Source organism: Nicotiana tabacum, chromosome 19 (genome assembly GCF_000715075.1).
Source record: "Nicotiana tabacum cultivar K326 chromosome 19, ASM71507v2, whole genome shotgun sequence".
NCBI classification, from domain to species: Eukaryota; Viridiplantae; Streptophyta; class Magnoliopsida; order Solanales; family Solanaceae; genus Nicotiana; species Nicotiana tabacum.
In genome coordinates, this window is record NC_134098.1 from 147,836,383 (window position 1) to 147,980,561 (window position 144,179).

General features: G+C 37.8%; 5 protein-coding genes, 1 long non-coding RNA gene and 2 pseudogenes across 6 annotated transcripts; 4 read left to right on the plus strand and 4 right to left on the minus strand.

Moving 5' to 3' along the window:
* Positions 1 to 13,141: 13,141 nt before the first annotated feature.
* LOC107807767 (RNA polymerase sigma factor sigB) lies at positions 13,142 to 17,955 on the plus strand. Its single transcript, XM_016632206.2, has 7 exons — positions 13,142 to 13,548; positions 14,413 to 14,705; positions 15,108 to 15,725; positions 16,559 to 16,789; positions 16,899 to 17,039; positions 17,200 to 17,400; positions 17,512 to 17,955. Exons 1-7 carry the CDS (start codon positions 13,389 to 13,391, stop codon positions 17,791 to 17,793), a joined length of 1,926 nt encoding a protein of 641 aa, XP_016487692.1. The 5' UTR covers positions 13,142 to 13,388; the 3' UTR covers positions 17,794 to 17,955.
* A 6,808-nt stretch (positions 17,956 to 24,763) lies between these two features.
* LOC107807769 (chromo domain protein LHP1-like) lies at positions 24,764 to 29,475 on the plus strand. Its single transcript, NM_001325808.1, is given in 6 exon segments — positions 24,764 to 25,132; positions 25,281 to 25,306; positions 25,575 to 25,661; positions 25,777 to 26,499; positions 28,572 to 28,632; positions 29,120 to 29,475. Coding segments are annotated over 6 exon segments (1,314 nt in total). The 3' UTR covers positions 29,168 to 29,475.
* A 1,653-nt stretch (positions 29,476 to 31,128) lies between these two features.
* On the plus strand, positions 31,129 to 32,349 carry LOC107807770 (putative 3-hydroxyisobutyrate dehydrogenase-like 2, mitochondrial). Its single transcript, XM_016632209.2, has one exon. The coding sequence runs from the start codon at positions 31,185 to 31,187 to the stop codon at positions 32,106 to 32,108; it is 924 nt and encodes a 307-aa protein (XP_016487695.1). The 5' UTR covers positions 31,129 to 31,184; the 3' UTR covers positions 32,109 to 32,349.
* A 1,546-nt stretch (positions 32,350 to 33,895) lies between these two features.
* LOC142173775 (large ribosomal subunit protein uL3c-like) lies at positions 33,896 to 34,310 on the minus strand. The gene is made up of 2 exons (XM_075239425.1): positions 34,152 to 34,310; positions 33,896 to 34,069 (listed from the first exon to the last, which is right to left on the minus strand). Exons 1-2 carry the CDS (start codon positions 34,308 to 34,310, stop codon positions 33,896 to 33,898), a joined length of 333 nt encoding a protein of 110 aa, XP_075095526.1.
* Positions 34,311 to 34,788: 478 nt separating this feature from the next.
* On the minus strand, positions 34,789 to 43,365 carry LOC107807768 (UTP--glucose-1-phosphate uridylyltransferase). The gene is made up of 18 exons (XM_016632207.2): positions 42,380 to 43,365; positions 41,192 to 41,283; positions 40,922 to 41,012; positions 39,713 to 39,773; positions 39,513 to 39,590; positions 39,387 to 39,431; positions 39,206 to 39,282; positions 38,618 to 38,690; positions 37,179 to 37,236; positions 37,022 to 37,068; positions 36,885 to 36,947; positions 36,519 to 36,550; positions 36,370 to 36,436; positions 36,128 to 36,211; positions 35,939 to 36,037; positions 35,755 to 35,859; positions 35,416 to 35,487; positions 34,789 to 35,330 (listed from the first exon to the last, which is right to left on the minus strand). The coding sequence occupies exons 1-18, from the start codon at positions 43,012 to 43,014 to the stop codon at positions 35,289 to 35,291; spliced, it is 1,821 nt and encodes a 606-aa protein (XP_016487693.1). The 5' UTR covers positions 43,015 to 43,365; the 3' UTR covers positions 34,789 to 35,288.
* A 2,779-nt stretch (positions 43,366 to 46,144) lies between these two features.
* LOC107807766 (annexin D3-like) lies at positions 46,145 to 49,309 on the minus strand (annotated as a pseudogene).
* Positions 49,310 to 58,412: 9,103 nt separating this feature from the next.
* On the plus strand, positions 58,413 to 60,856 carry LOC107759234 (uncharacterized). The gene is made up of 3 exons (XR_001642133.2): positions 58,413 to 58,680; positions 59,591 to 59,661; positions 60,590 to 60,856. It is a non-coding gene; the product is annotated as an uncharacterized LOC107759234 (long non-coding RNA).
* Positions 60,857 to 61,196: 340 nt separating this feature from the next.
* LOC142173776 (annexin D3-like) lies at positions 61,197 to 63,101 on the minus strand (annotated as a pseudogene).
* Positions 63,102 to 144,179: the final 81,078 nt, after the last annotated feature.

A 144,179-nucleotide genomic window follows, 5' to 3' on the forward strand; every position in this document is an offset into this window, starting at 1 on the left:
CTTATTATTTTGAACACTTACTCTCCTTCCAACTATTTGAATTCTTGAATAGCTTCATATGATGTATTATGACGTGTGTGAATCGTCGGTTTTGATTTTCAAGTGTTTCGGGATTAGTTCGAAAGAATAAATTCCACGTTTGAAGCCTTAAGTTGAAAAGAGTTTACCGGAGTTTGACTTTTGAGCAGAACGACTCCAGAATGGGATTTTTATAGTGTCAATATCTTCGTATGGAGATTTCACACTTAGGCGTATGTCCGGATTTAGATTTGAAAGTCCGTAGGAGAATTTGACGCATTTTGGCGAAACTTGGAAAATGGAAGATTTTAAGAAAAATGTCAACTGAGAGTTGACCTTGATGTATCGGGCTTGGACTTCAATTCTGAAAATTTGAATAGCTTCGTTATATCATTTACGACTTGTGTGCAAAATTTGAGGTCATTCCGGATCGATTTGTTATGTTTCGGCATAAGACCTAAGTTAGAACAGGATTATCTACATATATATAAGGTGTTATGTGATTCACAACCTATCAAATAAAAGATCTTTGAGTCTAATTTCTAACGCTTCAAACCGTTCGTCATTTGGACATTTCTACAAGAAGTTATGACCAAATTACCAAAGGCTGGCAGGGGAAACTGCGGATGCGAAGCATCCGAAGCCGCATCCGAAAAAGGGGCTGGCAGTAAAGTGCTGCCATAGCATCCGGGGCAGCATCCGAAACCCAGAAATCTGGGCCTATAGATACAATTTCGGGGTTCATTTTCCCCACTTCATTTGGACGAATTTTGGAGCTCTTCTCCACTCTCTCAAGACCACCAACTCCTCTCTTCTTCAAGGTAGCAATCCCCCATTATCTTGATGTAAAATTCCATTATTTCTACACTAGTATTGATGAAATCTACACATAAAATACTTAGATCTTCAAGAAATTTCTTCAAGAACTCAAAGGAGGGTTTTGCAAGATTTCTTCCAAAAAGGTAATCCTACACCCTTAGACTTACATGTATGGATATATTATAGGAATATGAGTATTAATTAAGTATTAGAACTTATGGTATGGCGATTGGAAGCCATATGTTCCCAATTTAAATACATGACCATTGTAGAGATTGAAAGGTGATTATTTGATGAAATTTTGTTGGTTGGGTGTGGATGGATGGTCATGTATGTGATGTTGGAAGTTATGAATTGTTTAAGAATGATGGTGGGATAAATTGTTGGTAAATGGTAGTAGTTGGATGAACTAATTCTATGGTTAAGATATGTAGAGATTCATGCCTACTAGGTGTTTGATAGAATGCCTAAATGACCAAAAATCTGGAAACTTGTTTACTAATATTAGTGCAATTTTTTTGCATTATTGTAGATTGAAATTTGTTTAGTGTGGTGGACCATTGTAGTATTATTAAGGGGTGAATTTCAGATTTGAGCCGTCCGAAGGTGGCTTCACTCACGAAGATCATTTAAAACATTGACTTAGTTTCGTCGAGGTAAGTGTCTTGCTTAACCTCGAGTGGGGAATTACCCCTCAGGTATTGAGTATTATGTACAAATTGTATAATTGAAATCCATATACGCGAGGTGACGAGTACGTACTTAGTTTATATGTGCAAATTTCATGGATTAAAAATCCTTAGACGCCTTTATGTATTAAATTAAAAAGTATTGGCAATTATTAAATCCTCTATTTGTCATGCCTAGATCCTTGTTTGTTGGAATTGTTTTTACATGATGATTTGGTGTGATTGCCACCTTGATTTTTATGTGAAATATTATTTTGTTGAGTTGTTCACTTTCGGATATTTTGTTAAGATTTTTGTACACATTATAGTTAAGCCATGGGCTCTTTATTGTAGAAAATAATATATTGTTGATTTATGTGGCAAGTTGTAATATTTGGGCACTTGATGTGCAATTTGTGATATGTTGAAAGATTTGAGCACCTGATGTGCAATCTGTGATATGTTGTAAGATTTGAGCACTTGATGTGCAATTTGTGATAAGTTGTAAGATTTGAGCACCTGATGTGCAATTTTTGATATGTCGAAAGATTTGAGCACCTGATGTGTATTCTGTGATATGTTGTAAGATTTGAGCACTTGATGTGCAATTTGTGAAATGCTGTGATATTTGGGCACTTGAGGTGCGACTTGTGAAATATTGTGATATTGATACGCATGCGGTGAGATAAGGGTGGCTTGAAACGCGTGACTAGTAGGGGAACTACTAGAAGCCATGCGGTGATATAAGGTCAGGGTGTTGAAAACGCATGCGGTGAGATAAGGGTGGCTTGAAACGCGTGGCTAGTAGGGGAACTACTAGAAGTCATGCGGTGAGATAAGGGTGGCTTGAAACGCGTGGCTAGTAGGGGAACTACTAGAAGTCATGCGGTATGATAAGGGTGGCTAAAACGCGGGATGCTATTTCGGGAAAATGATTTCTTTAAAAATTTAATGTGAAGGCTCCCGCGGTGATATAAGTAAATGAGATATTGTGAATTTATTTATGATTTGGGACTATGAAGCGGTACCTCGGGAGTGCCCTGTTGATATTTCTTTATTCATGTTCTTGCCTTGGGTGATTTGGTTTTATTTAATATGTAAATTCTTGTCTTCTTCCGTGGTGTACTAGTTGACTTTATTATTATGTGTTTTGTGCTCCTAGTTGTATTGTGTAGACTTTGGCTTTTTAGCACGAGACTCTGAAGAAGTATATTTCTAGTTTTTCTTACTGATTTTCGATGATTGAGTTGATTTAAATAAAAAAAATTATTATTATTTTTTAAATTAAATAGTTTTACAACCAAACCAGTAGTTTATCTGATGCTTTGATATAAGTGCAAGGAAATTTTTTCACCCAAATGATTTCAAAAATAAAATAAAATAAAATTCAATTCTTTGTTGATTTCTTACTTGATTTAAAAACTTTTAAACTCACTTTAGTGGAAATAAATTGATCATGTGGATCTTATATACATTGAGGATATTGGCATGTGAATTGTTCGTGTGATTGTGATATGAAATGTGAGCACGAGGTGCTGTGACTAAATGATAATGATATTTGACATGTGAGTTGTCTGTGCAGTTGAGATATGAAATGAGGGCACGATGTGCCGGAGAAATATAATGATTTAATAATGGGCTGAGACCCGTATTTATGAAAAATATGAAATTGGGTTGAGACCCGTATTTTTATTATTATGAAATGAGGTGTCACATGGTGACTTTTTAATTGAAGAATTATATTCAAAATATTTATTTGGAAGGATTTCTTTTTATTTAGAAAGTATTATATGAAAGAATTGTATTTGAAAGATAATTATTTGAGGAAAATTATATTTGAAAGAGAGTTAATTGGTAGAATTATATGTGAAGGATATTTAATTGAAGAACTTGATTTAGCTGAGTGTAATTGTATTTATTAATTATTGAGCGATATTAAATGGTGATCTTATTGTCTTACTGTGCATATCATTGGTTGTTTTATGTTGCCTTGTTGTGATATCACTGGTTGAGTTGTTGTTATCATTGTTAGTTATTTTTCAGTACCATTGTATACTGCTATATTGTACAGGGTATTAGACTAGTGAGTGTCTTGACTGTACCTCGTCTCTACTCCATTGAGGTTAGTCTTGATACTTAGTGGGCACCGCTGTGGTGTGCTCACTCTACACTTCTGCACATTTTTGGGCAGAGCCAGGTATTGAAGATAACAGACTTGACCAGAGTTAAAGTGGGGTCTTTAGGATTCAAGGTAGAGCTGCTTGGTCGTCGCAGTTCCTTGGAGTCCTTTCATTTTATTGTACTGTTAACTTGTAATCAAACAGTATTGTATATTCGGTTCTCGTGATCATTCTATGTATTCAGTTAGAGTTCGTGACTAAGTACTACCAGTCTTGGGAGGTTGTATATTGTAATTATTTTCGCTGTTAGTTTTGGTCACTTATAAAAAAAATGGCTTCAAAAATGCAATGGAAATCGGCTTACCTAGTCTTAGAGACTAGGTGCCATCACGACGCCTGTGGTGGGATTTTGGGTCGTGATAAGTTGGTATCAGAGCTCTAGGTTCATAGGTTCTACGAGTCACGAATGAGTCTAGTAGAGTCTTGCGGATCGGTACAGAGACGTCTGTACTTATCTTCGAGAGGCTACAGAATTGTTAGGAAATTTCCATTTCTTTCATTCCTATCGTGCGAAATTTGTTGAATTCGGAATTCGTGCCCTTGTATCTCTATTCTCTCACAGATGGTGAGGACACGTGCTATCGGGTTAGCTGAACAAGCATCTGCATATACTGCTAGGGCTACAAGAGGTCGGGGCTGAGTTAGAGGCCGAGGTAGAGGTTGAGGAAGGGCACGTGCTGCGACTGGAGCACTATCAGAGCAACAGTTGAGGAGCCACCAGTAGCTCCGGTTGGGGGACAGGTACCAGAAGCACCTATTGTTACCCCCGGACTTCAGGAGACTTTAGCACAGTTCCTGAGTATGTTTGGTACATTAACTCGGGCGGGATTAATTTCTTTTGCACTGAATATTTCGCAGATTGGGGGAGTAGCTCAGACTCCTACCACAACTCCAGAGCAACAAGTTCATGTTGGTTAGATTTCAGGTATAATACCGGTACAACCTGTTATTCCGGTTCGGCCTGAGGTCAGGCCCGAGGCATCAACTTGAAAGGTTTAAGAAATACGATCCACCAACTTTCAGTGGTACAGCCACACATGATGCCCAAGAATTTCTAGAAAATTGTCACAGTATTCTCCGCACCATGGGTATTGTGGAGGTGAGCGGAGTTGCCTTAACTACATTTCAACTGCCAGGCGCAACGTATCGGTGGTGGTAAATTTATGAAGAAAGTGGACCTGCCGATGCCACACCACCAACTTGGGCTCAATTTTCGGAAATATTCTTGAAAGAATTTGTTCCCCACACTCTCCGAGATGTGTGGCACACAGATTTTGAACGGTTACGTCAGGGCACTATGACAGTATCAAAATATGTTATCAGGTTCAGTGAGTTAGCCCGTCATACACCTATCTTAGTTCCTACAATCAGAGAGTGGGTCCGCAGATTCATTGAGGGGCTCGAATATGATATCAAAATATGCATGGCTCGAGAATTGCAAACCGATACTCCATTTCAACAAGTAGTGGAGATTGCGAGAAAGATTGAGAGTGTTTTAGCCGAGGAAAGGGAGTCTAAGGAGGCCAAAAGGTCTCGAAGATCTGGAGGATTTATTAGATTTTACTCTCCAGCTAGGACCCATTATAGCGGAGTCTCGAGCAGTCGGCCAGCTCAGTCCGCACATCATATTAATCGGAGTGAGTCAGTAAGATCTTACGATGCACCACCGACACGAGATTCTTATAGTGGTTATTCCAGTTATCAGGCACAGACTCAGTACGAGCAGCCACGACCTCAGAGGGGTTGTTATGAGTGTGGTGATACTAGGCACATCATGAGAGATTATCCATACTTGGGAGGGGTGGATTTAATCAGAGCACTCAAGCTACGAGCTTTATTCCAGTTAATACTCCACGTGCACACTCAGTTAGAGGTAGAGGACATGCGGGTAGTGGGCGCCTAAGAGGTGGAGGCCCGACCCGTTGATATAATCGATATGATTTGGCTGAGGCCGATACACCAGATGGTGTTATTACAGTTATGATCCTAATTCGGTTAAAAAAAGGATATTTTCCTTTAATTTGATTCGCGTTCTGGATATTGAGGTGAGACCTCCTATTATGCTCCGCTTATGGGTGAGCTTAGTAATTTTTGTGACCCACTTCTATGTTTATCCCTATTGGGAGATTTGAAGATGTGAGCCTGTGTCTGTCATTAATTTTGTACACCATTGAGGGCTATAAGTCCAAAAGTAATTTTTATTATTCATTACAGTGGGTTTAATGTGTTTCGGAATAATTGATTCCAATTTTTATGAATTATAAGCCCTACCGGTATGAGGGTTCATTATGTGTTATGAAAACTGTTTATGAAATATATTGAAAAGAAGAAAGAAAGGAAATTAAAATTTCAGTTGGCACAATGTGCAAAACACTTGTGATTCAGAGTTAAGGACGAGATCCTCGCATTTTATATATGATGTGAAATATTTAAATCGGGATACAAGTCACGGAGGAAGTTATATAAGGACGAGGTCCTTGTGGTGAAATATTTATGAGTTTAAAATTCTCCCTGTGGGAAATTTAATTTGTACCATAATATTAATAGGGAGTCATGCATGTTAGGCTTATCTGATAGTTCTTGTATATTTTCTGTGCATATTCAGCCATTTTTGTGCTATAAACATTGAGTTTTAACCTATGAGATCAGTGCCCAGGTGGCGTTAAATGTGACTCATTAATTCGAGTAAGTAATCATGAGGTCTTCATGCCTCACATTATGTTGTCAGTGTTGTGAAAATTCGAAATGAGGTGATGGTTAATATGAGATTAATTGATGATGCTGGAATTAATTATGAACAGCTTTTAAGACCAGAGATGTGGTGATGAGCACACATATGATGTGTTTCATGTCCTGATATCATTATGATAATGCAGTGCTTGTGATGCTGAGATTGGTGTTATTGATATATACCTTGTGGTATTTTGTTGGGTTGTGGATGTGTTGTTAGGAGTTGTTTTGGTGTTACTCTGGCAGGTAGATAGGCCCAATTATAGGGGAGACTCTGCCGAAATTTCTGAAAAATTTGGGAGTTAGTAAAATTTGGAGGATTAGGATTTGCAAAGGAAGAGGTAAGTTATGTTATGTGTTTCAGGGCAAATGATCCTAAGCGGGGAAGAATGTAACACCACAGAAAAAGTTTTGAAGTACTTCAATACTATCAAGAAAATTGAAGTGTGCGTAGGCACGAGTTGCTATAGCCAGTTGAAACTAATACCGTGTGTTGTTGTAAAAAAAATTAGACCTTTTGTAATGTTGGAGTGTAAGAAATTGATCTTACAGTTTATAAATATGGATAAAAGGAATAATCTCGATTGAGATGGTGTTGTTGGGATTATCTCGAATGCGGTAACGTGGGATCAACCGTGAATATATGTGTAAAAGTAAAATCATCAAATTGGTAACCTTTGAATAAGTCTTAGCATGTTCGAGGACGAACGTTTGTTTAAGAGGTGGAGAATGTAATGACCCGACTTATTATTTTGAACATTTACTCTCTTTCCAACTATTTGAAGTCTTGAATAGCTTCATATGATGTATTATGACGTGTGTAAATCGTCGGTTTTGATTTTCAAGTGTTTCAGGATTAGTTCGAAAGAATAAATTCCACGTTAGAAGCCTTAAGTTGAAAAGAGTTGACCGGAGTTTGACTTTTGAGCAGAACGACTCCGGAATGGGATTTTTATAGTGTCAATAGCTTCGTATGGAGATTTCAGACTTAGGCGTATGTCCGGATTTGGATTTGGAAGTCCGTAGGAGAATTCGACGTATTTTGGCGAAAGTTGGAAAATGGAAGATTTTAAGAAAAATGTCGACTGAGAGTTGACCTTGATGTATCGGGCTTGGACTTCAATTCCGAAAATTTGAATAGCTTCGTTATGTCATTTACGACTTGTGTGCAAAATTTGAGGTTATTCCGGATCGATTTGTTATATTTCAGCACAAGACCTAACTTAGAACGAGATTATCTACATATATATAAGGTGTTATGTGATTAACAACCTATCAAATAAAAGATCTTCGAGTCTAGTTTCTAACGCTTCAAACCGTTCGTCATTTGGACATTTCTACAAGAAGTTATGACCAAATTACCAAAGGCTGGCAGAGGAGACTGCGGATGCGAAGCATCCGAAGCCGCATCCGAAAAAGGGGCTGGCAGTGAAGTGCTGCCATAGCATCCGGGGCAGCATCCGAAACCCAGAAATCTGGGCCTATAGATATAATTTCGGGGTTCATTTTCCCCACTTCATTTGGACGAATTTTAGAGCTCTTCTCCACTCTCTCAAGACCACCAACTCCTCTCTTCTTCAAGGTAGCAATCCCCCATTATCTTGATGTAAAATTCCATTATTTCTACACTAGTATTGATGAAATCTACACATAAAATACTTAGATCTTCAAGAAATTTCTTCAAAAACTCAAAGGAGGGTTTTGCAAGATTTTTTCCAAAAAGGTAATCCTACACCCTTAGACTTACATGTATGGATATATTATGGGAATATGAGTATCAATTAAGTATTAGAACTTATGGTATGGCGATTGGAAGCCATATGTTCCCAATTTAAATACATGACCATTGTAGAGATTGAAAGGTGATTATTTGATGAAATTTTGTTGGTTGGGTGTGGATGGATGGTTATGTATGTGATGTTGGAAGTTATGAATTGTTTAAGAATGATGGGATAAATTGTTGGTAAATGGTAGTAGTTGGATGAACTAATTATATGGTTAAGATATGTAGAGATTCATGCCTACTAGGTGTTTGATAAAATGCCTAAATGACCAAAAATCTGGAAACTTGTTTACTAATATTGGTGCAATTTTTTTGCATTATTGTAGATTGAAATTTGTTTAGTGTGGTGGACCATCGTAGTATTATTAAGGGGTGAATTTCAGATTTGAGCCGTCCGAAGGTGGCTTCACTCACGAAGATCATTTAAAATATTGACTTAGTTTCGTCGAGGTAAGTGTCTTGCTTAACCTCGAGTGGGGGAATTACCCCTCAGGTATTGAGTATTATGTACAAATTGTATAATTGAAATCCATATACGCGAGGTGACGAGTACGTACTTAGTTTATATGTGCAAATTTCATGGATTAAAAATCCTTAGACGCCTTTATGTATTAAATTAAAAAGTATTGGCAATTATTAAATCCTCTATTTGTCATGCCTAGATCCTTGTTTGTTGGAATTGTTTTTACATGATGATTTGGTGTGATTGCCACCTTGATTTTTATGTGAAATATTATTTTGTTGAGTTGTTCACTTTCGGATATTTTGTTAAGATTTTTGTACCCATTATGGTTGAGCCATGGACTCTTTATTGTAGAAAATAATGTGTTGTTGATTTATGTGGCAAGTTGTAATATTTGGGCACTTGATGTGCAATTTGTGATATGTTGAAAGATTTGAGCACCTGATGTGCAATCTGTGATATGTTGTAAGATTTGAGCACTTGATGTGCAATTTGTGATAAGTTGTAAGATTTGAGCACCTGATGTGCAATTTGTGATATGTCGAAAGATTTGAGCACCTGATGTGCAATCTGTGATATGTTGTAAGATTTGAGCACTTGATGTGCAATTTGTGAAATGCTGTGATATTTGGGCACTTGAGGTGCGACTTGTGAAATATTGTGATATTGATACGCATGCGGTGAGATAAGGGTGGCTTGAAATGCGTGGCTAGTAGGGGAACTACTAGAAGCCATGCGGTGATATAAGGTCAGGGTGTTGAAAATGCATGCGGTGAGATAACGGTGGCTTGAAACGCGTAGCTAGTAGTGGAACTACTAGAAGTCATGCGGTGAGATAAGGGTGGCTTGAAACGCGTGGCTAGTAGGGGAACTACTAGAAGTCATGTGGTGTGATAAGGGTGGCTAAAATGCGGGATGCTATTTCGGGAAAATGATTTCTTTAAAAATTTAATGTGAAGGCTCCCGCGGTGATATAAGTAAATGAGATATTGTGAATTTATTTATGATTTGGGACTATGAAGCGGTACCTCGGGAGTGCCCTGTTGATATTTTTTTATTCATGTTCTTGCCTTGGGTGATTTGGTTTTATTTAATATGTAAATTCTTGTCTTCTTCCGTGGTGTACTAGTTGACTTTATTATTATGTATTTTGTGCTCCTAGTTGTATTGTGTAGACTTTGGCTTTTTAGCACGAGACTCTGAAGAAGTATATTTCTAGTTTTTCTTACTGATTTTCGATGATTGAGTTGATTTAAATAAAAAGAATTATTATTATTTTTTAAATTAAATAGTTTTACAACCAAACCAGTAGTTTATCTGATGCTTTGATACAAGTGCAAGGATATTGTTTTCACCCAAATGATTTCAAAAAAAAATAAAATAAAATTTAATTCTTTGTTGATTTCTTACTTGATTAAAAAACTTTTAAACTCACTTTAGTGGAAATAAATTGATCATGTGGATCTTATATACATTGAGGATATTGGCATGTGAATTGTTCGTGTGATTGTGATATGAAATGTGGGCACGATGTGATGTGACTAAATGATAATGATATTTGGCATGTGAGTTGTCTGTGCAGTTGAGATATGAAATGAGGGCACGATGTGACGGAGAAATATAATAATTTAATAATGGGCTGAGACCCGTATTTATGAAAAATATAAAATTGGGTTGAGACCCGTATTTTTATTATTATGAAATGAGGTATCACATGGTGACTTTTTAATTGAAGAATTATATTCAAAATATTTATTTGGAAGGATTTCTTTTTATTTAGAAAGTATTATATGAAAGAATTGTATTTGAAAGATAATTATTTGAGAAAAAATATATTTGAAAGAGAGTTAATTGGTAGAATTATATGTGAAGGATATTTAATTGAAGAACTTGATTTAGCTGGGTGTAATTGTATTTATTAATTGTTGAGCGATATTAAATGGTGATCTTATTGTCTTACTGTGCATATCATTGGTTGTTTTATGTTGCCTTATTGTGATATCACTGGTTGAGTTGTTGTTATCATTGTTAGTTATTTTACAGTACCATTGTATACTGCTATATTGCACAGGGTATTAGACTAATGAGTGTCTTGACTGTACCTCGTCTCTACTCTATTGAGGTTAGTCTTGATACTTACTGGGCACCGCTGTGGTGTGCTCACTCTACACTTCTGCATATTTTTGTGCAGAGCCAGGTATTGAAGATAACAGACTTGAGCAGAGTTAAAGTAGGGTCTTAAGGATTCACGGTAGAGCTGCTTGGTCGTCGCAGTTCCTTGGAGTCCTTTCATTTCATTGTACTGTTAACTTGTAATCAAACAGTATTGTATATTCGGTTCTCGTGATCATTCTATGTATTCAGTTAGAGTTCGTGACTAAGTACTACCAGTCTTGGGAGGTCGTATATTGTAATTATTTTCGCTGTTAATTTTGGTCACTTATAAAAAAAAATGGCTTCAAAAATGCAATGAAAATCGGCTTACCTAGTCTTAGAGACTAGGTGCCATCACGACGCCTGTGGTGAAATTTTGGGTCGTGACATTATCTATTCTAGCTTCTCCCAGAATAATCTCTTCAGGTGGAGTAGGTTTCTTTCTTTGTTTCTGCTGGTTTTTTTCTTTCTTCTTTCATGCCTTAATGAAGTAAGCTCTTCATTTTCATCACTATCATCTTCATCAGGAATGTTATCTAATTCAGACTCACTACTTGACAGATCTGATGCCAAACTAGCATCTATGTTTGTTGTTTCTTCAGCCCCTTGTAAATTCTCACCTGCAACCCCAACATCAACTAGATTTTCCTCAGGCACAGATGTGTTATCTGCAGCACTTTCTTGGACATTTATATCCTCTGGAACAGTAGATATTGCCCTAGCCTCTTTATTTAATATATTTTCACTTGGTTCAACAACTTCTGGCCCACATAAAAGGCCACATGGGACAGTCTCATCAAGCAACACAGGCTCATTAACTACATGCTTAATATACAAATCTAAATGATCAAGATGATTAAGGTGACAAACTATATTATACAGTTGTTCATCATTTTCAATCAAGACAAAGTCATTAGATTTAGGATTAATTAAATAAAAACCCTCTACCTCAGCATAACCCATATCCTTTGTGTAGGACAGAAGCTCAAAAAGAGAAAAGTAGTCTTTGTCTATCATGTGACTATCCTCACCCCTCTCTCCTACATATCTCGGGACAGGATCCTTGACAATATGTCTACCATGGTGAAAATCGACAAGAATATATTCGTCTGCAGACATGTCTAGATCCTCGAAACTTCAGTCACAACCAACTCCAGTCACGACCAGCTCCAGTTACGACCAACTTCATTCACAACCACGGTCAAAAGAAGCAAATGATTACCTGTATTAGTAATATAATGGCCAAATAGTTGACGGATAGTTGAATCTAACTCAAAATCGATGAAGATTCCACCGAAAATCGGTCTCAATGTAGTTTATTAGGGTTTATTAGGCTAAAGAAAGGGGATTTTGGGTGGAAGATCGATTCAGTGAGGCGAGGTGTGTGGGTAAGGTAAAAACGAGGTTTTTTTTATCAGACCTGGATAAATAAACACGTGTCAAACTATTATTGGTATGTTATTCCACGTGGGAAGCGTTTAAAAACACGCGCTTAAGTTTCTACAGCCCGGTCATGCATTTGTGTTTAAATGTTATAGTCCAAAGTACAATTAAAATGTTCAATAGGAAAATAGCTAAGTTAAGGTGTCAAAATGAAAACTAGAGCCAAGTTTAAGGGGCCGTACACCTATTTGGCCTTATTTTTAAATTACAACTTTTGAGATTCTCGATGTTTTGAGAGAAAGAATGAGAAGGTAAGTTAATAATTCATTAAGATAAATTTTTTTTAGAGAATTAACTTAGCTCGACTTGTTATATGCATCATGCATATAGACGTTATTCAAGAGTTAATACTTCAATAAATGTTGGAAGATGAAAGCAACATATTGAATATCGAACAGACATCCGTTTATCTAATGCCTCACGGTTCTAGTCATGAGTCTCTTACCATTTAGCTAATTCATTGTACATTATTTAAAACTTTATTTCTATTTATTATTGTAGACTGTATATTTACCAATTTAGTTCAAACTACTCACTTAATGGAAGATAATTTTACTTTTTGGTGAAAGGCAAAATGGTCTTTCAACTTTTAAAGGGTATTAGGGTACTTTAATTTCAAATTTAAGGCTCACACTTATAATATAGTATTATATGATACGATGATATGTGTTTGACTAGTTTGACTAAGTATATATTTAATGACTAGAGGTTGGTAAGTTAAAGACTTTTTGGAAACATTTATGTAAGATTCCCTTGTGAACATTCTATTAAATTCAACTCTTGCGGAATCAGTTAGATGGGCCTATAGTGCCAACAATAAAGGGGCGACAAGAAAGCCCAGATAAAAGAGGAATTAACAAAAACAAAAAACAAAAATCGGCTCGTTGTCCCTTTCTAGTCCTCATTCCAGAATCCGGAGAGGCTAAGTTCTCTTATCTTTTTATTTATCTCTTCTCTCTGTCCTTTGCCTCCTTTTCTTCTTCTTCTTCAACCTCTACCAGTCTTCTTCTCGTCTTCAGTACTTTTCCATGTTTTAGTTCAACCGCATTTTTCAAGATTAGAATTCATTGATGGTGGAAAATAGCAGCTTTATTGACTGATAAATCGTTGAAAATATAGTGTATGAATGAATGTTGTGCAAATTATTAGTATCTCCTTATGACCCCCTTATTCCAGTATATGATTTTAGAGTAGAAAGAAATATGTCTTATTTATTGCCACAATTCAAGAGTTTGCCAGATACTTTTGTCCTTTGCTTCAAAACCAACCAAAACTCTACCATTCAGCTTTGTAAGTCTCCCACTCTTTTTTCTCTTGAAAATTATGTTGTAAATGAGATGGGAATTGGGTTAAGCTTGGTTCTTGCTTTATGTTATTCTATGGGGAATGCTAGAATAAGTGGAGTTGAGCAGTGTTTAATGTTGTAACTTCTATGTCGTGGAAATTGTTTGTTTGAAGACAAGATCAAATTTTTGCAGAGAAGTGTAAATGATATGGCCAATAGTTTTCCTGTTTATGAAATTTCAAATTCTTAAGTCGTTAATGATTGAAAGAAATGGATTAAGAAGTGGCTCTAATTGTATGCATTGCCTCCATTTTTGGTGAAATCAAGCAGGACCATTATTATATTAGGACAAACATTATTCAATTGTTACTTTGAATCTGAGGAAGATTTTCCTTCTAGAATTTATAACTTTTTTATATTAGTGATAGGTGAAAAGGTCCTTCAATTGTTGAGATTTTATTAGCAATTAGTATTTAAATTCGTTACAGCATAATGGATAAAAAATCAGCTTATTGCATGATGGTTTTTACCTTGATGGTACATAGAATGAGCAGACTTCATATTGTTTTCCAAGTGAAAGCCCGATCTAAGTAGAAAACTCTGTTCTGCTAGTTGTATTTTTAGGAAGAATCGGGTTTGTGCTTCAGTATCTCTTTTGAAATTCCTGATATGCATATGTAATCTTGAATTTATGATCTGGTGCTTTTGCTCTAGTACTACTGTCTTACTAGAATCATCCTTGAAACTAAATAGTTAAACTTCTTAGTCGAATCTTGTGGTTTTCTTCAATCATTGGTCAAAGTTGTTAATGATCCATCTTATGGACGTACACTTCTGTGGTTCTTACTATCGTCCTTGGCTGAATGCAGCAAAAGGTAGAGATCATATTCATTTGAGGACACAATGTATCCTAGCCACAACATCTGCAGCAACATCAACAGCAACGTCTACAGTGCTTGACATTGAGAAGCTAAAGTTACCATCTATTGAAATCCTTTCAAGTTCAGTTGCAGCGGAGAGATCATGGAAACCACCATCAACTGCCACATCAGCAGTACTTGATATACCGAGGCTAAAGTTGCTATCTTTTGAGGCTAACCCAGATTCAGTTGCCCCAGATAGGCCATGGACATACACGGGGCCAGTTGGTCCACCTACAGAGGTTAGAACTTAAATAAATAGCCTAGAAAATTATGGATACATTTAAGTTGGAGAAACTGAAAAGGACTGAGGTCATCAGTCTATTATGAAATATGAAATAAGTTTCAGATGTAGTTCTAGGTATTTTTTAAAGCTTCAGATGTACTTGCATTTTCGAAATATGTTTTGCAGGTAGTTTTTAACTTCAATAGGTTGTTAGCTAACAGTCCACGAAAAAGTTTTCCTTTGCTTTAGTTATCTTGGTTAATACTTCCTAACCTTATTGCTTACCTTAGTGCCATTTTGCTAGGTTTCAGTCTCCTATTTTTATTTGACTGTACTCTACTTCCCATTAATTGAATTAAACCTTGTTTTGCCATGAAAATGCTGTTACAAGTATAATTTTGATTTGTCATGTTTGCAGGCGAACACTAAAAGTGTTTTAGCTACAGAAAATCTTGTTACAAGTGATGAAGCTGTTGTAGCTGCTGCAGCCGCTGAAGCAGTTGCTTTAGCAAAGGCTGCATTGAAGTTTGCAAAAGACGTTGTATTGTTGGTCGGCCATAACAATCTAAAGAACTCCGATGATGCTGGTAGAGGTACTCTATCAGAAGCTAGGACTACTCCGTTTGAGAGTGTTCATCTGGCCCAACCTAGTGAGACAGGGAGAGTTGGTGTTGGTGCGGAATTTAAGGGAAGTGAGATGAAGTGGAGCGAAAGTAGTTTATTGGAGGACTCCCTTACAGATTCTGATGACTTGGATCCATCACCTGAAGAACTGGAAATTCTTCAGTCGCAGCTGTCAAATGTCATCGCTGTGAAATCGACGCGTCAAACTGAGCGGAAGGCCAGAAGAGGGAGAGCAGCAGAGAGGGCCGCAGCCAATGTTGTCTCTGTGAAGTCTGGTTCTACTAGTCGAAAGAAGCGTACTTCAGTACAAGAGGTTGATTACTCGGATCCATTGCGTTACTTGAGAGGAACTACTGGTAGTTCTAGGCTACTGACTGCATCTGAAGAACAGGAGTTATCGAGAGGAATACAGGTGTGCTTTAGCTTTTCCCAAGTATAAGACAACATGACCCTATAGCAGTTGTTGTTTTTCCTTTTTAGATTTTGCCTCTTCCTTTTTCCTTTACCACAGCAATATTCTTTCATGTGCGTATTATACAAATGCTTAAATGGATTTCAATACATGTAATGCTTCTCCTCTTAAGTTCTTCATATCTGCTTTGCTTTTGACGATTAGCGGAGCTACTGTTTTCTTCTTCCTCTTCTGTCTGTGTTTGGGTCTTCGTAATAGAATGCTAAGTATGTGCCGGTTGATCAAATTATTAATACTGAAAAAAGGAACTTTTCATTTGTTTTGTTTTTTAACTTGATAGGTGAAAAATTTGTAGAAGAGCACCAAACAGGTGTAATGTGCTCTCTTATTATCTCACTTGCCTTGCCTTTCATTATTTTACTCAAAGCTCAGTGCTCTTCTTGGATCTGAAATCTGAGAAGCTTGCATCATCTCTTTTTCTTGAAAACTTCGAGATTTAAGTACATTGTGAATCTTCTCTCTCTTATTGACCTCCTATGTTTTGTTCATTCTTGGTGTTGGCTTTTGAGATATTAATATGTAATTTTCTAGTACTGATTCTTTTAAGGATTTGTTTTGTATAACCAAATTTGCCCGTGTCCATTAATGATCAAAAAAGCTTTCAGAATGAAACCAAAAGTCTGCTATGGCTCTAATTGAATGTTTACGGCTTCAAATGTCATATCTGTACTATATTTTGCTGTGGAGTTTGCTTCCTACTTCCCTTGCAAATATTTTATTTCTTTTTTCTGTTCCAATTTTTAGACCATTTATCAGTCACCAAAATGATACAGGATCAATTGAAGTTGGAAAGACTTGAGCAGGAGCTTGCAGATCGATGCGGAGGTCAGCCTACTATTGCCCAATGGGCTGCTGCAGCCGGAGTTGAACAGAAGACCCTAAGGAAGCGTTTGAACTATGGCATTCTTTGTAAAGATAAAATGATTAAAAGCAACGTAAGGCTTGTTATTTCTATTGCCAAAAATTATCAAGGAGTAGGGATGAATCTTCAAGATCTGGTTCAGGTATATATAGTGCATTTCTATACTCTCTCAAGACTAGTTCTATTAAGGGATCAAAACCATCTGAAATACCATCTGTTGATCTATGCTCGTTTTGGAAATTTATATGCAGGAAGGATGTCGGGGACTTGTAAGAGGTGCTGAAAAATTTGATGCTGCTAAGGGTTTTAAGTTCTCAACGTATGCTCACTGGTGGATTAAGCAGGCGGTTAGGAAATCCCTTTCTGATCAGTCTAGGACGATTCGGTTGCCAGTACGTGACATCCAACTTTAAGAGGACATTTTTTTTATATGCCATTATTTTATTTTTCTTATTTATGAATATGCCATTTAAATATTGTTGATTTAAAAAAAAGATAATGTTTACATATATGCTCGTTGACCTTCCATTTTTTTGAATCTTTTGTTTACAGTTTCACATGGTTGAGGCTACGTACAGAGTTAAGGAAGCAAGAAAGCAATTATTTACTGAAAATGGTAGGCTTCCTAACGATGAGGAAGTAGCTGAAGCAACAGGGTTGTCAATGAAGAGGCTCACTGCTGTGATGCTAACTCCTAAAGCTCCAAGATCACTTGACCAGAAAATCGGGTTCAATCAAAGTCTCAAACCTTCGGTTCGTCCTAAAAACATATCTCTTTTTACCTGTTTAGGGTGTCATTTTTTTGTCCCGTCGTGCAATATTCCACAGTGGTGTTCATTGATGCCTTTCTTTTGGGTTTTCCAGGAAGTGATTGCAGACCCTGAAGCTGAAACATCAGAAGAAATGCTGATGAAGCAGTTCATGAGACAGGACCTGGAGAGGGTATTAGACACCTTAAATCCAAGGGAGAAGCAGGTTGTTAAATGGCGATTTGGACTAGCGGACGGGAGGATGAAGACTTTACAAGAGATTGGTGAATTAATGGGCGTTAGCCGGGAGAGAATCCGACAAATAGAGTCTTGTGCATTCCGGAAGTTGAAGAACAAGAAAAGAACAAAGTTTTTGCAGCAATATATAACTGCTTAAAATCTCTATTATATATTATATATCAAGAAAGTAGAATGAGCTTCTAGTCATCGAGTCTTTGTTAGAAAATTTGAGGCTTTGATAAGCTTTGGTTCTTTAACTGTTCTTATATTTCAGAACCTCCGCAAATATTTTGTGCATAATACAAAGTTTTGGCTCAAATCATCAGATATTGTAAGTAATTGTAGCAGCTCCAATTTTATTATTAATCCAGATACTAGCATTTGGATTTGGTTTAGGTTTAGTTTTGGAAAGATTTATTTTTGAAAAGTTTCTCTCAAACAACTTTCTGGAGAAGTATCTTAGGAAAATGATTTTACATTTGTGTTATTTTGTGAAATCTGAGTTGTTTTTGCCTTTTGGAAGACAATTTGGTTTGATTTTCTGAAAACGAGCTTTGTTACTGAAAAAGTCACTGTTGTTTCTGTTTTAAACTTTTTCTTGGAAAAACTCTTCTAATCCAATTTGGAATTGAAAAATAATGTCTTGGTCCAAATTTCTTAGTTTAAACCGTTTTAAGATTTTTAACTAAATTCTTAGAGATGTTGATGTTAATGTTAATCGGATGAAAACCTTAAAACTTAGAGTAATGTATACTATAAAAATTGGATAAGCTGTTTAACTATTAGATGATTTTAATGTAAGAAATTGCTCATACTCTAAAAACTTCTTGCTATAAAATAAAAACTATAAAGTAAATAAACTGAAGATAGGTATAGAGTGAGATTGATATATTATTCAACTTCAAATTGATGTACATAATGAATTGAAAACTCTTCTATTTATAGAAGAAAGAAAGCAGTTGCGGGACTTTTCTTGAGCTGCTTGTAAGTTGCCTGCATGAGCTGCTTGCAATCTGCCTGTTTAATAAGAAGCTGTTGCAAATCATTTCATTGAGTTGCTTGCAACCTACCTGCATTAGCTGCTTGTAGATAAACTTCAATAGAGTACCAAATGGATAATTTTCTTCAAGAAAATTATCTATAGCTGAGTAATACATAGATATCAACAATATAATTATTTTCATAATACTTCGCCTTAGATGTTCATTAAAAGATATTGCCTCGTTAAAACCTTACTAGGAAAACCCAGTGAGAAAAATTCTAGTGAAGGAAAAAACAATACACATATTTAGTAATATTCATTTCTAACTGCCTCATTAAAAACCTTACAAGAAAAATCATATGGGAAAAATCTTAGTAAGGGAAAAAGAGTACAATGTGTATTTCATTTCCCCTGATGAAAATATTATTTCAAATATTTGAGTCTCCGCATTTCAATTTTGTATGCCATCTTCTCAAAAGTTGAAGTTGGCAAAGATTTAGTGAACAAATATGTTGGATTGTCACTTGAACGGATTTGTTGCACATCGATGTTACCATTTTTCTGAAGATCATGTGTGTAGAATAATTTTGGTCAAATGTGCTTCGTTCTATCTCCTTTTATAAATCCTCCCTTTAATTGGGCTATGCATACGGCATTGTCTTCGTATAAAATTGTGGATTTTTTATCACATTCTAAACCACATTTTTCTTGAATAAAATGAATCACTGATCCCAAGCATACGCATTCCCTACCTGATTCATGAATAACTATTATCTCAGCATGATTTGAAGAAGTGACAACAATAGATTGCTTTGTGGAGCCCCATGATATGACAATATCTCCACATGTAAATACGTACTCGGTTTGAGATCGAGATTTACGGGGATTAGATAAATAACCTGCATCTACATAACCAACAAGATATGCACTACCTTTGTTAGCATAAAACAAACCCATATCAAGAGTTCCCTTTAAATATCGCAAAATATGCTTAATCCCATTCCAATGTCTCCGTATAGGAGAAGAGTTATATCTTGCTAGTAAATTAATAGAAAATGTTATGTCAGGCCTTGTAGCATTAGCAAGATACATAAGTGCACCAATTGCATTGAGATAGGGTGTTTCAAGACCAAGAAGTTCCTCATCCTCCTCTGGAGGTCGGAACGGATCCTTATTCACTTCAAGTGATCGAAATACTCATTGGTGTACTTAATGGGTGTGCTTTGTCCATGTAAAAGCGTTTAAAGACCCTTTTTTGTATAGGCAGATTGATGAATAAAGATCTCGTCTGCTAAATATTCAATTTGCAGACCAAGACAAAATTTTATTTTTCTAAGATCTTTCATCTCAAATTCTTTCTTAAGATATTTAATTGCCTTTTGGTGCTCTTCTGAGTTCCAACAAGATTTATGTCATCAACATAAACAGCAAGTATAACAAATTCTAATGTCATTTTCTTTATAAAAATACATGGACAAATAATATCATTTATGTAACCTTCTTTCAACAAATATTCACTGAGTCGATTATATCACATGCGCCCAAATTGATTTTAAACCGTACAAAGATCTTTGTAATTTGATCGAGTGCATTTATCTAGACTTTAAATTATATGCTTCAAACATTTTAAATCCTTCAGGGATCTTCATATAGATTTAATCAAATGAGTCATATTAGTTATGACTTGCACTTAAATGGCATGACATCTTCAGGTGTCTGGACTACAGGTCCGATCCTCACAATTTTTACAATATTGTGCACCATATTGTATCAAATATATCGATGTCGATCATTTTGTATCGGTTCGCAAGCGACATAACTTGTTGAGATCTCATCACTTTCTTTATTTTCATGTACCTGAACTTCTTCTGGAGTTTCATGAAATATTACGTCGCGGGCTCTTCTAAAGCTTATTTCCTCTTTATTATGATCATTTTGATCATTTGCTCATATCCTTTTCAAGGATTTTTACCTTTGGAACCGATTGGTCTACCACGCTTCATGCATATAATAAACTCTATCTTTCAGGGACTTTAATTTTAATAGGAATATTTGCAGCTGAAATATGATATTTTATTTTGGATCAGCAAATGCTTCTGGCATTTGACTTGAATTATCTTCTAAGTGAGGATCATATTAATGGTAATTCGATTCATATAACATATTTTTCAGTTGTTTATTCCATCCCCAAATGTTAGAAAAACTAACATATATCCCCAATCTTCTTTGGGAAACCTATCTTTGTGCAATGTAGTAGAGAAATTAATCATATACCACATATCAAAAGTTATTAGATAGTAAAAATATTTGATTTCTGATCCTAAACCAATTGTGAGGGGATGACTTATCATATTTTGTTGGTCTGATGCATACTAGTGCTTTAGAAAATCTTAGACCAATACAAGAAGCTTTATTCTCATAATAAATGATTTAGCCATTAAAAAGAGACATTCAATGCTAAACCAGCTTGAATATACCAGCATTATCAAGATGAATTGTCTTGATTACATATTTTGGAAATTATGCTCTTAATTGAGAAAAATAATTTCGAATGCCAAATTGCAGGTTGACAATAAACACACATGCAACCATCTCATATATGCATCTATAAGTGGTTCACATAATAGGTAAATGGGCCAACATTCATCTTTTATATATTCCAGAATTGAGGGGTCTTAGTCCAAACTTTAGCTGATATGATCAAATTATTACGAGAACAAGAAACACAAGAGAATTTTTGAAGAATCTTCTAGTTCTTCAATTTATGTTTATCATAATTCTCAATTAGCCCATCATATTTAAACCAGATGGCAAATGTAGACTTCAAGTTTGTCATGTCATGTGCTATCTTTTAGTAAGTTTCTGGTTTACTATGACATAAACTTTTGCATTAGTAAACTTCTGATTTACAGTGGCTACTTTTGTATCAATAAATTTCTGTTTTATTGTAGCTATTTTTGCCGCAGTAAAACTTCTGATTTACTGTAACTGCTTTTGCATTAGTAAACTTCTAGTTTATTTTGATACATGATGTAGTACAAATTGAAGAGTAAGGTGGGTAACTTCTCACATACATATTATTTTACCCCTTATGATTATGAAAACATGAAGATTTTCAATCTTCTAGTCATTTGTAGGTCTCAATTAGGGGTGTTCATAAAAATCCGAAAAATCGAACCAAACCGAAAGCCGAACCAAACCGACCAAAAAATTAATATATTTTAGGTTTGGTTTGGTTTTGGTTTTGAATTTTAAAAACCAATTAAATTTGGTTTGGTTTAGTTTTAATAAAAAAAACCCGAACCAAACCGACTATAGAAGTAGCTGGTTAAATTTATTATTACACCTATATATATGTATATTTTTATATAAAGTTTCTAAAATTTGATGATACATATTAGTCATTTGTATTTTTAGTCTAGTCCTTTGCTATTATAATAATCTAATTTTTTGCCTTTATATTCTAGTTTGATTGGTAGTTTTCTTTTGCTATGTAAATTTTTTTATTTCATGTTAAAAATAATCGATTTTTAATTTAGTACTTAAAGTAGTCATCACTATTTGATTCGTTTATCATCAATATATCTTGGTAAATGATAGATTTTTTAAAGAGGAATTGGTTTGATAGTGTTACGTTGAAAATGTAGTCGCCGGAATATGTGTTTGGTAGTGTATATCTCATATTTAAGAAAAACCCGATAAATAACCGAAAAACCAAAAAATCAAAAAAAAAAGACAAAAACCGAATCGATAAAAAACCGACTTAATTGGTTTGGTTTGGTTCCAATATTTTAAGAACCAACTTATTTGGTTTGGTTCTTTTAGTGATAAACCGAACCATGAACACACCTAGTATCAATATGATGGCCATTTGTATTAGTAAACTTCAGGCTTGCTGCAACATCTATTTTGATCATAATTATATAATATGAATGACATATTTGTAAATAAGCTCTTCGAGAGCCTTCATTTATTATCCACAATCCAATATTTATTGGACATTACTGGTGTCATGTGTCTTCGAGACAAATAGTTAGCTCTTCAGGAGCTTTTGATAAATTTTGTACTATCAAATATTGCTCAGACACTTCTGGTGTCATGAGAGAAAATCATAATCAAATTAACAATATAAATATAATTATAAATTTATAAATGACAAAAATTAAGAATTTTAATATTTTTACCACTACATAATATTTTCTCGCTTCAGGAGAAAATTTTAATTATTTATTACTTCAGGAGAAATTTAAAATATGAAATATTGAGAATATATTCTCTCAATTGTATTACCTATTCTAAAGGTGAATCGTAATATATTTACATCAAGAGCGCGTTCATACTTAATATTGTCACATTCACTTCAGGAAATTGATTAATATTATCAAAAGTTCTCTTCCTCTAGGAGATAGACCATAATTATCTGAACGTGCATAATCACATCAAATTGTGATGCTTCGAACCTCTTTTAAGATATTTGCTACTTCTGAAGCAAATCGAGGTATGCATATAATATAGAGAATTTTCTCTAACTTATCTTCATTGTAACCATAGCAAGCCTAAATTATCATTTCTGGTGGTTAACAAAATGTAGTTACAATGAGATATATGAAACATAACCGCTTCTAGTGGTCGTACTTTGCTGGAGTTCAAGTGAACCATGAATTTAAGTCATAATGAGACTTAAGAAATATTATCACTGTTGGTAATTATATATTTCTCATAAACTCTGCTAGAGTTTAGATGAATATGACATTGTTATTCACCTTTTAATCCTTCACTAAACGATCAAGGAGGAAAATAAGTACAAAAATAGCAATTATATAAGTATACATAGTCCCGGGCCGTTTGCCACATAAACTACTGGTGTAGTCTCGCGACCATATAATAGCTTAAGTAAAATCAATTTTTTTTTCCAATTTTGAGAGACCACATCCAAGTAAAATGACATATGCATCATTAGTTGGCTAGAAAGACGTGATGAACATGCATGATAAACATATATTTAGAAAAAAAAACTTCGTACCTTGGAGTATTTGCTCGAGATGACAGAATCTCGTGCTGATAATGTGTTATAAAATAAATATTATAAGTAAATAAACTGAAAATAAGTATAGAGAGATTGTTATATTATTCAACTTCAAACTGATGTACATAATGAACTGAAAACTCCTCTATTTATAGAAGAAAGGAAGCAGCTGCGAGAATTTTCTTTTGAGCTGCTTGTAAGCTGTATGTATGAGCTGCTTGCAACCTACTTGTTTAATAAGAAGCTCCTGCAAATCATTTCATTGATTTGCTTGCAACCTGCTTGCATCAGCTGCTTGTAGATAAACTTTAATAGAGTACTAAATGGATAATCTTCTTCAGGAAGATTATCTATAACAGAGTAATAAATAGATATCCACAATATAATTATTTTAACAACAGTTGTATTTGTTTTTTAATTTTTGTGAGAAAAAAGTTCAACTGTTTAGAGTATCGGCTTTCGTTAACTTTGCTATAGAACTTTAATAACTAAATTTCTAGTAGTTGATATATTTATGAGTACAAATCTTCAAAAGAAATATTACTGCCTTTATTGCACCCCGTGAAATCTTAGTGCAAATATAAAATATAAGAAAAACGCGATAGATAGAGAGGATGAATTTGATCTACATAATAAATTGGTTTAGCATTAAATATCAGATCTTATAACATTGATAAATACAAAATTCATGTAATAAAAAATAAGATTCAAGTTCAAACAACTTAATAAATTCTGGTTTTGCCTAATAGGATTACCATCTAATGTATTAAGGAAAGTTTTAAAGATGTCCAAATCTAAAAGACATGATTCACAAGATATGTGTAGCAATATTAGTGTTCACACGATCATCATAACATAATTTAGAAAGTATATTCCGTTGATGATTATTTAAGTAAAAAATTAAAAATAAGGAAAACAAAGGCAAAATACAATGGGAATAGATTTATCATTTATTCCTTCATAATTAATACAGTAATAAAATAATTAAAGAAAAATGAGAATTCGATACAAAAAGGTTGAATTATCAGTGAAATGGAAAAGAACATTTCACATCAATCATCAATAAATCAATAAAATAAAAAGAAAAGGAAAAACCTTTTAGAGAGAGAGAGAGAGAGAATGAAAGGAGGGAAAAAGAAAAACTCTGGCATTCCGGCAGCTACAGACTCCCTAAAACCCCCGTCGGAATCCGGCAACGGTAACCGTGTGTTGCCGTCGGACGGTATGTCGGAACCTCAAGGAGAAGAAGCTCAGCAGCATCAGCAAGAGAGAGATGAAGCTCCAGAAGACGCCGCTGGCGACGGCGAGGAGGAACCGGTGGCGTCTCCGGAGGCCGGAGAAGAAGAAGAAGAGAATGAAGAAAAAACTTATGAAGAGGAGTTTGAAATAGAAGGAGATGGGGATGATGGTGAAGCTGATAATGAAAAACCAAAACTTGCTGAAGGGTTTTATGAAATTGAAGCCGTTAGGAGAAAAAGAATACGAAAGGTTTGTTTTTTTTAACTTTCTTATTAGTTGCATTGATTATGTGAAGTAGTTTTATTGATCTTTTGATATTTTTATCCTGATTTTTGGGCATTAATTTCTGTGATTTTTTATGGATATGGGAATCTTGGAAATGCTGTGGAAACTAAAGGGTCAAGTTCAGTATTTGATTAAATGGTAAGTGTTTCTATATAATTACTGAAAATTTTAGATTTTGTTGTAGTTTTTGGCTCCAAGTTCCCATTTTTTGAAGTTTCTAGGAGATAGTTCCCCAGGACAGCCCAGTGGCTAAGAGGCTGTTATTCGAACCATAGTGCACGAGTTAGTATTTTCAGTGGCTTCATTGTAGTTGCTGTCCAGTTGGTTTTTTTCTGCTTCCTGTAAACTATGTGAAAAAAGAAAAAAGGTTGTGTAGGTGATAGATGTTATGGGTGTTGTTGTACAGGCGAGGCTGGCCAGAGACGGCAAATACATGGGAACCTGTGAAGAACCTGATGTCCTGTTCTGATGTTATTGAATCATTTGAAGAGAGGTTAGTTCTATTTATAATCCCTTTTTTTTTTGTCCCTTATATCTTGTGTATAAGGGCTAGCTGACTTGTTAACCTGTGGCACCTTTATTGATCTGTTTACCTTTTTACTTTGAAGCTTGCAGTCAGGGAAACAACGATCCACACGCAAGCGTAAGCGAAAATCTGGGGTTACGCACACTCAGCCCAAGAAAAAGCAGCAGCAGCAGCAGTGTTCCCTTGCAGATGCTACATATAATGTGCCAGCAGTGAAGGTTAGGATAATTGAGGAACCTACACCCTCACCTCCTCTGAATGATTTGAAGGCTACGAGTCGTGTGGACAGTAATGGTAGTGAATTGAACAGCAAAGTAGATAAAGTGGTGAATGGCAATGGTTTGGAGTTGGGTTTCTCTCTAGAGGAAACTAGAGAGCAAAATGAGTTGAATTTGAAGTTGAGTGAATTAAAAGGAGCAATGTCAACCAATGAAAACTCTGTGGATAGATCTGCTAATGGTCTCTCAAATGGATTTGCAAAGGTTAATGGTGCAGAGTCCTTTCAATCTGATCGCTGCACTGGAGCTAAAAAGAGGAAATCTGGTTCTGTTCGGAGGTTTAAACAGGATACTACCGCAGCTGTGATGGATGGTGTCCAAGATGCTGCAGTAGGTGGTCCGTTGGCTACTTTTGTGCAGGAAGGAAGTCACAATCATGAATTTGTGGGTAGTGACTTTGTTTTTAAAAACAAGTCTGATGATTCCAAAGATGCATATACAATTACACATATAGTCAAGCCTATGAGCTATTCAACATCTTTATCCAATGATATGCAGGACGTCTCAATAACCTTTCTTGCCAAGAGGTCTGTGACTTAAAACTTACATTCCTATTTTCTATGTTTGCCAGCGAACTTTCGTCACATATGTGTGTCATTGGGTTTCTATGATACTCAGAATGTGTAATATCTTAACATTTCATTTATTTCTTTGAACTCAAATTCATTTCATTGATATCAAACCAATACACCGTCACTATAAATGTGGGATAACATCAAGCTTCAAAAAATATTCTGCCAGCTATTACAATATGAGATATCCATTTACACAGACACATTGGAAGCAGAAGGAGCCTTACTCTGCACGGGGACTTATCAACCCATTAAAAGATTCTATTACTCTTTTCCTCAAAATCAGCCAAAAAATGCAAAGAGGGGCACCCTTCGGCAACTCCTTGCTGAAATCCTATTTTCTTAATCCCAACTCGCTAGTGTATCTTCCATGGCTCTATGTTGCGTCCATGCCTTATCAAAGGTATAAGACATTAGGGACCAAATTTCTGTGGGGAGTTGGAAGTATTAAATGGTCCACATCATCATCATATACCTTAAAAAGAACAACTAACTAACTATTATCTGTCTCCTACTACTACTCAAAATTTCCACAGTGACTATAGTGCTTGGAGTTGTACACCACATAAAGAAAGAAAGTCACTTTCTTAGGAGCATTTGTCTTTCATATAGAGCTCAACATGATTCTTGACTCACCAGCACCTCTTAGAAGGTTGTTGTATGACATCGCCAAATATTTTGTTGATGACCTGTTTATAATACTTCTTCTTTTACGAACTTGTTATAGTTGTAAATGCTTTGCAAAAGATTATCAGCGTCATCACATTCCTGGTCTTGGATAGGTCTCCTGAAAGTTGTCTCCAGGATACTTTGTTTCCGTCTCTTCATGTGAAATTGGAAATGCATCCTGATACGTTGTGATCATAAATAAACAAGACGACTGATCTTTCAAAGCTTAATTCCACACAAAACTACCAATTAAAATTGAACATGATTGTCATTCCCTATGGTAAACTCGATGTATCTTGTAAGCTCGTTCCATATCATTTTTTACTAATTGTGTGGGGAAAAACAAATAAGTGGAATACTCCACTTAATAAGAGCGTGTTTTTCTCCTTTTTACAGATATTGCATCGTCATCCCTCTTGTTCTCCTGCCAATTATCTGGATTGTTAGTTGCCATATTTTAATGTCTTTAAACTTTCACTCTAAAGGCAAATCAATCATTTGGTAGGAAAATAATCCACTAAACTTTCATCCTGAAGGTAAATTCAATTATTTAGTAGAAAGATAAGCCACTCTGCACCACACATCAAGACTAGTTCATGAGGATTAAGTTTCCTTTCCGGAATTTGTTTGTGTATTCTCATTTTGATAAGGACCTCCATGACATATAGAAATATCAGTGGTGATAAAGGATCACTGTCTTAACTGTTGCTGCTCCCAAGAACTTCAGATGAACTATAGTCATATGGGAATATCAGTGGAAAAGCAGTACTTTATTCACTTTCTTGAAGGTCCATTCTTGAGAGTTATACCTGGATCTAACTAGACCCTTTTTCATATAATAAACCAAATCCAATCTGACTTCTGACTCCTTTTGTATAAGCGATATTCTCTTTTGCTTTGTGCTTTGTGCTTTGTGCTGTGTTTTGCTCACCTGTCCGCCAAAATTGATGTAAGGAAGAAACTCTTTGTTATCGTCAGGATAAGCTAACAGTTCTCAAATTTTCAAATCAATTTTCAGAATCGTCCTTCTGTTGTTACCTTTATATCTGAACTGAATTGTAATACTTTAAGTTGCACTTTTTTTTTTGGAAGTTGTGTCTCCTGTTTGCTCTGTAACAACAGTATAATGTGTGCATGTAAGATGTTATGTAACCAGTGTGATTACACCCTTCTACTTCCATTCTTAATAAAAGGAGCATGAACTTGACAGTTTCAAGTTCAATTCTTGGCTTACCCATTTTTGTACACATCTTGCTAGATAATTCAATACTCCCTAACTTTTCAGTTTGATGATACTATGCTGATTCTTTCATTAGTTTTTAGTTCACATTATAGCGTTTCTTAATGGTTGTCTGCAGGTCTGACGGAAAGGAAGTGATGGTGGATAACAAGTTTCTGAAGATGAATAATCCACTTCTGGTAGCTGTTTCTCTTCTCTCTTATTGGTTCTTTCATCACCAAAAATGCACTGATCTTATATTTTCATATGGATTATTAACAGAAATTTCTCAGTTTCACATAACTTATTTTGTAATGGCTCAAAAGTACTACATTTCTTTCATAAGATATTGATAGTGCCTGGGAATATGAATTACGTAGTTAGTTTGATAAAGTTTATCTTTTCCTCAGATCTTATTTTTCTTATTAAAGTCTCACTAGTAATTTTGGATTATCACTTCAGATAAATACCTCAACATATTGTAATAAGTTAAAAATAAAATCACATCGTTCTATTTTGTAATTATGATTGCTATTTGATAAATGTATAAATCTACTTCTAACTCTAGTTTCAGAAAGTATTAGCTGAGTTTATTTAATTTTGAGAATCTAGAGGGAAGTTAACGTAATGAATTCCTTCAGCTTTACTTAGATGACTCTTACTGGAAATGGTTTTTTTCTTTGGCAGTTGATAAACTACTACGAGCAGCATTTGCGATATCATCCCCCTCAATGAGTTGGCTGCAATGAAGGAAAGATAGTTATAGGTCACTTAGCTTCATCTGTTGCCCTGTGTTATGTATAAAATGTTGTTGTAACAAGCTGTAGGGTGTTAACCTATTACATTTATTAGGAAGGTTCGTAAATAGCATGCTAAAATATATGTTGTGGGATACTTGTGTTAGGTTTAGTTGATTTCGCGAAAGACTATGTTTCAAAGTTCTATCTCAATGTATCAACCCGATACATGAGATGATGAGGTGAAAATGATGATATTCTTCTGACCTTATAGGTGTTTAAAACCAATGTGAGTTCCATTGATAGCTATACATTTAGATTCTGGAGTGCATGTTGCACAATGCTAACATGTCTACTTTATATTCTCCTGTTTTGATGTCAGAAAATTGCATTTTTTCCCCCTAGTCAATTGATATAACAGGCTAGGTGTTATTAGTAAGCAAAAAATGGGCAACAGAGGGCCATCACCAACGGTTCCTTCACTAAGAGTTGGGTTCCTTAGTCTGCTCATATTCTGGCCAACAATTTGTAGCATAGGTGGAGGTGCCACCATTCTTCTTCTTACATTGTTATTTTCTCCCTCCTTGACACTTGTTGTATACTTGCTGTCAATATTCATTCCTATACAAAATATATCATCTCCTACCTATTGCTTCTGTTTCATATGATGGAGAAGGTTTGTTTGGGTTAGGGACTATGCTCTTAGTTATCCTCTTCTTCGTTTTGTACAATCTGATGGGATAAATTTACTTTTTATTTATTCTTCTTTTTTAATAAGATGATATAACTATAACTATCACTTGTGTTAGAGATGGAATGAACAGAGCGTATAGCAGATTCTTTAGACAAAGAGACCAAAATTTGTATTGTGACTTGTAAAAAGACTAGTTTACAATAGTAATATATAAAGAAAATGTTATGCTCAAAAGTAGCTTGTTTACTTTATTTTCTTCTGACTTTTACAATTAGTCTGTAAACACTAAAGGCAAAGATGCTCTAAGGATGTTTGAGTCCAAATATATATTCTGCAAATTTTAGGGCAAGGGCATCGGCCTATAGTTATAAATAAAATAAAAAAAAATTATCTCATTTTCAAACTAAATTATACTGCCTCTAAATCTACGATGTTACAAAATTGGATCCAACAGAATTAGTTAGAAATGTTGCAAAACTGCAAAAACACTGAATTTCCATCACATAGGCAAAAATGTTTTACTACCAAAGTGCTTGGAACATTATCCAATATTCCAAAATGTACACTCTGGACACTACTATTCGTTTTATTTTAAAATTAAGATGTCAAATCTAGATATATATATGTATATATATCTGACTATTAAGCTATTATCTCTAAATTTGAGTACGGTATGTATATGTGTGTATAGCTAATCTTTATCTAAGAATTAATAAATATAAAATACTAATAAAAAATAAGAATAATTAGGTATCGTATCTATAAAATATTAGAGAAAATACTAATATACATGATGTTGTAGAAACTATTTGCTTAATAACACACCAAAAAAGCTAGCGGCGGTGATGATCGTCAATATTGGTTGTGCGGTGATGACTAGGTGATGATGGTTGTGCGGTGATCTTACTACACAATTTTTAGTGATTAGATTCTGTACAATTTTTAATGGACACATATTCAAAGCAAATAAATAATTTTAAAAAACATTAAATGAGGTAAATTTTAAATAATTCAGATTTATTCATAATAGTAAAGCTAATTTGACTCGGCACGGAGTTTAAGAAAAAAAATAAAATTTTTGAAATTTATGATCTTAAAAAGTTATGGGGTAAAAGATTTGTGGGGCCATGATATTTGTGTGATTATAAAAGCTTTCCGTTAAGAATAAAATAAGTAAAATAAAGAGTTTAAAATTGAATTATTTCTAAATTTAAAAATATGTCATGTTTAAACTTAAACCTTGTCACATCCAATCGAATTAAATCAAAATATAAGTACAAATTAATACCCAATTTCTTCCGATAGAATCAAAACCCCAGCTATGACTTCCTACCCAGTTCCCATAAACCCGACCCAGACCCGCATAGGATGGATAGGCACAGGCGTAATGGGTGGCGCCATGGCGTCTCGCCTTCTCTCCGCTGGCTATGCCGTCACAATCTACGCCCGCAGTCCTTCTAAAGTTGTTCATCTTCAATCCCAAGGCGCCCATCTTGCTGATTCCCCAGCTGATCTTGCGCGTAATAGTGATGTTATTTTCACTATGTTGGGTCACCCATCAGATGTTCGACAAATTGTCTTAGAGGGTTTGATTTCTTCTGTCAACCCCAATTGCGTCATTATTGATCACACCAGCAGCCACCCAGTACTCGCTAAGCAAATCTTTGATGCTGCCCGTGAGAAGAATTGCTGGACTGTTGACGCTCCGGTGTCTGGAGGAGATATTGGGGCGAGAGAAGGGAAATTGGCAATTTTTGCTGGTGGAAATGAGGATGTGGTGAAGTGGTTAAAGCCTTTGTTTGATGTGTTGGGAAAGGTGACTTTTGTGGGTGGACCAGGAAAGGGGCAAAGCTGTAAAATTGCAAATCAGATTGTCGTTGGAGGGAACTTGCTGGGGTTGAGTGAAGGATTGGTGTTTGCGGAGAAGGCGGGGTTGGATAAGATGAAGTTTGTGGAGGCAATCAAGGGAGGAGCAGCTGGGTCTAAGGTTATGGAGTTGTTTGGAGAAAGAATGATTGGGAGAGACTTTAGGCCTGGTGGGTTTACAGAGTACATGGTGAAGGACTTGGGAATGGGTTTGGACGTTGGAGCGGAGCAGAGTGACGATGTTGTGGTGTTGCCTGGTGCTGCATTGTCTAAGCAGTTGTTTTCTGCTATGGTTGCTAATGGAGATGGGAAGCTTGGCACTCAAGGGCTTATTACTGTTATAGAGAGGATCAATGGCTTGGCAAGTGAGAGATCATGAAATATTATTACTCTTGTGGCCAATGGTCTTATTGACCTGGGCATCTTTTACTCTATCAGTTGCAGAAGTGGCAGCTATATCAGTGAGTTTGGCTTTGGCTATTGAATCTGTCCCTCAAAGATATTAAATTGAAGAATACGTTTTTGTTTGACAAAACTGTGCTGATATTGGCCTTACAACTTTTTGCTGTACTCACCAGAATTGGGCCACTATTTATTGACAATTGATAGCTTTAGCCTGATAACCTTCCATTTTATGGTGCCTATACTATTCAGCTATATGCTGTACTACATTTCAGTTCACGCTTGAACTGCACCATGCTATTTGAGATGATGGTATCATTTCTAAATTAATAATGCCACTAACAGTCTGGCAAGTTTGGTAATCTCAATTTGGATTTTCAGACCAGGCTGACTGTACTTATGTAGTATACCTGTTGTAAATGTTGACACTAGAATGATGAGGCTTATATCTAGTGGAAAGATAAAACTAGAAGGTATGCAACTTGGTTCAATGTTGTATATCATGGCCAAAATTAACAAAATGCAGTAAACTGAATCTCAAAAGCCAATTACTAAAAGACGACAACAACATTAAAATACCCAGTATTATCCCACACTCTAGGGTATGGGGAGGGTAGTATGTACGCAGACCTTACCCCTACCTTATGAGGATAGAGAAGTTGTTTCCAATAGACCATCGGCTCAGGAAAGCATAAGCACCCCATTAATGAAAATATAGACAAGAAGGGACGGTACCAAAAAGCCATATAAAAGCAGAATAAAAACAACAAGATAGTAAGGTGATCAACAATGAAAGAAAACGACGGTTAGTCATAAAAACCTACTACCAACAGAAAGCGATATTGCGTGCCAATACTACTGTTATGAACACTCTAGACTACCGACTCTACTACCCTAATCTTCGACTTTCATACCTTCCTATCAAGGGTCACGTCCTCAGTCAGCTGAAGTTGCGCCATGTCTTGCCTAATCACCTCTCCCCACCTCTTCTTTGGCCTACCTTTAACTCTCCGTACGTCCTTCAATGTCAACCTCTCACACCTCCTCACCGGGGCATCTGTGCTCCTCCTCACATTTCCAAACCACTAAAGCCGCGCTTCCCGCATCTTGTCCCCAATAGGGGCCACACTCACCTTGTCGCGAATAGCTTCATTTCTGATTCTATCTAACCTGGTATGCCCGCACACCCATCTCAACATCCTCATCTCTGTTACCTTCATCTTCTTCTGGACATGAGCGATCTTGACTGGCCAACACTCAACCCCATACAATATCGTTGGTCTGACCACCACTCTGTAGAACTTACCCTTAAGTTTCGTGGCACCTTCTTGTCACACAAAACACCGGAAGCGAGTCTCCATTTCATCCATCCCGCCTCAATACGATGTGTGACATCTTCATCAATCTCCCCATCCCCTGAAAATTAGACCCAAGTTACTTAAAACTCCCTTTCCTAGGGATGACCTGCGCGTCCAGCCTCACCTCTCCTTACCCTCCTTGAGTCTCGCCACTGAACTTACACTCCAAGTATTCTGTCATGGTCCTGCTCAACTTGAAACCTTCTGATTCCAGGGTCTGCCTCCATACCTCTAATTGCGCGTTCACGCCGTCTCGCGTCTCGTCAATCAATACAATATCATCTGCAAATAGCATGCACCACGGCACCTCCCCTTGGACGTGGCGCGTCAGTACGTCCATCACTAGAGCAAACAAAAAAGGGCTGAGTGCCGACCCCTGATGCAACCCTAGTAATCAAATATAATATCAAAACTTGGAGCAATGAAAACTACAGTTGTCAGTTCCAAATTTGACATCATTATAATTACCTTGAAATCCTTTGGTACCAGATACATTAACAAAATCACCCTCTTCGAACAACTCCTTAAAATCAATCTGCCGTGTCACCTCGAATCCATCCACAGCCAGCAGCCTAAACTCCTGCAAATGCCTTGAAGAAATAATCCTTCCAAATGCCCAGCCTCAGGCTTCGTAAGTTTTCTATCCCGAGACGACACCCAACTTGAACGCCATCGTATCCATCATTAGCCTCACTTTCAACCTGAGTAACAATGTTACCTTCGCTAAACTCAACCACGGTTATAGGTATGACAGTTCCAGAAGGTTCTAAGTAACTCATCTTACCTAGCTTTGTTCCCATGGCACCAACTCCGGCTTCCATGGAAGAGGATATTATTAATGACAAGGATTTTGAGATTTTCTGAGAGTTGGATATAGGAAGAATGAAGAGTGGAGGTGGTTGTTGATGGTGGTGGTGGGCAGGTTTTGCGACAGAGGGCCGAGGGTGGTGTGGTTTGAATTGTGGAGGAGATAAGTGAGAGGAGATTGAGTTTTGGTCTTATGATGTTAGGATAAATAACGTTGTTGAGACTTGAGAGTTCTTGTATATAAAAAAAATTGAGTTGAAATTGAGAGAAATAATATTGTGATACTACAGTAGGAAAAAGAAAAGCTAATGAGGGTTGAGTTGCGGTAGACATGAATTTCAATTTAAAAAAAAGTTTGCGAAAATTTAAACGCCCAAAAGGGCTCACTGGCTATTGTTTGGTTACTGGATAATTATTTTTACAAGAAGAAAAATTCACTAAAAAGGTAAAACGACATTCTTCATGTATAAACTGCAATGCCACATAATCTGCTTCAACAAAATAATTTTCATCATATTAAACACAGGTTGTGCTTGATCTCATGTTCAATGCAAGCAATGATCAAGTCTCTTGCTCGATTGCCAAAAGTGACAAATATGTCCAAGGGGAGACGTCTTCCTCTTAACTAATTACAAAAGATTGAGCACAATTAAATTAAAAGGACAAAAAAGAGATGCAAGACGTTAAGCTTGAGGGCTTACATGTCCTTTAGTAAACTTAGAGGGTTGAATCAGCAAAAATAAAGGGAGATTTGCTATTTCATAGTAAGACAAAGCAGAATGAAGAAACAATTCTCACCCTTCCGTGAGCTTTTCATAATTTAGTTTTTCGAACTTGGAAAATGCTCGATCAGTTGCCGTTAATAATCGATGTAAAATTTTATGATGCTTTCTTCTGCTCTTCACTATCTCTTCTACTTTTGAATCAAGGAAAACTAGAAAAACAACCTTATTAGGGTATACATCATCTTGCTAAAAAATCCAAGATCCCATCTACAAGGAACTCGTTCCGATATCTGCCTGGCTAGTAATAAGCTGGTAAAACAAAAGAAGGCTCATTCAAAATAAAATTTAAGATGGTAGCGACAAGCGATTGAATGTAAGCTTAACAGTCACTTACCCTATTTCTGAGCTCCATTCCATCAGGAATAACTATTTTCATGCCTGGTCTTGCAGCAATACTGACTTTCCCCTAAAATTTCAAAAATAAAAAGGATCAGGAAGTATTAGAAAGCATTTAAAAGAAAACAGACGCCTGATAGTTGTTGAGATATATTCAAGTAAAAGATTCCTGAATAGATTGCTTACAAACAATAGTTGAATCAAAGTAGAATGTCAACACGACAAAGGCATTTATTCCAAAAAAAAAAAAGGACAGGTCTCACAAAAAGAACAAAAGTAAGAACAAAAAATAAGAGAGGTATAATCCTGATGAGATTAATGCTTGCACATTTCTTACCTTGAGAGTTATGTCAGTTCCAAACCAAACATCCCCATTCACCTTCAAGCTATCAAGTTCTATAATGCTTGGGATCGACTTGAAACGACTATGAAAATCATTAACCTGATCAACAATTTATGTATGTTAAATATATGAAATAAATTGATAAAAGAATGTTGCAAAGATAGAGGAACATATTTACATTTCCAAACTCGGGTCCTAGTTCAATAGAAGGATCCTTGGGATTTGCTCTTGCTGCATTTCTCACCAAAGTGCCTTCAGCTGAGGTGTAAAGATCTGACTGCAGAATATAATAATGAAGCGAAAGTTAGTAGATCTAGAGTCTAATATCGTGGGTAGAAAGTCCAGTTAACAAAATCATCCCTTCAACCTGCAAAATGAGCAAATCTGATGTTCTTTCAACTGGAAGATATCTTGACGATGGACTGTCAATAGCAAATGCTCGGTCGAAAAACTGGAACACATGAGAAGGTAAGGTGACATAGAACATTAGAAAGAGCAACACAAAAACAAAGATTGGACAAGCTTCGATGTATATGCGTAACAATGTATTTCTACTTTAAGGTGTTATTGCTTCAGGAACATATCCTTTTGATTTTTGGATAATAATACCTTTGAACTGGTAAAACCCAGACCACTTCTCTGTAGTAACCTCTCAACGCAGCTCATACTCATCCACCTGAAAAGAAAAAAAGAGTCAAAATCTTTTGGTTCCTTTATCTTTTCCACCATGAAAGGAAAAAAAAAACTAAACCACTTACATTGTATTGATTGATTTGACACTTTCCTTTGACTTTGAGCCACCAACAATGAAAAACAAAAATACGAAAATAAGATTTGTCATACAACGCAAATCATTGCAACTATACTACACCGCATTGTAACAGTTCACAAATAAATAAATTTACAGGGTCAGTTGGGTGCAGGGATGAAGGCAACTGCTGAGCCCCACATACTGCTTTCTTGCGTTTTCTCAAAGCTTTCGAAACCGTGGTGGGGTTATTTATAACAGCTAACTTGGTGACTTGGTTCAGCTCAAGTATAAAATACGGACCTCTTGGGTGAAATTAAACGTTGTCAGAACAAGGAAATTATCAAACACACTGAAAGTTAGGACCATGACCAACCTGAATCCTCGCTTCCTGAGGCGGAAGACCCCTCTCTTCTGTTCCTGAGGTGGTAGGCATCACCTGAAATATTGAAATTATATGCAGCAGCAAGGAGGTACGAAAAAGAGCCGAAATTAGCAGCTGTTTGGTGATACCTCGACACAATGTTCTACGCTGTTCTTAATCAAATGACTCAGGATTTCTGAATAAACAAATCAAGGAGCTGCCCGAAACAATATCACTCAGAAGATAAAAGATTCCAACCTCATGAAGAAAAATAATAAACAAGTTATAAAACCAGCACAAGGATACTTGGGTCAACAACTTCAGCAAGGTTATCTGACTCCAGCAGAAGGAAATACTCCTTACCCTGTAAAACACATTGAAGTATGTTCCTTATTCACGTCCAAGTCAGAAAGTTTCACACAATTGAGAAATATATTTATATGTATATCTGCTGCGCACACATGCCCGTCGAAAGTCAAGAGAATCCATGCAATTACATGAAAGAATGTTCTAGATTCGTTCTATGTGTTTAGATCAATAGCATAGAATACTCTTCCTAATTCTATCATAGTTATGAATCTCAATTTTAGGTGATAATCCTCATTTAATATAACTCATTTTTCATGTAATAGGAATTTTTCTAGCTTAGAGTAGGCTAACCTACTATATAAAGGAGTTCTCTTTTAGGTTTGTTACCCAATTCAATAAGAAGCGTCGTCTGGTATCAGTGCTTCTACAACCTTCTGAAGACTAAAGTAGCTTAAGCTGCCTGCTTAAACAAAAAATTTCCTTATTTCATAAGTTTATTTTTATGGTATCTTTCCAGTGACGTCTGGTGGTAACACGCTACTTTTCAGTGATTATTCTGGCGACATCATCGCTGTCGACCACTATTCCAACCATTCTTCAGGGCAAATTTTCAAGCAAACATTCCTTGAAACTTTTTCTTCTCTTGTTTTCTTCTTGGTATCAGAATTAGAGGTATTAAGCCCTTCATCTGAACATTGAATTTTAGTTGTGGTTCCAACAACTTTTTTGGTTACCTTTTAGCTGTTCAGTTCAAGCTACGCCAATGATGTGGTACAGATCAGCATCTCTCTGCCTCTCCTTAATCGCAGAAAAGAATTCCTCACCGTTTCTGCTGTAGAGAGCACTTTCTCCTACTATACAATTTCCAGTGATTATTTCAGGAAATAATTCCAGCACCATTTTCCTTTTCGCGGATTATTCATTATTTCAGACCCACTATTCACGTGACTAGTTTACTATAGCTTGACTTACAGTATTTCTTGTTTTCAAAATTGGCAAACTCAAGTTGATTCACCACCTTGAGTATGATAGGATATGTTATAAGAGAATAAATGCAATTAAATGTTAAGATTATCAAGATTTGTTCTATGTATTTAGGTATCTCACTGTGTAGGTAATTTTCCTTTTTTTACTAACATACCCAGTATATTCCCACAAGTGGGGTCTGGGGTGGGAATTTTCCTTTTTTACTACCCCTCTTTATTTCATATAGTATGAATTTTCCTTATTTTCATGTACCCTAATATCCAATATATGGGTGCTCTTTGACGTTGATAACATCTCAACTCAATCAGAAATTTTTTCTTTTCACAGTATGCACGTTATCTGTGTGCGCGTGTATAGGAAAAGCAGCATAAAATAGTAATACTTTCTAACAGACCTGCTAAAGTCTTAGTTTTGCTAGCAATAAAACTGAACACCATACACATCTCTACCTGAGAAATTAGCGGTTCAAGTTTTCCACTGCTGTTCAAAGAAAGGAAAACCTCCAGCAGGTTGGAAGGATATCTACCATGTCAAAAAAGACATTAGGTGAGAAAAAGAAATTAGCTGAAACCAATATGGTTCAAGATCTAAACAAGCTGAGCTTCATGGCAATCATTAAAAGGTTTAGTGGTCATCAGAAAAGGAAATTAAGTGCTTCAGTGAAAAAGAAAATAAGTGCCGATTAAATACAAGTAGTGCAAAACCAGTTCACCCTAATGTATATTTAAAATACTTTTGAAATGCCTTAAGAAACTGAGGACATCATAATAGAGTCTTTCTTCTTTTTTCTTTTTCTCAACTTTTCTATCAGAGAAAGATTCGACTTCCCTTCTTTTTTTTCCAACTTCTTCTCTCTATCAGAGTGGGTCACATTGGGTAAAATCATTCTAACTTATCAAAAGAAGCATATCTACCCTTGAATTACACCATAGAATTCCTAGTGCAAGAATGACACATTTGCATCGTAATTTAAAATGCTAATACGTACAAGCAGATAGAGATAGCAAGAGGAGCATAAGAGACAGACGGAAACATACAGTTTGTCCTGTGTGCTTGATTTATCAAGGGTCCGTGACCCTGGCATATCTTCAATATTTTCTTGTTGATGTTGGCTCTACAAACCCATGATAAGAGCTTTTTACTTCACAAAAAACAAAAGAACGGAAAAAGGAAAAGACAGAAAACACATCACATGTCAGAATATTTTAAACAACAAACCTGAATGAAAGTGTGGATATTTTTATTCGGGTGCTTCTCCAACACCTAATTTAAGCAATCGGCTGATTAGTTTCCAGAATAATCTCATTAAAGAACTCAAGAGTACAGGTGATATAAGATAGTCACCTTCAGGATGCCATCGTGTGTACTAGTAGTATTCATCATAAGCAATGGAATATTGCAAGCATATTTCGAGTTGATGGACTGCAAACATACATAGAACCAGTTATCCAAAAATTATTCATTTCAAATTAGTGATAACCTCAAACAATGATTTGTATAAGAAAATGGGAAATACACTCCAGAAGGGCCAGAAAATGACCTACCTCAATATGATTGACGACCAAATCCAGACAAGTAAATCCATGGCATACTTCAAGTGCAGATCTGCATATCAAAGCAACAGCAAATAAATAAACATAAAATCAAGACTAGGATAATTTATGAAAAGCAAACAAATTTAATTTGTAATTTGACTGCATTTACATGGATCCTTTATTTATTCTTCCAGAACACAACCATTTTTGTGATTGAACATTGTATTCACTAGATAAAAAAAGGTACGTTTTTTCTAATACAGTAAAAGCTTCAAATCAGTACAGGTCATCAGTGAGCTCTCTTAATAGTAAAAGACATTTCCATGGATGAAGCTAAACAGGTGAAGGTTTTCCACCCACCTTAACTTGTATCTTCTTTTTTTCTTCTAAGTTAAAAGGCAAAAAGTCAAATGCAATGACTTCAAAAGTCAACAAGGAATGCATGACTTATGGAGATACTATAAAATGAAGATTAGAATAACAAGGTGCGTATGGCGAACAATATTTGTAAGGATATAACAAAATTTTCAGATAATCCGCAGTCCAGAATTCATATCCTTAGACAGAGTGCTATTTAGCATATAAAATTTCTAAAACTGGAACATTAGACTACTCTACGGAACAAGATTGAGAATCAAAAAAGAAAGCCTTAAATGTTATTACCAGGAGTTAATTGCAGATAAAATCTTATAACTGTAAAAGGGATTCTTCACTCTAATAACTAGTACAATAAAAGCACTTTCCTACAGACTGTAATCACTTAGGAATAACAAAAAGGAGGAAAAGAGAACTTCTGAACATCAAACACAGTAAGAGAGGGAAATCCCCAAGTGTTTATTGAGAAGTGAGACCAAAATTAAAGTTAACTATCATTTTTACATAAGTGGAACATTTTATATGCACAAAAGTAGTCACATTCAAATGGAAAGGAAGTTTTTGCTATCTACGTGTTACAAAAAATTGCAGAATCTATGGGCATGAAGAACCTCCAGAGTGGAAAGGAAGTTGGTATCTGTGCAAGTGTGCCTAAAGCCCTCATACCATAGAATTAACGAAGGCAATCTTAATCAAAGAAGAGAAATAAAAGACTTTCTATTTGGACAGATCATGTATATTACAAAGTTTCAGCTTTAAGTAAATAAAAATAATGTTAGAGCCACTAATCTTTTAGAATGTAATAATCAATCAGCATATCTCAACTCTCAACTGAATGCTTACTTTGGTCCACTGAAACCCATATCTGATCCCAAGTTACTATTGAACTTTAACACGACAAGTTTGTCCAGTAGCTGCTTAATCTCTGTAAGATCTGCAGAAATAGGAGACCAAGTGATGGATGTATCATTCAGATACATAAATAAAGCATGATTGAGTTGACTTAATGCCTACATCCCTTAAAAACCATAAGTATTTGTAAGAAGGAAAAAGAATCAATGAAATTTTTTTTTATAAAGAAGAATATATAAGATTATAAGATCACATATTTACCCTCAGAAGCAGGTTCTAATCTTTCATAAGGCAGAACGTATATTTTATCCTTGCTAGCCATCTTGATCTTGTCAAGTTGTTCAGCTTCCTCTCTGCATCCAGATTGCATTCAGGGGGAAAAAAATTCAATAAAACAGTGAATTACAACTTGAACACTGCCAGAAACTAATAAAGTTAGACGCACTCAAACATACAAAATTACAAGTCTCTAACTATGTCTATATACCAAAACTTTTTCAAATACTTCAAGTCTTCAACTGTACACGTGTAGCAGGTCTATAGCTAGTGAACATGAAGAGATCATCGCTAGACGAAATTGAATCATCAAAGCAGTAACTTAAGATACATAAGTGGTTTTCCAATTAAGTAAGCTGATAAGGAACTAATCATCTCTTGTTGCATTGCAGGTTGGCTGGACAACTATGGACGGTCCATTGCATTCTCATTGTTTAATATTTCTTGGGTGTTACCAATGACAGTGGAGGTAGCAAAACAAGTTGGAGATAGGAGAGGATCTTCTCCTTTAGAGAATATAATTAATGGATAAGGGGGTTGTTCCATAATAGTGAGAGCGATGTAGAAAGCATCAAAATATCTATCTAAATTTTATGAGCAGTTGGAATAAATCACAGAAGATGTTTCAGTCAATTTTGGAATGTAAATTTCAACACTATGGCTTTTCATGTTAATTATGTGGTTCTTAGTTAGTTCTAATCATGTTAACTGAAGCTTATGCTGCTACTTTAGACAGTTGTACCTTTTCTCTGAGACGGTACTTTAGACAGTTATACCTTCGGGTGTTATTCCTAGAAATTCTGGACCAATTTCTTCTTTTCTTCTAGTCTCACTGTAATTCTAGATTTTCCTTTTCTCCTAGTTTTCAATACCAGTGTATTATTCATTATCCAACCCTCATAATAAGGTGATCAAATAGGTAAAGTTAACCTCTCATTTCCTGCAGAAAAGCTAGTCCCCTAGATACAATACCTCACTGAGCATAAAAAGACAAACTGTAATGCCATGATAACTAGGTAGAGTGAACACGATATCCCCGTTAAGTCATTGAGATAGGCACTAATAGACACACACATGTATGAGTTCCAATTCATTGACATCCAAAACAAGCACAATAACACACAAATTAGACGATTAACGAAAAATGCAAATACTACTAAGAAGTTATAGTACCTAATTTCAGGCTCTGCAATCGCAGAAGCTCCCAAAGCAGCATTCAACCTTCTCTGCTCATAAAGGAAGGTCTTTGTAATCAAATTACAAAACAAGTACACAAATTGCACCGAATCATTTGCGGGCACGGGATACGTAATTTTCTTGTAAATATCCCACGGCATACTCGAATCAACAAGACCCACTATCGGAATTTGCAATTTAGCAGCCTCCTGAATCACAGAAGACTTCCTCTCCGTATCGAAAATCACCACACAATCAGGGGGCTGCACAGCCGCAAGGTTCAACTTCTTATTCCGACCTCGAAACTTTCTTGGACTCGAACTGTTTGTTAAAAAGCCTCCAAGACGCCAGGAAGTATCATTCCTGCATCCAATGGTTTTGGTCATCTGATCGATGATTTCGTCGAAAAGGGTGTTGGTGTTGACAAAAATGAAGCGGGCTCTGTTGCGAACGAGCTCGCCAATGAAGGAACAGGCGTTGCGGAGGCAGATGAGTGTCTTGTCGGAATCTATGATTGTCATTGCGTTTCGGCTGCCGCATGAGTAGATTTTGAAGTGGTGTGCTGCCACGCGACGACCCAAATGGGCATTGGTGCTAAGGAGCTTTTGGATTACTACTGAATGGATTGTCATTTTGGGGAATATTTGGAAATGGGTTGATGAAAAAGTTGTAAATTAGTAAAGAAAAATGGTTCTTCTTTCTTGTAGATGCATTAAGTTGAGTAACAAGGCTTTAGATCTATGAGTTGCTATATTCCAATGGCAAATTGCAGCTTGAGGGAGATTCAGGGTTTAAGGGTTTGAGCACAAGACCAGCTGAGGCCTGAGTGTAGCTACTAGCGCTTCCGGCCGCTAAAGTCGTCCAATTGTATTTGGCAAGGGTGTCAAATAAACCGTGCTCGGTCCTTCTGTTAAGGGACCGGTTTTGGGCTGAGAACTTTTTTTCTTTTTTGGTTCGTACACGAATTAGGTGGTTCTTTTCTTGTCAAATGATTTGCCTCTAGTGTCATAAATAGACTTTATTTACCTTTCGTTTATATTTTCTATCAAAAATATCCCTACAGTTATATATTAGATTCATATTTAACCTTACACATTAAAATAAATTATATTTGTCCTTCGTTATACTTTAAAATCATATTTACCCCTCTGCTCTTCAAAAAAGGTTACATTTGCCATTCGTTATACTTTATTGACATATTTATTCTTACAATTATACTTTATATTTACCCTCATCCGATAGATCGCCATGTCCCACCTTTGTTTTCCTACATGGCGCCTATGTGGATTTCTTTTCTTCCAATTTAAATATGGTCACCTATTTAAGATAATTTAACCCGCCCACCCAATTTAAATAAGACTTCGTTAACTCCATTGTTGTGCAACTTCTTGTAATTTACTTTGGTTACTGCAATAATTGTGAATTGTATTAGATTAGTGATTTTGAGTTCAAAGTTATTGTTTGTGGGGGTGGGGGTGGTGATATGGGGGGTTGGGAATTATGATTTCCATTTATTTTAGTTAGTATGTCTTATTTAAATTGGGTGCGCGGGTTAAATTATCTTAAATAAGTGACCATATTTAAATTGGAAGAAAAAAAAATCCACATAGGCCCCATGAAGGAAAATAAATGTGGGACATGGTGATCTACCGGATGAAGATAAATGTAGGGTATAATTGTAAGGATTAATATGTCAAGAAAGTATAACGAAGGGCAAATGTAACCCTTTTTGAAGAGTAGAGGGGTAAATGTGATCCTAAAGTATAACGAAGAGCAAATGTAACTCTTTTAAACGTTTAAAGGGTAAATATGAACCTAATGTATAACAGTAAGGATATTTTTTATAGAAAAATTAAACGGAGGGTAAATAAGGTCTATTTATGATAGTAGAAGGGCAAATCAGGCCCTTATCCGTTAATTCTTTTTACATGAAAATTTTAATAAATTAAATTTAGGTATACCGACAGATTAAGAATGTGAAAGAGTGACAGATTAAGAATGTGATAGAGTGGTTTTAAAGTTTGATAAATTTAAAATTTCTACCTACAACTTAATATTACATATCAAAATTAAACAATATAATTTGACAATCTTCAAAAAAGAATAGTGCAAATTGAAACTCTAATTATTTTATTGATCATTTAACCTAATAAGTCTTCAACTTCAAACATGGTAATTTCATCCAAATTATTCATTGATTCCTTCAATCTGGGTTAACCAAATTTATGAATTAAACAAGTAAATCGAAAGTTCATTGTAATTATGGCCAATATTTTGACTAATGGAGTCCATCTCACATAAGCATAATCATCTTTGTAAAATATAGATTTTGTTGGCAATATTCTTTGGGACCCAAAAAAATTGCATTGTGTGGTGGACATCACTTGCACAAGTTGTATCTCTTCTTTTACATCTAAGAGGCCAAGACTTTTTTGCCTATAAAAGGGAAGGCCATTAGTTCATTTTATACACACCAACAAGACTTGAGTTTTTATTTCTTGTTTCTTCCTTTTCTCCTTTAGTAAGAGTGTTTTGTATGAGAGTTGTATTGGAAAGCACTTGTGTGAACCATTTCTTTGGAGTGATCTTGCGAGGTTATTCTTTTAGGGTATTTGGATTAATTAGAGTGTTTTACTCTAATTTTGTACTCTTATTGTTATAGTAAAATTGCTCCTCTCTGTTTGTGGACGTAGGTCACACTGACCGAACCACGTTAAATTGGTGTCTTCTTTATCTACTTTAATTGTCGTTATTATCAACTTGCATTGTCTTTGTTATTGTCATTATAACGTTGTTTGGATAAATTCCGCACTACCGGAGTTCTCGATCCTAACATTCATCGTGGTAGTCAACTTCTTACTTCTCCAAGTTGCATTCTTCCCTAACTAAATGCACTTTCTAATACTATAGTTAAAAATTGAATCGTTAAGATATCAGTATATCACCGAGTGATGGACAAAACACGATGCTATCTTGCATTTTTATTCAATAATTTTAGAATATTAAAAGCATTTTGGTCATCCTCAGATCGTGTTGTAAATAAAGTTCAAGTTAGTTAAATTGCGAACTAGTATCCATATTTGTGATGGTATCTTATTCGTGATATCAAGAAAGTACATAAACATTTAGAAGATGAAGTAGGGATTATTGGTCAAGCAATCCTGAAAAAATGTGTGACAATCATCAACATTTGGAAGATAGGGTAGTGATTATTGGTCAACATCTTTAACCGTGCGTGATAATGATAATAAATGTTATTAATCGGTAAATTTTCGTAGATTTTATTTTACATCAAAATGTTCTCATGGCATAATTTAATTGATTCTAAGTTGTCGGAGTGGTAAGTATACATGTTTGACGTTATAGGGATGATGTATTGTGGATGCTTATAACATGGTTAAAACAATTGCATTAGGCGTTGTCATAGCACTCGATGACCTAAAAATAAGATAGACAACCTGCTATAATAGGTTAAATAACACTAATAGTGTATAAAACTTTTACTTCGTAAGACAATCTGCTATAAAACTGAAAGACCAATATTTATTCAGGAAAAAAGTGCCAAACAACAATTAAGGTACACATTCATTCTTCTTCTTCTACAGCTAATACAAATATCAAAGATCACCCTCACCAATACTAACACATCAAACTTCAAATCAAACCAAGTTGAATGACAATAATAACCACACTGCAAACCTCTTGATATTACCAATAACTAAAGGATACAAACATTACAAACTACTTTCTGGCTGCAACTACCTACTCATTGGCCCCAAGCAGGGTCATCAGGAACTCCTTGTAGTAACCTGATGTGTCATCAGCTACTGTATATTCAAGAGTAGTATTCTTCTTTTTGAAATATTCTTCCTTAACTTTGATTATATCAATTTCAACTCTAGTTATAATTGCTCTAGTTAGAAAATCCTCATCAGTTCCTAGCCCATCTGTGGATATTTTTACAACCTGAAATGCCCAGATACGGAGGAGAAAAATGAGGGAAAGATTCTTTAGTCGCTGTCATTAGGTGATGAACAATACCAGATATCTAGTGCACGTAAAGAGATTATGAAACAATCAAATCAAGATAAATTTGTTCCGGTAGGAGCGGGGGAGGGGATGATATTACAATAAGTTCCATGAGATAATTACTTGCACCAGACAGCAACTCTGCTAAAAAGGGTAATAAAGATTAAGAAAATGAAGGAAGTCCAACAAGGCAAATCTTCTATGACTATTTTTATTACCTCAGCGAAATGCTTCTCTGGGGAGTCTATGCACCAAATAACCACTTTCAAGATAGATTCTAAAAGACCTTCACCACAATTCGATATATCCTGTGATGGTAAGTCGGTTTAAGAAGATAAGATTAATTAAAGAGCAAGAAGTAGCAAAACGAAGTTAATGTGGTGGTTTAAAGATGACTGACCTGATATATGGAGAATTCATAGTTTTGCTCATAGCACTGAAAAGTTGCCTTAAGCTGATGAATGTTCCTGGTGTTGAGTATCAGGATGAGTTCATCACTATTTAAGTGTTTTGTTCTAGTGGCTTCACGAAACTTAGAAGCCTCTAGATTAGGAGTACTATGGTCGACCAATTCCTTGTCATATCTGTATGAACTGACTAGACTGACTAGAACCTGCCCAACATCGATCTAATGCAACACTTCAAAATGGTATTTGCTAAACTTCATTTAAGAAAATTAACAGTGCAAGCTGATGAAGAAATGGGCTAAACGCCTAAACCAGATAACCTCAAAGTGATTGAGATGTACATTGGTGAGGAAAATATCTTAAACAATGGGTGCATTTCGTATGACGGAAATCATTTTTAGAAAAATATTTTCTGGTGTTTGGTTGGAAAATGGAAAATGCTTTCAATCTGATGTTGAAGATTTATAATAATATTAGCAATCCGGATATTATTTTGATGAAAATTTTGAGAATTGAAGGTTGTTAGTCATGTAGTGTTGGTTAAATCATTGATATGAAATTAAGAGTTGAGATAATTGTCAAGGTTTTGGCGGAAAATATTGTGTCAACCAAACACCAGAACTGATTTATTTGCAGAAGAATATCTCCCCTCATACAAAACACGCCTAACATTTCATAATCAACAGAAATAATTAATGATGGGCTGAAAAATGTAATACTAAACAGAGAAGATGTTTTGAGGTTGTTAGTAGCAATTTCAGTGCTAATGAGATTTCAAGTTTATAAATGAGATGGTACTGTATCCAGCAACAAACAGAGATAAAAAAATATTCCTAGAACAGTATAATTATTCATTTTCGTTTGACAGTATGTGACTGGAAATAACAAAATAATTAACCTTTTGGAGAGGAAGAGAGACATATGCTACGATATCCTCCTCAAGTGAACAGCTAAAGAGAGCACAATATGCTTGTCTCACAGCAACTAGATGATTAGGAGTTGATGCACAGACTATCTCTACTATCACTTGTAGACGGGTTATTTCGTTACGTAACCATGAATTTAAGACCTCATTTGCTAGCCTCGCGTCTCTTTCAGGGGGATCATACGCCTAGAGGATCACTGCTTTCTACCATGTATCAAACATGAAATTCAGAGAAGTCAAAATTTTGAAATTAAGTAGTAACTAATACTACCATTCAAATTCAGAATTCTTATCCATATGTAAATCTTATTTACAGGTCTTTCTTCATTTCTGTTTTTTATTTTCTTAAATTGTTTTATGAAATTTAACTGAAATGTTTGACATCCTAAAATTGGAATCCGTAGTTTTTGAAGATTCTCCTATGGATATAATCATTGGTGGGCCCAGAATTTTGTGCAAGTGGGTTCAATCTTAGAAGTACATAACCTTAGTCGTAAAATAGTAGTTGTCAAGTGGGTTCAAATAAAATATTTATACAAAATTTACGCAACTTTAATCGTAATTTATACAAATACACAGTATTATTTTTTGACGAAGAGGGTTCAGTTGAACCCGCTTGCCACCATGTGCGTCCGCCACTGGATATAACAGTTTAGTCTTTGAATATTTGTAGGATCAAGATTCAAACTTGCAAACTTATAGCAAGTTGATCATATGCTTCTATTTAGAAGTGAATTTAGCTTTCTAGGGAAATTATATGTAAGAAAAAGCTAATCCAATTGTACAAGTGATAAATCTTCCTTCAGATTCTAATCCTCTAGCTTTCGTTCACACAACAATGAGTAAAGTTAGGCATATCCCTCAGTATTCAACAAGTTCTTCTAGTTATTAAACTGGGAACAGAACTAGCAGAAAATTCAAGAAAGAAACTCAGCATATAGGAGGAAGAAGAGAATTAAGAAAGTTGTGTCCACAAGTCTCCAAAATATCTCGTATCTATAGACATTGCTCCAACGGCTAGTTAATAGCTTGTTTAACTCTATTAAATATAAAATAATTTACTAAATAATAAGTAAATATAAAAATAATATTCCATAAAAAGAAAAGTTTTTCCAAATCAAAATAATGGACATTCCCTTTTGAGATATCATTAATTTTTCCAACATTACTAAGCTCATAAGCTAATCCTTTAAATTGAAATTTGTTTAGTATAAACAGATGTGTTGAGGAAAAAAAGAAAAATATCCTGAAATCACCAGATAATTCAGAATGAAGATCATCAATAAGGGATTTGTCATAAAGCTGCTGATACGCTTCTTTGATCTTCTTCCGCTGGCTTGCATTTTTATGTCCCAACACACTTATTATAGTCTTCTCGTCAGTTCCAAGTCCTAAAAAGGGACGTAAACAGAGAAAAAAAGAATTTAGTTTCTACTACTAATATTTTTTTACACAACCATGTCACCTAATATAGATCATTCAAATAAAAGCAACATGCAACCTGTTACAACAAATTCACGCACATAAGTATTGATATACATTGATAGTGTAAAAAGATTTTTCCATTATGCAAAAAGGAGGAAACAAAAAAGGGTATTGACAAAATACCAAAAAAATAAAATCCACAGGTGAAAAAGAAGGAAAGGGGTATACAGTACTTAGTGAGTTAGTGGAGTAATTAGTGATGTTAGGTTAAACCATGAGCAATTGAGCGGAGATATCGGCATGAATTATTCTTTCATTAGAATTTAACCTATATACATTGATAGTATAACTATAAAGATTTTAATACAATTAAAGTATTTTAATCAGTTATTTATTGTAATTTTAGGTAAATTAGGATAGCCATATTTTTTTTTTCCCGCCAAAAAATTATATCTTCGGTCCACTTTTATTTTTGCTAACTAGGTTATAGAAAAATATTTTTTAAGTTACACAAGAAAGAAGAGTGACTTTTGTATTACAAAGCTTAACTTGAATTACACATGAAATTTACCGAGCATATTTAAATCTATGATCGATTCAAATTATTTTCATATTTCTGCTTAATTACTTATTTTACTTTGTTCTGTTTGGGTTGATACAAATGGTGAGTTTACGAGATATTACTTCATAATATAGAAATACTCTAATCTACGAGAATTTATCGCATATGTACATTTGGGATAAATATATATTGTTTTATTTTGCCACTATTCACATATTTCAGGTGGTTTAGGGGGTTTTAAAATTTATTTATGTGTCTATAATAAATTTTCTACCAAATCACAAAAGTCAGAATGAATATTATCCCTTCATTTTCCAAATTTATATGGCGTTTTCTCTAAAAATACATCTGTTGATTGGTAAATCCTGAAAATTGGTTTCTTTAATTTGCTTATGTATAATAGTCGGGGGAAATATAGTGAAAAAAATAAAGGGGCAAAAGATGAAGTTCAGTGAAAAGATAACTATATGTGTGTACGGGTAAAACCGAGCTCGGTGTTTGATCGAGCTTGTGGAGCGGAGGGCCAAGGTCGGTACATCTGTAATTGGGTAAAAATCGAAATTCGAGCTTCGATCTTACATCCAACATGGTCAGCCACGGGCGGAATATAATATTCGAGACCAGACCCAAAGCATCATCAAAACTAGCTATCGAGATTATCAGATTTGTCCTCGAGTTAACCAAAGGTATAACCGGTCCCGTTTCTAGGGGTCTCGGAAAAAGCTTTGTCGAGTTATCCGACAAGGGTCCGTAATTCTCGCCATTAACCAATCATTATGGCAGAAATTACGGAACGACTAAAAAAGAGAACCAACGGTTAGCAAATTAAAGACTTTTGCCTTTTATAGAACAACAAAATAATACCTTAAAAGGTAGATCTCCCCTAACATATAAAAGAGGGCTTGACAATTCATTAGGAACATTGTAACATATATTCATAAGCAATACATTTTTCAAGCTCTTACTCTTTGATATTTTTCTGTCAATAAAAGTGTATTCAACTCAAGGGTGGCTGACATTCTAAAATTGAAATCATCCAATTCATGTGGTTTGCAGTTATTTTATCGCTATTTATTTTAATTGCAATCTAATTTATCGCTTTGTATCAAGTTATTCCACATGTCCTTATAACCACTAACAAATTCAATTGTTATCCGATTTTGAGGGTAAACAGGTTGGCGCCCACCGTGGGGCTAAGGATAATAGTGGTTATTTGATATAAATCTTCATAACACACCCTACTTTACACTTTCTCTTTGAAGTGTCTTTGATTTCAGGCTAAAAATGCCAAACTCTCAATTAGCGCCCCTACATATCGACAATGAGTCCAGTCACCAGGGTGAGAATAACAACATAGCTCCCGGTAACATAGGACTACCCGCTGATCCCGTTGGAATTTCGATCGCAGATTCGATTGATGTTAATTCACATGTGGATATCGATGCCAACTTGCCTACCGACCTCGAAAATAGCATCCGTGGTGGAGCCCGATCGACAGCTCGAAACACACAAAATAATAATGAAGACGAGATCAGCCTACGAATGATCTTAGAAATGCTGCAAGCTCAACATGTGGCGATAGCTCAGTTGCAGAGCCAAAGGCAGACGTCGAGCAGGGTTGAACCCGATCCGCCCCGTGAAGTCACCCGCAGAATGAACCGGTCGTAGTAAGGTCAAATGAACAAGAATTGGGTACTAACCCCGTGATTATAAAGATGCCCGAGGAGCTGACAAAGCGGATAGAATCAGGGGAAAGAAAATCGAAGCAAACGACAAAAAGGTGAAAGCATACAATTCCAGGGTGGATCAAATCCCAGAGCACCTCCGATATTAAAAGGACGGGATTCAGGAAGTTCGTGCAAAAACCTTTTCCTCCACGTGCGGCTCTGAAGCCGATCCCCAAGAAATTTCGTATGCTCGAAATACCTAAGTATAATGGTACGACCGATCCAAACAAGCATGTAACCTCTTATACATGTGCCATCAAAGGGAATGATTTGGAAGACGACGAGATCGAGTCTGTTCTACTAAAACAATTTGGGGAGACCCTATCAAAGGGAGCCATGATATGATATCACAACTTACCTCCTAATTCTATTGACTCATTTTCTATGCTTGCAGACTCTTTCGTAAAAGCACATGTAGGTGCCATCAAGGTCGAAACCAGGAAATCAGACCTTTTCAAAGTCAAATAGAGGGATAACGAGATGCTTAGGGAATTTGTGTCCTATTTTCAAATGGAACGAATAGATCTGCCACCGATCACTAATGATTGGGTTGTTCAAGCTTTCACTCAAGGACTCAATATTCGAAGCTCTGCGGCTTCACAACAACTGAAGCGAAATTTGATAGAATACCATGTCGTTACCTGGGCCGATGTACATAACCGGTATCAATCAAAAATCAGAGTTGAAGATGACCAACTCGAGGCCCATTCAGAGTCTGTTTATCCCGTCACCACCTTCGACAGAGTAAAGAGAGACATAAATCGTGAACCAAGATCAAACATGGATCGATATCTACCATATAATGAAGATCGGGGGAGCAGTGGGTCCGGGCGGAACTCCGTAAGAAACGAAAGGAGAAATGATCAAGGTCTAAGCAACCGAGGGATCATGACCAAAAACAACTTCGACAGGTCCATCGGGCCTAAAGAAGCGCCGAGGCTATCGGAATACAACTTTAATGTCGATGTTGCCACCATCGTATCAGTTATCGAGTGCATCAAGGATACCAAATGGCCTCGACCTCTAAAATACGATCCAACTCAAAGGGATCCTAACCAGATGTGCAAATATCATGGGACCCACGATCATAAAATGGAAAATTGTCGACAATTGAGAAAAAAAGTACCCCGACTATTCAATAATGGGCACCTTCGAGAATTCTTGAGCGACCGGGCCAAGAATCATTTCAAGAACAGGGATTCTAACAAACAGACAGAACAAGAAGATACCGAACCTCAACACGTCATTAATATGATCATCGGTGGAGTCGATGTCCCACAAGGGCCGATGTTGAAACGCACCAAAGTATCCATCACTAGGGAGAATCGAACTCGAGACTACGTACCGGAAGGAATTTTATCTTTCAGCGATGAGGATGCTGAAGGGATCATACAGCCTCACAATGATGCACTGATAATATATGTACTCGTAAACAAAACTCGAATTAAACGTGTGTTGATTTATCTAGGTAGATCGGCCAACATCATTCGGTCGAGGGCCGTGGAACAGCTCGGTCTACAAGACAAAATCGTGCTTGCAGTTCGAATTCTAATCGAGTTCAACATGGCATGTGAAACCACTAAGGGGGAGATAACGTTACCGGTTAATATTACCGGAACCATACGAGAGGTCAAGTTTTATGTGACCGAAGGAGACATGAGGTACAACGCCATTCTCGGAAGGCCATGGATCCACAACATGAGGGCAGTGCCCTCAACTCTTCACCAAGTTTTAAAATTCCCAACTCCGGAGGGGATTAAGACAATCTACGGGGAACAACCGGCTGCAAAAAGAGATATTTGCAGTCGAAGAAGTGATTACAATATCAATACTCACAACATCAAAAGAACCGAATTCGGGAAACCAAGAGGCTAAATAGCAGTCATCGACGCCAGCCACGACCCAATCGGATAAGCATGGGACATATGAAGACGATGATTACGGGGTTCCCAGATCTTTTATAATTTCCGATGACTCCGACGCAACCAAATCGACGGTCGAAGAGCTGGAACAAGTTATATTAGTCGAGCATCTACCCGATTGGAAGGTGTACCTGGGCACGGGGTTAACTCCTGAGCTTAGGAAAAAACTTATTCAATTTCTTGTAGCTAACATCGATTGTTTCGCTTGGTCCCATCTCGATATGATAGGGATCCCACCGGGGATAACCACTCACAAGCTAAGCCTGGACCCGAAAATCAATCCGGTCAAGCAGAAGAGGAGGCCACAGTCCGAGGTCAAACATGCTTTCATCAAGGACAAGGTATCTAAACTCTTTAAGAACTTCTATCACGAAACGCTTTTAGCTTGAAAATTACTCCATTACAGTACTTAGTGAGTTAGTGGAGTAATTAGTGATGTTAGGTTAAACCATGAGCAATTGAGCGGAGATATCGGCATGAATTATTCTTTCATTAGAATTTAACCTATATACATTGATAGTATAACTATAAAGATTTTAATACAATTAAAGTATTTTAATCAGTTATTTATTGTAATTTTAGGTAAATTAGGATAGCCATATTTCTTTTTTCCCGCCAAAAAATTATATCTTCGGTCCACTTTTATTTTTGCTAACTAGGTTATAGAAAAATATTTTTTAAGTTACACAAGAAAGAAGAGTGACTTTTGTATTACAAAGCTTAACTTGAATTACACATGAAATTTACCGAGCATATTTAAATCTATGATCGATTCAAATTATTTTCATATTTCTGCTTAATTACTTATTTTACTTTGTTCTGTTTGGGTTGATACAGATGGTGAGTTTACGAGATATTACTTCATAATATAGAAATACTCTAATCTACGAGAATTTATCGCATATGTACATTTGGGATAAATATATATTGTTTTATTTTGCCACTATTCACATATTTCAGGTGGTTTAGGGGGTTTTAAAATTTATTTATGTGTCTATAATAAATTTTCTACCAAATCATAAAAGTCAGAATGAATATTATCCCTTCATTTTCCAAATTTATATGGCGTTTTCTCTAAAAATACATCTGTTGATTGGTAAATCCTGAAAATTGGTTTCTTTAATTTGCTTATGTATAATAGTCGGGGGGAAATGTAGTGAAAAAAATAAAGGGGCAAAAGATGAAGTTCAGTGAAAAGATAACTATATGTGTGTATGGGTAAAACCGAGCTCGGTGTTTGATCGAGTTTATGGAACGGAGGGCCAAGGTCGGTATATCTGTAATTGGGTAAAAATCGAAATCCGAGCTTCGATCTGACATCCAACATGGTCAGCCACGGGCGGAATATAATATTCGAGACCAGACCCAAAGCATCATCAAAACTAGCTATCGAGATTATCAGATTTGTCCTCGAGTTAACCAGGTATAACCGGTCCCGTTTCTAGGGGTCTCGGAAAAAGCTTTGTCGACTTATCCGACAAGGGTCCGTAATTCTCGCCATTAACCAATCATTATGGCAGAAATTACGGAACGACTAAAAAAGAGAACCAACGGTTAACAAATTAAAGACTTTTGCCTTTTATAGAACAACAAAATAATACCTTAAAAGGTAGATCTCCCCTAACATATAAAAGAGGGCTTGACAATTCATTAGGAACATTGTAACATATATTCATAAGCAATACATTTTTCAAGCTCTTACTCTTTGATATTTTTCTGTCAATAAAAGTGTATTCAACTCAAGGGTGGCTGACATTCTAAAATTGAAATCATCCAATTCATGTGGTTTGCAGTTATTTTATCGCTATTTATTTTAATTGCAATCTAATTTATCACTTTGTATCAAGTTATTCCACATGTCCTTATAACCACTAACATATTCAATTGTTATCCGATTTTGAGGGTAAACAGGTTGGCGCCCACCGTGGGGCTAAGGATAATAGTGGTTATTTGATATAAATCTTCATAACACACCCTACTTTACACTTTCTCTTTGAAGTGTCTTTGATTTCAGGCTAAAAATGCCAAACTCTCAATTAGCGCCCCTACATATCGACAATGAGTCCAGTCACCAGGGTGAGAATAACAACATAGCTCCCGGTAACATAGGACTACCCGCTGATCCCGTTGGAATTTCGATCGCAGATTCGATTGATGTTAATTCACATGTGGATATCGACGCCAACTTGCCTACCGACCTCGAAAATAGCATCCGTGGTGGAGCCCGATCGACAGCTCGAAACACACAAAACAATAATGAAGACGAGATCAGCCTACGAATGATCTTAGAAATGCTGCAAGCTCAACATGTGGCGATAGCTCAGTTGCAGAGCCAAAAGCAGACGTCGAGCAGGGTTGAACCCGATCCGCCCCGTGAAGTCACCCGCAGAATGAACCGGTCGTAGTAAGGTCAAATGAACAAGAATCGGGTACTAACCCCGTGATTATAAAGAAGCCCGAGGAGCTGACAAAGCGGATAGAATCAGGGGAAAGAAAATTGAAGCAAACGACAAAAAGGTGAAAACCTATAATTTCAGGGTGGATCAAATCCCAGGGGCACCTTCGATATTAAAAGGACTGGATTTCAGGAAGTTCGTGCAAAAATATTTTCCTCCAAGTGCGGCTCTGAAGCCGATCCCCAAGAAATTTCGTATGCCCGAAATACCTAAGTATAACGGGACGACCGATCCAAACAAGCATGTAACCTCTTATACATGTGCTATCAAAGGGAATGACTTGGAATACGACGAGATCGAGTCTGTTCTACTAAAACAATTTGGGGAGACCCTATCAAAGGGAGCCATGATATGGTATCACAACTTACCTCCTAATTCTATTGACTCATTTGCTATGCTTGCAGACTCTTTCGTAAAAGCACATGTCGGTGCCATCAAGGTCGAAACCAGAAAATCGGACCTTTTCAAAGTCAAATAGCGGGACAACGAGATGCTCAGGGAATTTGTGTCCCGTTTTCAAATTGAACGAATGGATCTGCCGTCGGTCGCTGATGATTGGGTTGTTCAAGCTTTCACTCAAGGACTCAATATTCGAAGCTCGGAGGCTTCACAATAACTGAAGCAGAATTTGATAGAATACCATGTCGTTACCTGGGCCGATGTACATAACCGGTATCAATCAAAAATCAGAGTTAAAGATGACCAACTCGGGGCCCATTCAGAGTCTGTTTATCCCGTCACCACCTTCGACAGAGTAATGAGAGATATCAATCGTCAACCAAGATCAAACATGGATCGATATATGCCATATAATGGAGATCGGAGGAGCAGTGGGTTCGGGCGGAACCCCGTAAGAAACGAAAGGAGAAATGATCAAGGTCGAAGCAACCGAGGGATCATGACCAAAAACAGCTTCGATAGGTCCATCGGGCCTAAAGAAGCATCGAGGCTATCGGAATGCAACTTTAATGTCGATGCTGCCACCATCATATCAGCTATCGGGCGCATCAAGGATACCAAATAGCCTCGACCTCTAAAATACGATCCATCTCAAAGGGATCCTAAGCAGATGTGCAAATATCATGGGACCCACGATCATAGAACGGAAGATTGTCGACAATTGAGAAAAAAAGTAGCCCGACTATTCAATATCTTTGTGATGCCATGGTATACTTTAGTTCAGGTATTTGGAAGTCATGTCATAATGTTACATAAACAATACCTATGTGAGTTGGACAGCTATCTATATCTGAAATATCAAGAATGCAAGCAGGTCTTCAACTATTTGGCTCTTCATTTTTCATCCCTTCTTGGTATAATTTTTATTTTTAGCGTAAAAATTGATACTTTGAAGGTGAATTAAATTGGGTTTATATATATACTGTAGTATTACTCTTTCCATAAAGATCTAAAATACGTAACAGAACTTTGAAAGTGGGTCAAAAGCACATACCAAAAACATAGAAATTCCATAGAACACTATTATATAAAGTATAAATAAAATATCGTGATTAAAATAATAACATAATTAAATTTTCTTCTGCGATACAAATCTACGTGAGTTTTAGCGCAAAATCATTAAGGAGGTTAGATTTTTTTTTTTACCATAATCACTTGTATAAAATAAAAAAGAAAAGTATAGATAAAGTTTATGGATAATCCAAATAAAATAAACAGAGAAAGAAAAAAAATTACAAAATAGGATTTTACCTCATATAAAATTTCCTTGTTTGTAACTATAATTCATTCCATAATTGTTAGTTATTTGACCCTTTAATTATTATTTAAATATATCCGACATATTCTTGAAGTTCCAAAACCATACAAATTCTAAAACAATAGAAACATTGGACGTTCTTGCTTCTGTATAAAGTATTTCATTGGCCCATTCCCAGTCTCATCTTTTTTCTTCTTAATTTTTGACGCAAAACTTTCAAATACTTTTTGTATATCAGTCTGCTATATATTTTTATTTTATTTGTGTAGATTTGTATTATAATTGTATGTATACAGAGATATATACACATTCATGGTATTCTTGTAGTTGCTTTTAAAGCCGATTCTTCTAGCTGTTGTGTTTGTCAAAGGGAATCTTTTTCAATATAATTTATTTTTTTATTTGATCGATCTATCTCCGACAAAATTTCTCATATATTTCTCCCTTTGTAATATTATTTTAGTTTTTGGCGATTTATATTTAGATTTTGTTGTTTTCAGGACTCAAATAGCAAAAGATCAAAAGTACAATATGGCAAAACCTAAAAGTAACGACCCGACTGGCCGTTTTGAGTTTTAGCGTGTCGTTCGGCGGTTTGAGGTCTTGAGTAGCTTCACTCCATATTTTATGACTTATACGTGTGGTCGAAATTAAATTTCGGGAAGTTCGGAATTGATTTGAAAAGAAAATTTTAATTTCAAAAGTTTTAAGTTGGAAGAATTGATTAAGGTTTGACTTTTGAGTAAAATGACCTAAAAGCAAAATAATGTGTGTAATTCATCTAGAAAAGGACTAGGAGGAAATAAAAAATAGGGGGAGGACGTGAAAGTAAGGAAAAACGGAAAAAAGAAAAGATAAGGAGGGGCTAGTTTCTTTGGGGAAAGGGACACGAAAAAGGCACCTAAAAAAAAGAAGAGGAAGGAAACAAAAATGAAAGATACGAAAACAACAAAAAGAAAGAGAGCTTGAAATCTCACAATCACTCATCTTCCTCATATTCCTTTTGAACATAAACAATGGCTATATTCTATCCAAATTCAGCTAGATTGAAATTAATCTATCAAAGCAACGTAATGGAAATCGATTTCGTCGGTTGAGTTGATGTCGAGTGATTGAGGCTGAGATCTGGTGCGTAGTAACCTGTGCTTTGTTCGAATTCGAGGTGCAATCACATTCAAGGAAAAATAATATAATACAAACGACTTTTTCTTTTTCTACCTTGCTTCAATTTTTACTTCGTATATCATAAATTAGTGGTTTATTTGTTATGTTTCATCACGTTTTGATAATTTTATTTATTTATTTATTTTGCTTAATTTGTGCTTGTTGTGTAGAATAAAAATAATAACGATTTTTGACTTTTTCTTTATGTTTTTTTTTGGGTTTCGTAAGTGTGATATGTACTGAAATTCTTTCTCCTCTATATAATGTTCAGTTCATTTCTGTATCAGCCTTCCTATTTAGCTGCTTTGGTATTTTGCACTAATTCTTTTTTCATCACGAGTTTGATTAGTTTAATAAGATCATAAATTGGACGATAGTTTTGGTTATTAAAAAGGTGAAGATGAAACTGTTTTGGGGTTCTTCTCTTCGTCTCTGATTTCTCATTATCACTGTGTATGTGCTTTATTGGATTTTGTTTTGTTATTTTTTTTAGCTGACCTTTATTGATTCCACATAGTCTTCTGTTGGGCTTAGTTTCCAATTATTTTCCATAGTCCTCCGTCTTGGTTTTATTACAAGTTTAATACATGGTTTAAATATGAAAATTTCTTAGAAATTTGGGATTTTGGGAGAAAATATAGAATTTGGTATTTTTGGATTTTGACCACGAAATTGGATATGGAATTAAGAATAAATTATATATTTGAGTTCGTGGTGTTATGGATAAAGTTTATCTTCGAAAATTTTCGAAATTCGGGCGTGTGGGTCCGAGGGTTGACTTTATTGGCTTTTGAGCGAAGCTGAGAATCATTATAAATTATTAAATTATATGTATTGGGGTATATTTTGATTGGTTTGTACGCTGTTTGACTAGTTTTGAAGAGACGAGCATCGGGTTGAGGTGTTTGAGTGGTGTTGGAGCCAGTTATGAAATTTCGAAGCGAGGTAAGTCTCTTGTCTAATCTTGTGAGGGGGAATTTATCCCATAGGTAATTAAAGTAATAATTATTGCTAATTGTGGGGGCTACGTATGCACGAGGTGACGGGAGTCCGTACGTAGCTACTATTAATGCTAAAGTCTGGGTAGTTTAGGACACAAAGCATGAATTACTTGTGTAAATTATATTCTTTATTTAATATTATTATTTGATATATAAATTGTGAATTGTTAGAAAATATATATATTAAAAGATGAAAATATCATATGCTCAATTTTCTGTTTTAATTAATTAATTGTTAAAAGAAATTGTCCACCCTCTCGAATTGATCTTTTAATGAATATACTATCCTTCCGGAGGTACATAAGAAAATGTCCTCCTTTCTTGTGGAGTGGGCCAAACGCATCGGCAGGATAGATGCATCTACGGATCGCGCCGCACGTCCCTCGGCAGTGTACACGACACTCTGGATCGGGTCGTACGACCTCGGCATTAATCGTGCCTAATAATAATAATTACATGATACTTTGCTATTTTTAATTGGAGCTTGTGAATTTAATTAATAGATTGAGAATTGTTGCATTTGAAGAAATTTGATTGATAAATTGGAAACTATTGGAAATTGAAAGAATTAATTATCTCTGCTTGTTAAGGAAATTATGGTTATTCCTGTAAATGAGGCTAATTGATAAATTAGAAATTTATTAGAATTAAAGGAATTTAATTATTTCTGCTGGTTCAATAAAATTATCGTTAACTCTATGAATTATGTTGATAAAAATATTTCTATTTTTATGTTACTTATTATTATTGACTCTTAGTGAGTGTCAAAGTTGACCATCTCGTCTCTAACTCTTCGAGATTAGGCTTGATACTTACTGGGTACACGTTATTTTCGTACTCATGCTGCACTTACTGCATATTTTATTGTGCAGGTACATATATGTCTAGCGGCCTTGTGGGCGCAGAGGTGTGGTTAAAAATTGTGGGGATATAGATGAGCTGCATTTTGTATTATGATCCATAGCCAACAGAGTCTCCTTCAGAGTTATTATATTTTTCTATCTAATTTCTATTTTGGACAGATGCTGTATTTTATTTTTAATTCCCTAGTAAATGCTCATACACTTGTGACACCGTATTTTGGAAATGGCTGTGAATTATTTAGAAATTTAGTTGCAAAAAATATTTATCATTTACTCTATGAGTTTTATCTTTATTATTTCATTAAAGAAATTTTGATTTCAAAAATACTAAAATGGGTAATTAAGCTAAGTATGTATTGTTGGCTTGCCTGACAGCGGTGTCCGGCGCCATCACGACCTTTAATGGATTTTGGGTCGTGACAAACATGGTATCAGAGCACTAGGTTCACTTAGGTCTCACGAGTCATGAGCAAGTCTAGTAGAGTCTTGCGGATCGGTACGAAGACGTCTGTACTTATCTTCGAGAGGCTACAGGGCTGTTAGGAGCACTTCCCTTCTTGATTTCCTCATCGTGCGATTTAATTCCTTTGAGGCTTATGCCTTTGTATCTTTCCTATTAAATCTTGTGCGATGTGTCATCAGCTACTGTATATTCAAGAGTAGTATTCTTCTTTTTGAAATATTCTTCCTTAACTTTGATTATATCAATTTCAACTCTAGTTATAATTGCTCTAGTTAGAAAATCCTCATCAGTTCCTAGCCCATCTGTGGATATTTTTACAACCTGAAATGCCCAGATACGGAGGAGAAAAATGAGGGAAAGATTCTTTAGTCGCTGTCATTAGGTGATGAACAAAACCAGATATCTAGTGCACGTAAAGAGATTATGAAACAATCAAATCAAGATAAATTTGTTCCGGTAGGAGCGGGGGAGGGGATGATATTACAATAAGTTCCATGAGATAATTACTTGCACCAGGCAGCAACTCTGCTAAAAAGGGTAATAAAGATTAAGAAAAAGAAGGAAGTCCAACAAGGCAAATCTTCTATGACTATTTTTATTACCTCAGCGAAATGCTTCTCTGGGGAGTCTATGCACCAAATAACCACTTTCAAGATAGATTCTAAAAGACCTTCACCACAATTCGATATATCATGTGATGGTAAGTCGACTTAAGAAGATAAGATTAATTAAAGAGCAAGAAGTAGCAAAACGAAGTTAATGTGGTGGTTTAAAGATGACTGACCTGATATATAGAGAATTCATAGTTTTGCTCATAGCACTGAAAAGTTGCCTTAAGCTGATGAATGTTCCTGGTGTTGAGTATCAGGATGAGTTCATCACTATCTAAGTGTTTTGTTCTAGTGGCTTCACGAAGCTTAGAAGCCTCTAGATTAGAAGTACTATGGTCGACCAATTCCTTGTCATATCTGTAGGAACTGACTAGACTGACTAGAACCTGCCCAACATCGATCTAATGCAACACTTCAAAATGGTGTTTGCTAAACTTCATTTAAGAAAATTAACAGTGCAAGCTGATGAAGAAATGGGCTAAACGCCTAAACCAGATAACCTCAAAGTGATTGAGATGTACATTGGTGAGGAAACTATCTTAAACAACGGGTGCATTTCGTATGACAGAAATCATTTTTAGAAAAATATTTTCTGGTATTTGGTTGGAAAATGGAAAATGCTTTCAATCTGATGTTGAAGATTTATAATAATATTAGCAATCCGGATATTATTTTGATGAAAATTTTGAGAATTGAAGGTTGTTAGTCATGTAGTGTTGGTTAAATCATTGATATGAAATTAAGAGTTGAGATAATTGTCAAGGTTTTGGCGGAAAATATTGTGTCAACCAAACACCAGAACTGATTTATTTGCAGAAGAATATCTCCCCTCATACAAAACACGCCTAACATTTCATAATCAACAGAAATAATTAATGATGGGCTGAAAAATGTAATACTAAACAGAGAAGATGTTTTGAGGTTGTTAGTAGCAATTTCAGTGCTAATGAGATTTCAAGTTTATAAATGAGATGGTACTGTATCCAGCAACAAACAGAGATAAAAAAAATATTCCTAGAACAGTATAATTATTCATTTTCGTTTGACAGTATGTGACTGGAAACAACGAAATAATTAACCTTTTGGAGAGGAAGAGAGACATATGCTACGATATCCTCCTCAAGTGAACAGCTAAAGAGAGCACAATATGCTTGTCTCACAGCAACTAGATGATCAGGAGTTGATGCACAGACTATCTCTACTATCACTTATAGACGGGTTATTTCGTTACGTAACCATGAATTTAAGACCTCATTTGCTAGCCTCGCGTCTCTTTCAGGGGGATCATACGCCTAGAGGATCACTGCTTTCTACCATGCATCAAACATGAAATCCAGAGAAGTCAAAATTTTGAAATTAAGTAGTAACTAATACTACCATTCAAATTCAGAAATCTTATCCACATGTAAATCTTATTTACAGGTCTTTCTTCATTTCTGTTTTTCATTTTCTTAAATTGTTTTATGAAATTTAACTGAAATGTTTGACATCCTAAAATTGAAATCCGTAGTTTTTGAAGATTCTCCTATGGATATAATCATTGGCGGGCCCACGATTTTGTACAAGCGGGTTCAATCTTAGAAGTACATAACTTTAGTCGTAAAATAGTAGTTGTCAAGTGGGTTCAAATAAAATATTTATACAAAATTTATGCAACTTTAATCGTAATTTATACAAATACACAGTATTATGTTTTGACAAAGCGGGTTAAGTTAAACCCGCTTGCCACTATGTGCGTCCGCCACTAGATATAACAGTTTAGTCTTTGAATATTTGTAGGATCAAGATTCAAACTTGCAAACTTATAGCTAGTTAATCATATGCTTATATTTAGAAGTGAATTTAGCTTTCTAGGGAAATTATATGTAAGAAAAAGCTAATCCAACTGTACAAGTGATAAATCTTTCTTCAGATTCTAATCCTCTAGTTCAGGTTATCCATGAAAAGAGACCAAAATCTGCAGATGTACTTTAAGGAATTACTTGTTGGAAAAATTGATGATGGAGAATAGGATATATCAAAGCTTGAGGCGTGTCAAGGATATTGTCCTTAAGGATATTTCGTCCACACAACAATGAGTAAAGTTAGGCATATCCCTCAGTATTCAACAAGTTCTTCTAGTTATTAAACTGGGAACAAAACTAGCAGAAAATTCAAGAAAGAAACTCAGCATATAGGAGGAAGAAGAGAATTAAGAAAGTTGTGTCCACAAGTCTCCAAAATATCTCGTATCTATAGACATTGCTCCAACGGCTAGTTAATAGCTTGTTTAACTCTATTAAATATAAAATAATTTACTAAATAATAAGTAAATATAAAAATAATATTCCATAAAAAGAAAAGTTTTTCCAAATCAAAATAATGGACATTCCCTTTTGAGATATCATTAATTTTTCCAACATTACTAAGCTCATAAGCTAATCCTTCCGCTGGCTTGCATTTTTATGTCCCAACACACTTATTATAGTCTTCTCGTCAGTTCCAAGTCTTAAAAAGGGACGTAAACAGAGAAAAAAAGAATTTAGTTTCTACTACTAATATTTTTTTACACAACCATGTCACCTAATATAGATCATTCAAATAAAAGCAACATGCAACCTGTTACAACAAATTCACGCACATAAGTATTGATATACATTGATAGTGTAAAAAGATTTTTTCATTATGCAAAAAGGAGGAAACAAAAAAGGGTATTAACAAAATACCAAAAAAATAAAATCCACAAGTGAAAAAGAAGGAAAGGGGTATACAGTACTTAGTGAGTTAGTGGAGTAATTAGTGATGTTAGGTTAAACCATGAGCAATTGAGCGGAGATATCGGCATGAATTATTCTTTCATTAGAATTTAACCTATATACATTGATAGTATAACTATAAAGATTTTAATACAATTAAAGTATTTTAATCAGTTATTTATTGTAATTTTAGGTAAATTAGGATAGCCATATTTTTTTTTTCCCGCCAAAAAATTATATCTTCGGTCCACTTTTATTTTTGCTAACTAGGTTATAGAAAAATAAATTTTAAGTTACACAAGAAAGAAGAGTGACTTTTGTATTACAAAGCTTAACTTGAATTACACATGAAATTTACCGAGCATATTTAAATCTATGATCGATTCAAATTATTTTCATATTTCTGCTTAATTACTTATTTTACTTTGTTCTGTTTGGGTTGATACAGATGGTGAGTTTACGAGATATTACTTCATAATATAGAAATACTCTAATATACGAGAATTTATCGCATATGTACATTTGGGATAAATATATTCTGTTTTATTTTGCCACTATTCACATATTTCAAGTGGTTTAGGGGTTTTTAAAATTTATTTATGTGTCTATAATAAATTTTCTACCAAATCACAAAAGTCAGAATGAATATTATCCCTTCATTTTCCAAATTTATGTGGCGTTTTCTCTAAAAATACATCTATTGATTAGTAAATCCTGAAAATTATTTTCTTTAATTTGCTTCTGTATAATAGTCGGGGGAAATGTAGTGAAAAAAATAAAGGGGCAAAAGATGAAGTTCAGTGAAAAGATAACTATATGTGTGTACGGGTAAAACCGAGCTCGGTGTTTGATCGAGCTTGTGGAGCGGAGGGCCAAGGTCGGTACATCTGTAATTGGGTAAAAATCGAAATTCGAGCTTCGATCTTACATCCAACATGGTCAGCCACGGGCGGAATATAATATTCGAGACCAGACCCAAAGCATCATCAAAACTAGTTGTCGAGATTATCAGATTTGTCCTCGAGTTAACCAAAGGTATAACCGGTCCCGTTTCTAGGGGTCTCGGAAAAAGCTTTGTCGACTTATCCGACAAGGGTTCGTAATTCTCGCCATTAACCAATCATTATGGCAGAAATCACGGAACGACTAAAAAAGAGAACCAACGGTTAGCAAATTAAAGACTTTTGCCTTTTATAGAACAACAAAATAATACCTTAAAAGGTAGATCTCCCCTAACATATAAAAGAGGGCTTGACAATTCATTAGGAACATTGTAACATATATTCATAAGCAATACATTTTTCAAGCTCTTACTCTTTGATATTTTTCTGTCAATAAAAGTGTATTCAACTCAAGGGTGGCTGACATTCTAAAATTGAAATCATCCAATTCATGTGGTTTGCAGTTATTTTATCGCTATTTATTTTAATTGCAATCTAATTTATCGCTTTGTATCAAGTTATTCCACATGTCCTTATAACCACTAACAAATTCAATTGTTATCCGATTTTGAGGGTAAACAGGTTGGCGCCCACCGTGGGGCTAAGGATAATAGTGGTTATTTGATATAAATCTTCATAACACACCCTACTTTACACTTTCTCTTTGAAGTGTCTTTGATTTCAGGCTAAAAATGCCAAACTCTCAATTAGCGCCCCTACATATCGACAATGAGTCCAGTCACCAGGGTGAGAATAACAACATAGCTCCCGGTAACATAGGACTACCCGCTGATCCCGTTGGAATTTCGATCGCAGATTCGATTGATGTTAATTCACATGTGGATATCGACGCCAACTTGCCTACCGACCTCGAAAATAGCATCCGTGGTGGAGCCCGATCGACAGCTCGAAACACACAAAACAATAATGAAGACGAGATCAGCCTACGGATGATCTTAGAAATGCTGCAAGCTCAACATGTGGCGATAGCTCAGTTGCAGAGCCAAAGGCAGACGTCGAGCAGGGTTGAACCCGATCCGCCCCGTGAAGTCACCCGCAGAATGAACCGGTCGTAGTAAGGTCAAATGAACAAGAATTGGGTACTAACCCCGTGATTATAAAGATGCCCGAGGAGCTGACAAAGCGGATAGAATCAGGGGAAAGAAAATCGAAGCAAACGACAAAAAGGTGAAAGCATACAATTCCAGGGTGGATCAAATCCCAGAGCACCTCCGATATTAAAAGGACGGGATTCAGGAAGTTCGTGCAAAAACCTTTTCCTCCACGTGCGGCTCTGAAGCCGATCCCCAAGAAATTTCGTATGCTCGAAATACCTAAGTATAATGGTACGACCGATCCAAACAAGCATGTAACCTCTTATACATGTGCCATCAAAGGGAATGATTTGGAAGACGACGAGATCGAGTCTGTTCTACTAAAACAATTTGGGGAGACCCTATCAAAGGGAGCCATGATATGATATCACAACTTACCTCCTAATTCTATTGACTCATTTTCTATGCTTGCAGACTCTTTCGTAAAAGCACATGTAGGTGCCATCAAGGTCGAAACCAGGAAATCAGACCTTTTCAAAGTCAAATAGAGGGATAACGAGATGCTTAGGGAATTTGTGTCCTGTTTTCAAATGGAATGAATGGATCTGCCACCGATCACTGATGATTGGGTTGTTCAAGCTTTCACTCAAGGACTCAATATTCGAAGCTCTGCGGCTTCACAACAACTGAAGCGGAATTTGATAGAATACCATGTCGTTACCTGGGCCGATGTACATAACCGGTATCAATCAAAAATCAGAGTTGAAGATGACCAACTCGAGGCCTATTCAGAGTCTGTTTATCCCGTCACCACCTTCGACAGAGTAAAGAGAGACATAAATCGTGAACCAAGATCAAACATGGATCGATATCTACCATATAATGAAGATCGGAGGAGCAGTGGGTCCGGGCGGAACTCCGTAAGAAACGAAAGGAGAAATGATCAAGGTCGAAGCAACCGGGGGATCATGACCAAAAACAACTTCGACAGGTCCATCGGGCCTAAAGAAATGCCAAGGCTATCGGAATACAACTTTAATGTCGATGCTGCCACCATCGTATCAGTTATCGAGTGCATCAAGGATACCAAATGGCCTCGACCTCTAAAATACAATCCAACTCAAAGGGATCCTAACCAGATGTGCAAATATCATGGGACCCACGATCATAAAACGGAAAATTGTCGACAATTGAGAAAAGAAGTACCCCGACTATTCAATAATGGGCACCTTCGAGAATTCTTGAGCGACCGGGCCAAGAATCATTTCAAGAACAGGGATTCTAACAAACAGACAGAACAAGAAGATACCGAACCTCAACACGTCATTAATATGATCATCGGTGGAGTCGATGTCCCACAAGGGCCGATGTTGAAACGCACCAAAGTATCCATCACTAGGGAGAATCGAACTCGAGACTACGTACCAGAAGGAATTTTATCTTTCAGCGACGAGGATGCTGAAGGGATCATACAGCCTCACAATGATGCACTGATAATATATGTACTCGTAAACAAAACTCGAATTAAACGTGTGTTGATTTATCTAGGTAGATCGGCCAACATCATTCGGTCGAGGGCCGTGGAACAGCTCGGTCTACAAGACAAAATCGTGCTTGCAGTTCGAATTCTAAACGAGTTCAACATGGCATGTGAAACCACTAAGGGGGAGATAACGTTACCGGTTAATATTACCGGAACCATACGAGAGGTCAAGTTTTATGTGACCGAAGGAGACATGAGGTACAACGCCCTTCTCGGAAGGCCATGGATCCACAACATGAGGGCAGTGCCCTCAACTCTTCACCAAGTTTTAAAATTCCCAACTCCGGAGGGGATTAAGACAATCTACGGGGAACAACCGGCTGCAAAAAGAGATATTTGCAGTCGAAGAAGTGATTACAATATCAATACTCACAACATCAAAAGAACCAAATTCGGGAAACCAAGAGGCTAAATAGCAGTCATCGACGCCAGCCACGACCCAATCGGATAAGCATGGGACATATGAAGACGATGATTACGGGGTTCCCAGATCTTTTATAATTTCTGATGACTCCGACGCAACCAAATCGACGGTCGAAGAGCTGGAACAAGTTATATTAGTCGAGCATCTACCCGATTGGAAGGTGTACCTGGGCACGGGGTTAACTCCTGAGCTTAGGAAAAAACTTATTCAATTTCTTGTAGCTAACATCGATTGTTTCGCTTGGTCCCATCTCGATATGATAGGGATCCCACCGGGGATAACCACTCACAAGCTAAGCCTGGACCCGAAAATCAATCCGGTCAAGCAGAAGAGGAGGCCACAGTCCGAGGTCAAACATGCTTTCATCAAGGACAAGGTATCTAAACTCTTTAAAATAGGGTCCATTCGCGAGATTAAATATCCGAATTGGTTAACAAACATAATTGTAGTCCCTAAAAAAGGGAATAAACTAAAAATGTGTGTAGATTACAAAGATTGAATAAAGCATGCCCCAAAGACTCTTTTCCTTTGCCCAACATCGACCGTATGATCGATGCCACGACCGGCCATGAGATTCTCAGTTTTATCGATGCCTATTTCGGGTACAACCAAATACGGATGGACCCGAGTGATCAGGAAAAAATCTCTTTCATCACTATATACGACACATATTGTTATAATGTGATGCCATTCGGATTAAAAAACGTCGGTGCCACCTATCAACGCCTAGTAAACCTGATGTTTGAGGAAAAAATAGGAAAATCGATGGAGGTTTACATTGACAATATATTGGTTAAGTCCCTGCGAGCAAAGGACAATTTAAAATATTTGCAGGAAACCTTCAGCATATTGAAGAAGTATAATATGAAGTTGAACCCGAAAAAATGCACGTTCGGAGTTGGATCAGATAAATTTCTCGGGTTCATGGTATCCAACCGAGGAATAAAGATCAAACCCGATAAGATCAAAGCCATCAAAGATATCACGGTCATGGGAAACGTAAAGGTTGTGTAAAGGCTAACCGGGCGCATAGCCGCCCTCAAGCGATTTATTTCGAGGTTGTCTAATAAAAGCCACTGATTTTTTGCACTATTAAAAAAGAAGAATAACTTTTCATGGACTCCGTAATGCCAACAAGCTTTGAAGGAGCTAAAAAGGTATTTATCGAGACCGCCATTGTTTCACACACCAAAGACAAATGAACAACTGTTCTTGTACTTGGTGGTCTCGGAGATAGAGGTAAGTGGAGTCCTAGTTTGGGAGGAACGAGGTACGCAATTTTCGATTTATTATGTTAGTAGGACCTTAGGAGAGGCTGAAACTAGGTACCCTCACCTAGAAAAACTGGCGCTTGCCTTGCTAAGTGCCTCCAGAAAACTAAAACTATACTTCCAATGTCACCCCATATATATCGTAACAACTTACCCGTTAAGGAACATGATGCAGAAGTCCGAACTCTCGGGCTGATTGGCCAAATGGGCCATGGAATTAAGTGGTTACGATATTGAGTACCGGCCCCGCACCGCCATTAAGTCCCAAATTTTGGCAGACTTAGTGGCTGACTTTACGCCGACCTTAATACCCGAGGTCGAAAGAGATTTATTGATTAACTCAGGGACTTCCTCGGGAATCTGGACCCTCTTTACCAACGGCGCATCAAACGCAAAAGGGTCCGATCTTGGCATCGTACTAAAACCACCAACAGGTAAAATAATTAGGCAATCTATTAAAACTGTGAAATTGACTAACAATGAGGCCGAATATGAGTCCATGATTACATGCCTTGAATTAGCCAAAAGCTTGGGGCAGAGGCGATCGAAGCCAAGTGCGACTCACTCCTTGTGGTAAACCAAGTTAATGTGACATTCAAGGTCAGGGAAGAACGAATGCAGATATACTTGGACAAGTTACAGGTGACATTACATCGGTTCAAAGAATGGACTTTGCAACATGTACCTCGGGATCAAAATAGCAAAGCTGATGCCCTCGCTAACTTGGGATCGTCGATCGAAGACAACGAGATCAACTAGGGAGAAATTGTACAACTTTTGAGATCGGTGATGGAACAAGGCCACGACGAGATCAACTCAACAAGCCTAACTTTAGACTGGAGGAATAAGTACATGGAATATCTCTAGACCGAAAAATTGCCCTCGGACCCAAAAGAATCGAGGGCCCTACGAATGAAGGCATCCTGATTTAGCTTAGCCAAGGATGAAACCTTAGTCAGAAGAACGTTTGATGGCCCGATCGCGATATGTTTGGGACCAGGAGACATCGAATACGTTTTGAGGGAAATCCACGAAGGTACCTGTGGAAATCATCTGGGCACCAAATCACTGGTTTAAAAACTAATCAGGGACGGTTACTACTGGATCGATATGGAAAAAGACGCAAAAGAGTTCGTTTGAAAATGCGATGGATGCCAAAAGCATGCTCCGATGATTCATCGAGCAGGAGAGCCGCTAGATTCGGTCTTATCACCATGGACGTTCATGAAATGGGGGATGGACATCGTTGGCCCCCTTCCACGGGCACCCAGTAAGGCTCAATTTATTTTATTTATGACTGACTATTTTTCTAAATGGGCAAAGCACAAGTATATGAAAAGGTCAGAGAAAAATAAGTTATCGATTTTATCTGGGACCACATCATATGTCGATTCGAAATACCGTCCGAGATTGTGTACGACAACGGGAAACAGTTTATTAGCAGCAAAGTAAGCTAGTTTTTCGAAGACCATAAAATCAAAAAAATCTTATCCACTACTTACCACCCTAGTGGGAACGGAAAAGCAGAATCCACCAATAAAACCATAATCCAAAACCTCAGAAAGAGGTTGATCGACGCCAAAGGAAATTGGAAGGAAATGCTACCTAAGGTCCTATGGGCGTACCGTACAACCTCGAAGTCTAGTACCTGGGCCACCCTGTTTTTATTGGTTTATAGCACCAAAGCTTTAATATTGGTTGAGGTCGGAGAACCAAGCATCAGATTCCGATATGCAATAAAGGAATCGAACGATGAGGCTATGAGTACGGGCCTGGAGTTATTATATGAAAGGCGCGAAGTCGCCCTTGTCCGACTGGCCGCCCAAAAATAGCGGATCGAAAGATATTACAATCGAAGGGTCAACCTTCGACACTTCAATGTAGGGGACTTGGTGCTAAGAAAAATTACAATGAGCACTTAAAACCCGAAGAAATTAGGACCAAACTGGGAAGGACAATACCAAATTATCGAGATCATCGAAAAAAGGGTCCTACAAGCTCGGAACAATGAACGATGAGCAATTACCAAACAATTGGAATATAACTGATTTAAAGAGATATTACTACTAAGGTATGACCCCGATTCCAATGAACGATGAGCAATTACCAAACAATTAGAATATAACTGATTTAAAGAGATATTACTACTAAGGTATGACCCCGATTCTTTCTTTTATTTTTACATTTCAAACTAACACTACCAGGTGACCAACAAGGGATGATACAAGATCTTAGGTCTGAAAGCACGCATTGCACTCTTTTCCCCTTGAGCCGGCTTTGTCCCAAATAGATTTTCCAGCAAGGTTTTTAACGAGGCAACAAGTAAATCGTGCTAACTTAGAATTGAAGGCCGACTACGAACTGGTGACAATAATCACAACAGCATTCGAGGCCATTTTTCAGTAAGCCTCGAACACTGGGGGCAATACCAAATACCATCGGATATCGACTCTAGTAAGGAAAGAAACTTCGTGATTAAAGGGCCTCGATCAATATGATTTATTGTAAGGGCCAAACGATAAAATAAACTGTGCCCACATAGAACGCTCGCCCCCTGGCACAAACCATGTATGCATGTACAACTATTGTGCACAAGAATATAAAAGATGATTCTTCCTTGCACATAAATATCTTGTCCTTCAAAATATTTCTTACATCTTTCAAGAAGCTAAAGCTATCGAGCCCAAGGGTCACCTTAATCCGAGTTAACAAAACCTGAGGGCACAAAGATTATTTGGCAATGCCCGAATTTAAAGGCTAAGGCCATTCCGGGTTAACAAAACCCGAGGGTATGAAGCTTATTTGGCATTGCCCGAATTAAAAGGCCGAGGCCGTTTCAAGTTAATAACACTCGAGGGAATGAAGCTTATTTGGCATTGTCCGAATTAAAAGGCTAAGGTCGTTTCGAGTTAATAACACTCGAGGGAATGAAGCTTATTTGGCATTGCCCGAATTAAAAGGATAAGTTGTTCCGTGTTAATAACACTCGAGGGTATGAAGCTTATTTGGCATTGCCCGAACTAAAAAGGCTACGGCCATCTTAACACGACTCGGATACGTCCGAGACTCGTAACAAAAACAAGGACTTCAAACACTTCTTATAACCGGTTCTAAAGGCTACTCTCGGAAAGCTATAAACCTAAATTATTTGGAATTGCCCAAATTAAAAGGCTAAGGTTGTTTTGAGTTAATAACACTCGGGGGCATGAAGCTTATTTGGCATTGCCCAAGGCTAAGGTCGTTCCTGATTAACAAAACCCGAGGGCATGAAGCTTATTTGGCATTACTGGAATTAAAAGGCTAAGCCCGTTCCGAGTTAATAACACTCGAGGGCATGAAGATTATTTGTCATTGCCCGAATTAAAAGGCTAAGGCTGTTCCGAGTTAATAACACTCGAGGGTATGAAGCTTATTTGGCATTGCCCGAACTAAAAAGGCTACGGCCATCTTAACACGACTCGGATACGTCCGAGACTCGTAACAAAAACAAGGACTTCAAAAACTTCTTATAACCGGTTCTAAAGGCTACCCTCGGCAAACTATAAACCTAAATTATTTTGGAAAAACGTTTTCGGTAACACCGAATCCCTACAATGCCTTAACACAAAGTAACATTAAAGGCAAGGTTTGTTCGAACCTTCGAACATAACCTAATTATCTCATGCTAAGGCATTTTCGACCTTTGCGAAGACAAATAAAAAAGCAAAGAAAAATTCAAAAGTGATGAAAGGAAAAAGCCTTATATATATATATATATATATATATATATATATCAAAATTTCTTTACAAAGAGTTGAATAGCCCCGATACATATTTTTTACAACGGCCGAACAACCTCAACAAAAAGATGGCCTAATCTTCACCGGGGGCCACGTCGTCGCCTACGGGGACTTTGCCACCATCGGACTCATCTGATCCTTCATATCCCTCGAAATTTTCCTCGGGATATGCCAACTTCCTGGCCTTGGCTTCGTATATCTTGGCCCTCTCAATTTCAGCCAATATGTCAAAATTCTGAGCTTGGACTCCCTCGAGAGCCTCCATTTGGGATTGCCACGTCGCATGCTTCACCATGTTTCTCGCTTGTTCCTAAATGGCCTCAACATCAGCCTTGAACTGGGCCACTTTATCATCGGCCTCGGTCTTGGCCACGACGACCTCTAACTTGGCCATCTCAAAGTCCTTGGCCAGGTTCTCTTGACCAGAAACAACCGAGTTTAACTGAGATTGGAGCCCCTTAATCGTTTTGACCTAAAGCTGAACCTCAACTGAAGCTAACTATGTCGCCTAATCTTCATCGGAGGCCACGTCGTCGCCTACGGGGTCTTCGCCACCATCGGACTCACCCGATCCTTCATATCCCTCGGAATCTTTCTCGGGATAAGCCAGCTTCCTGGCCTTGGCTTCGTATATCTTGGCACTCTCGATTTCAGCCAATATGTCAAAATCCTGAGCATGGACTCCCTCGAGGGCCTCCCTTCGGGATTGCCACCTCGCATGTTTCACCATGTTTCTCGCTTGTGTTACACCCCATGTTTTCGTACGTGAAAGTACTCCAGAAATAAATTGATGAAAGCTCGGAAATGAGATGTTACATCCCGCATTTTCAGACGTTAAAGTTTCGTCGTAAGTTTGTCGATGCAAGCTTGGGAATAAAATTATTTTGAGGTTACAAATATTTTATTTTTTCAAACAAGTGATGAGTAAATTCGTGAAGGTGAGGGGGTAAGCAAATCGAAGAAAATAAATTTCGTCAAAGTTTGATATATTGGGATAAAATACGGCCCGAGCTAAAATATTCGGTATTTATGGACTAGTACCATACAAGTTACCATACGGCTATGATAGTAAGGTGTATAAAGTATAGTAAAGGTGAGTAGTTTTTAATGTAATTTGAGATAATTCTTAATTATGTGAATAATCGAATAATTATTGATTTTAATGGGAGATTAATAATTAGTGAATACTTAATTAGGATCTTGGATTGGATAAGCCTAAGAGGCAAAAACGTGGCAGCAAGTAAGGATTAAATAATGACTAAGCAAGTCTTGAAAGTTAGGTGGAAAGATTTGAGAATTGTTTGGCCAAGTAATCCAAAAAGTGGGGCCCACTCAATTTGACAAAGAAATAACCTCCCTTCAATCATTAAATGAAAACGGGAAGTGCATATGTTTAGCAGCAAATCTTTAATAAGAATTCAACCAAAGTTGCTTATCATCTTAGCAACGTAGTTGCTTCAATATTCCATTCAAAACGGGAGATTTCATAGCATCTTCAAGCAATTCTTACAAGATTTCAACCAAACTTCTTGCAACCAAACAATTCATACGAGAATTGTTAGAATCGTAGCAACGTAAAATTTTACGGTTCTAAAAGAGTACGGTGCAACCTTTTTCAAGAATATCATACGGATTTTTTTATACTCCAGGTATGTTAAGGCTATCCCTTCTTTATTTTTGGCATGATCCATACAATATAAACGAAACGAGCAAAATACGCAACTTTCATAAATGACTTTATTCATAAAAATACTAGAGGTGTCTATATTCTTGATTCCCCATGTGAATTATTAGTATATCCTCTGTTTATGGGTCTTAAAAAATACGTATTTGATAAAGTTTGTCCGAAAGGCATATGGATTTTATGATATTCGAGAAATCCTATTAACGTATTTCTTATGCATTTCATGCATTTATACATGTACATTGCCCCATGATAAGAAGGCATTATATACGCGCATATTATATGTGTATGGGATATGGGAAAATGTTATGGCGTTATATACACACCACCTGATCAGCTGGTATACGTTGATGATTTTGCCTACAGTGGCCAAGATGATATGATTGGATGCCCTCAGAGGCCTGATGATGTTATGAAACATGTACCTATGCACGACATGACATTCATTCGTATATGCATGATACTATAATTATTTCATGATTTACAGAGTTATCTAGAATTACAGGTTGAGTCATTTACTCTATATTTCTTCCATGTTTGTTATGTACTTATTTATGTGCCTTACATACTCGGTACATTATTCGTACTGACGTTCCTTTTGCCTGGGGACACTGCGTTTCATGCCCGCGGGTCTCGATAGACAGGTCGAGTGTCCTCCAAGTAGGCAGTCAGCTCAGCGGAAGATGTTGGTACACTCCATTTGTTCCGGAATTGCTTATGCGGTCACTATGATTAGGAAGGACATGTACTGATTAGTATGGCAGGGGCCATGTCCCTACCTTTATGAAATTTATGTACTCTTAGAGGCTTGTAGATATATGTCGTGTACGTAAAAGATTGTACGGCCTTGTCGGCCTATGTTTTGAGTTTATAAATGATGATATTGGCATATTAGGCCTGTATGTCACGTGTATATAATGATATAATAAGAAAGATACATTACGTCGGTACTCAGTTGAGTAAGGTACCGGTTACCCATCGCGGCCCATCAACTTGGGCCGTGACAGCTTGTTCCTGAATGGCCTCAACATCGGCCTTGAATTGGGCCACTTTATCATCGGCCTCGGTCTTTGCCACGATGACCTCTAACTTGGCCGCCTCAAACTCCTTGGCTAGGTTCTCTTGACAAGAAACAACAGGGTTCAACTGATATTGGAGTCCATCGATCGTATTGACCTGCACCGAGTATTTCTCCTTTATAGCCCAAAGCAAAACCTCAGCCGAAGCTAACTACGCCCGGGCAGTCTCTTTTTCCGAGGCAGGCAGTCCATATTTTTCTTCCATTCTTCGGTCTCAGCCTTCACTGTGTCCACCTCCACCTGGAGCTGCCAGATCTGGTCAAGTCTCTTTTGAACCTGTGGGTTCGGGTTGTTAGCCACTCTTCAGTAAGCCCCAAACACTAGGGGCAATACCAAATACCCTCGGATATCGACTCTAGCAAGGAAAGAAACTTTGTGATTAAAGGGCCTCGATCAATATGATTTATTGTAAGGGCCAAACGGTCAAATGAATCATGCCCACACAGACCGCTAGAGCCCTGGCACAAAACATGTATATATGTACAACTATTATGCACAAGAATATAAAAGAAGATTCTTCATTGCACATAAATATCTTGTCCTTTAAAATATTTCTTACATATTTCAAGTAGCTAAAGCTATCGAGCCCAAGGGTCACCTTAATCCGAGTTAACAAAACATGAGGGCACAAAGTTTATTTGGCAATTCCCGAATTTAAAGGCTAAGGCCATTCCGGGTTAACAAAACCCAAGGGTATGAAAATTATTTGGCATTGCCCGAATTAAAAGGCTGAAGCCATTTCGAGTTAATAACACTCGAGGGAATGAAGTTTATTTAGAATTGCCCGAATTAAAATGCTAAGGCCGTTTCGAGTTAATAACACTCGAGGGCATGAAGCTTATTTGGCATTGCTCGAATTAAAAGGATAAGTTGTTCTGAGTTAATAACACTCGAGGGCATGCAGCTTATTTGGCATTGCCCGAATTAAAAGTCTAAGGCTGTATCGAGTTAATAACACTCGAGGGCATGAAGCTTATTTGGCATTGCCTGAATTAAAAGGCTAAGGTCGTTCCGAGTTAACAAAACCCGAGGGCATGAAGCTTATTTGGCATTGCTCAAATTAACAGGCTAAGGCAGTTCCGAGTTAATTACACTCGAGGGCATGAAGCTTATTTGGCATTGTCTGAATTAAAAGGCTAAAGCCGTTCCGAGTTAATAACACTCAAGGGTATGAAGCTTATTTGGCATTGCCCGAAAAAAGGCTATGACCATATTAACACGATTCGGATACATCCGAGACTCGTAACAAAAACAACGCCTTCAAAATTTTCTTATAACCGATTCTAAAGGCTACCATCGGCAAGCTATAAACCTAAATTATTTTGGGAAAAAGTTTTCGGTAACACCGAATCCCTACAATGCCTTAACACAAAGTAACGTTAAAGGCAATGTTTGTTCGAACCTTCGAATATAACCGCATCAAAAACAGTGCACAAATAAAAATTGCAAGAAGATGCTGGAAAGTAAAGACACGATATTGCCAGAAAGGGAAAATCTTTATATTTATATATATATATATATATATATATATATATATATATATATATATATATATATCAAAATTTCTTTACAAAGAGTTGAATAGCCCCGATACATATTTTTTACAAAGGCCGAACGACCTCAACAAAAAGATGGCCTAATCTTCATCGGGGGCCTCGTCATCGCCTACGGGGTCTTCGCCACCATCGGACTCACCCGATCCTTCAGATCCCTCGGAATCTTCCTCGGGATAAGCCAACTTCCTGGCCTTGTCTTCCTATATCGTGGCACTCTCGATTTCAGCCAATATGTCAAAATTCTGAGCATGGACTTCTTAGAGGTCCTCTCTTCGGAATTGCCACCTCGCATGTTTCACCATGTTTCTCGCTTGTTCCTGAATGGCCTCAACATCAGCCTTGAACTGGGTCACTTTATCATTAGCCTCGGTCTTGGCCATAATGACCTCTAACTTGGTTGCCTCAAAGTCCTTGACCAGGTTCTCTTGACCAGAAACAACCGAGTTTAACTGAGATTGGAGTCCCTCAATCGTATTGACCTGCACTGAGTATTTCTCCTTTATAGCCGGAAGCTGAACCTTAGACGAAGCCAACTGCGTCGCCTAATCTTCATCGGGGGAGGCACGTCATTGCCTATGGGGTCTTCGCCACCATCGAACTCACCCGATCCTTCATATCCCTCGAAATCTTCCTCGGGATAAGCTAGCTTCATGGCCTTGGCTTCGTATATCTTGGCACTCTCGATTTCAGCCAATATGTCAAAATTCTGAGCATGGACTCTCTCGAGGGCCTCCCTTTGGGATTGCCACCTCGCATATTTCACCATGTTTATCCCTTGTTCCTGAATGGCCTCAACATCGGCCTTGAATTGGGCCACTTTATCATCGACCTCGGTCTTGGTCACGACGACCTCTAACTTGGCCGCCTCAAACTCCTTGGCCAGGTTATCTTGACCAGAAACAAACGGGTTCAACAGATATTGGAGTCCATCGATCGTATTGACCTGCACCGAGTATTTCTCCTTTATATCCCAAAGCTGAACCTCAGTCGAAGCCAACTGCGCCCGGGCAGTCTCTTTTTCTGAGGCAGGCGGTCCATATTTTTCTTCCATTCTTCGGCCTCAGCCTTCACCGTGTCCGCCTCCACCTGGAGCTGCCCGATCTGGTCAAGTCTCTTTTGAATTTGTGGGTTTGGGTTGTTAGCCAATGTCTCTGAATCATCATCACTAAGTTTGAATATTCGTCTTACCTGCTCGACTAGATCGGCATGCTCCTTCCGAGTCGCTTCTAACTCGGTCTGAAGCTTCTCACTAAGAAGATTGTAAGCATCCTTCTTCTCAGCAAGCTCCCGAGTCTTGGCCTCGTGACGCTTTAACTCCTCCCGATATTGGAGAAAGGCCTCGTGATGAAGCATCGAGGCCTGCAAGCACAAAGGAAAGTGTTACGATTATTCATGATTAAATCTGAGTATATAATGAAGGGATGTTTGAAATTACCCGATTCAGTGCCTGTTGAGCTTCGTTGAATAGGCATGGCGCTTCCATCTCGTTCATTCTAGCTTGATCCTCTTCAGTCACCAAGCACCGAAGGTAACTGGCAATACCCACCGGGGCAGAGAGAACCCGAGCGTCCTCCGAAATGGACATAAAATTGCTCTTCTCCGAGTAGGATCAACACTCGGAGCTAGGAACTGATTCACTAATTTTGGGCTTGAAGAAGACCCGCCAGCTCCCGGGGACGGTATCTTCTTTGATACCGGTAAGTCGCCCAGCCCGGTGACATCCTCCGAAGTAGTAGAATCCAGGACATCGAAAAAATTGTGGAAAGGTAGTCGCTTATTTTTTTCGGTATAGCAGAGCGAATGAACATAAATCTTTCCGAATATCATGAATATCCTTCGCCCCTTATCTCCTCATCTTCCTATTTATAAGCCACAACTTACTTCGACGTCGGCTGCTCCTTGGGCTCCTTCGCCAAGGTTACCTTTTAACGTTTGAGCCTCATTTTTCAAAGAATCGGTAAACAAAGGCGACCCAGTGATATCGATCACCCCAAGCGCCTCCTTAGGCATATCATCTTCTGACTGAGAAGTGCCGGTGACAGTCTCTTTTTCTACCTCCCTAGCTTGGGGAAAAACGGTTTCGATCCTCCATGGTTCGGGGACTTCAGCCACTGCTTCTTCTACGACCTCCATGGCTTGAGGTAGTTTGGAACAACTTCTCACGCGGGCCACGAATTCAGAATCTTCTTCTTCTTCTTCGGACTCATCCCTCAACCTATGGAGTAAGTCCGATGAAAGTTCTCGGGCGCTGGCATTCTTAGGTTTGCGCGTCAGCCGCTTCCTCGGTCTCTTCTTTTCAAGGCTCGAGGAACTCAAAGTTTTTTTCTTTTCTTCTCTTTATCCTGCTTTGGAGCAGGAGGATCAACGTATATGTCATCATCGGCTGATGGAGGCCTCATTTCGACATCTTTTGGTAAACCTACAAAAAGAAAATAAAATGATTCAGAGATCGAAGATGTGAAAGTAAGATCAAATACAACTTAGAGAAAAAATTCTCACCATGGTTACGGGCCTCCTATCAGCCCTTCGAGAGCTCACGCCATAGCGCTCAGAATAAGGTCTCTGTGTCGCAATGCCGTCGACCCACTCCTTGAGTCGAGGAACGGCATCTGGGCAACAACATCATCATCATATAACACCGATGAGAAGGGAGGGAAAATAAAAGCCATAAAAGAAATCTTGGAGGCGAAGTTATACTTACGTTTCATGTTCCGTTTCTCAGGGAATGGAATATCCGCATACGGGATTAAGTCTGAGGTCCTCACTCGAATGAATCAGCCCAACCAGCCCATGTCCCAATCCTCGTCGATGCTCGAGAATAAGGCCTTAGTGGCTCGATGTGCGAGCTTGATTAATCCCTCTCGGTAATATCGAGGGCTATACAAGCGCATGAGGTGGTCGATGGTAAATGGACACCCCTTGAGCTTGCTCACAAAGAAACGAAGCAGAATAACAATTCTCCAAAATGAAGGATGAATTTGCCCGAGCGTCACTTCATACCTTTTGCAAAAGGCTATGATAACTAGGTCTAAAGGATCCAGTGTGAAAGGGTAAGTGTAAATACTTAAAAAACCCTCCATGTAGGTGGTGATCGATTCCTCGGGGGTAGGGACCACTACGAGTTTATCTTCCCAGTTGCAGTCCTCTTTGACCTTATCGAGGATGCTGGCAGTAATAGTACATATGTACCTCAAGACCGACTCACACCGACCCGATACCAAGGGGGTTTCTCGATCTTAAAGTCGACCCCGGTCGGGCACCCCGAAGGGACATACAACTTTAGAGGGCGTTTCGGTGTTGGTTCCTCAATAACAGTAGGAAAAACATTTTCAGATGGTTTCGAGGAAGAAGAGGTTTCTTTTTGAGGAACTTATTTTGAAGTCTTTGCTATTTCTTCTAAATAGTCGAGAGAAGAAGATGTTGGTAAAGGGGGAGTAGGTGCAACTAGCAGGTAACTTATGAAGAAATTTCAAAGAACTAACAAGGAAGGAAGTTCTTAAGCTTAAAGCGAGAAAACCAGAAGATGAGGATGATGAAGTTCTCTTAAAACGCAAGAGCAAGAGTTGGAATGGAAAAGGTTCTAATGAATGGATTGAAGGGTATTTATAGTTTTCCAAAACGGCGGTTTACATCACGCCGGTTCACGTCCCAAGATGACCGACCGTTAACTGACACACATTTAATGCCTTGAAGATTGGACCTGATGGGACGTTCAATTACCTTTTGTCGCTTACGTTTTATCGCTTACATCATGATTGATCGAAGTGAGAATCAAGAGCTCGTATCATTTCTCGTCACCGAGTCTCAGAAAAATGAGGGGACTATCTGTGTACGGGTAAAACCGAGCTCGGTATTCGATCGAGCTTGTGGAACAGAGGGCCAAGGTCGGAACATCTGTAATTGGGTAAAAATCGAAGTCCGAGGTTCGATCTGACATCCAATATTGTGAGCCAAGGGAGGAATATAATATTCGAGATCGTACCCAAAGCATCATCAAAACTAGCCATCGAGATTATTAGATTTGCCCTCGAGTTAACCAAAGGCATAACCGGTCCCGTTTCTAGGGGCCTCAGAAAAAGCTTTGCCGACTTATCCGACAAGGGTCCGTAATTCTCGCAATTAACCAATCATTATGGCAGAAATCAAAGAACTACTCAAAAAGGGAACCAACGGTTAGCAAATTAAGAACTTCTGCCTTTTATAGAACAATAAAATAATACCTTAAAAGGTAGATCTCCCCTAATATATAAAGGGGACTTGACAATTCTTTAGGAACATTGTAACATACACTCATAAGCAATACATTTTCCAAGCTCTTACTCTTTGATATTTTTCTGTCAATAAAAGTGTATTCAACTCAAGGGTGGCTGGCATTCTAAAATTGAAATCATCCAATTCCTGTGGTTTACAGTTATTTTATCACTATTTATTTTAATTGTAATCTAATTTATCGTTTTGTATCAAGTTATTCCACATGTCCTTATAACCACTAACAAATTGAATTGTTATACGATTTTTAGGGTAAACAGTATGATCAATAGAGAAATTACAAACAGATGCCTGCCCATTAAATTCACTTTCCAAGAAAGTTCGTATGTTTTATTCATTAAGTTTTGTGGAATCAGCTCAAGAATTGTGATTTACAATTTTAAAATTTAGATTTCTAATGAAATTAAAATTAGAACATGCGCGCGTTCGAGATTATTTTTTTTTTCTCGCCATATGTCTGATATGTACTTGCATGCAAGTGCAACCAAAAAATATTCACCCAACTAGCTCGAAGTTCAAATTCTTTTATTCCATTTATTCCTGTTCACTTTCTACACACTGTATTTTAATAAATATTGTTCTCTTGTTGTGGAGTCCAATATATTAATGTAGGAACAAATCTGTCATAATGTATTTTAGTATCTCCTATGATCTAACCTGGCATAACTGATAATCTGAGATAGGCTTTTTTTGTAGATAAGAAAAGCAAATAGTGATCGTCCATCACTTTTTCACACCCACATTATCTAATTATAAGCAGCTAATTTTATAAAGACGATACATGTTACTGTATTATGAACTTATTCCAAATGAGGTTCAAATTATTATTATTATTATTTTTTTGAAATCATAAGGAAAGATTATTTTGTGAAGAAAAGAAAGGGGTTACATATTGGTTAATTGGCACTACAAAAAAAAACTGGAATTAGCTACAAATTTTGTTACTAATTTATCATTAAATTATTTGCAACTAATATAATTTTTTAATCATCCATTGCTAAGTAGAATTAGCGATCAGATGGTGCTGTTTAGCTACAAAATTTATTTGTCGCTAATTCTTATTTTTTTTAGTAGCACGAAGACTTTTATTTAAACAATTAGCCTAATTTATTATGGTAGGTAATCTACTATTCATTTGACATAATGATCACGTGCTTAACTACCTTTCTTCCCCTTAAACAAATATGTATATCATGGAAGATTAGAATTTATGCCACTCACTAAATCTTACCTTACTAGGAATAGATAAAATATTTTACTAAGGTTTTGTAATCGGCAAGGTTTTGTAATCGGCAGTGAACACGTATACTTGTGACACGGAACAAAGTATATATTCTCTAGTCTTGGGCGTATCCAAGTCTTAGGGTATGGGTTCACGTGAACTCATATTCCTCTCCCTAAACCATGTATAATAATGATATATTTCTTGAAAATTACGTAATTATATGTGCGTGAACCCATGCTCAAAGACTTCTATGGTGCAATAATCATTGGGTGCACCTCTACGAGTGTAATTGGTGGTTCAAATCTCACTCTAGACGGTCTTGTTTTCGGTACAAAGATAGATATATACGTGAAAATCACTAAAATTTTAAAAAGAATATAATTTTGAACCTATAATTTCAAAAGTGTAGTGGGTACATGGTAGATACTAAAGTTAAGAATTCAACCAAAGTTGCTTATCATCTTAGCAACGTAGTTGCTTCAATATTCCATTCAAAATGGGAGATTTCATAGCATCTTCAAGCAATTCTTACAAGATTTCAACCAAACTTCTTGCAACCAAACAATTCCAACGAGAATTGTTAGAACCGTAGCAACGTAAAATTTTACGGTTCTAAAGGAGTACGGTGCAACCTTTTTCAAGAATATCATACGGATTTTCCCTACTCCAGGTATGTTAAGGCTATCCCTTCTTTCTTTTTGGCATGATCCGTACGATATAAACGAAACGAGCAAAATACGCAACTTTCATAAATGACTCTATTCATAGAAATACTAGGGGTGTTTGTATTCTTGATTCCTCATGTGAATTATTATTATATCCTTTGTTTATGGGTCTCAGAAAAATACGTATTTGATAAAGTTTGTCCGAAAGGCATATGAATTTTATGATATTCGAGAAATCTTATTAACGTATTTCTTATGCATTTCATGCATTTATACATGTACATTGACCCATGACAAGAAGGCGTTATATACGCATATATTATATGTATATGGGATATGGAAAAAGGTTATGGCGTTATATACGCACCACCACCTGATCAGCTGGTATACGTTGATGATTTTGCCCACAGTGGCCGAGATGATATGATGGGATGCCCTTAGAGGCCTGATGATGTTACGAAACATATACCTATGCACGACATGACATTCATACACATATGCATGATACTATAATTATTTCATGATTTACAGAGTTATCCAGACTTACAGGTTGAGTCATTTACTCTATATTTCTTCCGTGTTTGTTATGTACTTATTTATGTGCCTTACATACTCGGTACATTATTCGTATGACGTCCCTTTTGCCTGGGGACGTTGTGTTTCATGTCCGCAGGTCTTGATAGACAGGTTGAGAGTCCTCCAAGTAGGCGGTCAGCTCAGCGGAAGATATTGGTATACTCCATTTGTTCCGGAGTTGCTTATGCGGTCACTATGATTAGGACATGTACTGATTAGTAAGGCGGGGCCTTATCCCGACCTTTATGACATTTATGTACTCTTAGAGGCTTGTAGACATATGTCGTGTACCTGAAAGGTTGTACTGCCTTGTCGGCCTATGTTTTGAGTTTATAAATGATGATATTGGCCTATTAAGCCCGTATGTCATGTGTATATGATGATGTAATAAGAAAGATACGTTACGTCGGTACTCGATTGAGTAAGGTACCGGGTGCCCGTCGCGGCCCATCAACTTGGGCCGTGACAGCTTGTTCCTGAATGGCCTCAACATCGGCCTTGAATTGGGCCACTTTATCATCGGCCTCGGTCTTTGCCACGACGACCTCTAACTTGGCCGCCTCAAACTCCTTGGCCAAGTTCTCTTGACCAGAAACAATAGGGTTCAATTGAGATTGGAGTCCATCGATCGTATTGACCTGCACCGAGTATTTCTCCTTTATAGCCCAAAGCTAAACCTCAGCCGAAGCTAACTGCACCCAGGCAGGCTCTTTTTCCGAGGCAGGCGGTCCATATTTTTCTTCCATTCTTCGGCCTCAGCCTTCACCGTGTCCACCTCCACCTGGAGCGGCCGGATCTGGTCAAGTCTCTTTTGAACCTGTGGGTTCGGGTTGTTAGCCACTCTTCAGTAAGCCCCGAACACTGGGGGCAATACCAAATACCCTCGAATATCGACTCTAGCAAGGAAAGAAACTTTGTGATTAAAGGGCCTCGATCACTATGATTTATTGCAAGGGCCAAACGGTCAAATGAACCATGCTCACACAGACCTCTAGAGCCCTGGCACAAAATATGTATATATGTACAACTATTGTGCACAAGAATATAAAAGAAGATTCTTCCTTGCACATAAATATCTTGTCCTTTAAAATATTTCTTACATATTTCAAGAAGCTAAAGCTATCGAGCCCAAGGGTCACCTTAATCCGAGTTAACAAAATATGAGGGCACAAAGTTTATTTGGCAATGTCCGAATTTAAAGGCTAAGGCCATTCCGGGTTAACAAAACCCGAGGGTATGATGCTTATTTGGCATTGCTCAAATTAAAAGGCTGAAGCCATTTCGAGTTAATAACACTTGAGGGAATGAAGCTTATTTGGCATTGCCCGAATTAAAAGGATAAGTTCTTCCGAGTTAATAACACTCGAGGGCATGAAGTTTATTTGGCATTGCCCGAATTAAAAGGCTAAGGCTGTATCGAGTTAATAACACTCGAGGGCATGAATCTTATTTAGCATTGTCCGAATTAAAAGGCTAAGGTCGTTCCGGATTAACAAAACCCGGGGGCATGAAGCTTATTTGGCATTGCTCAAATTAAAAGGCTAAGTCAGTTCCGAGTTAATAACACTCGAGGGCATGAAGCTTATTTGGCATTGTCCGAATTAAAAGGCTAAGGCCGTTCCGAGTTAATAACACTCGAGGGTATGAAGCTTATTTGGCATTTCCCAAACTAAAAAGGCTACGACCATCTTAACATGACTCGGATACGTCCGAGACTCGTAACAAAAACAAGGCCTTCAAAATTTTCTTATAACCGATTCTAAAGGCTACCCTCGGCAAACTATAAACCTAAATTATTTTGGAAAAACGTTTTCGGTAACACCGAATCCCTACAATGCCTTAACACAAAGTAACATTAAAGGCAAGGTTTGTTCGAACCTTCGAACATAACCTAATTATCTCATGCTAAGGCATTTTCGACCTTTGCGAAGACAAATAAAAAAACAAAGGAAAAATTCAAAAGTGATGAAAGGGAAAAGCCTTTTTTTATATATATATATATATATATATATATATATATATATCAAAATTTCTTTACAAAGAGTTGAATAGCCCCGATACATATTTTTTTCAAAGGCCGAACGACCTCAACAAAAAGATGGCCTAATCTTCATCGGGGGCCACGTCGTCGCCTACGGGGTCTTCGCCACTATCGGACTCACCTGATCCTTCAGATCCCTTGGAATCTTCTTCGGGATAAGCCAACTTTCTGGCCTTGGCATCCTATATCGTGGCACTCTCGATTTTAGCCAATATGTCAAAATTCTGAGCATGGACTTCTTCGAGGTCCTCCCTTCGGAATTGCCACCTCGCATGCTTCACCATGTTTCTCTCTTGTTCCTGAATGGCCTCAACATCGGCCTTGAACTGGGTCACTTTATTATCGGCCTTGGTCTTTGATGTTTGGCATATTTCGATATGTGTTGATGTTACTTTGCCTATGTTTTAACCACTTTTTGATGTTATTCAATCTTTAAAACACTCAACATGGTGTAATTATTGGTTTGATGACTAATTAAGTTATGTGTGACGATTTAAGGTGTTCGGAGTGCAAAATATGAAGAAAAGGTGGTTTAGCCAGAGGAAGAAGGGTTGGATGCGTCGCATCCAACCTAGGAAAACATCATCCTGCATGCAACCTTAGCAGTGAAGTTGGGCCATAGCGTCCGCCATCGCGTGCGAAACTGGGAAATAGAGGACAAGGTGGATGCGTCGCGTCCACCATCGTATGCAAGCTGAGAAATAGAGGACAAGGTGGATGCGTCGCATCCACCTTCGCAGAAGAAAAATTGAAATGGAGGACAAGGTGGATGCGTCGCATCCACCTTAGCATCAATCCCTGAAGCCGATTTGGACTAGGAATAGGAGAGCTTTGGCCCACGACTTTTGTACACAATATATAAGCCAAAAACGCCTCCTTTAGGTTATCGAACATATTGGGAAGAGGGAAAAAGCCACGAAAAAGCTGTGGAGGCCGGAATTCATCGAGTTTCATCTTTCTCCCACCAAACTTAGTAATTTTTATGTTTCTTTATATGATTTGTTGTTTGGCTACCATGTCTATATGGAGCTAAACTTCACGTTCTAGGGTTGTGGTTCTTTCATGACTATTGTTATTCGGATATTGATTTTGACTTCTTGATTTATCATATTAGTTTATTTATTCAATCTTGCACTTAATTATTTAATTGCTTGATCACCAATTGAATATTATCTACAAATCTAGAATTGAACTCGAAAGTGGGAATTCTATATTGCATATAGGATTGAGTAGGGCAAGTTCTTGAACTCGGGCATCGGGGAACGGATTCGTAGTTAGGATAGACATATACCTAATTGCCTTGCTTGGTTGATTTACAGGAATTATAAATGCGTTCTTGTTGATTCTAACTCCATAGACATATAGGCGTTAGGTTAGCTTGAATAGGCGAGTAAGAACTCGACAGATTCTTATGAGCAGTAACCCTGTCAACCAATAAGCTAGATAAATTAGTCGGTCAATTCAATTGAAGAATACAATAGGATTGTTAGATAGCCCATAACCCTAGATCGTTTTCATTACATTGATATCATAAAAATCTGCTCTTTCTCTGTTCAAAGTTTATTATTTATATTTTTCTTATTTAATTAGTTAGAATAAAATATTTTTAGATTTAATTCTTGTTTAGATAATTAAGATAGGCTAATTTAGTTAATAGCTAATCATAAGTCCTCGTGGGTTCGACATCCGACTTTTAGTCACTTTATTACTTGACGACCGCGTATACTTGCGTGAGTGTGTTTGGTCGCAACAAGTTTTTGGCGCCGTTGCCGGGGACTTAGAAATTTGCTATTTTTCTAGATTAGACATTTTTTTATCTATTCATGTTTTTTATTATTATTTTATTTTAGTTAGTATTTTTTATTTATTTTAGCATGGCATCTTGGAATAAAAATTATTCGAATGATGGTTATTCTTATTTTGATGATCCTTGTCCATATTGTGGAGGACCCCACTGGTGGAAAAATTGTCAGAATGTTCTCAGGAGCGAGTTGTGCGCACAATCTCAATCCTTTGAGTGGAATATTTGTAATATGTGTGGTGGTCAAGATGACCATTGGGATGGTTGTCCTAATTTTGTTCATCCTTCTCTGAGCCCTTATTATGATCTTTCTAATGATGTTTCTGAGTTTGATAGGGGCAATGAAGTGCAGGATATGGAGCCTGATGCATATATTAGGGATATTCTGAGGCAAGTAGCAGAGCAACAGGATGAACTCAAAAAAGATATGAAAAGAATGAGGGCAGCAATCACAAGAATGAAGGCCAATATGGAAGAATTGAATGAAGAGAGCGAGTACCAGCAAGAGAAAATTTTTGAAAAAGAGGAGATTTTGAGCCAAACTTGGCTGGCAGAACAGGCTGAAAAGTTAGAAATATATGAAGCTCAACATGAGGAACTTACTGATGAGATGAGACACTTTATAGAGGGAAGATCTAAACTGGGACAAGGGATCTATAAATTTGTCACTACTATTCACGACTTGCAAGATAAATTAAATGCAAAGGTTGTTGCGTCTATCGCCCAACAAAATAGTAATGAGTTGTCAGAAGCTGAAAAGGAGCTTATACGCCAAATTGAGGAGCTAAAAGTGGAGAGCCAATCATTCGAGCATATTTCTGTTGATGATGCCCATGTTGAGAAAAGTACACTAGAGCCATGCGAGGTAGCAGATAATGTTATATTTGAAGACTCTAATGTGTGCACATATGAGGATATAAATAGTAATACAATTCTAAAGTTGAGGCGTGTTGGTCCTCATTCTAAACATTTTTCGACATTGTATTTGGATGATGACATGGAAATCGAGTCATCTAAGCCTTTGGAGGAGTCAATGGAAGAGGAACATGATGCCTATATTTTTGAATTTGTCATGCCAAAAAGCAAAAAATACATTCCTCATCTAAAGGCCGAGAAGTGTAGAGTGAAAAATTTATTACTTGGCCTGGTTATCTTTGTAGCCCCACCACTGGAGCATAGCCGCAAACTGGATGCCATGTTAGGGGCTCAATTCATAAGTTCGAGGTGGAGGCAAAAAGTGGTTCACGTCGTGCCGCTACGTTAAATCAGGCGCTTGTTGGGAGGCAACCCAGCGTTACTGCTTTCTTTTATTTTTGTTCACTTTTTATTTTATTTTATTTTATTTTTATTATTTTGTAGTATTTATTTTTGTTTTGTAGGATTATGAGCATAGGAAGCAAAGCCATTAGAAGAGTGCAAAAGCGAGCTAGATGGTGAGGACTAAGTGTGGGGTGCCCACACAAAGGACGATGCCTGGGGGAAGTCTGAGTACCTCGTGAGCCGCTATTGCTTCGGCCTTTGGCCTACCAGGGAGTCTCGTTTACCCTCTTATTATTTATAATGTGCATTGAGGGCATTGCAAAATTTTAAGTGTGGGATGAGGAGATCGTTTGGATGAGTTTCTGTGCTATTTTAGCTTAGTTGTAGTACTCATTCTTAAGTGTAGTAGAAAAAGAAAAAAAAAGGAAATTTAAAAAAAAAAAACGAAAAAGTAGAAAAATTGGACTTTTCCCGACGATTGATCTCCTAGACAGTTTTCTTGAGGGATTAAAGTCTAAACAAAAATCCAAAATATATCTTTTAGCTTTCTTTAGGTAGTAATAATCCCCTGTGGTTTTTCTTTGTGCCTCGGTTCTTTTCCATGGGATGTAGTTTGAACCGGGTAGTTTTTTTCTTTCCGAGTAGATTAGGAATTTAGGGAATAAAAGGAGCAAGAATGATGAACCTAGGCGCCCTTGACTTGTTTGATAGTAACATATTTATACTTTCGCATGTGTAGTATCTTCTGTATGATTTGAAATTATTGATGATGCCTTGTTAAAATGGATAGCATGTTTTGTGGCGCCTATTTCTCATTTTCTTGACTTGTGTTCACTTTGCGTTTAATGCTTAATATCTCGTGGCTCCGTGAATACTTGCATTGCTTAAGAGTCAGAATGTGATCGTCCTTAGTGAGTTATGTGCCATGAGTGGTGAGTTTTTGTGTGTTGTCCATGTATTGTACTTGTGTCTAGAACTTGCCCGGTATGTGAGTTGAAGCGAAATTTTAGGTGATGCTCGGTTTGAAAAATGATTTTAGGCTTTCTTTGATCTTTTTGAGCTTATTGCTTATCACAAATAAAATCTATCCCTAGTTAACCCTTTTGAGCCTGTAGACCTTTTATTTGGTACCCACATTACAAGCCTATACCCTTTTTATTCTTAATTGATATTATTTTGATCCTTTTACCTCTTAAAGCACTTTAATTGTTAGATGAGCGCTAAAAGAAGTAAGAAGGGACTAAGTGTGGGGTGACTTTTGAGTGGAACCAATGAAAGAAAGAAGGGTACACTTATTTTGTAAAATAATACACCACTAGCGAAAATTGAAAAAAAAAAGAAAAAAAAAAAGAAGAAAGAAAAATATAGATGAATAAATTGTTGTCTTGTTCTTGCTAGTGGGTATGAATTAAAGTAGTGCTTAAAGAAAGAGGAAATATTGTTGGGGTGATATTATTTGTGAAATTGAAGTGGTGTTGAAAAATTTGCGCTTAAAGTAATTTTGTGATGTATTAAAGTACTTAGGAGGGTGAGTCACTATTCCTAAAATATATCCTACCTTTCCCTTAGCCCACATTACAACCATGAAAAAGTCCTAATTGATTTTAGATCGAGCGAGCTTACATTAGTAGAGATTTACATTAAGGGCAGGCATATGGTACCAACTACATGCATGTGACTTCTTTTGTGAGAGTGAGCGATTTTCTTTGTGAGCATGATATTCGAATGTGTGGATTGATTCTACTCGCTCTTTTGTTCTTGTTGTGAGGGCACATGGTTTCACAAGGGATAGGTAACGTTATTAGACTTCTCTATGATGTTGGGTGTTCAAGCCATGAGTGCATAGTGACATTGAGTCGGTTTTTGAGGTTAGGATTGTTGTGAGCATGTTGTCTTTGTTCGAATATTTTTAAAAGAATGGCTTAAGTAAAGCGAAGGGTATGTGATGCATAGCCTAGAGCCTAATGGTTGCAAATAACCACGGTCAGAGGTGCACTGTGCTTTGAATGATAAGAGCTCAATTTTGTTTCGTCTACTATAGGATGGTTTGTTCGAGGACGAACAAAGGTTTAAGTGTGGGGTAGTGATGTTTGGCATATTTCGATATGTGTTGATGTTACTTTGCCCATGTTTTAACCACTTTTTGATGTTATTCAATCTTTAAAACACCCAACATGGTGTAATTATTGGTTTGATGACTAATTAAGTTATGTGTGACGATTTAAGGTGTTCGGAGTGCAAAATATGAAGAAAAGGTGGTTTAGCCAGAGGAAGAAGGGTTGGATGCGTCGCATCCAACCTAGGAAAACATCATCCTGCATGCAACCTTAGCAGTGAAGTTGGGCCATAGCGTCCGCCATCGCGTGCGAAACTTGGAAATAGAGGACAAGGTGGATGCGTCGCGTCCACCATCGCATGCAAGCTGAGAAATAGAGGACAAGGTGGATGCGTCGCATCCACCTTCGCAGAAGAAAAATTGAAATGGAGGACAAGGTGGATGCGTCGCATCCACCTTAGCATCAATCCCTGAAGCCGATTTGGACTAGGAATAGGAGAGCTTTGGCCCACGACTTTTGTACACAATATATAAGCCAAAAACGCCTCCTTTAGGTTATCGAACATATTGGGAAGAGGGAAAAAGCCACAAAAAAGCTGTGGAGGCCGGAATTCATCGAGTTTCATCTTTCTCCCACCAAACTTAGTAATTTTTATGTTTCTTTATATGATTTGTTGTTTGGCTACCATGTCTATATGGAGCTAAACTTCACGTTCTAGGGTTGTGGTTCTTTCATGACTATTGTTATTCGGATATTAATTTTGACTTCTTGATTTATCATATTAGTTTATTTATTCAATCTTGCACTTAATTATTTAATTGCTTGATCACCAATTGAATATTATCTACGAATCTAGAATTGAACTCGAAAGTGGGAATTCTATATTGCATATAGGATTGAGTAGGGCAAGTTCTTGAACTCGGGCATCGGGGAACGGATTCGTAGTTAGGATAGACATATACCTAATTGCCTTGCTTGGTTGATTTACAGGAATTATAAATGCGTTCTTGTTGATTCTAACTCCATAGACATATAGGCGTTAGGTTAGCTTGAATAGGCGAGTAAGAACTCGACAGATTCTTATGAGCAGTAACCCTGTCAACCAATAAGCTAGATAAATTAGTCGGTCAATTCAATTGAAGAATACAATAGGATTGTTAGATAGCCCATAACCCTAGATCGTTTTCATTACATTGATATCATAAAAATCTGCTCTTTCTCTGTTCAAAGTTTATTATTTATATTTTTCTTATTTAATTAGTTAGAATAAAATATTTTTAGATTTAATTCTTGTTTAGATAATTAAGATAGGCTAATTTAGTTAATAGCTAATCATAAGTCCTCGTGGGTTCGACATCCGACTTTTAGTCACTTTATTACTTGACGACCGCGTATACTTGCGTGAGTGTGTTTGGTCGCAACAGTCTTGGCCACGACGACCTCTAACTTGGCCGCCTCAAAGTCCTTGACCAGGTTCTCTTGACCAGAAACAATCGAGTTTAACTGAGATTGGAGTCCCCCAATCGTATTGACATGCACTGAGTATTTCTCCTTTATAGCTGGAAGCTGAACCTTAGCCAAATCCAACTGCGTCGCCTAATCTTCATCGGGGGGCCACGTAATCGCCTATGGGGTCTTCGCCACCATCAAACTCACCCAATCCTTCATATCCCTCGTAATCTTTCCCGGAATAAGCCAGCTTCATGGCCTTGGCTTCGTATATCTTGGCACTCTCGATTTTAGCCATTATGTCAAAATTCTGAGCATGGACTCCCTCGAGGGCCTCCCTTTGGGATTGCCACCTCGCATGTTTCACCATGTTTATCGCTTGTTCCTGAATGGCCTCAACATCGGCCTTGAATTGGGCCACTTTATCATCGGCCTCGGTCTTGGCCCTGACGACCTCTAACTTGGCCGCCTCAAACTCCTTGGCCAGGTTATCTTGACCAGAAACAATCGGGTTCAACTGATATTGGAGTCCATCGATCGTATTGACCTGCACCGAGTATTTCTCCTTTATAGCCCAAAGCTGAACCTCAGCCAAAGCTAACTGCGCCTGTGCAGTCTCTTTTTTCGAGGCAGGCGATCCATATTTTTCTTCCATTCTCCAGCCTCAGCCTTCACTGTGTCCGCCTCCACCTGGAGCTGCCCGATTTGGTCAAGTCTCTTTTGAACCTGTGGTTTTGGGTTGTTAGCCAATGTGTATGAATCATCATCACTAAGTTTGAATATTCGTCTTACCTGCTCGACCAGATCGACATGCTCCTTCCGAGCCGCTTCTAACTCGGCTTGGAGCTTCTCACTAAGAAGATTGTAAGCATCCTTCTTCTCAGCAAGCTCCCGAGTCTTGGCCTCGTGACGCTTGAACTCCTCCCGATATCGGAGAAAGGCCTCGTGATGAAGCACCGAGGCGTGCAAGCACAAAGGAAAGTGTTACGATTATTCATGATTAAATCTAAGTACATAATGAAGGGACGTTTGAAATTACCTTATTCAGTGCCTGTTGAGCTTCGTTGAACAAGCATGGCGCTTCCACCTCGTTCATTCTAGCTTGATCCTATTCACTCACTAAGTACCGAAGGTAACTGGCAATACCCACCGGGGCAGAGAGAACCCGAGCGTCCTCCGGAATGGACATAAAATTGCTCATCTCCGAGTAGGATCAACACTCGGAGCTAGGAACTGATTCACTAATTTTGGGCTTGAAGAAGACCCGCCAGCTCCCGGGGACGGTATCTTCTTTGATACCGGTAAGTCGCCCAGCCCGGTGACATCCTCCGAAGTAGTAGAATCTAGGACATCGAAGAAATTATGGAAAGAATCGGCTGCTCCTTGGGCTCCTTTGCCGAGGTATTTCAACGTTTGAGACTCGTTTTTCATAGAATCGGTAAACCAAGGCGACCTAGTGATATCGATCACCCCAAGCGCCTCCTTAGGCACATTATCTTCTAACTGAGAAGTGCCGGTCAGAATCTCTTTTTCTACCTCCCTAGCTTGGGGCAAAATGGTCTCGATCCTCCCTGGTTCGGGGACTTCAACCACTACTTCTTCTACGACCTCCGTGGCTTGAGGCAGTTTGGAACAACTTCTCACGCGGGCCACGAATTCAGAATCTTCTTCTTCTTCTTTGGACTCATCCCTCAACCTATGGAGTAAGTCCGATGAAAGTTCTCGCGCGATGGCATTCTTAGGTTTGCGCGTCAGCCGCTTCCTCGATCTCTTCTTTTCAAGGCTCGAGAAACTCAAAGTTTTTATTCTTTTCTTCTCTTTATCCTGCTTTGGAGCAGGAGGATCAACGTATATGTCATCATCGGCTGATGGAGGCCTCATTTCGACATCTTTTGGTAAACCTACAAAAAGAAAGTAAAATGATTCAGAGATCGAAGATGTGAAAGTAAGATCAAATACAACTTAGAGAAACAATTCTCACTGTGGTTACGGGCTTCCCATCGGCCCTTCGAGAGCTCACGCCATAAGCGCTCAGAATAAGGTCTCTGTGTCGCAATGCCCTCGACACACTCCTTGAGTCGACGAACGGCATCTAGGCAACAACAATATCATCACATAACACCGATGAGAAGGGAGGGAAAAGAAAAACCATAAAAGAAATCTTGAAGGCGAAGTTATACTTACGTTTCATGTTCCATTTCTCAGGGAATGGCATATCCGCAGCCGGGATTAAGTCTGAGGTCCTCACTCGAATGAATCAGCCCAACCAGCCCCGGTCCCAATCCTCGTCGATGCTCGAGAATAAGGCCTTAGTGGCTCGACGTGCGATATTGATTAATCCCCCTCGGTAAAATCGAGGGCTATACAAGCGCATGAGGTGATCGATGGTAAATGGACACCCCTTGAGCTTGCTCACAAAGAAACAAAGCAAAATAACAATCCTCCAAAATGAAGGATGGATCTGCCCGAGCGTCACTTCATACCTTTTGCAAAAGGCTATGATAACTGGGTCTAAAGGACCCAGCGTGAAAGGGTAAGTGTAAACCCTTAAAAATCCCTCCACGTAGGTGGTGATCGATTCCTCAGGGGTAGGGACCACTACGAGTTTATCTTCCCAGTTGCAGTCCTCTTTGACCTTATCGAGGATGCTGGCAGTAATAGTACATATGTAACTCGAGACCGACTCGCACCGACCCGGTACCAATGGGGTTACCAGTTTTGGTGGAATTTCGGTACCCAAAAAAATGTCGTGGTCGGGTTCCACCGAGCCTTCATCGATTCATAAATTGGTGGACCAATTTCCGGTCCCGAGTATCGATCCCGACCGAAGGCGTAAGATACTGCTTTCCGTACCTGCGGATACCCGAATTTTTTCTTCCCATGTGGGGATTGCCAGTTACCTTCGATCCTTGGTGACTGAAGAAGATCAATCAGTAATGAATGCGATGGGGCCCACATGTCTCTTCAATGAGGCCCAACATGCTTTGAATCGGGTAACTCTGATGGCCTTTTCCCCGCTTCTTTTACACAGAGTTGAAGGTAATTCTAATGTTTCTCCTTTTGTTTGCAGGCTTCTGTGTTGCATTATGAGGCCTTTCTTCGAATCATGGAGGAGAATGATGCCGAGGTTCGGAGCCTCACTGAGAAGAGTGACTCGTACAAGCTTCTTATTGAAAAACTTTGAGCAGATTTGACAGCGGCTCGGGAAGAGCACGAGGAGATGGCTGAGCATGTATTCTGAATGTTCCATGATAGTGAAGATGAAAAAGAGATAACCACTAACGATCCGATTCTGCAGGTTCGACAGAGGATCAAGCAGATAAGATGGCTTAACTCATAGGTAGATGCGCTACTGGCCGAGGCAGAAGAATTTAAAAGTGTATGGATAACCTTGCCTCGAAAAAGGAAGCCGTCGAAACTCAGTTGGAGTTGTCCGATGCCCAACTTCGATCTGCAAAAGAAAATGCTTTGGGGCTGATCGAAAATATGAAAGAGCTTCAGCATCGGTTGGATTTGGTCACTTTAGATAAAGCAGATTTGGCCAAAGAACTCGAAGTGGCCAGATCTGAAGTGATCGAGGACAACAAAAGAGCCGATGCCAAAGTGGCTCAGTTTAGGATCGAGGTCGAGGTCAACCAAGCCAAAGATGCGAGCATGGTTGAACATGCAAAGTGGCAAGCTCAGAGAGAGGCTCTCGAGGAGGTTAGAGCTCAGGGCTTCGATGTTGGGGCCGAGTTTGAAGTCGCCAGGGCGGAGGAGAACAAAGATCTGAGGTTGGCCTTTCCTGAGGAGGACTCCGATGACTCAGAAGAGTCTGAAGATGAGGACGATGCCGAGAATATGGCCTCCTATGAAGATTGAGTCATTTAGGGCCTTAGGTCGATCGCTGCGTTCTTTTGATACCGCTTTCGGTTTTTGTATAAAGAACTCTTTTTGGAAGAGTAGCCGCCTCTGTACAAAAAAATTGTAAATATAAAGCTTTCTTCTTTTTGAAGAAAAATGCCCTTTTAAACTAAATAGATAGTTTGAATTTAAATCTCCGTTGCCTTCGGGCCTTATGGGTAGTCCCCTTTGCTTTATCGGGCTCGAACATCCTTCAGCTTAAATAGTCAAGTGTTCGTTTCAATTCGAAGAAATGAGTAGTTTTGCTCGAAATAATGTAGCCAGTAGGCGTAATAGTCGAGTGAGTGCTTGCTCGAAATCAAAATAAAAGTATCCCGTAGGCTTAGTAGTAGAGTGAATGATTCGAGCTCGATGCAATACAGCCCGTAAGCATAATGGTCGATGTATCCCGTAGACTTAGCAGTCGAGTGAATGATTCGAACTCGATGCAATGTAGCCCGTAGGCATAATAGTCAAATGAATGATTCAAACTCGAAATAATGTAGCCTGTAGGAATAATGGTCAAAGTAGTCCGTAAGCTTAATGCTCGAGCGAGTGATTGCTCGAACTCAAAATAAAGGTAGCCCGTAGGCTTAGTAGTCGAGTGAATGATTCGAACTCGATGCAATGTAGCCCGTAGGTGTAATAGTCAAAGTAGCCTGTAGGCTTAATGGTCGAGTGAGTGATTGCTCGAACTCGAAATAAAGGTAGCCCGTAGGCTTAGTAGTCGAGTGAGTGATTACTCGAACTCGAAATAAAAGTAGCCCGTAGGCTTAGTAGTCGGGTGAATGATTCGAACTCGAAATAATGTAGCTCGTAGGCGTAATTGTCAAAGTAGTCCGTAGGCTTAATGGTCGAGTGAGTGATTTCTCAGACTCAAAATAAAAGTAGCCCGTAGGCTTAGCAGTCGAGTGAATGATTCAAACTCGATGCAATGTAGCCCGTAAGCGTAATAGTCAAAGTATCCCGTAGGCTTAATGGTCGAGTGAGTGATTGCTCAAACTCGAAATAAAGGTAGCCCGTAGGCTTAGCAGTCGAGCGAATGATTCGAACTTGATGCAATGTAGCCCGTAGGCGTAATAGTTAAAGTAGCATGTAGGCTTAGTAGTTAAGTGAGTGATTGCTCGAACTCGAAATAAAAGTAGCCTGTAGGCTTAGTTATCGAATGAGTGATTGCTCGAACTCGAAATAAAAGTAGCCCGTAGGCTTAGTAGTCGAGTGAACGATTCGAACTCGAAATAATGTAGCTCGTAGGCGTAATGGTCAAAGTAGCCCGTAGGCTTAATAGTCGAATGAGTGATTGCTCGAACTCAAAATAAAAGTAGCCCGTAGGCTTAATAAGTTGAGTGGGTGATTGCTCGAACTCGAAATAAAAGTAGCCCATAGGCTTAGTAGTCGAGTGAATGATTCGAACTCGATATAATGTAGCCCGTAGGCGTAATGGTCGAGTGAGCGCTTGTTCGAACTCGATCCTGTTTGCATAATAAATCTTGAACATAGAATATCGGTAAAGAAGAGGGCTTTCTTTGCAAGTCATTATACATGGGTTCATGTTTTGCGTCAGGGTTCGGGCCAACTACATAAGCATGGTTCGTTTTGACCATTTGGCTTTTACAACGTTTTCTGTTGAGACACTGTTTGTCATGAAATAACGAAGTAACTTCCTTTGCACCGAATTTGATAATCAGCACAGATACGTTCAATGATAAATCCCCCCAGTGTACGAGGTTGATTTTAAAGAGGCCTCAGATACTTAGCAGTAGTATCGTTTCCTCTATACTCTAGTCAACTTTTGCTTTTTCTTAACGGACCTAGAAATCAACTCGTCATCTTCGACTCTTATTTTGGATTGATATCGATTGTGTACATCGGTCCAAGTAATAGCTGGGTACTCGATCAGATTTTGCTTCAGCCGTTGTGAAGCCATCGAGCTCCGCTCATTTAGACCTTAAGTGAAAGCTTGAATAGCCCAATAGTCTGTGACTGGTGGCAGATCCATTCGTTCCATTTGAAAACGAGCTACGAACTCCCTTAGCATCTCATTATCCTTTTGTATTACCTTGAACATGTCCGACTTTCTGGTTTCGACCTTTATGGCTCCGGCATGTGCTTTTACATAGCAATCTGCAAGCATAGCAAAAGAATCAATAGAGTTAGATGGTAAATTATGATACCATACCATTGCCCCCTTTGACAGGGTTTCACCGAATATTTTTAATAATACAGATTCGATCTCATCATCTTCCAAATCATTGCCCTTGATGGCACACGTGTAAGAAGTGACGTTCTCGTTGGGGTCGGTCGTTCTGTTATATTTGGGTATTTCGGGGATACAAAATTTTTTGGGGATTGGTTTTGGGGCTGCACTCGAGGGAAAAGGCTTTTGAATGAATTTTTTCCAATCTAGCCCTTTTATCATTGGTGGATCTCCCGGAATCTGATCGACCCTGAAATTAAAAGTTTCTACTCTTTTATCGTTGGCTTCGACTCATTTTGTGAGTTCCTTGAGCAATTTAATAATTTCGGGAGTAGTCCCCGATTCTTGCTCATTTGACTTCACTATGGCTGGTTCCGTTCTGTGCGTGATTTCTCGAAGCGGATTGGGCTCCGGCCTGCTTTGTACCTGAATTTGGCTCTGCAACTGAGCTATCGCTATTTGCTGGGCTTGTAACATCTTGAAGATCATCCGTAAGCTGACTCCGACCTTCTCTACGTTATGGGTGTCTCGAGCTACGGATCGAGTACCGTCCTGAATGCTTCTTTTCGGTTCGAACGCTGATTCGCCTCTAGAACTATTTGTGAATTGACATCCAATGGTACTTCGGCTCGAATTTCCGGTGCTTCGATTCGAGCCTCAGTGCCATCATCGAGTGGCCTTTCGGCCCCGGGTGCCAAGTTGTTGGTTTTATCTTGAAGGCCGGCTTCGTGGTCGATAGGTAAAGCCATTGCTGATTTTAAGTTGTAAGCCGATGTGTATTGCAGATTTGTATCAAAGAACCACTGTTACCCTTAGCCCCACGGTGGGCGCCAAACTGTTTACCCGAAAAATCGGATAACGTTAGATTTGTGTATCGTTCTAAGGATATGCGATATAATTTGATATAAATCGTATAGAGAAATAAAAATATGTGTATTCTTGACTATGAGAATGAGAATAGTGAGTAAAAAGAATGAATAAGATAAAGTAAAACAAGCACAACGGGATATCTTTCAATGTGAGAAGTGATCTTTTGTAGAGGGATCTTTTGCTTACAATCCAGTCCCTCTTATAGTAGAGGGATCCTACTTTATATACAATTAAAAATACGTAGTGGAGAGCCCATGATGTATTGTCTTTTTCTCGATTTCCGCCAAGATTATCTCCCATAGTGCGGTTGCAACGACCCTAATCTGTGAGCTCGATACTGGCTCGAGCTCGGTATTAGATCTAGCCCTCGGTCTTGGTCCGAGCTCGATTCTGACTTGGGGTCTCGGTATTCAGGGTGAGTATTGGTATGTCCATGCATCTTCGATAATCTACGCTTTGCCTCGTAGTTCGATTTGGATATGAGCTCGATAGTGATATCGAGCTTGTCATTGATCGGTCTTAGAGCTCGAAGCTCGCTTCCCTTACTTCGGACCTTGACCGAGCTTGTCATGCGGATATATTTTGATCAAAATATTATCGTTTCGACCAGTCCGTACGACTGACTCAAATCAGTTTTGACCGTACACAAATATACAATATATATGTGGCAATGAAAACACGTTCCTCCTAATTTGAACTTTAATTCAATTTTAAAATGAACTATCTTTTAACCTGTCACACTAGAGTCACATAGGCAGATCTAGGATTTCAAGAGGATGAATGCATTGTTGTGAAGATGCGGATTTAGAATTTATATTTGACGAGTTTAACTTTAGTATCTACCATGTACCCACTACACTTTTGAAATTATAGGTTCAAAATTATATTCTTTTTAAAATTTTAGTGATTTTCACGTATATATCTATACTCCGTGCCGAAAACAAGACCGTCCGGAGTTGGATTTGAACAACCAATTTCACTCGTAGAGGTGCACCCAATGATTATTGCACCATCATGGGTTCACGCACATATTATTACGTAATTTTCAAGAAATATAGCATTATTATATATGGTTTAGGGAGAGGAATATGAGTTCACGCGAACTCATATCCTAAGTCTTGGATACGCCCATGACTAGAGAATATATACTTTGTTCCGTGTCACAAGTATACGTGTTCACTGCCGATTACAAAACCTTAGTAAAATATTTTATCTATTCCTAGTAAGGTAAGATTTAGTGAGTGGCATAAATTCTAATCTTCCATGATATACATATTTGTTTAAGGGGAAGAAAGGTAGTTAAGCACGTGATCATTATGTCAAATGAATAGTAGATTACCTACCATAATAAATTAGGCTAATTGTTTAAATTAAAGTCTTCGGGCTACTAAAAAAAATAGGAATTAACGACAAATAAATTCTGTAACTAAACAGACCTAATTCTACTTAGCAATGGATGATTAAAAAATTATATTAGTTGCGAATAATTTAATGATAAATTAGTAACAAAATTTGTAGCTAATTCCAGTTTTTTTTTTTGTAGTGCCAATTAACCAATATGTAACCCCTTTCTTTTCTTCACAAAATAATCTTTCCTTATGATTTCAAAAAAATAATAATAATAATAATTTGAACCTCATTTGGAATAAGTTCATAATACAGTAACATGTATCGTCTTTATAAAATTAGCTGCTTATAATTAGATAATGTGGGTGTGAAAAAGTGATGGACGATCACTATTTGCTTTTCTTATCTACAAAAAAAGCCTATCTCAGATTATCAGTTATGCCAGGTTAGATCATAGGAGATACTAAAATACATTATGACAGATTTGTTCCTACATTAATATATTGGACTCCACAACAAGAGAACAATATTTATTAAAATACAGTGTGTAGAAAGTGAACAGGAATAAATGGAATAAAAGAATTTGAACTTCGAGCTAGTTGGGTGAATATTTTTTGGTTGCACTTGCATGCAAGTACATATCAGACATATGGCGAGAAAAAAAAAATAATCTCGAACGCGCGCATGTTCTAATTTTAATTTCATTAGAAATCTAAATTTTAAAATTGTAAATCACAATTCTTGAGCTGATTCCACAAAACTTAATGAATAAAACATACGAACTTTCTTGGAAAGTGAATTTAATGGGCAGGCATTTAAAGAAGCTATGACTTCTTCGGAATCATTGTTTTGGAAAGAGACAGTCAATAGTGAAATAGAATTCATATTAAACAACCATACATGGGAATTGGTTGATCTTCCTCCTGGAAATAAACCTTTGGGTTCTAAATGGATTTTTAAGAGAAAAATCAAAGATGATGGCACTATTGATAAATTCAAGGCAAGACTCGTAGTCAAAGGGTATAGACAACGAGAAGGTCTAGACTACTTTGATACATACTCTCCAGTTACAAGAATTACATCCATACGGATGTTAGTAGCATTAGCTGCAGTGTATGGTCTTGAAATTCATCAAATGGATGTTAAGACGGCCTTCTTAAATGGAGAGTTGGAGGAAGAAATTTACATGGAACAACCTGAAGGGTTTGTGGTTCCAGGTAAAGAAAAGAAAGTATGTAGACTTGTTAAGTCTCTTTACGGACTAAAACAAGCACCCAAACAATGGCATGCGAAATTTGACCAAACAATATTGTCAAATGGTTTTAAGATAAATGAATGTGATAAATGTGTGTATATTAAAAATGTTCCAAATCACATAGTCATTGTTTGCCTATATGTGGATGACATGCTGATAATGAGTAATGACATTGCCAACATAAATGCTACTAAGCGTATGCTCGATAGCAAGTTTGATATGAAAGACTTGGGAGTTGCTGATTTAATTCTGGGAATTAAGATCCATAAGACTCCTCAAGGTCTGGCATTGTCACAATCTCATTATATTAAGACAATACTTGAAAAATTCAAGCACTTGGGCTTTAAAGTTGCAAAGACTCCAATTGACGTGAATCTTGCATTAGCAAAGAATAAAGGCCAAAGCATATCACAATTGGATTATGCTCGTGTGTTGGGATGCTTAACGTATATCATGAATTGTACACAACCAGATATAGCTTGTGCTATAAGTAAACTGAGTCGATATACGAGCAATCCAGGCCAATCTCATTGGATGGCAATGAAACGAGTTTTGGGATATTTAGAACATACCCAGAACTTTGACTTGCACTACAGTAAATTTCCTGCGGTGATTGAGGGATACTGTGATGCAAATTGGATTACCGGTTCGACTGATTCTAAGTCCACGAGTGGATATGTATTCACTATTGGTGGAGGAGCGGTATCTTGGAAGTCGTCCAAACAAACATGTATTGCCCGCTCTACAATGGAGGCTGAATTCATAAGCCTTAGATAAAGCCGGTGAAGAAGCTGAATGGATCCGGAATTTCTTGGAAGACATTCCATTTTGGCCCAAACCGTTGGCACCAATATGCATACATTGTGATAGTCAAGCGGCAATTGAAAGGGTTGGGAGCGTTATATATAACGGTAAATCTCGTCATATACGACAAAGACATAAAACTGTTAGGCAATTACTCTCTAGAGGAATTATCATGATTGACTATGTAAAGTCAAGTGATAATGTGTCGGATCCACTTACAAAAGGTCTAACTAGAGAGGTAGTTGAGAAATTATCAAGGAAAATGGGACTATGGCTGAGAACAAGTCATTGTGGCGGTAATTCTACCTAGAAGACTGGAGATCCCAAGATCTAGGTTCAAGGAGATCAAACAAAGTCATTAATGACGGTTCAATATTGTCAAATAAAATTTTAGTCCGTTCTCGTGATGAGACAATGTTCAGTACCAAGGATAAAGCATTAAGGCTTTTTAATAATTTCTAAATTTGATACGGGGTATATCAAATAGTGTATCTACATGATGACACGTTTAGGAATCACCTATGTAAGTGTGAAGTGTTAGCCACTTCAAGGAGAACTTTGTAAGGCCAGTTCTCTACGCATTTATAAAATCAGGCGGTGTTCATGGCTGAAACGAATACAACAATGAGAATCAAAGACGGTTAAGGGTTGATTGTGTGACTTATAGTTGTCTAGGTATACACCAAAGATCGACGGTTCAAAGATATCAAATCTACGGATTAACCGAGTATATCCGACATAAGTTCACTACGGAAAGTTCAAAGGGAAACCTACTTATCCAGATGCAATTAATCCTTGGTTGCAAATCACACAGTTTTTCCATGCATACTTCCGTGATATAGCCATTCCCCATTCATGTGGGGGATTGTTGAAGGTATTGTTATTTAAGATGAAATAATCTTAAAATGAGGGTGATTGAGAAATGGAGGGAAAATAAAATTTTTGAGTAAAATTTTAAGTTTCCCCCTCTTGACAATGAGACATTGTCCCATATTGGAAGAGAAAAAGATTTTTGGTGGGTATATATATAATTGCTCTTCTTGTAGCTCTTAAACAGTTAAGAAGAAAGCACGCCTCGCGCCGTCGTCGTCGCTCGCTCGGCTCGGCTTCGGGTTCGGGTTCGGCTTCGAATTTGGTCAAATGATTGACTGATTAATTTTTTGGATCAAATTTATTTGTTAATAGTAAATATTAACGTAAGATTATCCGCATTTATAACGGATATGTTCCAATCCGTGTACTGACCACCAGCTGCGACAACAAGCCGCCTAATGCCCTTCCCACCATGGCCAAGTGCTTGCTCCACAAACAAGCTAATGCATGCTCCACCATGGAGGGTGGACGGTCGTTCTTCTTCAACACTGGCTGCTATATATATGTGCAGCAGCTGTTGAAGAAAGACACACAATACACAAGACACAAAACTGAAAACGCTCAACAGATTTGGTTATACATTGCATTCCTTCCTCTCAGCATTTCCATACGATTTTCTGAGTTTCTACTCCTTCGTTCTGCATTATTTTAACTTCAAGCAAAGCAACTGTAAGTGTGATTTGCTACCGAATTTTGTGTTCGCTGAAACACTGGGGTTTGAAGTACCGCTACACCAGTGTGTTATTCGTTTTATCCTGGGAGGAAATAATCCATAACCTTGGGTACTAGGAGGGGATTAAAATCTTTAAGGAAACACTGTGAATGCAGTGGGCTCGAATTTATTACTGTTTCATTACGATAACTTATATTTTGCAGAATTATTATTTATAAATACAGCAATATTGGCGGGACTAACATAACTGTCCAAAAAAAAGGTTCTTAAGTCAGTTTACTAGTTCTTTCCTTGTTGAAAGTTGCTGAATTTTCTGGGTTAGTTCGTCTGTCAATTCTGGGCATATCCTTGGGTTTCATTGCTTCGCTCTCTCTGTTGCTGCTCTGTTTTGTGACTGTTGTTCGTTGTGAATACATAAACCTTCCATCGTTGCTTTGAACTTTCTGCAAACTAGGTATTCCACTCAACTCATAATGTAATTTGTTTAAACATGAATGAAAAGCATGAAGTCCCTGAGCTATTTATTGAATATTTACTACATTAAGAATATGTTTGTGTCCGAGTAAGAATATGCTATATAGTATCATGCATATGAATCAGAATCTGCTCAAACAGGACACTTGAAAAATAGAAAATATGCACTTAGTTTAGCTTATTGCTGTGAATGGTTGTATGAGTATGATTCTCGCATGTATTAGTGTTTAAAGCTTGCATCTTTATCTCGTTTAGCTTCAGTTATAGTTAAGATTAGCTGAACAGACCTTTATAGTTAAAGAGAAGTGTCGATTCAAGAGTTAGTTTACATCCTCATTTTCTTCATTTTATTTGTTTATTATGAGGTCCTGTAAAAGAGGAATGATTTGTCTAATGTTTTTAGTGTTGACTTACACACAGCTTACATTTTTAGTTCTCAACGGTAGGGGAGTTACTTTCCAGTTTAATTTCCGTCGCTCAATTGTTTAAGGCCTCTAGTGGAAAAAGTTAGCATGGTTTGTTTATCTCCTTTAGTTCAGTTTCAATAGGGATGGGTATTTATAAGTTTCCATTAGTTTACCATGCAATTATTAAGTCAAAAAGGGGAAGAAGGGATACACGTGGCCTTCAGTGTTTAATTTGAATTAATTAAGATTTGAGCTTAGAGTAAAAAAGAATAAAAGGTGCAAAACAAAAGATTAGTGGGTTATTAGCTTATTTGTAGTTACAAATTAGGCTTTAATACGTATGGGCCAGGTGAATTTAAATCCAGCCAGGCCCATTTCGTGATAAGCATGCCAGTAGGCCCATTTTTCTTTAAGTAATTTCAGCTGGCCCATTTCCTTGTAGTTTGGGGGGAAGTGCACAGTTAGCCAGTAATAAGACATGTATTTACTTTTAATCCATTATTTAAAATGTCTTTAGTCTTTAGCCACTCTTTAATAAACTTTTACCCGGTTGGACGAAAATACCCTTCTGCTCATAAAGTTCAGGACCAAGTGTCCTTAACTTATGAGCTTGTTACTATAAGTTTAGGACTAGTTGTCCTTAATTTATAAGTCTAAGTTTAGGACTACCTATCCTTAACTTTTTAACTTGTAACTCTAAGGTCAGGACTACATGTCCTTAACTTTTGAACTTGGAACTCGAAGTTGAGGACTACCTGTTGTCACGAACCAAAATCCCACCACAGGCGTCGTGATGGCACCTAGTCTCTAAGACTAGGTAAGCCGGTTTAGATTACCTTTTGAAGTCATTTTTTTAAATATAAAACTAACAGTGGAAATAATTACAATACACAACCTCCCAAGACTGGTAGTACTGAGTCACGAACTCTAACTGAATACATGAAATGATCACGAGGACCGAATATACAATACTGTTTGATTACAAATTAACAGTGCAATAAAATGAAAAGACTCCAAGGGACTGCGACTACCAAGCAGCTCTGCCTTGAATCCTTACGGTCCCGCTTGAACTCAGTTCAAGTCCGATATCTCCAATACCTGGCTCTGCACAAAAATGTATAGAAGTGTAGAATGAGCACACCACAGCGGTGCCCAGTAAGTATCAAGACTAACCTCAGTGGAATAGAGACGGGGTACAGTCAAGACAGTCACTAGTCTAATAACCTGTGCAATATAATATACAAAATACTGGAAAACATATAGCAATAAGGGCAGGATAAAACAACCAATGGTATGCGCAGCAAGACAACAAGAATACCATAAATATCACTCAACAATTAATAAAATACATGTACGCCCAAATAAATTCAAGTTTTTCAAATAATTATCCTTCACAAATAATTCTTCCAAATAACTCTCTTTCAAATGTAGTTTTATCAAATAATTATTTTTCAAATATAATTCTTTCAATAAATATTTTCAAATATAATTTCCTCAAATAAGTATCTTTCAAATACAAATCTTTCATATAATTCTTTTGAAATAAAAATCCTTTCAAATAAATATTTTGAATATAATTCTTTCAATTAAAAAGTCACCATGTAACACCTCATTTCATAATCATAAAAAAACAGGTCTTAGCACATTTTCATATTTTTCGTAAACACGAGTATCAACCCATTTTCATATTTCCATAGCACCTCGTGCCCAAAATTAAATCATCATATTTTCTCGGCACCTCGTGCCCTCATTTCATGTCACAACTGCACGGACAATTCACGTGTCAATTATCATTATCATTTCATCACAGCACCTAGTGCCCACATTTCATATCCCGAGTGCACGAACAATTCACGTGCCAAATATCCTCATTATTTTACTCACGGCACCTCGTGCCACAAATTTTATTTTATAATCCGCCTGGCAATAGCCACAGGCTCTCAATTTCAACATAAATCAAATTGTTATCAATTTACCAACAACACGATAAATTGCACAAGGTATAAAAATAAACCCAAGAAAATCACAACATCACATGAAAATTATCAACACCACAACCCCACATCATCACATATCGTCCCTGACAATAGCCACCCTTATCGCTCATATTGCCACCCTTATCGCTCATATAGCCACCCTTATCGCTCCGCCCAGACAATATCAATAGCCACCCTTATCGCTCCTATTACCACCCTTATCGCTCCTATAGCCACCCTTATCGCTCATATAGCCACCCTTATCGCTCCGCCCACATAATATTCTCACAAATACAATAACAGTGAAATGCCACCCTTAAACCCACATAATATCAACGGTGAAATGCCACCCTTATCACCCCAAAATAATAATAACTCACACAACATAACAATTTACATGAAAAATTAACACAGCAACATAATAAAATCAATTCATATCATAATTTGCCCACTGGCCACAACCAAATTTTAAAGATATAACAAAATCAATTAATTTCACAATAAATAGCCCAAGACTCCACACAATGTATATAACACCCAAAAACAATCAATAGAGATAGAAATTACTCAGCATAAAGCAAAGCTTTCATTAATGCAAATTTAGATAATTATATTAACACTTCTTCTTAAGCTCGCTTAAATTAATTATTTACATAAGAAAATTCATATTGGAATTTATTTCCAAGAAATATTAAACCAACAATACTCACACAATTTCATAAATATTTCAAGTAACAATCACATCAAATTATCATATAAAAATAAATTCACAATAAGGATTTAGGCATGGCAAACAATTTTTCACAATTTCCCAATTTACAACACAATAATGCCTAAGACTTTAATTCAATGAATTTTTGCACGTATAAGCCCGAGTACGTACGCGTCACCTCGCGTGCACGGATTTTCACATTTCACAAATGGCACATAAGACTCAATGCCTAAGGGGTAATTCCCCCACTCGAGGTTAAGCAAGACACTTACCTTTTTGAAGTTAGGCCGATATTCCAAAATAGCCTTCTTGCTTGAATTGACCTCCGGACAGCTCAAATCTATCCAAATTAATTGTATAACTTCATTAAAATTCATCAAAAATAATTCCGGATAATAATACGTCGACTTAAAATTTTATTCCAAAAAGTCAACAAAAGTCAACGCGGGACCCGCCTCTTGGAACCTAATAAAGTTTTCACGAAATCCGAACACCCATTCCTATACGAGTTCAACCATACCAATTTTACCGAATTCCAATAACAACTCGACCTCCAAATCTTAAAGTTACGTTTTTGGAAGATTCTACAAAAATCTTGATTTTCTCCATTTAAATCCGAATTAAATGATGAATATAATCATGGATTCATGAAATATAAACACTTTAGAATATAGAATACTTACCCCAACCAAGCTTGTGAAGAATCCCTCCAGAATTGCCCAAATCCGAGCTCCAAAAATTCCAAAACGAAATGCCAAAAATGGCCAAGTTCCATCCTTATGTTTCTGCCCAGTTTCGCAGTTGCAGACTGATTTTTCGCACCTGCGTGCTCGCTTTTGCGAGAAAAGACCCGCTTCTGCGAAGACCACTTCTAACTAACACATCGCACCTGCGGACTCCTTTCCGCTTCTGCGCATTCGCAGGTGCGATGCAACATACGCATCTGCGCAAAACATCTGCTCTTGCGCCTTCCTTTCCCGCTTTTGCGGTTCCGCAGGTGTGGGAATTTCTTCGCACCTGTGACCACTGACATGCCCTTCCATATTCGCATCTGCGATGGCTCCCTCGCTTCTACGTGGTCGCACCTGCGCCTAAAATTCCGCAGGTGCGAAGCCAACAGCTTTTGTCCAGAAACAGCAGAAAATCCCAACATTTTCAACAAGTCCAAATCTGAACCTCGTCCGAAACTCATCCGAGGCCCTCGGTACCTCAACCAATTATACCAACATGTCTCAAAATACAATAGGAACTTAGTCGAGGCTTTAAACTACGTGAAACAACGTCGAAATTACGAATCGCGCATCAAATCGAATTATAAGTTTTCAAATCTTTCAACTTTTATATTTTGCGCTGAAACGTATCAAATCAATCCGGAATGACTTCAAATTTTGCACACAAGTCATAATTGACGTAAGGGAGATATTCCCATTTCCGAAATCGAAATCCTACCTCGTTATAAAAAATTCACCCATCGATCGGACTTTTCCAAAATCTTATATTTTCCAACTTTCGCCAAAATGTGTCGAATTGTCCTATGGACTTCCAAATCTAAATCCGAACATACGCTTAAATCCGAAATCATCATACGAAGCTATTTCCATCATCGAAATTCCATTCCGGGGGCTGTTTGCTCAAAAGTCAACTCTCCGGTCAACTCTTTCCATTTAAGCTTCTAAATAAGAATTGTTCTTTTAATTAAATTCCGAAAATCAAACTCGACCACACTCACGGGTCATAATATATATTACGAAGATTCTCGAGACCTTAAGCCACTGAACGGGGCATAAATTCTTAAAATGACAAGTCGGGTCGTTACATTCTCTACCTCTTAAACAAACGTTCGTCCTCGAACGTTTTAAGAATTATTCTGAGTTTACCAAATTGATAATTTTACTTTTACACATATACTCATGGTTGATTCCACGTTACCGCATTTGAGATAAGCCCGACAACATCATCTCATTTGAGTTTATTTCTTTTATCCATATTTATAAACTTTAAGATCAATTTCTTACACTCTAACATTTTCAAAAGGCCTAGTTTTCACAACAACACACGATATTAGTCTCAACTGGCTATAGCAACACGTGCCTACGCACACATCAATTTTCTTGATAGTGTTGAAGTACTTCAAAATTTTTCTAGGGTGTTACATTCTTCCCCGCTTAGGATCATTCTCCCCCAAACACACAACATAACTTATCTCTTCAACAAACTCCCAAATTTTCCAGAATTTTCGGCAGAGTCTCCTCTGTAATTGGGCCTATCCACCTGTCAAAGTAACACCAAAATAACTCCTAACAGCACATCCACAACCCAACAAAATACCATAGGGTATATATCATTAACACCAATCTCAGCATTACAAGCACTGCATTGTCATAATGATATCAGGACATGAAGCGCATCATATGTATGCTCATCACCACATCTATGGTCTTAAAAGTTATTCATAATTAATTCCAGCATCATCAGTTAATCTCATATTAACCACCACCTCATTTCGAATTTTCACAACACTGACAACAGAATGTGAGGCATGAAGACTTCATGATTGCTTACTCGGATTAATGAGTCACATTTAATGCCACCTGGACACTCATCTCATAGGTTAAAACTCAATATTTACAGCACGAAAATGGTTGAATATGCACAGAAAAATATACAAGAATTATCAAATAAGCCTAACAGGCATGACTCCCTATTAATACTATTGTACAATTAAATTTCACAAAGGAAATTTTTTTAAAGTCATAAATATTTCACCACAAGGACCTCGTCCTTACATAACTACCACCGGAGCTTGCAACCCGGTTTAAATATTTCACATCATGTAAAAATGCGAGGATTTCATCCTCAACTCCGAATCACAAGTATGTTGCACATTGTGCCAACTGAAATTTTCAATTTCTTATTCTTTCTTCTTTTCAATATATTTCATAAATAATTTTCACAACATATAATGAATCCTCATACTGGTAGGGCATATAATTCATAAAAATTGGAATCAATTATTCCGAAACACATTAAACCCATTGTAATGAATAATAAAAATTACTTTTGGGCTTATAGCCCTCAATGGTGTACCAAAAATAAAATGACATACACGGGCTCACATCTTTAAATCTCCCCACAGGGATAAACATATAAGTGGGTCACAAATTTACGAAGCTCACCCATAAGTAGAGCATAATAGGAGGACTCACCTCAATATTCATAACCGAATCAAATTAAGAAAATATCCTTTTATAATAAAATCAGGATCATACCTGTAACAACACCGTCTCGTGTATTGGCCTCAGCCAAAACATAGCGATTATATCAACGGGTCTGGCCTCCACCTCTTAGGCCCCCACTACCCGCATGTCCTCCACTTCTAGCTGATTGTTCACGTGGAGTATCGGTTGGAATAAAGCTTGTAGCTGGAGTGTTATGATGAAATACACCCCTCCCAAGTCTGGGACAATCTCTCATGATATGCATAGTATAACCATACTCATAACAACCCCTCTGAGGTCGCGGCTACTCGTACTGAGTCTGTGCCGAATAACTGGAATAACCACTGTAAGAATCTCGTGTTGGTGGTGCACTATAAACTGGAGCACCCCGAGTAATCTGATGTGCGGACTGAGCTGACCGGCTGCTCGAGCCTCCGCTATAATGGGTTTTAGCTGAAGAGTAAAATCCACTAAACCCTCCAGATCATCGAGACCTTTTGGCCTCCTTAGACTCCCTTTCCTCGCCTAAAACACCCTCAATCTTCCTTGCAATCTCCGCTACTTGTTGAAATAGAGCATCAGTTTGTAACTCTCGAGTCATACATATTTTAATATCATAATCGAGCCCCTCAATGAATCTGTGGACCCGTTATCTGATTGTAGGAACTAAGATAGGTGCATGACGGGCTAACTCACTGAACCTGATAGCATATTCTGACACTGTCATAGTGCCCTGACGCAACCGTTCAAACTCTGTGCTCCACACATCTCTGAGAGTCTGGGGAACAAACTCTTTCAAGAACATTTCCGAAAATTGAGCCCAAGTTGGTAGTGTGGCATCGGCTGGTCTACCTTCTTCATAAATTTGCCACCACCGATATGCTGCGCCTGGCAGTTGAAATATAGTAAAGGCAACTCCGCTCACTTCCATAATACCCATGGTGCGTAGAATACGATGACAATTTTCTAGAAATCCTTGGGCATCCTCTGTAGCTGTGCCACTGAAAGTAGGTGGACTATACCTTTTAAGCCTTTTAAGTCTCTTTTGTTCTTCTTATGATGCCTCTGGCCTGACCTCAGGTCGAACCGGAATAACAGGTTGTACCGGTACTACTCCCGAAACCTGACCAACGTGAACCTGTGGCTCTGGAGTTGTGGTAGGAGTCTAAGCTACTCCCCCAATCTGCGAAATGTTTGGTGCAACAGAGATCAATTCTACCTGAGTTAATGTACCAAACATACTCAGGAACTGCGCTAAAGTCTCCTAAAGTCCTAGGGTAACAACAGGTGCTTCTGGTACCTATCCCCCAACTGGAGCTATTGGTGGCTCCTCAACTGTTGTTCTGACAGGTGCTCTAGTCGCAGCACGTGCCCTTCCTCGACCTCTACCTCGACCTCTATCTCAGCCCCGACCTCTTGCAGCCCTAGCAGTATGTGCGGATACATGATAAGCTAACCCAGTAGCACGTGTCCTCACCATCTATGAGAGAATGGAGATACAAAGGTTCAAATTCCAAATTCAACAAATTCCGCACGACAAGAATGAAAGAAATGGAAATTTCCTAACAGTGCTGTAGCCTCTAGAAGATAAGTCCAGATGTCTCCGTACCAATCCGCGAGATTCTACTTGACTTGTTCGTGACTCGTAGAACCTATGAACCTAGAGCTCTGATACCAACTTGTCACGACCCAAAATCCTACCACAGGCGTTTTGATGGCACCTAATCTCTAAGACTAGGTAAGCCGGTTTAGATTACCTTTTGAAGCCATTTTTTTAATATAAAACTAACAGTGGAAATAATTACAATACACAACCTCCCAAGACTGGTAGTACTGAGTCACGAACTCTAACTGAATACATGGAATGATCACGAGGATCGAATATACAATACTGTTTGATTACAAATTAACAGTACAATGAAATGAAAAGACTCCAAGGGACTGCGACGACCAAGCAGCTCTACCTTGAATCCTTACGGTCCCACTTGAACTCTGCTCAAGTCTGATATCTCCAATACTTGGCTCTGCACAAAAATGTGCAGAAGTGTAGAATGAGCAAACCACAATGGTGCCCAGTAAGTATCAAGACTAACCTCAGTGGAGTAGAGATGAGGTACAGTCAAGACAGTCATTAGTCTAATAACTTGTGCAATATAATATACAAAATACTAGGAAACATATAGCAATAAGGGCAGAATAAAACAACCAATGGTATGCGTAGCAAGACAACAAGAATACCATAAATATCACTCAACAATTAATAAATACATGTACGCCCAAATAAATTCAAGTTTTTTTAAATAATTTTCCTTCACAAATAATTCTTCCAAATAACTCTCTTTCAAATGTAGTTTTCTCAAATAATTATTTTTCAAATATAATTCTTTCAATAAATCTTTTCAAATATAATTTTCTCAAATAAGTATCTTTCAAATACAATTCTTTCATATAATTCTTTTGAAATAAAAATCTTTCCTAAAAAAATATGTTGAATATAATTCTTTCAATTAAAAGTCACCATGTGACATCTCATTTCATAATCATAAAAATACGGGTCTCGTCCCATTTTCATATTTTTCGTAAACACGGGTCTCAACCCATTTTCATATTTTTCCGGCATCTCGTACCCATAATTAAATCATCATATTTCTCCGGCATCTCGTGCCCTCATTTCATATCACAACTGCACGGACAATTCACGTGCCAATTATCATTATCATTTCATCACAGCACCTCATACCCACATTTTATATCCCAACTGCACGGACAATTCACGTGCCAAATATTCTCATTATTTACTCACGGCACCTCGTGCCCACATTTCATTTTATAATCCGCCTTACAATAGCCACATGCTCTCAATTTTAACATAAATCAGATTGTTATCAATTTACCAACAACAAGACAAATTGCACAAGGTATAAAAATAAACCCAAAAAAATCACAACATCACATAAAAATTATCAACATCACAACCCCACATTATCACATATCGTCCCTGACAATAGCCACCCTTATCGCTCATATTGTCACCCTTATCGGTCCTATAGCCACCCTTATCGCTCCGCCCAGACAATATCAATAGCCACCCTTATCGCTCCTATTGCCACCCTTATCGCTCCGCCCAGACAATATTCCCACAAATACAACAACAGTGAAATGCCACCCTTATACCCACATAATATCAACAGTGAAATGCCACCCTTATCACCCCAAAATAATAACTCACAAAACATAACAATTGACACGGGAAATTAACACGGCAACATAATAAAATTAATTCATATCACAATTTGTCCAATGGCCACAATCAAATTTCAAAGATATAAAAAAATTAATTAATTTCACAGCAAATAGTCCAAGGCTCCACACAATGTATATAACACCCAAAAACAATCAATAGAGATAGAAATTACTCAGCATAAAGTAAAGCCTTCATTAATGCAAATTTATATAATTATATTAACACTTCTTCTTAAGCTCGCTTAAATTAATTATTTGCATAAGAAAATTCATATTGGAATTTATTTCCAAGAAATATTAAACCAACAATACTCACGCAATTTCATAAATATTTCAAGTAACAATCACATCAAATTATCATAAAAACAAATTCAACAATAAGGATTTAGGCATGGCAAACAGATGATTTAATAATTTTCCACAATTTCTCAATTTACTACACAATAATGCCTAAGACTTTAATTCAATGAATTTTGCACGTATAAGCCCGAGTACGTACTCGTCACCTCGCGTACACGGCTTTTCACATTTCACAAATGGCACATAAGACTCAATGCCTAAGGGGTAATTCCCCCACTCGAGGTTAAGCAAGAAACTTACTTTTTTGAAGTTAGGCCGATATTTCAAAATACCCTTCTTGCTTGAATTGACCCCCGAACAGCTCAAATCTATTCAAATTAATTGTATAACTTCATTAAAATTTATCGGAAATAATTCCGGATAATAATGTATCGACTTAAAAATTTATTCCAAAAAAGTCAACAAAAGTCAACGCGGGGCTTGCCCCTCGGAACCTGACATATCTTTCACAAAATCCGAACACCCATTCCTATACGAGTTCAACCATACCAATTTTATCGAATTCCAATAACAACTCGACCTCCAAATCTTAAATTTTCGTTTTTGGAAGATTTTACAAAAATCTTGATTTTCTCCATTTAAATACGAATTAAATGATGAATATAATCATGGATTCATGAAATATAAATACTTTAGGATATAGAACACTTACCCCAACCAAGCTTGTGAAGAATCCCTCCAGAATTGCCCAAATTCGAGCTCTAAAAATTCCAAAACGAAATGCCAAAAATGGCCAAGTTCCATCCATATGTTTCTGCCCAGTTTCGCACCTGCGAACTGATTTTTCGCACCTGCGTGCTCGCTTTTGCGAGAAAAGACTTGCTTCTGCGAAGACAACTGCCAACTAACACATCGCACCTATGGACTCCTTTCCGCTTCTGCGCATTCGCAGGTGCGATGCAAATGCGCATCTGCGCAAAACATCCGCTCATACGCCGTCCTTTCCCGCTTCTGCGGTTCCACAAGTGAGGGAATTTCTTCGCACCTACGACCACTGATATGCCCTTCCATATTCGCTTCTGTGATGGCTCCCTCGCTTCTGCATGGTCGCACCTGCGCCCAAAATTCCGCAGGTGCGAAGCCAACAGCTTCTGTCCAGAAACAGCAGAAAATCCCAGCATTTTCAACAAATCCAAATTCGATCAGAACCTCGTCCGAAACTCATCCGAGGCCCTCGACACCTCAACCAATTATACCAACATGTCCCAAAATATAATACGAACTTAGTCGAGGCTTTAAACTACGTCAAACAACGCCGAAATTATGAATTGCGCATCGAATCGAATTATAAGTTTTCAAATCTTTCAACTTCTATATTTTGCGCCGAAATGTATCAAATCAATCCGGAATGACTTCAAATTTTGTACACAAGTCATAATTGATGTAAGGAAGCTATTCCCATTTCCGGAATCGAAATCCGACCTCGTTATCAAAAATTCACCCTTCGGTCGGACTTTTTCAAAATCTTATATTTTCCAACTTTCGCCAAAATGTGTCGAATTATCTTACGGACTTCCAAATTCAAATCCGAACATACGCCTAAGTCCGAAATTATCATAAGAAGCTATTGCCATCATCGATATTCCATTCTAGGGTCGTTTGCTCAAAAGTCAACTCTCCGGTCAACTCTTTCCATTTAAGCTTCTAAATAAGAATTGTTCTTTTAATTAAATTTCAAAAATCAAACTCGACCACACCCACAGGTCATAATACATATTACGAAGCTTCTCAAGACCTTAAACCACTGAACATGGCGTAAATTCTTAAAACTATAAGTCGGGTCGTTACACCTGTCCTTAATTTCTGTGCTTGTAACTCTAAGTTAAGGACTACCTGTCCTTAATTTCTGTGCTTGTAACTCTAAGTTAAGTACCAAGTGTCCTTAATTTTTGAATTTCCAACTCTAAGTTCAGGACCAAGTGTCCTTAACTTATAAGCTTGTTACTGTAAGTTCAGGACTAGCTGTCCTTAATTTATAAGTTTAAGTTTAGGACTACATGTCCTTAACTTTTGAACTTCTAACTCTAAGTTCAGGACTACATGTCCTTAACTTTTGAACTTGGAACTCCAAGTTTAGGACTACCTGTCCTTAATTTCTGTGCTTGTAACTCTAAGTTAAGGACTACATGTCCTTAATTTTTGTGTTTGTAACTCTAAGTTAAGGACCAAGTGTCCTTAATTTTTGAACTTCCAACTCTAAGTTCAGGACCAAGTGTTCTTAACTTATGAGCTTGTTACTGTAAGTTCAGGACTAACTGTACTTAATTTATGAGCTTGTAAATTTAAATTAAAGACTACCTGCTAAGATGCCGCTTAGTAACTGAAAATTCACTCCTCTTTCAGTCGGGGAGGAGTCATGGTAGCTTATTTTGTCATCGTTTCTTCTTCTTTTTATGTTATCGGACCCTGCTATCCTTTATTCAATAAAAAGCAGTTAGTTATTTTGTGTCCATTTTGTGCATAGTTCTTTTCACGCTAGTTCTAGTGACATGACATGCATGTGGAATTTTTGGCCAGATCTTAGAAAAATGATTTAGTCTTGAATTGGATAAGTGAGAAAGAGACACTTTTGAAGATGAATAAAGACATGAAACATTTGAAAAATAAGTGTAAGCCAAGTATATGTGGAACCAAAGCAGTCATATCTATGGAGGTTAAGGATCTCTACCTATGAAATGTTGTGAAGATCAGGCTTAAGGATGATCAGATGGGTTGAAGTTTGTTTAGCACTAAAAAATAGAAAGTGTTTTTAAAAAGAAGGTGCACTACAGATAATTTGAAACAAATCAATCAGTCTCGAAATGCACACTTCCATATCAAGAAAGAAAGGTCACCCAAATTGACAAGGGTTATTCTTTACGAGGAAATTATTGCCCATACAACTTTACGCTGGACAAGACCCAGAAGACAACATGTTTATCAATGTCATGATCACGAAAGGATACTATGTTTGGCGTTCTCGAGGCTGGGAAGCCCTTTTTCGGCTATCCAAACACTTTATACCCTTTGTTACCCCTTTTGAACCTGTGTTATTTTCTTTGACCACCCTCTTTTGGAATTAAGTTTAGAGTCAAAAGTCAAAACAAAAATGAAATGAAAAAAAATGAAAAGAAAAGTTCATGCCCTAAGAGTACAAACTAGGGCGACTCTAAGAAAGTTCAAGTGAAAAAAAAGAATAAGGAAAGAATAGTCAAAGATCCGTGCCCCAAGGAAATAAAAGCTGGGGCAACTTGTTTTGAAAAAAAAAAAAGAAGAAAAGAAAAAAAAAGAAGAAAAAAGATAAAAAAAATAGTTAGGTCAGATGTTTGAACTACGTTTGACCTGATTCCTTAAAAAAGGGATACGTAGGCAGCCTTACACGGTTCGGTCCAACCAAATAAGAATTCCAAAAATAAAAATAAAAATCAAGTATCTAAAATTGGGTCATGAGTTTGTTTTCGTTTTTTGAAAGAGTTGATTCCAAGAGTTGTAAGTGTAAAACCCATCATATTGAGTCTACTTTGAGCCTTCATGCTGTCATTTCTTTCTAACCATATCCAAAAGCCTTCCAAATAAGACCTCCTGATCAGTTTTGAGAATGCCAAGGGAAATCCGCAATGAGCAATGGTTGTCATATGGAGGACATGGTCATGGTTCTCACTCAAGGAATCAAGAAAAGAGAAAAAAAGAGAAAAAAATCAGAGAGTCTTACTAGTGAAAACCCTCATAGGCACTGTAAGACGACGAAAAGTAGAGATAAATAAATGAGAGAGACTTATTGGTGAAAATCTCTCGGGGAACCACTAGTCGAAAGTAAGTCGTGAAACTGATGTATAGAATTAACACAAACAAGTCCGACTTCAAGGCCCTAAGGAATAACGAAATGAATGATTAGAACAGTTTGATAGATCAAGTCGTTGAGTCCAAAATGCATGTCATGATCATTATGGCTAGTTACCTCATTAAAAAAAGCCTTTTCCTTCTTCATATATATATATATATATATATATATATATATATATATATATATATATATAACTCTTCCTTCTTTCCTTCCCGATGAAGGCATCTCTTGTAAATATTGTTTCTTCGCATCATTATATCCTTTGCTTTGAGTCAGTCCTTGTCAAAACAAGTAAGAAAGGATTTCAAAATCTGCTACTAGCTTTTCAGTTTCTCAAAGCAAATTCTGGCCAGAACATTCAAGATAACATTATTGGAGAAGTAACATGCACACAGTTGTTACAGTCGACAAGTCTTGAGGATTCGTGCAGTACAAAGGTTCCTCGAAAGATATTTTTGTCAACCTACTTATCAAAAACAAGCAAAGAAAAGACTGCAAGATTGATTAAGGGTTCCTTGTAATATTGAATAGAGACTATGAAGTGTGCACATCACGCAAAAGGCACATACCCAGTTGCGATTCTCTCTGACAAACAAATTGCTCGAAAAGCAAGAAGCCATTCAAGATATCAGAAAAGGTCACCTAAGCAAATATCTCCAGTTGGAATAAGGCTGATTGAGCCACAAACACAATCAGGGTTGGTACAGAGAGCAAAAGTCTCTTGAAAGAAACAACAGAGTCTACCAGCAGTGTAGCCAACTACCAATACAGTCGGTCTTCCTGAAGCGAATGCGCACAAAGCCAAGCTGCCAAAGACATCAAGGCCACAAACCTACCACCACTTTGAAATATCACATTTTTTCTTTATTGGAAGCAGGAACAAAGCAGCGCATAATGGCGATTCTCAAAGAACGAACGTCACAAAAGGTAAGTTCCTCAAAATCTCCATTTTCTTTTATTTTCAGCATGAGTCACTACTATTCATACCTCCCATTTTTGTAGCTTAACTCAGGTAGAACTTTTTGCCTAGGGGGATCGAGCTCATAGTTCCGGGTAGAAGTACTCTTCGCTCAGGATGTTTTACGTAGCTTAACCCAGGTAGAACCTTTAAGCCTAGGGGGATCAAGCTCATAATTCCGAGTAGAAGTACTATTCGCTCAGGATGTTTTACGTAACTTAACCCAGGTAGAACCATTTCGCCTAGGGGGATCTAGCTCATAGTTTCGGGTAGAAGTACTCTTCTCTCAGGATGTTTTACTTAGCTTAACCCAGGTAGAACCTTTTCGCCTAGGGGATCCAGCTCATAGTTCCGGGTAGAAGTACTATTCGCTCAGGATGTTTTCGTAGCTTAACCCAGGTAGAACCTTTTCGCCTAGGGGGATCCAGCTCATAGATCCGGGTAGTAGTACTCTTCGCTTAGGATGTTTTATGTAGCTGTCACGACCCAATTTCCACTCCGTTTGGTATCGTGATGGCACCTAGTCTTAAGGACTAGGTAAGCCTAACAATAATTAAAACAATAATATTATTTAAATAGAATCTCTTACAATTCCCAAAAGCGGTAGTACAAGTCATAAGCTCTACAGAGTGTTTGCTAGAAAACTTCTAAATACAACTGTCCAAAAATAAGAATAAACTGCGCAAAATGAAAATTGGAAGGTGACTCCAAAGCCTGCGAACGCAGCAACATGTTTACCTTGAGTCTCCATAACAACAGTCCACACAGCTAGCTAACGAACAAGTACCTGGATCTACACAAAAATGTGCAGAAGAGTAACATGAGTACACCACAGCGGTGCCCAGTAAGTATCAAGACTAACCTTTGTGGAGTAGTGACGAGGAACAATCAAGACACCCACTGGTCTAATAAACTGAACGGATATAAGTACACGAACAACAGAAGTTTGATGTCTACATAAAGACTAAGCAATATGGCTCACAGTATAGTAATGGAAATCAGGAAGAAAACAACAAGTATCAGTGGAATATCATGAAAATGACACAGAAAGGTGAATGAAAAACAATATAAGTCCGGAATCACAAATACAGCAAGGACAAATAATAACTCAGCAACTACAACTGCTTGTACATCAGGTTTTAGTCAGCAACTCCATGAGGTACCAACCTCGGGCAAATCACAACTTACGGGTCTCAATACCTGAACTCTAACACTTGGTATCATGTGCCCTCATAACATCTTATAACCGCACTCACGACTCACGTGCCAATAGAGCCATTCTCACATAGAAGGCAAGTAAACAAGGGTGAGCATCTATGCTCAACAATATCAAGAACACCTCTTATCCGATAAGAGTGCTTAACTACGTGTATGCTTGTGCAAGTGTCCTACCATAGCCCATATCAGCAAATAAGCATAAGGAAAAATAACGGACAACACGTAGAATAGTTTCTCACAACTTTCACACGATAAAGCTCACATAGGTATGTGTACCACTTCACAAATATCAACAACAAGAATGCCCCCAGGCCACAAATCATCACAAATCAATCCCTGACACAACCCACCTTGTCTCGCCACGTGTGCAATAGTAACATAAATGCCTGCCTTGTCTCGCCACACGCGCATAATAATGTTCCCACCTTGTCTCGCCATATGCGCGACCCATATATATATACATATCCCACTTTGTCACGCCGCATTTGCAAATATCAATGGTAGCAATAGCACGACAGAAACCTCGTGCAACCCCATAATAACAACCGCACGGCAGAAACCTTGTGCATCACAATAATAACAACCGCATGGTAGAAACCTCGTGCATCACCACAACAAGTACAACAACAACAATGATAATAATACAAAGTACGATAAGTAAATCAACTCAAGAACTTAAATTCACAAAGAAACAGTAGAACCAATTCGCAAGGAATAACCACAGTAAAGAATGCTAGGCGTAAAGAGAACAACTCAACAAAGGGAAAACTAATGTGTAGCAACGATCCCACAATATACACTTCAACAACAGGGAAACTAACACGAATCAAATAATTCCAAATAAAACAAGTCGACTAAGATATAGGATATCTAAACTTCTTTTAAGGTTGAGGAAATTACGAAGGATATTCAACAATTCAATTAAGGATAAACAGCGGAAAAATAATCATAACCTCAATTAAGACTGAACAATTATAGGATGAAATAATATAAATTCCAAATAAAGATAAGCAGTTATGAAAAGATAGCATGGCTATAAAAGAGATAACAGTTTCATTAAGGCACAAATGAATCAAATAACAATAATAGTGGATCATGAAGCAATTGATTCTAATTAAGCAGGTAGAGTTGAAACTAGTAAATAGGAACTTAATCATATCAAGAACAACTCCATACTCAGTAAATATAAGGACCTAAGAATCCTAAAAAGGCCAACTTTTCACAAATAAGTACGAGCACGCACTCGTTACCTCGCATATATGGACTACAATCAACATAGAAGACTCAAATCCTAATGGGAAAATCCCCCACACAAGGTTAGGCAAGATACTTACCTCAAAGAAGACAGACCGATACTCAAAAATGAACTTCTCGGGTGAAATGACCTCCGGGCGGCTCAAATTTAATCAAAATAACTTCAACGCACAAATTAAATGATAAAAACAAAGATAAAATCACGGAATATAATAAATTCTAGGTGAAGAACACTTACCCAATCGATTTGCTTGAAAAACCCAAAAAGAATCGCTCAAAATCGAGCTCTAGAACTCCAAAAATGGTGAAAATGGCAAACCCTCGGAATAGAGGAATTTATATTCTACCCAGGTGTTTTGTGCATCGCGAACGCGAAGAAAGGGACGCGTTCGCGAAGAAGAAAATAAAAGTTGCCCAGTTGTTCTTCGCGAACGCGACAACACGTTCGCGAACGCAGAGAGGAAAATTATGATGGCCCAATGACTGCTCTTCGCAAACGCATGAAGTAATACGCGAACGAGAAGAGTGTAATGGAATAGCTACGCGAACGCGTAAGAGACACACGAACGCGAAGAGGAAAATGATCACCAGTGCCCAGGGCCTGGTTTGCACTTCGCGAACGCGAGATAGGGAATGCGAACGCGAAGAAGGGGGTGGCAGAACTTCGCGAACACGAGAGGGTGACTATGAACGCGAAGACGAAATATTTCACCCTCCAAAATAACACTACGCGAACGCTAAGGCAAGGACGCGAACGCGATGAAGGAAACCAGATGACAGATAACATCAGTTCAAAATAGGGGGAAATGACCTGTAGACCATCTGAAACTCACCCGAGGCCCCCAGGACCCCGTCTAAACATACCAACAAGTCCCATAACCTAACACGGACTCGCTCGAATTCTCAAATCACATCAGACAATGCCGAAAATACAAATCATACCACGAATCAAACTTATGAACTTCCAAAACTTCCAACTTTGAAAACTCGTGCTGAAACCAATCTAACCAACCCGGAATGACGTCAAATTTTGCAGGCAAGTCCCAAATAACATAACGGAGTTATTCCAACTCTCGGAATCGCATTCTGACCCCGATATCAAAAAGTTCACTTCCGGTCAAAATCTCCGAAAATTTAACTTTTGCCATTTCAAGCCTAAATCAGCTACAAACCTCAAATTCACAGTCCGGACATGCTCCTAAACCCAAAATCATCCAACAGATCTAACGGAACCGACGAAATTCCATTCCGGAGTCCTCTTTACACAGTTCCGACTACGGTCAAAATCCTAAGACTTAAGCTTCCGTTTTAGGGACTAAGTGTCCCAAATCACTCCGGATCATACAGTAACTGAATTCAACCATGTACGCAAGTCAATACACATAATATGAAGCTATTCAAGACCTTATGCTGCCAAACAGAGCTTAAATTCTCAAAACAATCGGCCGGGTCGTTACATCCTTCCCCTCTTAAACAAACGTTCGTCCTCGAACGTGCTAAGAATCGCCTCGAAGTCTTCAAATCACCGTAAGTACATATCCAACATACACCCGTGGGCGACTCCACATCACCCCAATCCACATAAGCCTGACAACATCATCCCAACTGTAATTCATCCTTTCCGCCAACACCAATAAGCCTTAGAGTCAAAAATTCTCACCTTCCATTTATCTTCAAAAGACCTGATTCTAAATCCATAACCGATATCAGTCTCAACTAGTTGTAAAAACTCATGCCGACACCCACAAGGTACGACCACACAACAAGACACGCCACACATAGGCCCATAATAATATGTCTGATCACAATAGCTGCCCGTAATCAAAACCATCACTGGCAATTAGCCTCATATCCGTTAGAACCCTGTTCAAACCTCCACAACACTAATAACGATGCAAGAAACACGAAGACCTCTTAACTATACACCCGAATCAACAAGTCACAACTAACACCACCGGGAACATACCCCGCAAGCCAAAACTCAAGAAGCACACAACGAAATTGACTAAATATGTAAAGAGAAACACATAAGATAAATATCAAACAAGCCCGACAGGCAAAACTTTCTAACAATACCCTGCTACGAATCAATTCAAAAGGAAAAATCAAAGTACATGAACAAATCATAAGGATATCATCCTGGTATCACCATCCACCGCGGTACGCAGCCCGGCTCAAACATATCAAATCACATGGAGTCGCGAGGGTCTCGCCCTCAACTCTGAATCACAAGTCGAATACATATCATACCAGTGGAAATCTTCCATTAACTCAATTCTGCCAATAAAATCTTAACACTTGCTAAATTCTTACCCTAGTAGAGTATCGAATCACAAATTATAACCATATTTACTCAGGAAGCACATCAAACCTACCATAATGGACAATGTGAACTCACTTATAGTCTCGTAACTTTAAATAATGAATAGAAACAAATGATAGACACGGCTATCATTCATAAAATCTCCCATCGGGGTAAACATCTAAATATAATACTAAGTCATAAACTCACCCATAAGTGGGACAACGAGTAGGGGAACTCGCTCCGATAAGCAGGACCGAATCAAAATACGAATGGTGCCCCTCTGTAACAAATCAAAAGCATACCTATATGACATCATCTAGCGCAGTGGCCTCAAGCCTACTATGTGAAATACATCAACGGGTTGGGTCTTCCCCTCTTGAGCACCCTCTGCTCGCTTGAATACTCCGTTGTGACACACCTATTCGGAGTCTAGGACAATCTCTCACCTCGTGGCTGGTATCTCCACACTCGAAGCAACCTCTATGCTGACGTGGTTGTGGGAACTGTGTGGTACGGGTACTCTGAGACCCATGAGCACCTGAAACACTACGAAGCTTGAAGTGCAAACTGGACTGGCTGACCCACAAAACCTCTACCATGTCGTACCCTACCTCCAAAATAAGGACCAGTAGATCTCTCCGGTCTACGAGGCCTCCTTACCTCCCTGTCATCTCTCTCCTGATCTCGTATGTACTCTCTCTCATGGCCTCGCCTATCTTCTCTCTCCTAGTCCCACATTCCCTCTACTCGGCGAGCGATCCCTACCACCTGCTGAAACGAAAAATTTGACTCTAACTCCCGAGCCATGCCGAACTGAATATCATGCCTGAGTCCCTCAATGAATCTACGGACATGCTCTCTAACTGTGGCGACCAAAGCAGGTGCATGCCTGGCCAAATCACGAATCTCACAGCATACTCTGACACTGACATAGTGCCCTAGCACAACTGCTCAAACTCTGCGCGCCATGCATCTCGAAGGGACTGAGGTATAAACTCTCTCAGGAACATCTCTGAAAAGTGAACCCATGTAAGTGAAGTTAACTTAGCTGGGCTACCCAACTCATATGCCCGCCACCACTGGTAAGCCATTCCCTTGAGCTGGAATGTAGTAAAAGCAACCCCGATCGTCTCCACAATACCCATAGTACGGAGAATGCGGTGACACTCTTCTAGAAAACCATGTGTACTCTCTGAAGCCAAACCACTGAATGTAGGAGGGTCATATTTCTTGAACCTTGTAAGTCTAAGCTGCTCTTCCTCAGATGTTGCTGCCCTGACCACGGGCTGGACTGGAACCACAGGCTATGTCGCCATGACACCTGGAACCTGACCAACATGAACTTGCTGCTCTGGGGTGTAGGCGGCGGGAGTCTAGGTTCCTCCCCCGGTCTGTGAAGTAGCTAGTGCAACCGGAATCAACCCTGCCTGAGCCAATGTAGGTGCCTCAGGAACTGTGCTAAGGTCTCCTGAAGTCCGGGGGTAACAGCAGGCGCCTCCGGTACCTGCCCCCCAACTAGAACTACTGGAGGCTCCTCAACTGCTGCTCTGGTAGGTGCTCTAGCTGCGGCACGTACTCCTCGTCGGCCTCTGCCTCTGCCCCTAATGACATCTACTCCGGGGGTAATGTTATCAGCAACTACAGCTCGTGTCCTTACCATCTGTGAGAGAATAGAATGATAAAATTTCAAACTCCGAGATCAATAAGCTCGCACGATAGGAATGAAAGAAGTGAGATTGTCCTAATAGTTCTGTAGCCTCTCGAAGATAAGTAGAGATGTCTCTGTACCCGCAAGACTCTACTAAACTCGCTTATGACTCGTAGAACCTATGAACCTAGATCTCTGATACCAACTTGTCACTACCCAATTTCCCCTCCGTTTGGGTATCGTGATGGCACCTAGTCTTAAGGACTAGGTAAGCCTAACAATAATTAAAACAACAACATTATTTAAATAGAATCTCTTACAATTCCAAAAACCAGTAGTAAAAGTCATAATCTCTACAGAGTGTTTGATAGAAAACTTCTAAATACAACTGTCCAGAAATAAGAATAAACAGTGCAAAACGAAAACTGGAAGGTGACTCTGAAGCCTGCGAACGCAGCAGCAGGTTTACCTTGAGTCTCCACAGCAACAGTTCACACAACTATCTAACGAACAAGTACCTGGATCTACACAAAAATGTGCAGAAGAGTAGCATGAGCACACCACAGCGGTGCCCAGTAAGTATCAAGACTAACCTTTGTGGAGTAGTGACGAGGAACAGTCAAGACACCCACTGGTCTAATAAACTGAATAGATATAAGTACACGAACAACATGAGTATGATGTCTACATAAATACTAAGCAATATGGCTCACAGTACAGTAATGGCAATCAGGAAGAAAACAACAAGTATCAGTGGAATATCATGAAAATGACACAGAAAGGTGAATGGAAAACAACCTAAGTCCGAAATCACAAATATAGCAAGGACAAATAATAACTCAGCAACTACAACCGCTTTTACATCAGGTTTTAGTCAGCAACTCCACGAGGTACCGAACCTCGGGCAAATCACAACTTACGGGTCTCAATACCTGAACTCTAACACTTGGTATAATGTGCCCTCATAACATCTCATAACCGCAAGATAAAGCTCACAAAGGTATGTATACCACTTCACAAATATCAACAACAAGAATTCCCCCAGGCCACAAATCATCACAAATCAATCCCTGACACAGCCCACCTTGTCTCGCCACGTGTGCAATAGTAACATAAATGCCCGCCTTGTCTCGCCACACGTGCATAATAATGTTCCCACCTTGGCTCGCCACATGCGCAACCCACACATATATATATCCCACCTTGTCACGCCGCATGTGCAAATATCATATATATATATATATATATATATATATATATATATATATATATATATATATATACACACACACACACCCTGCCTTGTCACGCCGCATATGCAAATATCAATGGTAACAATAGCACGGCAGAAACCTCGTGCAACCCCATAGTAACAACCGAACGGCAGAAACCTCATGCATCACAATAATAACAACCGCACGGTAGAAACCTCGTGCATCACCACAACAAGTACAACAACAATGACAATAATACAAAGTACGACAAGTAAATCAACTCAAGAACTTAAATTCACAAAGAAACAGTAGAACCAATTCGCAAGGAATAACCACAGTAAAGAATGCTAGGCGTAAAGAGAACAACTCAACAAAGGGAAAACTAATGTGTAGCAATGATCCCACAATAAACACTTCAACAACAGGGAAGCTAACACGAATCAAATAATGCCAAATAAAACAAGTCGACTAAGATATAGGATATCTAAACTTCTTTTAAGGTTGAGGAAATTACGAAGGATATTCAACAATTCAATTAATGATAAGCAACGGAAAAATAATCATAACCTCAATTAAGACTGAACAATTATAGGATGAAATAATATAAATTTCAAATAAAGATAAGCAGTTATGAAAAGATAGCATGGTTATAAAAGAGATAACAGTTTCAATTAAGGCACAAATGAATCAAATAACAATAATAGTGGATCATGAAGCAATTGATTCTAATTAAGCAGGTAGAGTAGAAACTAGTAAATAGGAGCTTAATCATATCAAGAACAATTCCATACTCAGGATCTAAGAATCCTAAAAGGCCAACTTTTCACAAATAAGTCTGAGCACGCACTCGTCACCTCGCGTACATGGACTACAATCAACATAGAAGACTCAAATCCTAAGGAAAAAATCCCCCACACAAGGTTAGGCAAAATACTTACCTCAAAGAAGACAGAGCGATACTCAAAAATGAACTTCTCTGATGAAATGACCTCCGGGCGGCTCAAATCTAATCAAAATAACTTCAAAGCACAAATTAAATGATAAAAACAAAGATAAAATCATGAAATATAATAAATTCTAGGTGAAGAACACTTACCCAATCGATTTGCTTGAAATACCCACAAAGAATCGCTCAAAATCGAGCTCTAGAACTCCAAAAATGGTGAAAATGGCAAACCCTCGGAATAGAGGAATTTATATTCTGCCCAGGTGTTTTGTGCATCGCGAACGCGGAGAAAGGGAAGCGTTCGCGAAGAAGAAAAACAAAAGCTGCCCAGTTGTTCTTCGCGAACGCGACAACACGTTCGCGAACGCGGAGAGGAAAAATATGATGGCCCAACGACTGCTCTTCGCGAACGCGTGAAGTAGTACGCGAATTCGAAGAGTGTAATGGAATAGCTACGCGAACGCGTAAGAGACACGCGAATGCGAAGAGGAAAATGATCACTAGTGCCTAGGGCCTGGTTTGCACTTCGCGAACACGAGATAGGGAATGCGAACGCGAAGAAGGGGGTGGCAGAACTTCGCGAACGTGAGAGGGTGACTGCAAACGCGAAGAGGAAATATTTCACCCTCCAAAATAACACTATGCGAACGTGAAGGCAAGGACGCGAACGCGATGAAGGAAACCAGATGACAGATAATAGCAGTTCAAAATAGGGGGAAATGATTCGTAGCCCATCCGAAACTCACCCGAGGCCCCCGGAACCCCGTCTAAACATACCAACAAGTCCCATAACCTAACACGGACTCGCTCGAGGTCTCAAATCACATCAGACAATGCCAAAAATACAAATCGCACCACGAATCGAACTTATGAACTTCAAAAACTTCCAACTTTTAAAACTCGTGCCGAAACCAATCTAAACCAACCCGGAATGATGTAAAATTTGCAGGCAAGTCCCAAATAACATAATGGAGTTGTTCCAACTCTCAAAATATGATTCCAATCCCGATATCAAAAAGTCCACTTTCGGTCAAAATCGTTAAATATTTAACTTTTGCCATTTCAAGCCTAAATCAGCTACAAACCTCAAATTCACAGTCCGGATACGCTTCTAAACCCAAAATTACCCAACTGAGCTAACGGAACCGACGGAACTCCATTCCGGAGTTGTCTTCACACAGTTCCAACTACGGTCAAAATCCTAAGACTTAAACTTCCGTTTTAGGGACTAAGTGTTCCAAATCACTTTGGATCATCCGGTAACTGAATTCAACTACGTACGCAAGTCAATACACATAATATGAAGTTGTTCAAGACCTTATGCCGCCGAACGGAGCTTAAATTCTCAAAACGATCGACCGAGTCATTTCAGTAGCTTAATCCAGGTAAAAACATGTTCGCCTAGGGGGATCCAGCTCATAGTTCCGGTTAGAAGTACTCTTCGCTCAGGATATTTTACGTAGCTTAAACCAAATAAAAACCTTTTCGTCTAGGGGGATCCAACTCATATTTTCGGGTAGAAGTACTCTTCGCTCAGGTCATTTTACATAGCTTAATCCAGGTAGAACCATTTCGCCTAGAGGGATCCAGCTCATAGTTCCGGGTAGAAGTACTCTTCGCTCAGGATGTTTAACGTAGCTTAACCCAGGTAGAACATTTTCGCCTAGGGGGATCCAACTTATAATTCCGGGTAGAAATACTCTTAGCTTAGGTTATTTTACGGAACTAAACCCAGGTTTGAACCTTTTCGCCTAAAGGGATCCAGCTCATAATTTCGGGTAGAAGTACTCTTCGCTCATGTTATTTTACGTAACTAAACCCAAGTTTGAACCTTTTCGCCTAGGGGGATCCAGCTCGTATTTCCGGGTAGAAGTACTTTTCGTCTAGACTTGTTTTACGTAGCTTAACTCAGGTAGAACCATTTTGCTTAGGGGGATCCACCTCATAGTTCCGGGTAGAAGTACTCTTCGCTTAGATTGTTTTTCGTAGCTTAACTCAGGTAGAACCATTTCGCCTAGAGGTATCCAGTTCATAGTTTCGGATAAAAGTACTCTTCGCTCACGATGTTTTACGTAGCTTAACCTAGGTAGAACCTTTTCGCCTAGGGGGATCCAGCTCATAGTTCTGGGTAGAAGTACTCTTCGCTCAGGTTATTTTTACGAAGCTTAACCCAGGTAGAACCTTTTCGCCTACGAAGATCCATCTCATAGTTCCATGTAGAAGTACTATTCGCTCAGGATGTTTTACGTAGCTTAACCCAGGTAGAACCTTTTCGCCTAGGGGGATCCAACTCATAGTTCTGGGTAAAAGTACTCTTCGCTCAGGATGTTTTACGTAGCTTAACCCATGTAGAATATTTTCGCCTAGGGGGATCTAGCTCGTAGTTCCGAGTAGAAGTTCTCTTCGCTCAAGTTGTTTTACGTAGCTTAACTCTGGTAGAACCATTTCGCCTAAGGGGATCCAACTCATATTTTTGGGTAGAAGTAATCTTCGCACATGCTTGCTTTTCGTAGATTAACATAGGTAGAACCTCTTCGCCTAGGGGGATTCATCTCATGCTTTCGGGTAGAACGTAGTTTAACCCAAGTAGAACATTTTTTCCCACGAGATTCAACATTTTATTAGTAATACAGGGTGCCAACCCCTGATTACACTCTTCTCAGTAATACACTGTACCAACCCCTGGTTACATTCCTCTTCAGTAATACAGGGTACTAACCTCTGGTTACATTTCCTTCCAGTAATACAGGGTACCAACCCCTGGTTACGCCTCTTTCAGTAATACAGAGCACCAACCCTTGGTTACATTCCTTCTCAGTAATACAGGGTGCCAACCCCTCGTTACACTCCTTTCAGTAATACAGTGTACCAATCCCTGGTTACATTCCTCCTCAGTAATATAGGGTACTAACCCCTGGTTACATTCCTTCTTAGTAATACAGGGTGCCAACCCCTGGTTACATTCATTTCGGTAATACATAGTACTAGCCCCTGGTTACATTCCTTTCAGTAATACAGAGTGCCAACCCCTGGTTACATTCCTTCTCAGTAATACAGGGTACCAACCCCTGGTTACACTCCTTTCAGTAATACAGGGTGCCAACTCCTGGTTACACTCCTTTCAGTAATACAGGGTACCAATCCCTGATTACACTCCTTTCAGTAATACAGGGTACTAACCCCTAGTTACATTCCTTCAAATACAAGGTACCAACCCCTGGTTACATTTTTCCTTTCAGTAATACAGGTTACCAACCCCTGGTTACATTTCCTCTTCAGTAATACAAGGTATCAATCCCTGATTACATTCTTTTTCCGCAATACAGGGTACCAAACCCTGATTACATTCTTTTTTCGTAATACAGGGTACCAACCCCTGATTATATTTCCTCACCAGTATCAGGGTACACCGATCCCTAACTGTGTTTTCCGACATAAGGTCTCCACTCCTTAGTTGATTTTTATTTTTTAGACATATTGTTTTCACTCCTTAGTCTTCTTACCAGTATCAGGGTACACTATTCCCCATCGCATTTCCCCAACATAAGGTACACAAATCCTTAGTTGAGGCACCATTTAGACAATTAGGGCACACTATTCCCAAAGAATCATATTTTTCCAGGGTACACCAATCCCGACCTTTTATTGCTTTCAATAATAAAGTAGTATAGAATTTTGTTACAAATAACTCACAAAACTTTCCTAGTGAAAACTGAGGCAAAAAAATTTCGTTTGTTTATTTATTTTGGTGTTTGAGCAGGTTTTACCTCGAGGTACGGGTTCGAGATGACCAATAAAAGAAGTCTCAATCCAAAATAAAGGAAAGAAAACAAAAAAAGTGAATCCATAATGCAGAAATGGATGAAAAGATGTGAACTACTCAAGACATGACTGAAGTTACGAGCATTGCATTTTCCGTTTTCATCATAAGAGGCCGTAGAAGAATGAACTGGCACCTGCAGCGAGCAAGCATTAAGGTTTAGATCAGAGTCTGCGTGAATAACCAGTCAAGACTCAAGATCAAGTTTTAGAAGACTTATAGATATGAATCTTGCAACTCATAGTTGATAGGCTTGTTTATTCTCTTTTGATTTTGATGTAATAACACGGTTACAGGCCGAAGCCTCGACGAAACCTCACTCGACTCTCCAACTCAGCATTCCATCCTTTTTTCTTGAACTACACTTGACCTGATTTCCTTATAACCCGGGATATGTAGGCCGTCCAAAACCAGGACTCGGTTGCACTCTTTTTTCTCTTCCCTTTTGAATAATGGTATGGATAAAATTAGTCATATCGCTCATCTTTCTTTGCCTGAAAACACTTCATGTTTCCAAGCAAAGAGGGGCATGCTGTGATCACCTAATTTTTGACCATATTTTAATTTGTTTTCACCACTTTTTAGTTGGTAAATATTTTTAAAGCTTTTGTTTTATCTATTTATACGTTTTTAAGGAAATTAAAAATAAAAAAGGTTATATTTTTAGATAATTAGTCTTGTTTAAATTTTTCTTTTATAAAAAAGAAAGAAATTTTTTAAAATATATTTTATTAGTATATTTTTTGTTAGTCTAAAGGCTTTCTATAAATAAATATTGAATATTTAGTACTTTAATCCTTTGGTTAGTAAGATGTAGTATTTTACACTATTTACCTATTATCTCTAAATAAATAAATAAAAAAGAGTAAAAAGAAAAATGAACGAAAGGTGGCACAGCGATGTGTCCTTGAAAATGTTGCACAAATCTTGCACATGCACTTTTCCCAATTGGTTACCCACTTTTCAAAAAGCTCACATGGGGTAGGAATCTAATTTCTCCTTCACCCAATTTTCATTCTACTATACATATAACAAAAAGTTAAAAAAGGGGAGGAGGAAAGAGAGGGGATCAGAGAGAGAAGCAAAAAGAGAGGAAGGATCTAGAGAGTTGCTAAAAAAAGAAATATATCTTTGAGAAAAATCAGCAGCCTAATATATATAGCAAGATGAAACTTCATGGCTTATTGAGTGTGAGTAGAGTGCCAAAATTTTGAGAAAAATAGAAAGATCCCTTAGCCACTTTGTGAAGTTGATAGCTACCAGTTTCAAGCATCTTTGTTGAGTTTTCTAGTTTGTCTTAACACCTGAGTTGCTGTTGTTTCTATTTTATTTGCTTCTGAATTTCTGTTGCTATACTGCTGTATTTTATTATTCTACAAATCAGGTAACTTTCAAATTCATATATTGCAGATTCTTGATGATACTAAGAAGAATTCGATCCTGGTTTGGTTGATGGAACATGTTAAGATCTGATTTTGTTTCAAGATGAATGTTATATCAGTGTTATCATCATGTAAATCTGTTAAAATTAGTTAAATTATCGTTTCTTCTTTATATATGTGATTGAAATTGTATTCTGTTTACTTAGTTTAAGGAAAAGATAAAGACCTCATTTTTAACAGTGATCTTTGTTGGAATTCATATGCCAAAGAATCGTTTCTCTTTTCCTTCTCCTCCATATCATGCTTTTTAATTTTCCTTTGTCTTTTACTTGCCTATTTTTACTTTATTTGTTTCAGTTTCTTTTGAATGTAATTAACAGCTTTGAATCGTAATAGATTAATAGAATGGGGTCATGAAGACTAGATTCAAGAATCATTTTATTCTTTTAATAATTATCTAGTATAATCACTTTCAAATAAATTAATCGTTAGGCAAACTTTAGGTGCGAATATTAGAAATAATTTTCTTAAAATGTTTAGTCTATACTACTTAGTACTTTTTTTAAAAAAATAACAATAATAAGAATCAAGCTTTAGGTAGGCCTAATATCCAGTAGTTATATGTATATGGTTATAAAGAAAATTATCTTTTCACAATACGGATGAATAATTTTTTTTTTTCAATAATCTAAAACCTCAAAGCATTTTTTTTACTAAAGATAAATAATTTCGTCTTAACCAATGTCGGGAAGACTCGCTTCAGAATAAAGACATAAATAAAATAATAAGGTTGTGAGGACACGTCTTGTTTTTAATTCTTTTAAATAAATAAAAGTTTGTTATTTAATTAACTTCGAGTAGGCTCCAATTTTGGGTACGACGCACGAACTAAGGTCGGGGATACATGTCTTGGTTAGTGTAAGCTAGGGTCGGAATACTCATCCTAGTTTGAGATTAATAAAGTCATCAACAATAAAAGCGGACATAAGTAAAACATGAAAAAATCAAATAAAGCACAGATTATCCAAAAATTAATTCAAGCCAATTTTAGTCAATAAAAGTGACCGTGCTAGAACCACTGGATTCGAAGAATGCCTTACACCTTCTCCCCGGTCAACAGAATTCCTTACCCGGACTTTATTTTTGCAGACCAATAATAATAGAGTCAAACCTTCTTTTGACTAGGGATTCAAATAAAAGGTGACTTGAAACACCCAAAAATCAATTCCAAGTGGCGACTCTGTAAATAAAATAATCCCTATTCAAGTTTGTCACTTTAATTGGAAAAACTCTTTAACCCACAATCCATAACATACATTATCTTTTGGGGGTAAAAAAGGGGTGTGACAATAGGTTTATCTAGTCTTAGAGATTAGGTGTCATCACGACATCTTAGGAGGGGAATTTGGGGTCGTGACAAATATGGTGTGTGAATATGAGGCACGCCCAAATGATTATGGTCTATTTATTGTAAATGTGACTTGTGATAAGCATTGTGAATGCAGACCCATTCCTTGAAGTGAATGTGGCAATATGTGGTAAAAGTTATGATTAAGAATGTGCTCATGCACGATATGAATACCACAATTCACCTCTAAGGGAGGTTTGAGCAAAATAAGGAGAGTGAATATTATTGTGTGGTTATATAAATATGTCATCGGTCGCGTATTTCTGATACAGTAAATAATATATTTTTCCAGGACTTACCAAATATTATTAAAGGCAAAAATAAATCAAGAAATGAGTCTTGCCTATAATGATTTTTGCCATGAAAATAATAATATGATTTTCGCTGTGGAGGAGATATTTACCATATGGATGGTGTGAAGAAAGATCTTATAGTACAAAATTATTTGAGAGCTCCGGAAGAGCAAATTCAATACTTTTTTGGAGGAATGAAATTGATTATGAATAAAGAATTATATTATAGAAAGTCTCAAAGAAACTTATTGAGTTTCCAAGATATTAGCCAAAGTGAATAGCATATTAAGACTATAAATGAAAAGAAGATTGTGTATCCTCATATTACTATAATCATACTGGGTAAATATGAAAGGTTACCTGACTTTCCTCCTATTTTACTGCAAAAATATAAGCATGATGATGAAATCGCATGCCACAGTAAGTTAGAGGTTTACTGAAACAAATATATATTAGCATGACTGGTTAGACATTCCGGTTCAATTATGATACAAAAAATTGACTGAGAATTCACATTGGCATATATCGAAGAATTAAGAGATTCTTCGAGAATTCTGTTGTGATATTTATTCTCATGATATAACAGCTAAGGTTGGGATTAAATTCCTTGATTTCTGAAATAAAGAAAAAGTTGAGATTGAATCCTCTGATTTCTGGAACTAATAAAAGGTGATAAATATATGGGCCCAGTCACCTGTCATGTCGACCATTTACTATTATATAATTTTAATAGATGCATCTATTATATGGTCACATGTGCATTTATTATCAACTTGCAATTTGGCTTTTGCAAGATTGATTGCTCAAATTATTAGAGCACAGTTCCAAAATATAAATTATGATGATTTATCTTGATAATACTGGTTTAAATCCAAGTTGGTTTAGTAGAAATTGTATGCCTCCAATTATATCTAAACCATTGGTTATGAGAACAAAACTGCCAAAATAAAATTTGGTATGTGATGTATTATTTAATATACAACAACACTTGTACGCATCTAGCCAAGTTATGATAAGTTCTCCCTATCACAATCGGTTCAGGGTCAGATGGGTATAAAGATGGGTATCCAAAGAAGGTTGAGGATATGTATTAGTGATCCTAATGTAATGGGGAGAAAATTGGCAACTGGAATGCTATACATGAAACGAATTATCTGGATCTCCGTACAAGAAAATATGAACTTGAAGTTTAAGAAATAATTTATTTCCAAATGTTGCAAGGCGCATTTGCTAACTCAAAGCTAAATATCATATTCCAGCTGCAAATAGAATAAAGTCCATGATGGACAGAGTCTATGGCACACATGAAGTATAATAGACCAATCGGTTCCAAAGATAAAACTCTTTAAAAAAGGAGAGGATCAAAAGACAAGATGGCATAATAATGAGGCAAGTGCTCCATAAGAGCACTACGACATAACACTTCATAAGATCTCATGGGAGAGGCTCAAGTACCTGAAAATAATGAGATAAATAGATCTCGATAAGTTATGTCTTTATTAAGCAATAGTTGGAACCGATATAAAAATAATCGTCGACGACACCTTTGATATAATGTAGCACTCAATATTGTATGATGAAGATCTTGAGCTCAAATTCGTCATAGAATGTGGACAGATAAATTAATGGCCAAATAAAAAATACGCAAAGAAGATTGACTTCATCTAAAAAAACGTAAAGTTTTGGATGGATAGTCCAAACACCTGGAAATATAAAGCTAGTGGGGGTGGTACGAGATTTTTCATAAATATCCTGGCATTGCTTATATGGAGACATGTTTTTCTGTGCTGGATGCACTCGATTTCAGATTTTAGTCAGGCAATACATTTAATAAATGTGTATAATGAAAATCCTTGAAGGATTTAAATTGTTCTGAAGCACATAAAGATTCCCGAAAAATTTATTATAAAGTTTCAACAATCCTTATATGACATGTATGATTTATTTTTATGTCTTAATGCAATTGGTGTACTTATGTTTCTTGCTAGAACCGTGAGTATAACAATATGATAGCAAGATTTAAATTTACTTCTTGATGGAGATACTAGAATACGATTAATATTATATTGAAAAGGGAAATCATTGATAAAGATTTGTTTATCCTAATAAAAATATTGTCAAGGTTTTATCGGTTGTGCAAATGCATGCATTTCCTAAAGTTCATTCTTCAAATAATCTATTTTCATATGAAGGAGATGTGTGAATTTTCTTTGAAAAACAGATTTTAATAATATTGAAGACAACTTTGCTTGCGTATCTCAATTGAAAGAAGAACACATTGAAGGAGACAGAATAAATCATATATCACCAAAGTTCTTTATCAGACACAATCTTCAACTGAATGGTAAAATAGATGTTTAACAAACCCGTTTGCTTATAATTTGGTGGATCTATTCAATGAAGCATTACCAACCTAAACATGTGAGAAGTTGAGATACAAAATTAGAATGCATCATCTTTGAGAAATAAAGTGATGTTTTCATCAGGGGCGGCAAATATGCGTTGTATTCTTTTTTCTTTAGCCAAAGTTTCTCCCATTTGGTTTTCCTGGCAAAGTTTTTAATAAGGCAGCAAATAATACGTATTACAAGATATGTGTACTCTTCTTCCTTCAATAGAATTTTTTTCCAATAGAGTTTTTTCCTAGTAAGGTTTTATAGAGAGTGTTATGTAATAGATATTATGGTAGTGGATGTTTATAACTCCTAAAAAAATTACTCCCACTACTCTTCTCCATCATGTAGTTAACCTCCGATTACTTCTCTCCATTATTATTGTAATTCTCGCACCTCCATAACATTCTCATGATCTGCTTCCATGATCTCAATGATCAATACTATATTCATGACACCATTTGGTGTTCCTCAATATAAATTTATAAATAGAGGTATTGAGAATCATGTTGATACATATGAGAATACTTGAAGAATAAGAAAGTTCTCTCCTCTTCTCTTCATCTATTGTCTATTTTCTTGTATTATATTATTATTTTGAGCTTAATTTCTTAATAATAAAAAAATAAGAAGAGTTATTTCCTTTTCTTGTGCGTCTATGTGTTTACCCAGAAAATTGGATAAAGTTGAATTTATAAGCAGTTATAAGGATATGTGATATAACTTGACACAAATCGTACAGAGAAATAGGAATACGTATATTCTTGACTATAAGACTGAAAAATAAAATAGTGAGCAAGGAGAATGAACAAACTAGATAAGATAAAATAAAGTGAACTCAAGTGGTTGATCTTTCAATATGAGAAGTAGTCTTTGATTACAATGTGTCCCCCGCTTATGCTTACAACAATAACCCTCTTTATAGAGAAAGGATCCTACTTTGGATACAATAAAAAAGACATAGTGGGGAACCCATGATGAATTAGCTTTTCCCTAATTCCTGCAAGCATTCTCTCCCCTAGCCCGGTTGCAACGACTCTTGTCTGTGAACTCGACACTGATTCGAGCTTGATATTGGATCGAGCCCTCGGTCGTGACTCGAGCTCAATTCTGACTCGGAGTCATGATATTCGGGGTGGATGCTGGTCGGTCTATGCACCTTCGACAATCTTCGCTTTTCCTGATAGTTCGATTTGGATATGAGCTCGATAACGATATCGAGCTGGTCATTGATCGGTCTCAGAGCTCGAAGCTTGACGTCCTTACTTCGGACCTCGACCTGACATTATGCAGGTACCCTTCGATCAAGGTATTATCATCTCGACCAGTTCGTACGATTGACTAATAGGTTTTGACCGTATACAGATAATCCCCTCATTTCCCGGAAAGTATGTAACGGGAAACGATATGACTTCCCAACGGTACTATTAGACATACACCGACATCTGCATCGAGTTCAATCGTGACGTACATGATAGTTGTCCCATCGGTTCCGTTTATCAAGGTATTTAATGCGTGTCAGGTGACGGTCGACCATTATCGATATTGTACCGCCACTGTTTAGCCTATAAATATCCCTTTTTTCTACCATTAATCACCTTTACATCCTCTGATCAAGCATCTTCCCATACTTTCTGAATTCGTTTGTGTGAAATTTTCCTTCTGTGTTTTTCGCTACAAAATCTTTTTTTTTTTGAAACATCATAACTTCTTTATTTCTTTCTTCTAAATTCAAAGAAAATGGTGAAAACATTAAAGACTGTTCCTCAAAAAGGAGAGGCCTCTTTTTCACAGCCCGCCGCCGATAAAACACCGATGCAGCCACGACCAGAGGAGTATGTTCCCAGAACATGCCTTCTCACCTCTGATTTCAAGCTCGATAAAGGCACGTTGGTTCCTGGTCGATGCAAATATTTATGCTCGATAATAAAAAAATAACTTGCATAGTTGAAGACAGATTGCAACTGGGACATTAAGGAAGTGGTGATTCTGACTTCCGACGAAGATATTACCACCCATGTGGAAGGGTTCCTAAGTGTGTATACCTACCCATTTACGTTAGGACCTTTCGACCTTGTTATCGTTGACTTTTGTTGTCAATACCGAATAACTTTAGGCCAGATTCATCTCCTTTTGGCAGATCGTTACTCTGATCCGTTTCTTTGAAAACATGATCGAGGGGATGCCATTCACCATCGATCATCTTATTAGATTGTATAGTCCCTGCCTCTTTCGAGGCGGATTAATAAAACTGCAACGCCGGGCTACCAAGGTATTATTCTCGAGTATAGACGAGGACAAGGACCGAGGTTGGATGGGCACGTTTGTTTGAGTGAAGACTTCAAACCTGATCCCAGCCGAAAATATACCGTTCCCCGAAGAATGGAATATGAATCGTGAGCGTACTTTACTGTTCTATTGCCTATCACTTTGTTTCTTTATTTGTTTTCTTGCCGATATCTCTTTTGTGAAGCAGCGGTTCCTTCGATACCCGGTGTCATTCCCGACCTTAAGAGCTGGGTACTGGCTCTAGCTTCTAACTCTTCATATGCCGAACGTTCGTGGCGTGATCTGGCAAAGGGCTGATGGGAGGCGAAAAATCATGGTAAGCCTATTTCTCATGTCTTTGGGAGTTCGAACGAAATATTTTCCTTATACTTAACCGCTTTTCTTGTGTGTAGGCCTGGGCAGAGACGCAGTTTTGAGGCCCCTACCCGGCAAGGAAGAGATCTCGGTTCCGGACCGGCGAAGTGGAATAAGAGAAAAAGAGCCTCTTCTTACGAAAATCCAAAACCGAAGGCAAGGTCGACTCACAAGTCGAAGAAGGATATCATCCCTTTGACCTTAGAATCGGTTCAGCGCTTAAGAGATGAAGATGAGGAAGAAGAAAATGAGGAGTTCGAACTGGTGGCCCGGGAGAAGAAAACTGCCAACGCTCCACAGGCAGCTGGATCGATGGTGGTTTATACGGCTCCACCTCGAACTGAGGATATATCGGAGAAAGGTTCAGGCAGAGTCCCTGAGTCGTCAGAGATCGAGGATGTTTCCTATCGAAGCCAACAGATGAGGAATATATCTAAAGGGGCTGTTCCCGAATCTCTTCGAACAGAAGAGAACTCCCCAAGTGACTCACTTGGGGCAGCAACAATCGAAGACTCGCCCACCTTTCCTACTTTTTCCGAAGGGGAGATTCGGGAAGCCCAAGCTTTGGGGGCCCTCGAACTAGACATGCCTCATGATGGGGATGATCCTTTTTGTGTTTTATTTACCAGCGTCGAAGATGCTGCCGGTAGTAGCGATGCATCAGATTTGTTTCACGGAGTGCAGCATGCTCTGAATCAGGTAAGCCATAGTTTATTTTGTTGGTATTATCTCTTATGTCTGTTTTTCTTTTCTCACTTCGTTTCTTCTTCCTTCGTAGGTTGCAGCAGCTTATCGAGAAGCATGTTCTCGATCCCGAGCTGAGCTGCGTCAATACGAGTTCGACCTTCAACGGGTTACGGAGGAAAGGAATGCCCTTAATCTCCTCTTAGGGCAAAGATGGGAAGAAATCAAGGAACTCCGAGCTGAGTTGACTAAAGCTCACCAAGATCAGACCGATCTGTCCGAGCAGGTAATGATACTATTAAAAGCCTATGGGCTCGATACTGGAACGATGGCTAATCTTTCGGTCTCACAGCTGTAGCAGAAGCTTGAGTTGATAGGGAAACTCCGTGAGGAGGTCGATGTGATAAAGGCGGAGTCCTTGAAATGGAAAGAAAACATGGACCGTTTTGCTGCAGAGAAAGAGGTTGCTCGAGCCCAATTGTCATTGGCCGAAAGTCAACTTCAAAGCCTGAAGGAGAAAAGCTTAGTAGAAAGGAAAACGGAGGAGCTCAAGGCTCGGTTGGCCACTAAACTTGCCAAGGCTGAAAATATAAAGGCTGATGCAGACGCATTGGTGGCTGTTTATCGGGCTGATGCTGAAGCCACTCAGTTTCATGTGAGAGAGGTTGCCGATACCACTCGAACTCGATTACATTGGATCAATGATTTTTCCAAATTCCAATTTCGGAGGGAAACCCTCGAGGATATTCATGCTCGGGGCTTCGATCTTTCTGAAGAGATAACAAAGGCAAGGGAGCTTAAAGCTGAAGCTGGGGCCTTGGCCTCCGATGATGATGATGATGGTGACGATGACGATGATGATGATGATGACGAGAGCAAGAGTGGATCTCAGAGTGGGGAGGATCCCGATAAAGGTTCCTGATCGATCATTTTGTAAATATCATCGTGTATATAAAGGTTCTTTCTTTTCCCAGCTTGTCTCTGTTTTCATTCTTCTGCCTAGTGAAGGTTTTGTTTACTTGTGCCTTATGAAAATGTTCATAAGTTTGAGACTTTAGGCAATTTTGATTCGGTATTTGTGATCTTTATAACAGAGTGAGTATTTGTTTAAACTCGAAGTACGAGTGGCCCTTAGGCTTGATGGCTGAGTGAGAGATTTGCTCGAACTCGAAGTAAGATAGCCCGTAGGCTTAATGGTCGAGTTATAGCTCAAACTCGAAGTAAGATAGCCCGTAGGCTTAATGGTCGAGTGATTGCTCGAACTCGAAGTAAGATAGCCTGTAGGCTTAATGGTCGAGTGATTGCTCGAACTCGAAGTCAGATAGCCCGTAGGCTTAATGATTGAGTTATTGCTCGAACTCGAAGTAAGATAGCCCGTAGGCTTAATGGTTGAGTGAGTGATTATTTGAACTCGAAGTAAGATTGCCCGTAGGCTTAATAGTTGAGTGAGTGATTGTTCGAACTCAAACTCGAAGTATTATAGCCCGTAGACTTTATGGTCGAGTGAGTGGTTTGCTCGAACTCGAAGTAAGGTAGCCCGTAGGCTTGATGATCGCTTGTTTCAAAAATTCTTTCGATAGTGGTCGGCCCTTAAGCCTGTTTGAATCATGAAGTAGAAAGATTTTTTTGAAGTATGAGACATCTGAAAAGAAGAAGTTTTCCTTTATACATGTGTTTGTATCTTGCGCCAGGGCTCGAGCAAAACTACGTGGGCATGGTTTGTTTTGACTATTTGGCCCTTACACTTTTCTCTATTGAAACCCTGTCCGACATGAATTTGATATGAAATAACTTTCTTGTACCGAACTTGGTTTATTCTCGATTGTAGGGTCCCCCAGTATTCGAGGTTGATTATTAAGAAGCCTTGGATACTATTAAATTGTCCTCAGATAGCACATAGTTATTGCCTCGTTAAAAACCTCGCCGGAAAAACCCATTTGGGATAAAAGCCGATCTAAGGGACAAAAGAGTGCAACACGTACTTTAAAACCTGAGGTCTCAACGTCTTTGATCGAACTTCTGCAATGGGTTAGCGTCAAATATGTGTATATGGAAGAAAAAAAGAGAATCATACCTTAACAATAATATCATTTGAGAAGTGATATGTTCCAGTTGTTTGATAATGGTTTACCATCCAACGTTCTGAGTTTATAAGACCCCTTTCCGATTATATCGAGGACTTGATAGGGTCCCTCCCAATTTGGGCCGAGCTTCCCTTCATTAGGATCTCAAGTATTGATGGTGACCTTCCTTAGGACTAAGTTCCCGATCCTGAAGTGGCGGAGGTTGGTTCTTCTATTGTAGTACCTTTCGATCCATTATTTTTGTGCAGCAATTCGAACAAGTGCCGCTTCTCATTTTTCATCTAATAATTCGAGGCTAGTGTTCATTGCCTCATGGTTTGATTTCACTGATATATGTCGAAACCTAAGGAAAACGAAGTTTCTCCTGTACTAGACTTCGATGTTGTTCGATATGCCCATAGGACTTCGGGCAGAATTTCTCTCTATTTCCTTTTGGCTTCGTTCAACCTTTTCTTCAGGTTTTGGATGATAGTCTTGTTCGTTGATTCGGCTTGTCTATTCCCATTGGGGTGATACGGTGTAGATAATATCTTTTTTATTTTATGGTCTTCGAGAAATTTTGTTACTTTACTGCCGATAAATTACTTACCATTGTCGTATGTTATTTCTGCGGGTATCCCAAATCGACACACGATGTGATCCCATATGAAATCTATAACCTCTTTTTCTCTTACTTTCTCAAACGCCTGTGCTTCAACCCATTTAGAGAAATAGTCAGTCAAAAATAAAATGAATTTAGCTTTACCTGGGG

Bases quoted from the DNA above. Each gene is read 5' to 3' on its own strand.
- LOC107807770 (XM_016632209.2), top strand. From the start codon at position 31,185: ATGACTTCCTACCCAGTTCCCATAAACCCGACCCAGACCCGCATAGGA.
- LOC107807767 (XM_016632206.2), top strand. From the start codon at position 13,389: ATGTTGTGCAAATTATTAGTATCTCCTTATGACCCCCTTATTCCAGTA. The intron at 15,726-16,558 runs GTGTGCTTTAGC...AAAATGATACAG, and splicing joins AGTTATCGAGAGGAATACAG to GATCAATTGAAGTTGGAAAG. The intron at 17,401-17,511 runs GTTCGTCCTAAA...TGGGTTTTCCAG, and splicing joins ATCAAAGTCTCAAACCTTCG to GAAGTGATTGCAGACCCTGA.
- LOC142173775 (XM_075239425.1), bottom strand. From the start codon at position 34,310: ATGGAAGCCGGAGTTGGTGCCATGGGAACAAAGCTAGGTAAGATGAGT. The intron at 34,070-34,151 runs GTTGGGTGTCGT...AGGCATTTGCAG, and splicing joins ATGGATACGATGGCGTTCAA to GAGTTTAGGCTGCTGGCTGT.
- LOC107807768 (XM_016632207.2), bottom strand. From the start codon at position 43,014: ATGACAATCCATTCAGTAGTAATCCAAAAGCTCCTTAGCACCAATGCC. The intron at 37,237-38,617 runs GTAGAGATGTGT...TGTGTTTTACAG, and splicing joins TTGAACCGCTAATTTCTCAG to GGTAAGGAGTATTTCCTTCT. The intron at 35,860-35,938 runs GTAAATATGTTC...ATTGTTGATCAG, and splicing joins TAGGACCCGAGTTTGGAAAT to GTTAATGATTTTCATAGTCG.